Here is a 121,896-nt window from a genome sequence, read left to right as displayed (position 1 = left end):
AGGGAAACACCAGGCAGGACTGTGTGAGGAATGTCAGGAAGAGGAGTCAGTAGAACATGTAGTTCTGAGTTGCAGGAAGTATGGGATACAGAAAGAGATGATGAGAATTAATCTAAGGGAATTGGGGGTGCAGGAATCCACATTAAAAGGGTTGCTGGGCATGGGTAAGAGAACACAGGTTAGGGTATTTTTAGCTTTCTTAAGGGGTACAGGGGTTTTTTATAGGATATGATGGATAAACAGGAATAGGGTACTAGGATGGCCAAAGATGGGAGGATAAAGAGTAGGTTAGGGTATGTGTGTGTGTGTGTGTGTGATTGGGTGAAGGGATTTAGAATGTGAGTCTATCGCACACTCCAGAGGAGAAGGTTGCGGTAATGCACCATTAAGCTGGGTGCCAACTGCCATAAAACAAGATGGAGAGAGAGAGAGAGAGAGAGAGAGAGAGAGAGGGTCCAACTGCTGGTGAGTTAATATCCTGGCAAAAACTACAACACGAAGACAAAAGAACACTCCAAGCAACTCTGTGAAAATGTTATTGAAAAGCACAAGTCAGGAGATGGAAACAAGAAAATTTGCAAGCCATTGACTATCCCTTGGAGTATAATTAAGTCAATCATCAAGAAATGGAAAGACTATGCCACAACAGTAAATCTACTTAGAGCAGGCCATTCTCAAAAACTGAGTGACTGTTCAAGAAGGGAACTAGTGAAGGAAGCCACCAAGAGATCCATGACAATTCTGGAGGAGTTATATATGGCTGAGATGGGAGAGACTGGGCATACAACAACTGTTGCCCGGGTGTTTCACCAGTTGCAGCTTTATGGGGGAATAGTAAAGAGGAAGCCACTGTTGTAAAAAACTCACATGAAATCCCAGCCAGAGTTTGCCAGAAGACATATGGGAGACTCTGAAGTCAGCTGAAAGAAAGTTCTATGGTCTGATTAAACCAAAATAGATCTTTCAGCCTATCAAAATAAATGCTACGTTTGGTGTAAGCCAAACATGGCACATCATCAAAAATGCACCATCCCTACTGTGAAGCATGGTGGTGGCTGCATCATGGTGTGGATATGCTTCACTGCAGCAGGCCCTGGAAGGCTTGTGATGGTAGATGGTTAAATGAATGTAGTAAAATACAGGGACACTTGGAGGAAAACCTGATGCAGTCTGCAAGAGAACTGTGACTTGGGAGAAGATTTGTTTTCCAGCAAGACAATGATCAGAAATGTAAAGTGACAGCTACACAGGAGTAGTTTCAAAACAACAAAGATAATATCCTGATGTGGCCAAATCAGAGTCCAGATCTCAATCCAAATGAGATTTGCAGTTGTGCTTGAAAAGGGCTGTTCACTCATGATCCCCATGCAATCTGACAGAGCTTGAGAAGTGTTGTAAAGAAAAATGGGGAAAAATTGCAGTGTCCAGATGTGCAAAGCAGATAGGGACCTACACAGACTCAAGGCTGCCAAAGGTGCATCTACTAGGGGGTGAATACTTACACAATCAGTCATCTTGTGTTCTATATTTGTAATTATGTTCGATCACTTTGTAGAGATCTGTTTTTATTTTGACTCAGAAGGGTCTTTTTTTTGTTGATCAGTGTCAAAGTGTCAAATTAAATCCACTGTAATTCAATATTGTAAAACAACAAAATTAAAACTTCCAAAACATGAAACACTTTGTATAGGCACTGTATAAATTAGTGCATAAAGTGAACAAAAATAGTGAGGTAGCACACATGGGTTCATTGCCCAATCAGAAATGTGATGGCTGAGGGGTAGAAGCTGTTCCTGAAACATTGAGTGTGTCTTCAGGCTCTTGCACCTGGTTGATGGTAGCAATGAGAAGAGGGCATGCCCAAATTGGTGGATGCTTTAGGTAGGGAAGTACTAGATTTTTGATTAGGTTAAAAGAAGGGCCTGTACTGTGCTGTACAACACTAAATTCAACAGTTTCAATAGCTTGTCTTCTAGATAAATGGCCATCAATCTATAACGTTAAATCTGTTTTCTCTCCGCAGCTATTGCCAAATTTGCTGGGTATTTCAAGCAATTTTATTTTGCTCTTGGTGTCTACCTACTATAAAAATGACTTGTGTTGTCTTATAAAAAGGAAGCTGACTGTCCAGTTTTAATGGCTTTGACTTATGTCCGTAACAACGTGATAGATCCTGAACGGACAAAATAAGCTATTTAATTTAAGCAAACTATTACACGGATCAAAATGAAAAAATCACAAACATTTGCAGGAAACTGTGATATCAACTCTGGTTCAGCTGGCAAGTTTTGCTCAGGAATCAGATTTTATATTCATTATTTACAAACGCCGAGGCCGCTATTCCACTGCAGTAATGAGGAAGTGTATCACACAGCCTTTTCTCATTATCAAATGAACTAGTGAGCTGAATGAAGTCTGGCCTCTCCGATTGATGCAGATTTCAGAACAAAGCTGAGAGGATCAACAGCACAGAGAGAAATTATTGAATAGATGTATCAGTTCATTGAGTCCGTGTCAGCCAACAAACTACCCATCTGTACTAATTACATATTAATTCCATGGTTTTATTTTCTCCACACTCTCCATATTCTACTCATACAACGGGACAGGACGACTGATGCGGACCGCTCTGACTGAGCCCGGCTCCGAACCCCCGGCGCTCGGCGATGCCGGCTCTACTCTCGCGAGATCTCGGCCGAGCTCCGCCCCTGACGCGTGTCGTGTCGCGTCCAGCAGAGCAGAGCGGCCGGCGAAACCCGCAGATCCGTTCTGTTGCTCTGCCTCTCGGTCTCCTAATTCGGGTTCTCGCCATGGAGGAGAAGCAAGTGAAGAAAGCGAAGCTTAACAACGATCCGAACTGGGTGAGAGACCGGGCAGACTGGAAAGCGGCGCGGGGCGCGGATGCGAGTCGGATGGTGCTGTTAGTAAGGTTGGGCGGCGGGGGAGTGGAGGAGGAGAGGAGGGAGGGAGTGGGTGGGGGAAGAGGGGAGATTGGCCGGGTGAGGGTAGGGGAGGAAGGAATGGAAGTGAGGAAGCGAAGGGTAGAGGGAGAGAAAGAAGGGAGAAGGGTATAGAGGGAGAGAAAGAAGGGGGAAGGGAGACAGTCAGAAATCGTAAAATATGAATTAATAGCAGGAAAATTATGACACCCAAACTAAACATGTTTGTACTGTGAAATGCTGAAGGCAGCAGTTGTTGGCAATCTTAAATACAAATACTCAGAAATAATGCATCATCTGCTGAAGGAGGGAGTTTAATTAACAATCTAGTCAATTAAGGATCTTCAGATTTGAAAAGCTTGAGAGAACAAGTACAGAAAGGGATGGGGGGGGGGGGGGGGTTGGGGAGGTGGTTTGTGTGAAGACCAGGGTTGTCTCAGTATAGAATCTTTTCGTTACCTTCAAAACAGGTTTAAGAAGGAAATCGGATGGGTAAAAAGAAAGTATGTGATGGATTTGGCAATCAGGTTAAAACTCATCCTGGCTGTGTTGGAGCCCGAAGGTGTGGTGACCTTTGCAGGCTATCCCCAGCACAGTTTTATTTGTGTTGATCATTAATGCAAACAACAGTTTACTGAATGCTTCCATGTACGTATGTGATAAATAAACCTGAAGCGGTTTTTCAGTTATTTTAACGGTAAAAGGGTGACTAAGGAGAGCATAAGTCCTCTTTAAGACCATTAGGGCTTCCTATGTATGGAGCTCCAGGAGATGCCTGATATTTTTAATGTACATTTCTCCCTGTTGTTTACTAAGGAGAATATCATGGATACCAAAGGGCTGGGGGTAATAAGTAAGTTTCCAAATCAGAATCAGGCTTAATATCACCAGCATATGTTGTAAAATTTATTAACGTTATGGCAGCAGTGCAATGAATACATTATAAATATGGAGGGAAAAATTGAATTATAGTAAGTATATATGTCAATGAAATAGTGAAGTTAAAATATGTAGTGCAAAATAAAAGTAGTGAGGTAGTGTTCATGGGTTCAATGTCCTTTTAGGAATTGGATGGCAGGGTGGATGAAGCTGTTCCTGAATTACTTGTGTGTGTGCCTTTAGGCTTCTGTACCTCCTTCCCACCGGTAACAATGAGAAGAGGGCATGTCCTGGGTGGTGGGGTTCCTTAATAATTGACGCCACCTTTCCTTGAAGATGTCTTGGATAAAATGGAGGCTGTTATCCATGATGGAGCAGACTAATCTTGCAAGTTTCAGCAACTTAGTTCAATCTTGTGCAGTCACCTCCACCCCCCCCACCCCCCATACCTGATTTAGCTAGTCAGAATGCTCTTCACAGTACATTTGTGGAAGCTTTTGAGTGTTTTAGTTGACAAACCAAATCTCTTCAAACACCTAATAAAATGTAGCCACAGTCTTGCCTGCTTTATAGTCACCTCAATATGTTGTGTCCGGGTTAGGTCCTCAGAGATATTGACACTCGGGAACTCAAAATTGTTTACTCTTTCCTCTTCTGATCCCTCTACAAGGATTGCTTTGTGTTCCCTTATCTTGCCCTTCTTGAAGTTCACAATCAGATCTTGGGTCTTGCAGACGTTCAGTGCAAGGTTGTTGCTGTGACAACAGTCGACTAACTGATATATCTCCTGTACACCCTTTCACCACCATCTGAAATTCTGCCAACCGTGGATGAATCATCAACAAACTTATAGATGGCATTTGAGCTATGCCTAGCCACACAGTCATGGCTAGAGAGAGTAGAGCAATGCAAATTACAAGGAGAGCAAAGCAGAGCAAGGGAGAAGGTATCCGCACCTTTGAAGTGCATTAAGGTGGAGATATCCCAGGGCCTGACCATGTGTATGCCTGAACCTTATGGGAGGCCAGGGAAAAATCATAGAAGCACTTGTAGAGATATTTACTTTGTTGTCAACCACTGGTGAAGTTCCAGAACACTGGAGGGTGGCTAATGTTGTTCTGTTGCTCAAGAAGGTAACAAGGACAGGCCAGTGAGCCTGAATTCATTTGTAGGGAAGCTGATGAAAGGAATTTAGAGGGACAAAATCTACCATAATTTGGATAGTCAAAGCCTGATCAGGAGTAGTCATCATGGTTTTGTGTGTGGAAAGTCATGTCAGTCAAGTCTTTCAGAGTTTTTTGAAGAAGTAACTACAGGATGGATGAAGGTAAGGTAGTGGATCTATATGGACTTTAGTGGGGCCTTTTACAAGGTCCTGTGTAGCAGAGTGATCAGTAAGGTTAGGTTGCATGGGATTCCGGGGAGCTAGAGAGGTGGATTCTGAATTCACTCGATGGTCTGAAGCATAGGGTGAAGGGTATTTGTCCTTCTGGAGGCCTGTGAGTAGTGCAGTTCTCCATGGGATGAAATTGGGGCCTTTGTTTCATTATGTAAATGATTTGGATGTGAATATCATGGCACAAGTTAACAAGTTTGTTGATGAAATTAAGTTAGGGAGAGGGACCTGTTGTTGGTGAAGGAAGTTTCAATGAATTGCAAAGAGACCTTGATCATTTGGGGAGATAGGCTGAGGAATGGCAAATGGATTTCTACTTGGATAAGTTTCAGGTCATGCACTTTAGATATTACCCTACTGAAGGACTTGTACAGTGAATGGCAGGGCACTGACAACTGTTGTGGAGTGAGTGCAGATGCTGCCTGGACTAGAGAGCCTAAGCTATAGGGAGAGGTTGGCTACTTGGATCATTATTTATTGAGATACAGCACAAAGTAGGTACTTACGGCCCTTTGTGCCATGTCACCCAGCAGCTCCAGATTTAACCCTAGTCTGATCATGGGATAATTTACAATGACCAATTAACCTGCCAACCGGTACATCTTTGGACTGTGGGAGGAAACTGGAAAACCCAGTGGAAACCCACACAATTACGGGAAGAATGTACAAACTGCTTATAGGCAGTGGAGGGAATTGAACCTGGATCACTGATACTGTAAAGTGTTTTGCTAATCACTACCTTAGAGAATTTTTTGAGATCATGAGGGGTGTGGGTAAAGTGGGCAGTCATAGGGGAGTCCAAAGCAGATATTACAGCGGAACAATTTAAAAGAAACCTTTAATGAGGGTATTGAGTAGCTGAAATCAGTTGCTATAGGAAGTCGTTGTGGGTACAACTGCAACATTTAAGAGGCATTTGGATAGGTACATGGAGGAGACGGGCTTGGAGGGTTATAATCCAAGCAGAGGTAACTGGGACTAGCAGGGATGATGCTGTGGTCAGCTTTCTTCAGTTGGGCTGAAGCTTTATAACTATGATTCTGTGGAGTATAGTACAGGGGAGTACACACAGCAGAAGGTAAATGGGAACTGGAGAAAGCAAGTGATGAAACAATAGAAGAACTTGAGAAATATGCAGGTGTTGAAAATACACATTAGATGGGCAAGGACAAAGAGAATGCTTTAATATTGCAAGTGAGTGATCTTGCCTCAGAACTGGATAGCCCTGACACACAGGAAAAGCTGCGTATTTGATATAGGAAAAGGAGTAGTAGTTATCTTGTATCTAACTCATTGGCGCTGAAAGTGAAATCTTGGTCAGAGAGGTAGAACAAAGGCAAAGCAGAATAGAAAAGAATGAAATGCTGATGGGCGTAAAAGCACTGAGAAAGCTGCAGAGATTCAGAAACGGGAAAGAATAACATCATAACAGAAGAAGAGGAAGATGGAAATGAGTAGGAAAGAACTAAGAATTTAGGCAAAAGAGACAATATAAGAGAAATAGAGCAAATGAGAGCCATGAGAGTTGGTATTTTAAGATGGATGTAGAAGTGAGCCTGACAACATTGAATGCAGAGCAGTTCAGAAACATTTGCTATGATATGGAAGCTCGTAATTTGCTCCATTTCTAATTTAGAATGGATTGGAGATACTTGTAAGGCAGGTGGGGTCTGTGGAAGAGTTGGAACTTTTGAGATCAATAACCCTTCAGAAACCAAATGCTTAAAGCAAAGAAACAAGGATGGGTGGGACCAAATTATCCATTGTTCATAATCAATTTATTTAGTGGAGAGGAAAGTATTTTAGGGCCATTGAAGAGGTAAACTAAACTGCCCAGGCCAAATGAAAATGCACTAGAGGTGTGAGGTACAGAACATAGGAATTATTGGAAATCATAATGGATACAGAAATATTCAGTTGATCAGATAGTATCAATGGAGAGAGAAAATAAAATGAGTTTGTGTTATAGGTAGATGATTTGCATCAGACCAAAGCATTTTTGACATACACAAAATAACCTAATAGAATATCACCAACATTTTCTGATTTCAGTTCAGATTTTCGACAACTGCATTTTTTTTTTGCTTTGCTATTTTTATGCCTTGAATGAAATGGAAAATTCTTTGTAAATTTGTTTTGTTTTAATTCTAATCTGCTTTGTTGCCAGGAGAACCAGTATTAATAGGAAGGTATAATTACTACAACAATTTTACACACAATTTGCAATATACAATTCTGAATAAGAATATAATGTATATTCAGTAGGGTTTGAATATGATCTGCACACCCTTGTTATTTCTTCATTGTCTCAAGCCTGCATTCAGTATTGGTATTTTTATTGCTAATACTGGACAGGAATCATTTTAGTATGAAAATTAATCATGCTTATTAGTTCAGTTTAAGAATTTCTAACGAATTTTAATAAAACAACTGTACTTGTGGGATCTAAATTTTTTAATTAATTTCAATTTCTATTTAAACATGGGGTTTAACTTAAAAAGCACTTGGGACAGTGGGTAGGAAAGGTTTTTAGATTGTGATTGATTGTAATGTATTAGACAAATGTGACTAGCTTAAATGGGTGTCTTGGTCAGTAGGGCTCTTTGGGACCAAGGGCCTGTTTCTGTGCTGTATGACTGTAGACATTTCCATCTTCTAGAAATTGTATATTCCAGTGGAGATAACTTCATTCGCCCCATCTCTGATCTGTTCCCACAACCTATGGACTCTCACTTTCAAGGACTCATCATCTTGTGTTCTTTATATTGATTATTTATTATTATATATTTTTTTTCTTTTGTGCCTGCACAATTTGTTGTCTTTTGCACATTCATTGTTTGTCCTTTTTGGTACAGTCCATCATTGATTCTATTGTGGTTCTTGGGTTGCATATGGTGACATATGTACTTCAATAAATTTACTTTCAACTTATTGAGTTTTTAAACTTTTCCATTTATTTTATTGTAATCTGTTGCAATATTAAAGGGAGAGAATGAACACTTCCTTGGCTCTGAAACCACAGCTTTTGCAGCTTGAAAATTGCCCTGTAAATAGCTTTCTCTTGCACCTGTCCTTAAAGCTATCCATGTGAAATGAAAACCAGTAAAGATTCACAGAGCAGCACAACCCAGAACTCTTTCAAAATGTATTAAAGCAAGCATACCATAAAAAATAATAAAAAATGTAAGTATTATAAGTAATGTGGCATGAAATGTCACAGAAATTACAGATGGTATAAAATTAATCACTATTGGCCACTTTACTAATATATATTTGCCTTTGTTTCACACATCCTTGTCTCTGCATAGGTGAGCAATTCCTTTTTTTTGCAGTCTCTTCACAAGCTATTCTTTAAAATATTTTTAACTGTGTTGAATTTGGGCAGAACACATTATCAGGCACTTGAACTGAATTACACATGTATCTTCAGCTTCCTTTTAGTTGATAGTGTTTTCCCTGATTCAACTTTTTATATAATCTACAAATCACGTGACAATTGATATAGTCATCTGTTTTGCTTGTGGCATCTTCATCTTGTTTGCTGTTGTGGGACTACCATGAACTGTCTTGTAGTATAATGTTTAACCAACAATTAGCTCAGCAAAGATGCCTGTTCGGGAGGATAGGGTGAAGCAACAAGTTGAGTTTGCATTCTAAAAGAGCATTAATAAGGTTTTTTTTCTTCTGAAGTTTTACTGGAAAAGATGATCAATGCATTTTGTTTGGGGATGGAAATGTATTATAGTCTGAGCTTTCAAAAATTCTGTAAGTGCTTGCTGAAGATGGATCTGGCTACACCAGAGCCATTTTGTTATTTATAAAATGATTTGTAATTTTATTACATGGGAAGGATCGAGGAGAAAATTTTGGGATTGTATAAATGAATTCTCCAGTTTTATTTTCAATTTACAACCCACCTGAAATGTTCAGTGTTGACGCAAGTTTCTTTTGCCATATTGGAATAGGAATGTTTGTCAATTTTAGTTTGCCATGAGTTTACCACTCTTGCTGAAGGTGTCTGACTGTACCCAAATTCAGCAAAAAGTTTGCAAGCTAATTAGTTGCAAGTAAACACTAAGATCAATATTGAGACCCTAAACCACCCATGGACACCAGCCGGCTTTTACGATCCCACCAAAGCTTCAAATATTATGGAATTAAGCACAAAGTTGTTTGTTCACATTTCTGCAGGTGCCTGGCACATGATTAATGGGCTGACAGCAACAATAGCAGGACAGGACACTAGGGATTCACAGATTTTTGGTACTCCTATGTTAAAAATAGCATCTTGGGTATTTACAAAATTCAGCTGAGAGTTAAGAGCGTAATAAATCTCACCTGAGTGATGCTTTGGTGAACTATTTCGATGTGAATCTCAATAGAGTTTGTGAATTTAATCTTAGTTTACTGAAGTTATAAAACTGAAGATGCAGATTTGTTTTGTATTGTAGTCATTTCTTTGACCTGAGTCTTCACTGCAGAGGACCTATGCACATTCTTTTCAAATTCTTCCTCCCACTGATTCACAGTGCTTCCATCAGTATAACTTGTGCTACACAGTTGCATTGACAACGTTCCACAGATCTTGATTATTCTCAGTGAATACAGAATTACTTCCACCTTTTATTCCATCTCCACCCCACAAACTTGCATCAGCAACTTAAGCATATATTGCAGTATTATTGAGTGGGTGATAATCATCCATGTAGTCTTTCAATATAGATAGGAACAACAGGGAGTCATGTATCAAACCATATTTGCATCATGAACTTGCTAATCCTTTTGCAGCGGGAATCAATATAAATTAGAGATTATTCCCCTCTCATATTGTTCTCTTGTTTTATCATTGGTTTCCCTTAGCAACTTTAATGTAGTGAAGTTTCCTCCCCCCCCCCCCCCCATGTAAATTGTAATATTTTTGGCTTGGTGCTCTAAGTAACAGATTGAACAGTCCAGAGACAGAATTTTGTGATTTTGCCACTTCCATGCTGGCATCTTGATAGCTACACTAATGTGGTCATTGCAAAATTTCAACTTTAACTTAAAAAAGGGTATTAATTGTTGTTGCAAGATAATTTCTTGGAAATAAAATCCAAGGACTGCCTAAAACCAGGAACTCCCTGAAGAATTTATTTGATAAGTTTTGAAGGACAATATTGAATTAAGTTTATTGAATTTATTTAAATCTTACATCCGTCCCACAACATGAGGGAGTAAAAATCTGTGTTATGTCTCCATCGCAATGTACAGACATGAATTTAAAAGTTTAATGACTTGTAGAAGGAAGTTGACCTGTTGGTCCTGGCGTTAATGCTGCAGGTCCATTTGCCAGATGGAAACATCTGAACAGTTTATTGTTGAGGTGACTGGTGTCCCTGATGATCTTCCAGGCCGCCTTTCTGCACCTTCTGCTATATATGTCCTCAATGAAGGGAAGTTCACATCCACAGAAATGCTGGGCTGTCTGTACCACTCACTGCAGTGCCCAGCAGTCGAGGTTTGTGCGGTTCCATACCAAGGGGTGATACAGCCAGTCAGGATGCTCTCAATGATGCTCCTGTAGAAATCTTGAGGATTTGGGGGCCCTCGCAAAAGTTCTTCAGTCGCCTGAGGTGGAAGAGACGCTGTTGTGTTTTTTTTTGCCACAAAGCCAGTGTGTACAGTCCAGGTGAGATCAATTCTAAGGAACTTGAAACTACCGTAGATGTCGGATTATAAGCCGCTACTTTTTTCCCATGCTTTGAACAGCATTGAACATAGCGGCTTATAATAAGGTGCGGCTAATAGAAAGTTTTTTCCCATGCCGCCAAAACATTTTGCCTCGTAACAGTAGACCAATAAAATTGATGAGTAGTTCACAGTCCAATGAAATTGTACGATAAATCAAGCGCACTTCACAAATTATTGTAAATCAGCCATTTGTACTCACCCTCATCAACATGGAAAACACTCGAAGAAAAGCGTATGATGCAGCTTTTAAGTTAAAGGCAATCAATCTGGCGGTTGAACAAGGAAATCGAGCTGCTGCGCGTAATCTTGGCATACATGAATCGATGGTGAGACGGTGGAGATTTAATTTGGGACTGCCGCTTCAGGTCAGGAATGGCTCACGTGATATTAGACAGCAGTACAAGGGAGGGAGGGAGCGAAACTGAGGATTCCGCTGCACCGAAACTGCTAGCGATTCAGTAAACAAAAAAACAGTAAAACTCGTGTGTGAATGGTATCGGGCCAATAAGGACACAAGTGTCCGATGTTACCAAATACCGGTAGGTATAACAAAGTTTAGCCTTACCAAATATGTGTAGCGAGGGTTTGGTTTGGGGGAAAAAGGAGTATAAATAAGAGCAGAATGTAAGGGGAAGGCAAAACGCGTTCTGCAATAAAGCCACGCTGCACTGTAATCCGGTGTTGGTTGTCTCTCTTCCAAAACGAACACAGGGCAGAATTTGAAGCCCAACACGTGTAATATCTTTCTGTGTAAATATCTCATATTACAAGCGGCCGAAAATCCGGTGCGCCGGAAATCCAGTGCGCCGAAAATCCGGTCCGCCGGAAATCCAGTGCGCCGAAAATCCGTTCCGCCGGAAATTCGGTGCGGCCTAAAATCCGATGCGGCCTGTATAATTAAAAAAATGATTTTATTTCTAAAATTAGAGCCAGCGGCTATTAATCAGGTGCGCTCTGTAGTCCGGAATCTACGGTACTCACCCTCTCAACTGCAAAACCCATTGATATTGATTGGGGTGAGCCTGTCTCCATTCCTCCTGTAATCCACAATCAGTTTTTGTGTTTTTTGGGCATTGAGATTGTTATCATTGCACCACTGTGTGAGGGTATCAACCTCTCCTCTGTAACCTGTCTTGTCACTGCTAGAAATAAGGCAGTGTCGTGTCATCTGCGATTTTGATCAGGTTGGAGCTGTGTGTGGCAGCACAATCGTGAGGGTAAAATATTCAGAATTCAAAAGGCAGTATTTAATCTGGAGCCAGAAACATGTCATATGCAGGTGAAGTAAAATTGTATGGACAGAACTTATCGTTCAAGCAGGCCATTGTGACCACAATGTCTTGAAGCATATTTAAGCTCTTGGAACCTCTAATTTTAATTGAGGTATTTCCTGCTCTACCTAATCATATCAAAATAACATTCAATTTTTTTCCCCCTTAACTTCCTCATTAATGATCTGTGCTCTTTGCCTTGATTATTCCATAAGGTAGCAAGTTCTGCATTCTACGCACTCTTTAGAGAAGCTGTCTTTAGATTCTTACATCATCAGGGTTTCTCTTCCTGCCATCACGGACATTTACACTACAAGCTGCATCCGCAAAGCAAACAGCATTAAAAGGGACCCCACGCACCCCTCATGACAGACAGACATACTTTATTGATCCCGAGGGAAATTGGGTTTCGTTACAGCCGCACCAATCAAGAATAGTGAAGAAATATAGCAATATAAAACCATAAATAATTAAATAATAATAATAAGTTAATCATGCCAAGTGGAAATAAGTCCAGGACCAGCCTATTGGCTCAGGGTGTCTGACACTCTGAGGGAGGAGTTGTAAAGTTTGATGGCCACAGGTAGGAATGACTTCCTATGACAAACTCATACAAACTCTTCTCCCTCCTGCCGTCTGGGAAAAGGCACCGAAGCATTCGGGCTCTCACGACCAGACTATGTAACAGTTTCTTCCCCCAAGCTATCAGACTCCTCAATACCCAGAGCTTGGACTGACACCTTACTGCCCTATTGTCCTGTTTATTATTTATTGTAATGCCTGCACAGTTTTGTGCACTTTATGTAGTCCTGGGTAGGTCTGTAGTCTAGTGTTTTTTTTCCTTTTTTTTTTACATAGCTCAGTCTAGTTTTTGTACTGTGTCATATCATGGTCCTGAAAAACATCTCATTTTTACTATGTACTGTACATAGCAGTTATGGTCAAAATGACAATAAAAGTGACTTGACTTGATATTTTATTTATGCACCTTCATTGGTCACATAGCTATAAATGCAAAGTTGTGTGTTATTCTTTTTCTCTCATAAAGTAAGTTTAACTGCACTGTATTGCCATTCACTCCTCATTGACATGTCTTTATAGGGTAAACAGAGGGCAACCAATGTGACCTTCCAAGCTCACCATGTTAGCAGGAACAAGCGTGGACAAGTTGTAGGAACCAGAGGTGGCTTTCGTGGGTGTACTGTCTGGCTTACAGGTAATGTTCCTTGTTCTGTTTTTAAATGGTCTCTTAAACTCTCCTGCGTTGCCCACCTCTTTCTGGTATAGCACTCAATGCAGTATTTTTCTTGCTACTCTCCTACTGACACCCTAACTAAGCTTCAACTTGATCAAGTGTTTATCTCAACATTCATGCTCAGTCCAAGTCGCAGTCCTGTTAATTCACGTTGCATTACCTTTTCTTGAAGTGTACCATTTTCAGTAGTACTTGAATATTCTCACATCTGTGAGCTCACAGCGCCAGTGAACTGGGTTTGATCCTGATCACTGCTGTGATGTGCTTGGAATTAACACGGTCTTCCTTAGATTGTGTAGTTTTTAATAGTTTCCCTTCTAGAACTCCAAGACAATGAATAACAGGAGAATCAGGGTGGAGTTGATGTTAATGTTGGTTATAGTGAAATAAATGTGGAAATTAGATTGATAGTAGAGCTCTGAGAACTGACATAGACTTGATAAGCTGAATGGCCTCCTCTTATAAATATGAACTCTGGGGGGGGAAATGAATTATTTGACTCTTGATTTGTGGCTGGTACTGTGTTCTTCTCTACACTGGATGTGGTGGAATTGTGGCTTTATTACAATATTAGTAATCCAGGGATGTGGCAAAAAGCTTGTCGCTCAGATCATTTTGAGCCTGTCAGTATTAAGTACCATCGCTAAAACGTCTTCCTTTCTCCCTGCACGATCATACCCTTAAATCTGAGCTACAGAACCAAGAGTTCCCCGTTTCCTATGTTGCCTGATATGATGAGCAGATTTTGAATGGATAATTCAAGACAGCTCCTTACTGTAAAAGCTACAGTTGCAAGAAAAGTTTGTGAGCCCTTTGCTATTACCAGGTCTTCTGCATTAATTACTCATAAAATGTGGTCTGATCTTTATTTAAGTCACAATGGTAGACAAACACACAGACGAACTAATAACACACAAACAATTGTACTTTTCATGTCTTTTTGAATATTGTTTAATCATTTGCATTCCAGGCTAGAAAAAGTTTTATTTCATAACTAGTAGAACTTTTAGCAGCAAAAACCTCCACCAGACTTTTCCTGTAGCTGCTGATCAGACTCAGACAATGGCGAGGAGGAATTTTAGACTATTCCTCCATACAAAACTGTTTCAGTTTAGCAATATTTCTGGGATACCTTCTTCAGGTCATGCCACAGCATCTCAATTGGGTTAAGGTCTGAACTCTGACTTTCCCATTCTAAAAGATAAGTTTTCTTGTTTTTAAACCATTCTTTTGTTGATTTACTCTTTTTTGGATCATCCAACTTCTATTAAGCTTCAGATCATGGACCGCTACCCTGACATTCTCCTGGAAAATGTCTTGATAAAATATTGAAATCATTGTTCCCTCAATTATAGCTAGTTGTTCAGGCCCTAAGGCAACAAAGCAGCCCCAAACCATAATGCTCCTTCCACCATGCTTCAGTTTTTGGTGATGACGTCTTGGTGTTGGTGCGCTGCGTCCTTTTTCCTCCAAACATAGCAATGTCCATTTCTTACTTTATCAATCTTTTTTTATTAAGTTTCAAATAGATAAACATAACAATGATAGTAATACAAAGAGATCGGGATTACATTAATAATGGTTAACGTAAACATAAACAGACTCCGAGTAACATGTGCAATCTAAGCCTCCCAATCTCTCAGTAACTAAACAAGAAAGGTTCAAAGAAAAAAGATTTTTACAAGAAAAAAATCCCCCTAAACTAACAAAAAAAAAATCCTGAATGAAAACAAAACAAAAGCTGGGCTGCCTTGTTTCATTGGTTAATATATTTATTTATCATTAACTCCGCTCCTCTGTACACAAACAAAAAGTTAATGAGAAGGATTCGGAAAAGGTCAGCTTACATCATATGAAAATGTTTCTTCAAATTTAACCGAAGAGTCGATAGTACCACTCCTAATTTTTTCCAAGTTTAAACATATTATAGTTTGGGAAAACCATTGAAATGTAGTAGGGGGATTAGAATCTTTCCATTTAAATAAAATGGATCTTCTGGCTATTAATGTAACAAATGCAATCAAATAGCAAGCTGAAGGGGATAATTAACTAGGGTCCATCACTGGTAATCCAAAAAATGCAGTAATAGGATGAGGTTGTAAATCAATACACAAAACTGCTGAAGTAATATCAAAAATCTTTCCAATATTTTTCTAAAAGAGGACAAGACCAGAACATATGTGTCAAGGAAGCTACTTCAGACTTGCATCTGTCACAGACAGGATTTATATGGCAATAAAAGCGAGCTAACTTATCCTTGGACATATGGGCCCTATGAACCACCTTAAATTGTATCAAGGTGTGTCTAGCACACATTGAAGAAGTGTTAACTAGTTGGAGAATTTTCTCCCATTTCTCTACAGGTAAAGATACCCGAAGTTCTCTTTTCTCATTCATTAAATTTCTCAGATGTACCTAGAAGTATTTTCGTAATCAGATCATAAATAATTGCTATTAAACTCTTCTGATAGGGGTTTAAGCCTAAAATTTTTTCTGTAATTTCAGTTTGATGTGATACTGGAATAGTAGGTAACATACCGTAATATTCAAAAAGTTTCTAACCTGTAAATATCTGAAAAAATGTGATCTAGGCAAACTATATTTATTAGACAACTGTTCAAAAGACATGAGACAGTTATCCATGATAAGTCACGAAAACATGTTATTACCTTCATTCTCCATAAAAGAAAAGCTTGATCAATTCTAGAAGGTTGGAAGAAAAAATTAGATATAATAGGATAAATCTATTCAATCCAAAAATTTATGAAATTGAAACCATATTCATATTGTATGTTTAGTTATTGGATTAGTCATTTGTTTATTCAGTTTAGTAAATGCTAAGATAGAAGCCAATGAGAACCCCTGTATAGACTCGAGCTCGAGGTTCTCCCATCGTGGACAATGAATTTCATTCAGATCTTGCCCAGAACATTCAATATTGAATATTAATTGCCCAATGATAGAATCTTAAATTCCGCATTGCCAAACCACCCTCCTTTTTTGATTTCTGTAAATATTTCTTTCTTAATCTAGGGTTTTTATTCTGCCATATATATGAAGAAGTTTTAGGGTCAATAATATCCAAAAAGGATTTAGAAATGAAAATTGGTACCACCTGAAATAGATACAGAAACTTGGGTAAAATAATCATCTTAATAGTATTAATTCTACTAATCAACGATAAGGACAATGGGGACCATTTAGTAAGCAGTTGTTTAACATGATCAATTAAGGGTAAAAAGTTAACTTTAAATAGATCCATATGCTTCTTAGTAATTTTAACACCCAAATAAGTAATCAGTGATCAGTCTGAATGGTGATTGTCTATAGATTGGAGTTTGCATATTTAATGGGAAAAGTTCACTCTTACTAAGATTCAATATATAACCAGAAAAAGTACTAAACTGAGCAAGTAGTGATATTATTGCAGGAATGGATTTCTCTGGTTTAGAGATATATAATAACAGGTCATCTGCATATAGCAATACCTTATGTATCTCATTCCCACTAATAATACCAACTATATTGGGTGAATCATGAAGAGCGATTGCCAAGGGCTCCAAAGCAATATCAACTAGTAAGGGACTTAAAGAACAGCCCTGTCTAGTACCTCGAAAATGCCTGAAAAAGGGGGATCTCTGATTATTGATAAGTACAGAGGTGTATAGTATATCAATTTAATCCAAAATATAAACTTTGTGCTAAAATTAAATTTCTCAAGCATATTAAATAAATATTCCCATTCAACTCTATCAAACGCCTTTTTGGTGTCACGCGAAATAACACATTCTGGGGTTTTAGATGAAGGAGTATATACAATATTCATTAACCTCCTAACATTAAAATGCAAATAACGATTTTTAATAAATCCTGTCTGGTCATCAGAGACAATTTGTGGCAATACATTTTCCAATCAAATTGCCAATATTTTGGAAAAGATTTTGTCCACATTCAACAAGGATATAGGTCTATATGATGCACATTCAGTGGGGTCTTTATCTTTTTTAGGAATTAAAGAAATAGATGCTTCATAAAAGGATTGTGGTAATTTACGTACAAATAAGGCATCCTTAAAGATTCTGCATAACCAAGGAGAAAGTAGATTTGAAAAATTCTACGGTATACCCATCCAAACCAGGTGCTTTACCAGAATTATTGCTTTCTTTATTTCTTCCGTGATGGGTGCATCTAATGCTAAACGTTCATTAAGTGGTAATTTTGGAATATTCAATTTCCTTAGAAATTCATGCATTATGGTAGAATCATCAGGAAATTCTGATTGGTATAAAGAGGTATAGGATTCTTGAAAAGATTTATTAATTTCATCATGGTCAATCATCAAACTACCATCCCGTTTAAGAACTTTAATAATCTGATGTTTAGCAGAAGCAATTTTCAATTGGTTGGCCAATAATTTACCTGATTTATCACCATGTATATAAAATAAACTCTTAGTTTTAAGTAATTGATTTTCAATCGGGGATGTTAATAACAAACTGTGTTGCATCTGAAGTTCAACTCTCTTTTTATAAAGCTCCAGATTAGGAGCAACAGAATATTTTTTATCAATTTATTTAATCTTATCAAACAATGTACGCATTTCATTATTAATTCATCTTTTCAATCCAGTAGATATTATAATTTGACCATGGATGTATACTTTAAAAGTATCCCATAATATCCCACTGGAATTTTCTTCCGTAAAGTTAGTTGAAAAGAAAAAGGTAATCTATTTTTTAATAAAGTTAACAAAGTTTAAGTCCTGAAGTAGAGTAGAATTGAACCACCATTGTCAAGCGCTAAAAGTTACATCAGTTAATTTGATAGTTTCAAGGGCGCGTGATCTGAATCGGCAATTGCATCGTACTCACAGGCAGTAACAGGCATAGCTAATCGAGAGTCAATAAAAAAGTAATCAATTCTAGAATAATTATGATATACATGAGAAAAGAATGAGAACTCTTTATTGTTAGGATATAAAAACCTCCAAATATCTAAAGTTCTAGAGTCAACTTAAAAGGAATTGATAAGAATAGCAGATTTGTTTGGAGGTACCTGATTGGACACAGACCTGTCCATCGAAGGATTCAGACAACAGTTAAAATCTCTGCCCGTTATCAACATATATTTATTTAAATTAGGAAGAGATGCAAATAAATGTATAAAGAATTAGGATAGTCGGCATTTGGTGCATGGATATTAACCATAACAACTTTTTGGTTATGAAAGTAAACCAGTAATTAGTAGAAATCTACCATTTGGGTCTGAGATTGTTTCATAGTGAACAAATGAAATCAGGGAGTCTATAAAAATAGATACATCTTTCACTTTAGCCTGTGAATTAGAATGAAATTGCTGGTTTTTCCAAAACCTAAAGAAATGCTGATTATCCTCCTTCCGCACATGAGTTTCCTGGGCAAAGATAATCTGAGCATTCAATCCATGAAAAACTTTTAAAAATCTTCTTCCGTTTAATCGGATGGTTCAAACCATTCATATTCCATGAGACAAAGTTAGTAATATTATCCATTTTATTTGAATAATCCATATGGTATGTAAAGGGTTAACCTTCCTGCATAGGAAGCTCATGAATCAGGAAGAGGGAAAAAGGTTTAAAGGAAGTTACGACAATTCAGACATATTTGTAGTTTCAGTTCAGCCCAGATGTAAAAAACTAAACTCTGAATCTGAGAAAATGGCGGTGCGACAGCAGCGTGCGGGGCCAGTGTGGGAATGAATATCTGTTATCTGTAAGTAGGGGCCATGCACAATCCTGATTTGATGGGGACGGACATGAGAAGCACGGAGGAACATTTGGTGAAACTTCTGACATCCCTGTTTCGCTGCCGCTGCTACAGTGTGATCGACAAATCTCCGGAGAGGAAGGCCCCAAATCCTCGGCTTTCCCTGTTGCTTGGTGGTCGGGGGGTCATAGTGCTCAGCAGAGATGGTGCTCGGTGTCGGAGGGCTGGTAGGAGGCTCAAAGTTTTTTGGACAGACTCAGAGTTGGCTGTGGTCGGATGCTTCCAGAGGCTGCATCGGGAAGCTTTGCGGCGCTGGAGGTTCATGGTAGGAAGAGTTTTTCTTCTTTCTACCATCTACGTGAGATGATAGGCTATTGAGGACTTTGAGACTTTCTTTTACCGTGTCCATGGTCTGCCCTTATCAAATTATGGCATTGCTTTGCACTGTTATAACTATATGTTATAATTATGTGGTTTTTGTAAGTTAGTCCTGGTCTGTCTTGTGTTTTTGTGATATCATACTGGAGGAACATTGTATCATTTCTTAATGCATGCATTATTAAATGACAATAAATGAGGACTGAGTGTCCTCACAACCTAATCTAATCTAGGGACAGCTCCACCCCCCACCCACAAAGACTGGAAAACTGGCCAATAGACAGCCAGAAAGCTAACTAGAGCCTCCCTTATTCCCCACTCTCTTGATGCCAAGTCTCCAAAATTGGAAAAAAGATGCAAAATACCACCCAGTCAAAAATTGAAAAAGGAATACAGTCGGCCCTCATCTGCGGATTCCATATGTGCAGATTCAACCAACCGCAGATCGGGAAACCCCGGAAGTTCTCTCTCCAGCACTCGTTGCTTGAGCATGTACAGACTATTTTTTTCTTGTCATTATTCCCTAAACAATACAGTACAACAACTATTTACGTAGCATTTACATTGTATTAGGTATTATAAGTAATCTAGAAATGACTTAAAAGTACAGGCAGTCCCCGGGTTATGAATGAGTTCCATTCCTGAGTCCATCTTTAAGTCGGACTTGAAGTTGGAACAAGTAATCCGGTATTATTTAGCGTCAGTTAGTCAAACATTTTTCTTAGTATATAGTACATATTTTAGCTTTCTATGCATATAAAACACTTAAGAAACATACGTATTTCAATAATTTAACCACTGCATTGCTTAGTAATAATTGTAGCTTTCATTGGGGTAAGGCCTTTCACATGCTTCATTAAAATTGTTCCGATCGTTGACTGACTGTAGCCTGATGCTTTTCCAATGACTGATGGCGTTTCACCTCTTTCCGATCGCTTTATTACTTCCACCTTATTTTCGATCGTGATTATTTTCGTGAACAGAAACACTGCGGATTCAGAGCTACGCCACCAGGTCCTAATGTCCACCACACGGAGACATGTTAAATAAAGCCTGGGGTCCACTGGGTTCTAAAGACCACCACACTGATACATGTTAAATAAGGGACTTGCGCATCCGCGAATTTTGGTATCCGTGGGGGGTCCCGGAACCAATCCCCCGCGGATAAGGAGGGCCGACTGTACCATATTTGCAAAACATTTTGAGAAGCGAAATCTTAAAAAGTGAAACAGAATACAATCTTATTAATATTTCAGGAAAAAAAAGTCACCAGACCAGAAAAAACTTCAAACTCTTAACAGTCAGATCCATAAACTGATTATTAATTTATAAACTAAATGAATACAGACACGAAAAAAATTGAAAAAAAATGCGAACTTCCACCTTAGTCAAAACATTGAGAAGGGAATGCTATAAACAACACCAAGCAAGTGTTTAAAAGAAAATCAGCCATTTGCAAAACATTTTAATAGGCAAGCTCACAAAAAAAGAAACAGAATGCAATCTTATTAATATTTCAGAGAAAAAAGTCAATCACCAAATCAATTTCTTAATTATTTTCAAAACACGAACAATTGAAAATAGTAAAGTAACAAAGGAAAAAAAAGAAACTTAAACATAGAAGCATAATAAGCATGCATGCTGTGAAACAGAATACAAGTGTTATCAAGCCAATGGCAAAAATCTTCAAACTTCAAAAGTCTAAATCTATGAAGTGGTTATTAACTTATAAACCAAATGAATACAGACATGAAGAGACAGTAAATTTATTAGACAGCTGGGATCTGGGATTGAACATTGGTTGTCAAGGAATTGCTGAGCTTCCACGGATTTAAGCCATTTATGTGATTTGTCAGGCAGAACGACCCTTAAATGGGCTGGAAATAGCAGAGTTGGTTGAAACTTTCTTTGATAAAGCTCGGACATCACCGGTTTAAAAAGCAATCCTTCTCGCATCACATCGGGACTATAGTCTTCAACCAGTTGAAACTTGAGGTCCCCGTGTACAGTAACCCATTTCTGACAGGCAGTTCCAATTAAATGCTCCTTGGTTTGCACATAGTGAAATCGAAGTATAACAGGTCGGGGCTTCAGCTCTTTAGGGGATTTGGCTCTGAGAGCACGGTGCGCACGATCAAGTATAGGTAGTAGAGAAAGCTTCAGAGCTGAACATGTCCATTAAAAATTGAGAAAGAATTTAGTAAGCTCACCACTGTCAACATCTTCACGGAGTCCTATTATTCGCAGGTTCTGTCTACGACTGCAACTTTCCAGATCAATAATCTGGAGTTTATACTGTTCCAGTGTCTGAGTAGTCAAAGTTAATTTCTTTTCCAGCACATCCAATCTGTGAGCTCTCTGCCTTCCAGCTTCATCGAGTTCAGCTATTTGCCGCTGTTGTTTTTCACACTCCTGCTTAAGCAAACTGGGAGATCTTTCAATCTCCTTTAATACTACTTTCAAAGTAGAAAATTTCTTATCGAATTTATCATTCAGGAGTTTGGACATAGCTTCCAAAGTGAGTGGAGATTGTTGAAGTTGTTTAGGATCTCCTTTCCTTCCGCTTCCATTACCGGCTTCCTTGCCTTCGGCTGATGCCTTCTGCCCTCTAGTATTCATTTTTGGCGATTAAAAGTCAAAGTTCAGGCATATAAAAGTGTTATAAACACTTTAATATAAATAGTGAAAGGGTGGTTAAAAAAAAATTGAAAGATGAACGGAGCAAAGCCAAAATACGACTTATTCCATCTAGTGTCCCAAGAGAATCCCCACAATGTCCGTTTCTGTCAAAAATAAGTTCAACTTTTGTCTCATCTGTATACAGAACATTGTCCAAGAGTGTTTTAGAACATCCAGGTGGTCTTTTATAAACTTGAGACATGCAGCAATATTTTTTTCAGAGAGCTGTTGTTTCCTCTGTGGTGTCTTTCCATCACCGCCATTGTTGTTCAGTGTTTTTCTTGAAGTGGAAACATGAACAGAGAGTTTAGGAAATTCCAGAGATTTCTGCAGGTCTTTTGCTGTTACCCTTGGGTTCTTTTACACCACCTTCAGTACTGCACATTGTGCTCTTGTTGTGACCTTTGCAGGGTGCCCACTCCTAGGAAGAGTAGCAACAGTATTGAGCTTCTTCCATTTGTAGACAATATCTCTTACTTCGGGCTGATGAACACTCAGGTCTTTAGAAATGCTTTTTGCAGCCATTTCCGGCTTCATGGCTACAACTCTTCTAGTCTTCTGAAAGTTGTTTTGGTCAAGGCATGGTGTGCATAAACAGATCTTTCTGGAGAATTGTAGGCTCTGTCTATAACCCCACTCTGTGTGTCTGTTTATTGGACAGGGCACCTCTCCAACCTACACCTCCCATCTCATCTCATTGATTGGAACACTCGACTCCAGTGGTGTCAGTTCTGATGAAGGGTCTCGGCCCAAAATGTCAGCTATTTACTCTTTTCCTTTGGGGGGGGGGGGGGTGTAAGTAACACCTGACTCCAAATTGCTTTTGTAGAAAGCATTACCCCAGAGGTTCACATACTTTCTGGAACCTGCACTGTGATTGCTTAAATGGCTACTAAGTTTTGACAAGTAGTAGTACAACTGGTTGTTATTAGTTTAGACAGATTATGTTTGTCTATTATTGTGACTTGGATGAAGATCAGACCACATTTTATGAGTAATTAATGAAGAAAATCAGGTAATTGCAAAGGGTTCACAACCTTTTTCTTGCAACTGATATTCCACTGTTTTAATTATCTTCAATATTCTATATATCTAAAGACAAATTAAATTCTAAAAGTTGAATTTGACCTTCAGTAGTTCAATTGTTATATGAAAAAGTTAATACAATGAATTAAACCTTAACTAAAACTAATTTTTGGCAAGGATTATCAATCTCATTCATAAGAAAGGGGTTATTGCTGGCATAGTGCTCAGGTCTGGCATAATGTTTAAAACATCAGATGCTTTGTGCACCTGACCTTTAACTCTGCAATCCAGACTGGCCTCTGAAATCAGTTGTGAGTCTGCAGCAAAGTGTAAGGTCAAACATGCAGGCATCTTCAAATTCCATGTTGCAGCGCATAGAGATGTGAAAGTCAAAAAAATGCTGAGTATCAGAGTCTGGAATGGTAGTTTCCCACATCGGAACTTGCTAATTCCATCTAAATTCTTCCAACATTAGAGACTGGAGACTGAAGATCAAAGCTGGGATGAGTTGCGGCTTGTGTATCTCCAATTGGAAATGGAGATGCCTGAAGGGAAGGGTCAAAGATGAATCATGTGAGGGTGAGAACGGGATGGAAAGTGGCAGCACAAAGTAATGTGTGAGTGCAGGAGGCAACACCAATACAATTATCAATGTACTGGATAAAATGCTAAAGGAGGGAGACTGGTTAGGAATCGAACAAGACCCATTTCATTAATGAAAAAAGATGGGCATAGCTTGTTCAAACCAGAAGATGTGCATGGAGATCTTGCTACTTTTATACTGTAAAGCTCAATTAGACAGGATATCAACCTTTACTTATTAGTAGCAGCTCAAAAGGTTGCTGATGCTGTCCTCTAATAAAGCTGAGGGTGAATCAGAAGCACTTTCAGCTGAGTTAATACACAGTGGCCCACCTTGCCACTGTTGAAAAAATGATGGTCATATTCTGGTGTGTTTTATTTTTCAATCAGCATTTCTTAAAAAAATATATATTAAGCTGTTTTCAAATTTGCTAACTCATTCTCTTGGATGGCAAACTGAATTGTATCTCAACAATAAATCATTAGGAAAATAGTAACTGTTAGGATTAATGGAGCAAAGTCTGTCAGATCTTTATCTTACTTTAAGGTGTTCTAGTAACTGTATTACACGATGATAGTGAAGTTAGCTAATTATGGCCATCAATATTTAATAAGTCAGTCCCATAATACGAAAATGGGCCCTTCATCCTAAATTGTTTATGCCAAACCAGTTGCCTACCCGAGCTTGTCCCATTTACCTGCATTTAACTGCCCCTGTCCATGTACTAGTCCAAATGTCTTTTAAATGTTGTAATTGTATCTATTTCTGACAACTTGTTTTATATATCCAGTATCCTCTGTGTGGAAAAAGTTGCCACTCATCTCCCCTTTAAATCTCTTGCCTTAAACTTATACCCTCTAGTTTTAGACTCCCTTACTGGGAAAAAGACGGACTGTTCCATTTATCTAAGCCTCTCAGAATTTTGTATAACTCTGTAAGGTCACCCCTCAACCTACTATTCTTCAGGGAAAATATTTCAGCCTATTCAAGCCCTCTTGCCCCGGTAACATCCTTGTCAATCTTTTGTGCACTCTTTCCAGTTTAATGACATCCTTCCTATAGCAAGCTGACAAGAATTGCGCATAATATAAAAATTGAGGTCTAGTACAGTTGTAACATGACATTAAAAATTTGGGGATAAATGCCCTGATTGATTAAGGCAAGCATAACCATTTGCTTTTTTGCTATTGTGTATCTGTGATGACACTTGCAGGAAACTATTTTGTACCTCTAGATCTCTTCTACCATTTACTGTGCAAGTCCTCAATGGTTTAACTTCCCAAAATGCAATGCTTTGCACTTGTCTGTGTTAAATTCCTGGCTCACTACTTTGATTGCTTTAGATCCCGTTATAATCTTAGTTAACTCATTCACTGTCCACTATGTGACTAATTTTGGTGTCATCCTCAAACTTACCATGTCAGCCACATTCTCATACAAATCTTTACTATAGATAAGAAAACAGTGGACCTAGCATCGCCCCCTGCAGCATATTGCTGGTCACAGGCCTTCTATCTGTAAAACACCCTTTTGCTTCTGGATCTTAATAAAGTTGATGTAGATGTCTACTGTCTTGCCTTATCAATCCTCTTGCTTGACTCTTTTATATAAAAAAAAGATTTGTGCAACATAATTTCTTGCTCACAAAGCCATGCTAACTATCCATAATCAGTCCTTGCCTTTACAAATGCAAGCAGATCCTGACTCTCAGAATCTGCACCAGTAACTTTCTCACCACTGATGTTGGCATCACTGGCCTGTAGTTTTGTGGCTTCTCCTTGCAGTCCTTCTTGAGTAAATCCGCATCAGCAACCCTCCAGTGTTATAGTGTCTAATCAAACGCATGATTCAGTGAATGTTAGAAATGTTAGAATGTTAGAAACTCTGGGAAAACATCAGAAATGAATGAGAATATATTTTACAATCTATTCATAACAAGGTATTTTTATAAAGTGTGTATTTTTTATTTTTTATTTGATAGGCTTGTCTGGCGCTGGTAAGACAACAGTCAGCATGGCACTGGAAGAATATTTAGTTTGCCATGGGATACCCTGCTATACATTGGATGGTGACAATATTCGACAAGGTCTAAACAAAAACTTGGGTTTTAGCCCAGGAGACCGTGAAGAGAACATTCGACGTATTGCTGAAGTAGCCAGACTGTTTGCAGATGCTGGACTTGTGTGCCTTGCCAGTTTTATTTCTCCATATACAAAGGTACTTTCCCATTTTTATGTCTTTAAGATTTTTTCTTTATAGTTATCATTAATTTAATCTTCAACTGCTTCATCCTGTTTATTATTTCCAATAGCATTCATATTTTCCTCATCAGTTTCAATATGCATCTAACAGTTTGCTTGGAGAATTAGCTTTTGTGATAGTTTACTGTTTCTCCAATGTTAACATTTTAATGTCGAAAATGCCATAGTATGCCTTTTGAATGCAAATCAGATATACAGGTAAATCCTTTTCTTTCTTTTTCAATCTTTTCATTATTATTATTATTAATATCAACATAATAAGATTAATACATAGATATTGGGATTACAAACTTACAAATTTATACTGAACATGAAAGGATACACAAGCAATAGTTACAATATAATTAAGTCTTCCCAAATCATGAATGATACAAATAACATAAAAACAAAGCAAAACTAGGTTATATCATAATATATATTAAAAAAAACAAAAAAGAGAAAAAGAAAAAAAAATTATGCTAGAAAAACTAATCTAACAACCTAATAACTAATAGAGGAAAAAAAGAAGAAAAAAAATGGGCTGTTTATAATATCTATTAAAAAAAAATACAAAATCATCAGTGTCGCCAACTCCAATCCTCTCAACATATGTATAATCAAAGCTGGAAAAACGAATAGGTTTAGAACAGGGTCTCATTACATCATATGAAAATATTGAATAAATGGTCTCCATGTCTTTTCAAATTTAATAGAAGGGTCAAATACAATACTTCTAATTTTCTCCAAATTTAGACATAACATAGTTTGAGAAAGCCAATGAAATACGATAAGGGGATTAATTTCTTTCCAATTCAACAAAATAGATCTTCTTGTGGCGACCCACTTACTAGCACACTCGAACCGGCTCACAATTAGCCAGCGTGCAGGCACAAAGGCTAGGTCCGCAACAAAGCCTGCGGGGGTTTGTGAGTACGTGTCTCTTGGAGCATCCACACCCGGGGAGGGCGGGATGAGGGAGGCTTTTAAAGCAAGGCTGTGAAGTTCGAATAAAATATTCTTTGATTGCAGTTTACCGACTCCGTGTCGTTATTTTAGTGCTGCGTGTAGCACACCGCTACAATTGGTGACCCCGACGGTCCAAATGATTTTTGGACCGGAGATGACCGACGCCGCATTTGTTCATGTGGTTTTGTTGAAACTGCCAAGCTTCTGGACGCTACAACCTCACCTATGGTTCCAGCAAGCAGAAGCCCAATTCCACGTTCGGCAGATAACCTCAGAGGACATCCGTTACTACTATGTGGTGAGCTCCCTCGACCAGGACACAGCGGCCCAGGTTGCGGAGTTCGTTCAGTCTCCCCCGGCGGACGGCAAGTACACGGAATTCAAAGCCCTGCTCCTAAGGACTTTCGGACTCTCACGCCGCAAGCGAGCTGCCCGTTTACTGCACCTGGATGGCTTGGGAGACAGATCTCCATCAGCTTTAATGAGCGAGATGTTGTCTTTGGCCGACGGACACACACCCTGCCTCATGTTTGAGCAGGCATTCCTGGAGCAGCTGCCCGAGGACATACGCCTGCTGCTGTCCGACGCGGATTTCAGCGACCCCCGGAAGGTGGCAGCCCGGGCGGACTTGCTGTGGAACGCCAAGAAGGTGTGTGGGGCGTCCATCGCACTGATCACCTGGCCACGCTCCCAGCAGCAAACCAGTCCAGGCCCAGCCGCAGAGCCCGCTAACCCCAGAGGCAGGGGTGGGGAGCCCAGCAAACAATGGTGTTTCTACCACCAGCGGTGGGGCGCAGAAACCCGCCGTTGTCGCCCGCCCTGCCAGTTCCCGGGAAATGCCAGGGCCAGCCGCCGCTGATGGCTACGGCGGCTGGCCATCGGGATAGCCTCCTGTATGTGTGGGACCAGCGGTTGGGACTCCGTTTTTTGGTCGACACCGGTGCTAAGATCAGCGTCTTACCTCCGACGAGTAACGACACCCGCAACAGGGCACCGGGTCCTCCCCGAGGGCCGTGAACGGCAACACAGTAAGGACCTATGGCACCCGTCAGGTGCAGCTACAGTTCGGCTCCAGCCAATTCGCGTGGGACTTCACACTGGCCGCCGTAGCCCAACCGCTTCTGGGTGCGGATTTTTTGCGGTCTCACAGCCTACTGGTTGACCTGCCCAGGAAGAGACTGGTCCACGCCGAGACCTTTCAGACGTTCTCCCTGGGTGCAGCCCAGTTGCCAGCCCCTCACCTTGGCTCCATCACGCTGTCCGACAACGACTTCATCAGGGTCCTGACGGATTTCCCATGGGTTCTGGCACTGCAGTTCGCGGCAGCCATGCCCCAACACGGCGAACAGCACCACATCCCGACCCAGGGACCACCCCTCCACGCCCGTGCTCGGCGGCTTCCCCCGGACAAGCTCTGACTGGCGAAGGAGGAGTTCAAGAGGATGGAGGAATTGGGGATCATCCAGTGGTCCGACAGCTCATGGGCCTCCCCCCTGCACATGGTGCCCAAAGCGACGGGGCTGGAGACCGTGCAGCGACTACCGCAGGCTGAACGAGGCTACCACACCGGACCGCTATCCTGTGCTGCACATTCAGGACTTTGCAGCAAACCTGCACGGCGCACGGATCTTCTCCAAGGTAGACCTCGTCTGAGGGTACCATCAAATCCCGATGCATCCGGACAACGTCCCCAAAACGGCTCTCATCACCCCGTTCGGCCTTTTCGAGTTCCTCCGCATGCCGTTCGGCCTGAAGAATGCCGCACAGACGTTCCAGCAGTTAATGGACGCGGTGGGACGCGACCTGGACTTCGCATTCATCTATTTGGACGACATCCTCATATCCAGCAGCAGTTGTCAGGAGCATCTGTCCCACCTCCGTCAACTCTACGCCCGACTGAGTGAGTACGGTCTAACAATCAACCCGGCCAAATGCCAGTTCGGGCTCGACACCATTGACTTCCTGGGCCACAGGATTACGGCAGACGGGGCAGCCCCTCTGCCCGCTAAGGTAGATGCGGTCCGCCATTTCCCCCGACCCACCACGATCAAAGGCTTTCAGGAATTCGTAGGTATGGTCAATTTCTACCACCGCTTCCTCCCTTCCGCTGCCCGGATCATGTGCCCCCTGTTCGCCCTGCTGTCTGGTCCGGGCAAGGACATTACCTGGGACGAGGAGTCCACCGCCGCTTTCATTCAAACGAAGGAAGCCTTGGCGAACGCCGCGATGCTAGTGCACCCCAGAATGGACGTCCCTACCGCCCTCACAGTGGACGCATCTAACACAGCAGTCGGTGGGGTACTGGAGCAGCTCATCGCTGGTAACCCCTGGTGTTTTTCAGCAAACACCTGCGGCCACCCGAGCTCAAATACAGTGCTTTCGACCGGGAACTGTTGGCGCTATAACTGGCAATCTGGCATTTCAGGTACTTCTTAGAAGGTGGGCCCTTCACCGCATTCACAGACCACAAACCACTTACCTTTACGTTCACGAAGGTGTCCGATCCCTGGTCGTCCCGCCAGCAGCGCCATCTGTCCTACATCTCTGAATACACGACGGATGTCCGGCACCTCTCGGGTAAGGACAGTGTCGTGGCGGATGCGCTCTCTCGCCCTAACATTCACGCCCTTTCCCAAGGGGTAGACTTTGAGACGCTGGCGGAGGCACAGCAGGCAGATGAGGAGATCCCGAGTTACAGAATCGCAGTCTCTGGTTTGCAGCTCCAGGACCTCCCCATAGGCCCAGGTGAGAGGACCCTACTCTGTGACGTCGCCACCGGCCAGCCCCGTCCCGTCGTCCCGGCACCTTGGCGGCGACGTGTTTTCGACTCCATTCATAACTTGGCACACCCCTCCATCAGGACAACCATCCGGATGGTCTCCAACAGGTTTGTTTGGCACGGACTCTGCAAGCCAGTCTGAATGGGCCAGAACGTGCATGCACTGCCAGACGGCCAAGGTGCAGCGGCACACCAAAGCTCTGCCGCAGCAGTTCCACCCCACCCACCGGCGTTTCGACCACATTCATGTGGATATCGTGGGCCCCCTGCCAGTGTCACACGGAGCGCGGCACCTCCTGACTATCGTGGACCGATTCACAAGATGGCCAGAGGCGATCCCGCTCACCGACACCGCCTCTGAATCTTGCGCCCGGGCACTGATCGCCACCTGGGTGTCCCGCTTTGGTGTACCGGCCCACATTACCTCCGACAGAGGCGCCCAGTTCACCTCCAGCCTGTGGTCTGCTATGGCCAGCCTTTTGGGGACACAGCTGCACCACACCACTGCCTACCACCCACAGTCGAACGGACTAGTGGAGCGTTTCCACCGTCACCTAAAGTCGGCTCTCATGGCCCGCCTGCGAGGAGCTAACTGGGCGGACGAGCTTCCCTGGGTCCTAATCGGCATCCGCACGGCGCCCGAAGACGATCTGCACGCCTCGTTGGCCGAGTTGGTGTACGGCACACCCCTGGTCGTCCCCAGGGAGTTCATACCAGCCCCAAGGGGGCAAGAGGAAGAACCCGCAGCGGTCCTGGGCAGACTACGCGAGAGGCTCGGTGACCTGGCCCCCATACCCACTTCGCAGCATGGGCAGAACCCGACCTGCGTACCCAAAGACCTGCAGAACTGTAAGTTTGTGTTTGTACGACGGGGTGGGCATCGGCCACCGCTGCAACGGCCCTACGAGGGGCCGTTCACGGTGCTCAGGAACAACGGGTCCACGTTCGTGCTGGACATTGGGGGGAGAGAGGAGGTTTTCACGGTGGACCGACTCAAACCAGCCCATGTGGACCTGGCGCAACCGGTCGAGTTTCCGGCACCGTGGCGCAGAGGCCGACCTCCCAAACAGGGTCCGGCCCAGACTGTGGACATTGGGGGTTGTATCGCCGGTTCTTGGGGGGTGTTATGTGGCGACCCACTTACTAGCACACTCGAACCGGCTCACAATTAGCCAGCGTGCAGGCACAAAGGCCAGGTCCGCAACAAAGGGAAAAAGCCTGCGGGGGTTTGTGAGTACGTGTCTCTTGGAGCATCCGCGCCCGGGGAGGGCGGGATGAGGGAGGCTTTAAAGCAAGGCTGTGAAGTTCAAATAAAATATTCTTTGATTGCAGTTTACCGACTCCGTGTCGTTATTTTAGCTCTACCTGTAGCACACCGCTACATTCTAGCTATTAATGTAAGAAATGCAATCATTCGACAAGCAGAAGAAGATAAATGGATTGAGTCCATCATTGGTAAACCAAAAATTGCAGTAATAGGATGAGGTTGTAAATCAATGTTCAATACCGTAGAAATAATATCAAAAATGTCTTTCCAATATTTTTTCAAAAGCGGACATGACCAAAACATTTGAGTTAAAGACGCTATCTCAGAATGACATCTGTCACAAATAGGATTAATATAGGAATAAAAATGAGCCAAATTATCCTTAGACATATGAGCCCTATGCACAACTTTAAACTGTATTAATGAATGTTTAGCTCATATAGATGATAAATTGACTAATTGAAGAATTTTATCCCAATTCTCAATAGGGATAGTAAGGTTAAGTTCCCTTTCCCAATCATTTTTAATCTTACAGAAGGGCTCTGAATGTATTTTCATAGTTATATTATAGAGTTTTGATATTACACCTTTCTGAGAAGGATTTAGTTCTAACAAATTCTCCAAAATACCCGAAGACTCAAGATTTGGAAAGGTAGGAAGTACAGTATTTAAGAAATTCCTAATCTGTAAATATCTTAAAAAAATGAAATCTAGGCAAATTATATTTATTAGATAATTGTTCAAAAGACACAAAACAATTATCCAAAAATAAATCAGAAAATCGTAGTAATCCTTTAGTCTTCCAAGCTGAATAAGCTTGGTCTATAATAGAAGGATAAAAAAAAGAAATTGGATACAACAGGAATAGTTAAAACAAACTGATTCAACCCAAAAAATTTCCAAAATTGAAACCATATACGTAAAGTATGTTTAACTATCGGATTGTCAATTCGTTTCTGCAATTTAGAAAGAGCAAAGGGAAGAGAAGACCCTAAAATAGAACCCAATGAAATTCCTTGTACAGATTTAGTTTCCAGGTTCACCCAATGAAGGCTAAAAGATAAATCCCAATCCTTTAACCAACATATCAAATATCGGATATTAACTGCCCAATAATAAAATCTAAAATTAGGCAATGCCAATCCACCTTCCTTCCTTCCTTGCCTTCTGTAAATATTTTTTACCTAATTTACGATTTTTATTCTGCCATATATATGAGGAAATTTTTGAATCAACATTACCAATTTTTTATTCCGAAATTTTTTTTTGCTATCGCTTGAAATATATATAAAAACGTGGGTAAAATAATCATCTTAATAGCATTAATCCGACCTATCAGAGATAAAGATAATGGTGACCATTTAGTGAACAAACATTTAATCTGATCAATTAAGGTAAAAAATTAACCTTAAATAACCCCTTATAATTTTTAGTAATTTTAATCCCTAAGTATATAAAAGAGTCATTAACTAATTTAAAAGGTAAATTTCCATAAATTGGAACCTGTCTATTTAAAGGAAACAATTCACTCTTATTAAGGTTTAATTTATACCCAGAAAAATTACTAAATTGAGCCAACAATGATATAACTGCAGGAATGGATTTCTCAGGATCAGAAATAAATAATAATAAATCATCTGCGTATAATGATAACTTATTTATATCCATCCCACGAGTAATGCCAAAAATGTTCGGTGATTCTCTAATAGCAATTGCCAAAGGTTCTAAAGCAATATCAAATAATAATGGACTAAGAGGACAGCCTTGTCTAGTACCCCGAAATAAACGAAAAAAGGGAGATCTTTGATTGTTAGTAAAAACCGAGGCTACTGGAGTATGATATATCAGTTTAATCCAGGAAATGAATGTCGGACTAAAATTAAACTTCTCAAGCACAGTAAATAAGTATAGCCATTCAACTCTATCAAAATCTTTCTCCACATCTAATGAAATGACACATTCTGAGGTGCTACGTGAAGGAGTCTAAACAATATTCAATAATCTCCCAATATTGAAAAAAGAATAGCGATTTTTAATAAAACCAGTTTGATCTTCCGAGATAATTTGAGGTAATACCTTCTCCAGCCTGGATGCCAGTAACTTGGAAAAGATCTTGGAATCTACATTCAATAATGATATTCGTCTATAGGATGCACAGTCAGTAGGGTCTTTATCTTTTTTCAATATTAAAGAAATGGAAGCTCTATAAAAAGATTGTGGCAGTTTACCCAATCTAATTGCTTCTTCAAAAACCCTGCATAACCAAGGAGAAAGAGTAGAGGAAAAACACTTTAAAAATTCCACTGTATACCCATCTGGACCTGGTGCTTTCCCAGAATTCATAGAGGAAATAACCCCTTTAATTTCTGCATCCATAATAGGAGTTTCTGATATTGAAAGATCATCTGATGATAATTTTGGAAAATTCAATTTCCCAAGAAAATCAAAGATGGTATTATGATCATGAGGGAATTCAGAATGATACAGGGAGGTATAAAAATCTTGAAAAGATTTGTTTATCTCATCATGGTTAATTGTCAATTCACCATTCTGTTGACGAATCGTAATAATTTGACGCTTAACCAAAGCATTCTTCAATTGATTAGCTAACAGTTTACCCGATTTATCACTATGTATATAAAAATCAGATCTGGTTTTCATTAATTGATTTTCAATCGAAGATGTAAGTAATAAACTGTGTTCCATTTGAAGTTCAACCCTTTGTTTGTAAAGCTCCTTATTAGGAGCAGTCGAATATTTCTTGTCAATTTCTTTAATTTTATCAACCAATAAAAGAGTTTCCTTCTTAATACGTTTTCTCAAACCAACAGAATAGGAGATAATCTGTCCACGTATATATGCTTTAAAAGTGTCCCAAAGTGTTCCGCAAGAAATATCATCCGTGGAATTAGTTGAAAAGAAGAAATCGATTTGTTCCTTAATAAATTTAATGAAATCCGGATCTTGCAGTAAGGTAGAATCAAATAGTTTCAATAAAAATTGAAACTCCCTTTACTTTGGCATTCGAATTCAAATGGTACTGTTGACCCCTCCAAAACCTAAAGAAACGTTGATTGTCCTCTTTCTTCACATGAGTTTCTTGTACAAAAATAATATGTGCATTCAGTCTTTGGAATACTTTGAAAATCTTTTTCCGTTTAATTCGATGGTTTAAGCCATTAGTATTCCAAGAGACAAAATTAATGGTCTGAGCCATATTTCTAAAATCAACCCTTTGGTATATAAAGAGTTAACCAAATTATGAACTCATGCACCCGGAAGAGGAACAAAAATAAGGGGCGAACCCGGAAGTGACGATATCGCGGACATTTTAGTAGTTTAAAATCAGCCCAAATGAAAAAAACTGAAACTGGTAAAAAGAACAATAGATTTAGAAAAGAGACCCCCACCCCCCACCCATGAAGAAAAAGTCCATCCCGAGCCTGGAGAAGGCTGAGGGGAAAAAAGAATGATACTAAATCTACCCCCGTGTCAGCAGAAGGCAACTCCAAATATATAAAGGAGAGAAAAAAAAGATCCACCCAAACTCCAAAAAAGTAATTATCACTATACTAAAACAAACTTCTTAATATAATTGCTAGTAAAAAAAACCCAAAAAGAATATAAACGTTAGTAACTTATAAATTGGGTTAAAACCCAAACAAAAAGAAAACGAGAGAAAAAAAATGGCGAAATCAAAAAAAAGCAAGGAATATTTTAGAGAAGAAACCGCCATCTTAGTCACACAAAAAATGAAAAGGATATATATCAAACCGTTAAAAAAAATCACCTTCAAAGGGTTAATAATAATGACCAAAAATAAAGTACAGTGGTTAAAGTAAGTAAAATATGAAGATTAGTACGTCGAAAAACTTTAATTAGAATATAAAATATAGAATAAACCTACACCAATAGCCAGAAACAAAATCTGGTTTTGGAAACAAAAACTATCTTGTAACGATCAAAATCACTCATTTATTAGAAACGAGAGTCCAAAGCAGTAGGATAATTCTCATCCAGAAAGCTTCGAGCCTCAGATGTGGAGAGAAAAACACGCCGTGGTACATTCAGAGGCGAGATTCTAAGCTTCGCAGGGTATAAAAGCGCTGGTTTTAGATTTTTCTCATAACATTCGGACATCTGAGGTTTAAAAAGAAGCCTTGCCTTCATTACTTCTGGGCTAAAATCCTCCACTAATCTAAACTCGAAATCTTTGAATTTAACCATCCCTAAACGCTGAGCCACACGAATAAGTTGCTCTTTGACATGCACGTAATGAAATCGAACAATTACAACAGGTGGTTTAGATGAAGAACTTAATGATCGGCGCATAATTCTGTGGGCGCGATCAAGTAAAGGAGGACTGTCTGGGAGTACAGAAGGGAACGCATCCTGTAAAAGTTGAGCAAAATACTTCGAGGGGTCCCCTTGTTCAATACCTTCCGGGAGACCAAGTATGCGTAAGTTCTGTCTTCTGGACCGATTTTCAAAGTCGACACTCTTGGCTTTAAGTGTTTCCACCTGTTTAATTGTCGAAGATAATTTCTGCTCCAGTTTTTCAATTATCAAGTCTCGCTTCCGAGCGTCCTCTTGCAAAGTTGCGATTAGAGCTTGCTGCTGTTTAATTACTGAATCAGTCTTATCCATAGAATCCTGGAAAGCCTTTAGATCTTGTTTGAAAGTTTGTCGTTCTTCAAATTTTTCATTTAAAAGCTCCAATAACATATCATAAGTCAATTCAGTACACTTAGGATCGGTCTTTTTTTTCTTTCCGTTGCCGTTAGAATCTTTCCCAGGGTCTCTCCCTTTAGATCTCAAAGCCATTTCTGTACTCATTTCTTCAAAATTCACAGTACACTCTTATAGATAAGTCCAAAAAAGTAGCAAGAATCTTTTGGTGTAGGTAAAAGTAAGTTAAATAAGGGTGATCATAGGTTAAAAAAAAGTAAAGGTTATGGAGGGAATCTGAAACAGTACTCACTCCATGAGCATCTCCTAGTGACCTGAGGTAAATCCTGTGTTATAGCCATTCAGATTATAAAAAATCCCCTAGACAGAATTCGCAAATCACTCGCTAAAATTTTGAGCTATGGAAAAAAAGTTGGCTGTCATATACACATGAGATTATGGGTGCTGGAAATCCAAAGCACTACACACAATGCTGGAGAAGCTCAGCAGATTTTTTAAAGCATCTTTAGAGGGGAATAAACACTCGATGTTTCAGGCCAAGACCATTCACCAGGACTAGAAAGGAAAGGGGAAGCAGCCTTAATAAGAAGGTGGGGGAGGGGAGAGAGTACAATCTGGCAGGTAATAGATGAAGCCAGATGAGGGTGGGTGTGGGAAGGGGATGAAGCGAGAAGTTGAGGTGGTAGGTAGTAAAGGGGGGTTCCTCTTCATTTCCCATTCTGGTTTTCCTCTTACTCCTTCCCTTCTCCACATCTGTCCATCTCCTCTCTCTGATGCCCCACCTCCTGCCCTTTCTCCCATAGTCCACTCTTCCATCAGATTCCTCCATCATAATCCTGTTACCTTCCACCTATCACCTCTCAGCATCTTACTTTACCCTCCCATCTTCACCCATACACCTTCCCACTCACCTCACTTCACCTATCATACACCAGCTTGTACTCCTTCCCCTTCCCCACCTTCTCATTTTGGCTTCATCCCCCTTCCTTTCCAGTCCTGTTGTAGGGTCTTGACCCATGTATTGACTGTTCAGAATCGGAATTATTATCACCAATGTATGCCGTGAAATTTGTTCACTTAGCAGCAGTAGTTCAAAGCAATAAATAATATAGAAGAGGAAAATAATAGTGAATAAGTAAATCATTACAGTATACATATATTGAATATATTAAAAATCATGCAAAAACAAATAATATATATTTAAAAAGTCAGGTAGTGTTCATGGGTTCAATGTCCATTTAGGAATTGGATGGCAGAGGGGAAGAAGCTTTAACCAAATTGCTGAGTGTGTGCCTTCAGGCTTCTGTACCTCGTACCTGATAATAACAGTGAGAAAAGGACATGCCCTGGGTGCTGGGGGTCCTTGATAATGGACACTGCCTTCAGAGACACTGCTCCTTGAAGATGTCCTGGGTACTTTGTAAGCTATTACCCAAGATAGAGCTGACTAAATTTACAATCCTTTGCAGCTTCTTTTAGTCCTGTGCAGTAGCCTCTCCACCCACCCCCATACCAGACAGTGATGCAGCCTGTCAGAATGCTTTCCATGGTACATCTATAGAAGTTTTTGAGTGTATTTGTTGACATACCAAATCTCTTCAAACTCCTAATGAAGGATAGTCACTGTCTTACCTTCTTTATAGCTACGTCAATATGTTGAGACCAGGTTAGGTCCTCAGAGATCTTGAAGCTGCTCACTCTCTCCACTTCTGATCCCTCCTGAGGATTGGTATGTGTTCCTTCATCTTACCCGTCCTGAAGCCCACAATCGGCTCTTTTGTCTTAGGCTATGTCCACACTACACCGGATAAATCCATAACCGAAGCTTCCTCTCTTTGTTTTTACCCTCTGTCCGCACTAAAATGGCGTTTTCATCCCCCAAAGCCGGAGCTTTTCAGAATTGCTGTCCAGGGTGTGTAATTTTGAAAACGCCGCTTGGGCAGATCAGTGTGGACGGGGTAACTAGAGAAATCTGAAAACGCTTGTCAGACAGCAGCGCGCCATTTCATTGTTTTCCTGAACGCAACTCCCCCACACAATCTAACAATTTCAGAACAGATGGCAATGAGATTGAAACTAGAAGAGTTAGAAATGTACTCACCAAATACTGTGACCCATAACTTACTGAATAAATAAGTATATTCACTTTGCTCTGTTTTCTGTCTTTGCTTGTATGAAGGTGGTTTACCTATTTATGCAAGTACTTCTCTGACAATAGATGTGTAACAGCCTAATGTAACATTGTATGGAAATACAAGGTAACACTGATGCAGACATGTTTTACACATTTAACAAGGTGCTTTATTAATGCAACAGAGTTCATCAGTTTTTCAATGTTTGTCATCAGCTGGGTCAATCTGTCCGTAAACTCCCTGTCGGTTGCCTCCATACGCTCCAGTATTTGTTTTTTTTTACTTTTAAGTCCTCCTGCATAAGAGCCAACAGCTGCTCGTCGTTTAAGTTTTTCTAGTTTGTAACTGTACAAACGAGCACTTTCACAGCAAGATTCGACACCAAACATGTTGCTTGTTTTCGGTAGATGTGTCCTGCGCATCCGCAGTAGGAGGAGATTCGCTGAAATCTCCATTTCAATGTGGACAGAGATATTTTAAAAAATGCCTAGTGTGGACGCCTGTTGTTTTTACGCGCAACCGACGTCTTCAAAATTATCCGGTCTAGTGTGGATGTAGCCTTACTGATGTTGAGTGCCAAGTTGTTGCTGTGACACCACTCTACTATTTGGCATATCTCACTCCTGTACGCTCTGTCATCTCCATCTGAGATTCTACCAACAATGGTTGTTATCATCAGCAATTTTATAGATGGTCTTCGAGCTAATCCTAACTATATAGTCATGGGCTGTTCATTGTCCTTCATAGGTGCTACCTGACCTGCTGAGTTCCTCTAACATTTTGTGTGTTTCTTAATGCATATACCGATGGCACAGCTTTGCATTATAGAAAATCACAATATGAACAGTTTTCTTGGGACACAAACCATGAAATGTGGGTACTCACCTGTAGTTACAGTTTCTGGACGCTAGATGGATTCTTCAGAAAGTTGTTCTAAATTCCATTGGCATATTCAAAACCAGTGTTCATGATTGATTTCAGTACCTCATTGTTTGAACTGTATCTTGGTGCTGCAAATTCTTTTCAAATTGCAGCTCAGCGTTAACCTGTTGTGCACAAAGTTTCAATATCCAACAACTATCCCATTTACGAATTTGCTCCATCTCCCACAGAATATGAAATCTAAACAAATTTGCTTTCCACCATTCTCCTTCCCCCAACTTGGGAATGAAGTAGAGGAGATTCTGCCTGCCTCTTCCCTTCTCTTCTCAACTGAGTATGTGAATGAAGCTGATGCAAAGTGCCAAAAAGGAAATGAGTTCTGACCCTTAGTTAGGGTATGAAGTAAAATGGATTAAATTTGTTGGGAGCTCATCACGTTAGTATGCTTTGTATATCCTTCAATAACTGCTAGAATGGCATTATCAGGGGTCTTAGTGTATATGTGTATTTCATTGAATGAATACTCTATTGATCCCAAGTTGGAAATTCTTTCGTTACAGCAACAACATTTAAAAACATGCTTAGCAATGTGCAGACTTAGCTAATAATAAAGTACAGAATAATAATATACAGGTTTCCCCTGCTATTCGAAGGTAGAACATTCCTATGAAATGGTTCGTAAGCCGGAATGTCGTAAAGTGAAGAAGCAATTACCGTAGATGTCGGATTATAAGCCGCTACTTTTTTCCCATGCTTTGAACAGCATTGAACATAGCGGCTTATAATAAGGTGCGGCTAATAGAAAGTTTTTTCCCATGCCACCAAAACATTTTGCCTCGTAACAGTAGACCAATAAAATTGATGAGTAGTTCACAGAGGTCCAATGAAATTGTACGATAAATCAAGCGCACTTCACAAATTATTGTAAATCAGCCATTTGTACTCACCCTCATCAACATGGAAAACACTCGAAGAAAAGCATATGATGCAGCTTTTAAGTTAAAGGCAATCAATCTGGCGGTTGAACAAGGAAATCGAGCTGCTGCGCGTAATCTTGGCATACATGAATCGATGGTGAGACGGTGGAGATTTAATTTGGGACTGCCGCTTCAGGTCAGGAATGGCTCACGTGATATTAGACAGCAGTACAAGGGAGGGAGGGAGCGAAACTGAGGATTCCGCTGCACCGAAACTGCTAGCGATTCAGTAAACAAAAAAACAGTAAAACTCGTGTGTGAATGGTATCGGGCCAATAAGGACACAAGTGTCCGATGTTACCAAATACCGGTAGGTATAACAAAGTTTAGCCTTACCAAATATGTGTAGCGAGGGTTTGGTTTGGGGGAAAAAGGAGTATAAATAAGAGCAGAATGTAAGGGGAAGGCAAAACGCGTTCTGCAATAAAGCCACGCTGCACTGTAATCCGGTGTTGGTTGTCTCTCTTCCAAAACGAACACAGGGCAGAATTTGAAGCCCAACACGTGTAATATCTTTCTGTGTAAATATCTCATATTACAAGCGGCCAAAAATCCGGTGCGCCGAAAATCCGGTCCGCCGGAAATCCAGTGCGCCGAAAATCCGGTCCGCCGGAAATCCAGTGCGCCGAAAATCCGTTCCGCCGGAAATTCGGTGCGGCCTAAAATCCGATGCGGCCTGTATAATTAAAAAAATGATTTTATTTCTAAAATTAGAGCCAGCGGCTATTAATCAGGTGCGCTCTGTAGTCCGGAATCTACGGTACCATTTATTTATGTGGGAAAAATTTGTGAGCGTTCGCAGACTCAAAAAATAACCTACCAAATCATGCCAAATAACACACAAAACCTAAAATAATAGTAATATATAGTAAAAGCAGGAATGATCTGATAAATACACAGCCTATATAAAGTAGGAATACTTTTCTGCAATTATTGCAGCACTGTCCACTGTAGTGAAAATCTCATGCAAGTGCTCTCGGCAGAAAGACTCTGCGCAAGTGCTCTCGGCAGAAAGACTCTGCGCAAGCGCTCTCGGCAGAAAGACTCTGCGCAAGTGCTCTCAGCAGAAAGACTCTGCGCAAGTGCTCTTGGCAGAAGCACTCTTTCCAGTAACCTTTAAGCTATGAAGCTGCCAAATCATACCAAATAACACATAAAAATACACAGCCTATATAAAGTAGAAATAATGTATGTCCAGTGTAGTTTCGCTTACCAGAATCAGAAAGACAGCGAGCACACTGATGATGGTGTGTTAGGCTGAGTTGTCGGAGGTTAGGGTGGTGGGAGGTAGAGGAGACTGGGGTGTCATCTCATCGTCGTCTGTCTTCATCAGGGTAGGCAGGTCATCTTCTATGTCTGCCTGTCTCGATGTCGAAGGTTGAGTTTCATCGTCTGCTGTGGCTGATGTGGAAGGCTTGAAAAACGGCAGTATGCTTGACTGCTTAGCCTCGGCATTTTTCTATCATACAGTTCTTTGTAAGCACTCAAACCATCCTGCAAATATGCCCTAAACCTACGTACCGTTTCAAAATTAAAGTCATACCTTTCTGCAACCATTGCGGCATTGTCAATCGTAGCGAAAATCTCACGCAATTGCTTCATGTTCAGTTCCTGGATGACTTCACTTGTGGACTGTTCGCTACCCGCGTTCGGCTTCAATTGTTATCCTTTCCTCTTCATCTGTCAGTTCTTGGTTATGGGATGCCAAAACTTCTTCAACATCATCTTCGTCAACTTCCACAAACCCTTAGCGATACTCACTATATCCTTACTTCATTTGCCATGATAGAAACACTTTATTATGTCTAGTTTTACGCCAAGTGTAACATCCTTACGCGCTCTTTTAGGCTTTTCCGATACCTTAGAACTCATCTTGCTTACAGATGCACAAAATAAATCGACATAAAGCACAGATGCACACAGGCACATGTTTAAGCAATGCCGGCTAGAATGCAGTTCCGGGGGAGGAGCCTGGCTGCTCGGGGCGCGCTGTCTTTTTTTGTAACAGTGAAAACACCTTCTTTTAGCGAAAACAGGTAACTAATGTAGGTCTTTCATAGCAGTGAGGTGTCATAAAGCGAACGTTCAAAAAACGGGGGACACTTGTACACAATAATTTATGAACCCAGGGAAACACAAAGCACAATTTAAAAATATAAAATTATCTTTGATGGGACATAAATAGAAAAACCTTTGTTTTACTTTATAGTTTTAAATATTTTAAAACTGCATGTCAAACGATGTAATTGTGGGAATGAATGTTTGATTCCTGACTTTTAAATCTTAACCTTCTATTTCCCAGGATCGGAAAAATAGCAGAACCATACACGAGAGTGCTGGTCTGCCTTTTTTTGAAATATTTGTTGATGCTCCGCTGTATGTCTGTGAGAGCAGGGATGTGAAGGGACTTTACAAAAAGGCCAGAGCTGGAGAGATAAAAGGTATGTACCATATGAAAACAGAACAGAAAAAGAACCTTGTGAGTGCTTGATCAGTAGTGATGTGTGATTGTACTTTGGTTATTTGTTTTAAATTTGTTTTAGGAAAATAAGATTTCTGTACTGGTGGGCATGAATATAATTTCATTTGTATATCCTGCAAATGACTATTAAATAGAATATTGAATTGGAGACTCAGCTAATGATGGTCGTTCACCCTTTTCTACATCCACACATTCCCTCACCAGATTTTGTTGATGCACCATAGAGAGCATCTCTACATCATGACTTACTATGGCAACTGCTCTGCCCATGACTGCAAGAAACTGCAGAGAATTGTAGATACAGATCAGCTCATCAGAGAGTTGGTCTGCTTTGTTTTTTGGATATATTTGTTGATGCTCCACTATGTCTGTGAGAGCATGGATGTGACGGGACTTTACAAAAAGTTTAGACTGGAGATAACTAACTTGAAGACTAGTCTGAGAAGTCCATAGTACCTTATTAATACAACTGTCTCAAAGCTAGAATATTCTTTATTAAATTGCAAAGTTATTCACTGACTTTGAATGGTGCTCTGAACTTGTTTTCTTGCAGGGTTCACTGGTATTGATTCGGAGTACGAGAAACCAGAAGCTCCTGAGCTGGTTCTGAAGACTGATGTCTGTTCTGTCAATGAATGTGTCCAGCAAGTGATTGAACTTCTTCAGGAGAGGGTATGGATTCAGTCAAAGGTTTCAATAGCAATGTTTAAGATTTGGTTTAGTAGGACTTGGTTAATTGGATTCTAAGGTAAACCTGAAACCAGTACATACACTACCAAAAGTCAGTCTGAGTCAATTTCATTGTTAGTGTCTCATCTCTGAATCTGATGGCTTTAGGCATTTTTCTAGCGAGTTCATGATTTGCCTGTATAAGTCAACAGAGCAATTAAAAATAGACATGAGCAACAGTAGCTCTGCATTTAGCTTTCTATGAACTGTTGTTGCTGTTGGAAAGTTCTCAATTCACGTTTATCATAAAATTTTATCATAAATCAATTTTATCATAAAACTCTGCACGGACATTCCTGCACACTGCCAAGTGTGCCGGGTACTGCTGGAAGTACTGACTTTTGAACGGGGACATTAATGTGAGAACTTGCCTGCTTTCTCAGGTTGATGCCTTGGTTTCCATTATAGAATATTAGAATGGCATGGAAGGTATGTTTTAAGTCTTAGTCAATATTTACCAATTGCATTAAAGTTATCTGGCCTTTGTCATGTTTGTGGAAGCTTACTGCATTAAAGTGGCTGGCACATTTTCCATAGCAGTAGTATTTCAAAGAAAAATATAAATTAGGAGATGCTGAATGGAATTGATATTCAGCAAGTTTTGACAAAGTGCTGCTAAACGGATAAGAGGCCATGGTATTACTGAAAAGATATCATGGTTTGAAGATTGCTGACTGACAGAGGCAAGGAGTGGGAATAAAGGAGACCTCTTGTGGTTGAGTGCTGGTGACTAGTAGCCAGGCTTTCAGATGATATGAAGATGGGTGGAGGAGCAGGTAGTGGTGCGGAAGCAGGGTGTCAGCAGAAGAACTTAAACAGATAGGGAGAATGGGCAAAGAAGTGGCAGATGGAATATAGTGTAGGGAAGTGTATGGTCATGCACTTTGGTAGAAAGAATAAAGGCATAGACTTTTCTACACTGAAAATTTAAGAATCAGAGGTGCAAAGGGACTTGGAAATCCTTGTGCAGGATTCACTAAAGGTTAACTTGAGGTTGAGTCGGTGTTAAGGAAGATAAAAGCAATGTTAGCTTTTATTTTGAGAAGACTAGTATATGAAAGCAAGGGCGTAATATTGAAGTTTTAAAAGGCATTAGTCAAACCACACTAGGAGTATTGAGAGCAGTTTTGGGCTTCTTATCTAAGAAAAGATGTGCTGACAATGGAGAGGGTCCAGAGGACAATTCTAGGAATGAAAGGGTTAATGTAGGAGGAATGCTTGACTGCTCTGGCCCTGTGTTCGCTGGAGTTTAGATAAATGAAACCTATTGAATATTGAGAGGCCTAGATAGAGCAGATGTGAAGAAGATGTTTCTTATAGTGGGGGAAGTCTAGGACCAGAGGACACCGCTTCAGAGTAGAGGGACGTCCATTCAGAACTGAGATGACGGTTTATTTAGCCAGAGGCTAGTGAATCTGTGGAATTCATTGCCACATCTGGCTGTGGAGACTAAATTATTGTATATTTAAAGTGGAGGTTGATAGATTCTTGATTAGTTAGGGCGCCACAGGTTACTGGGAGAGGCAGGAGAATCGGGTCACGATGGGTGCAAAATGAGACATGATGGAGCAGACTTGATGGGAAAATAGCCTAATTTTGCTCTTGTGTCTTGTGGTCTATAAAGAAGTGCTGCATCTGTATACTACTAAAACTCTCATGCTCTCTCTGTCTGTCTGTTTGTGACCTCCATTAGTGCAAACGGTGCATTGCAGCAGCAATTTTTTTGGCTAAATCGACTTAAAGTGCGCTAACTTACAGAATGCAGATGTACAATGTCCTGTGTATGTTACTCAAAATGGCTTCTTTGGTTTGTTACGAGTAGGAATGCTTCTTTGTCTGATAAGTGTTTCTCTCGCCGTTGTTTCGCTTTAGAATGGCTGATATGGTAATTGTATTCATTTGTTAATCAATGGGGAATGTTATTGTGTTTTGTGAGCCTGGGAACTTGGGGGAGGGGTTGCGCGGGCTTGTGTAAAGGGAGTCGGGAGGAAGACGCCGAGGAAGGTGGACGTGCACTCGGAAGACCACCGGGGAGTCCGAGGTGGAAGACGTGGAAGTCGGAGGCAAGCGACGAGGGGTCGAATGGTTCGATGGTTGAGCTCCAACGAGTGCACTAAACTGACTGAACTTTGATAAGTTGGCGCCTTTTGGTTTTTTCCTTGTATATGTGTGTGTGTATATATATATATATATATATATATATATACATATAGTATTGCCTAATACTCTTTTAATTTTAGTAAACTCTTTAAAGTGTATTTCATAACGGTATTTGTTGTGGGTTTGATACTGTTGGCGGGTGCGAGGCATAAACTCGATTCTCACAGCACCTGCATGTACGGGAGGTGGGTTGGTGAGTGGCTGGATCTCCTTTTCCCCTAGATATATACCAGCCTTTTGGGTAAGTGTTACACAGGCAAAGTTCAGGGTTACATATTCGTATAAAATTGCTCATTCGCAAAAATCAACAGGCTGCCTTTCACTCGAGAGCCGATCCGCCATGATGAAAATCGGGACGCAACACCACGATGCATGTGCACGGCCAGCCTCAGCAGCGACACCAACTGGAGCAAAAGGGCAGGGCAGCTCTATTTCGAGCGGTCAGATTCTGCTAATCACCAGCATGTGCAGGATTGGGACAGATCTAACTGCCACCCGTCAATAAGAGATCATTAAATCTTATTGTAATGATGTACTTTCAATATTTTTATTAGTTTCTGCATAAAGGAATACAGAGTACAATAAGATATACAAGTCAAAAAAAAGTACCAAGTACATTGTATTAAAATACAGTAACAATCACAAAACCCTGTATCCATAAAAAATAAATTAAATCGTAATATTGAAATATTAAAAATTTGGTATACAGAAAAAAAATCTAAACCCACTACCAAAGTCAGAGCTGTTAGGAAAAGCAAGAAAAAAGGGGGGGGAAAGACCCTTATCATATAATGAAATATATTATTAGCCATCATCTGTACTTTTATAACAAATCAAAGGTTTTGAAAATAACTCAAAAATGGTCCCCACAATATATAAAAGTCTTGACTAGATTCAAAAACTGAACATTGGATCTTCTCTAAATTTAAGCATGACATAACATCCCATAACCCGTAATGACGTACTTCGAGACCCCCATAAAACCCTTTGCTGCAGTCAAAGGACAGCGGTGACTATATCACATCCATTTAGGAGAGCACCAACCACATCATCAAGAATAATCAGCTTCCTTTGGTATTACTGCTTCTTATCTTCTATCCAGCATTAGGGTAAAAAAATATGGTCAGCCTAATTATGCCACGTGGGAAGAGAAGGGGGGGGGGCGCCAAACGTTGTCGGGAAGCGGCAAGGAGAGGGAGAGAACAAGAATCGGATGAGGCCAGGGCCGCATGACTCCAGAATGACAACAACAGGCACAGGAGGAGGAGAGAGGAAGAGACAAAGGAGCTGAGAAATGCACGTCTCCAAGATCAGAGACAAAGGACAACCAGCAGAAGAGATGAAGAGACAGCACATGAAAGGACTACACATCTCCAGAATGACAATGAGAGGCACAAGAGTGGCAGATCAACCAGAAATGTTACCATCAGAAGTGTCCTTTGTTAAACGGGGAGGAGTTATATTTGCCTTGCTACGCATCCTTCTTCTTTAATAAACTGGTTTTTATTCTTTAATTTCCAAAGCATAGCGATACCAATAGCTTTAAGGAAAATTTAATGTTCATTCTGATCACATCAGACTGTATTACCTTTTTCTCAAAGGGTGCCCCAATGGGTCACCCCGTTGTCTAGTATTACACTAAAAATAATTGACTTTTCTCTCTCTTTCAATCTTTTTATTAATATTTAGAATATTATGAATGAGATACAATTCAAATAATGGTAAGGGATTACAAATATATAGACTCCCATTATACATAAAGTAATACATAAACAATGAATAGAGCATAAGTAAGTTTCCCAAAACATAAACCATATAGTATATATATGAACAAGGTAAGTTTAGATATTTCATAATATATAGTGTAAAAAAGAGAAAAAAAAATCTAAGAAAGTTAGCTAATCTACTAATCTAGTATCAAGAAAAAGAAAAAAAAACAAAGAAGAAAAAAAATAAAAAAAACTTTTAAAAGAGAAAAAAAAAGGGCTGTTCATATTATCTCACGAGTATACATAAACATCAATGACGTCAACTCCTTGACTTTTCTAACCAGTTGCTTTTTGAGGAAGTGAAATCTCAAGTGGACCTTTTCACTTTCAGGAAAACTTTAACTCTCAGTATGTCATTCATGGCAATATTTGTTGTTTATTGATGAGCAATGAATGAAACAGTGTTTGACTACTTTCCTGAGGTGCTAGTGACTTTCACAGCCTTAGCATCATGAGGAAGATGTAGGTTCAAGTCCTACTCTGTGCATAGTCTTGGTTGATACTGCAGTGCATTTGCATGCATTATACAGAAAAAAATCAAAGTCAAAAAGAATAATTTTCTGTAATTATTTGTCTGTGGGTCATCATAAAGTTGGGAAACAGACAGGAATGCACTGCTAGCTGGGGAGGGCATCTACCTGTGTGCTGGAAAGAGCTGAGTAAGACCATGTACCTTGAGGATATGTACTAGCCTCGACTTTGTTTCCCAGGTCAGCAGTAGGAAGCTGGCAAACACGAGGTTCAGCCCTTTAATCCAGTTTTGCCATTCTATTAAAATACAGCTGATCTTTTGTTTAACTATTCTGGTTTATATCTGTATTACCAAATAAACATAGCTAATAGATATATTGAACATTTATTTTCAATGTATTATTAACTTAATATTTTGAAATGTATTAAATTGACAAAGTAATCATAAACTTTGGGCAAATACAGTATTGTGCAAAAGTCTTAGGCACATATGAATAGGGTGCCTAAGACTTTTGCACAGTCAACAACACACACAAAATGCTGGTGGAACACAGCAGGCCAGGCAGCATCTATAGGGAGAAGCGCTGTCAATGTCTCGGCCCGAAACGTCGACAGCGCATCTCCCTATAGATGCTGCCTGGCCTGCTGTGTTCCACCAGCATTTTGTGTGTGTTGTTGTTTGAATTTCCAGCATCTGCAGATTTCTTCGTGTTTGCACTTTTGCACAGTACTGTATTTATAAACATGAAGCAAAGAATGAGTTTATAAATCTGGTAGGAGTGAAGGGTATTAGGGATGGTGAGGGTGGAGTGTGGCAGGTGGGGTGACAGAGGAGGTGTGCCAGGTGCGGGGGGAGGTGTGTTGGATGCAGACACACCCAGCCCTGGGACACAAAGGCAAAGTCATTTGATTTCAAACAATTGGTTTATTGATCATTACAGAATGTCTTTCTGGTATTTCCTGCTCTTTCCCTTTCCCAACCATGCTCCCTTCCCTCTCTGTCCACAATAGAGACCCATATCAGAATTGGGTTTATCATCACTCACATATATCATGAAATTTTTTTGCTGCAGCAATACAATGCAATAATATTAGATTACTACAGTACTGTGCAAAAGCCTTAGTCACCCTAGCTATATATATGTGCCTGAGACTTTTGCACAGTACTATATTTTTCAGGTTTCAACTATGATTGAAAAAATGTACACCTCCTTTGGTTATAGATTCCTATCATAGAAAATTACTTCTATTTTCTTTCATTTAATACTTCACTTTAAGCATCTTATTTAGATCACTGCTTAAGATACTGAGCTTGCAGAAGCAGTTGGAAAGTGATAGTGCATTTATTTTTAAGTTGTTGAGAGGCTTAACATAAAGAAAATTTTCATTTCACTTTTTGCAGTAGCTTTCCTGCAACTCATTCTCCATTTTAGTCCCAGTTATTGGATTAAAAGAAGATGTTACTATGTGGTCAAAAGTGCTTTTATAAACTAGATGTTTAAGCAAACAGCAAGTTTGGTGCAATACACAAAATAATGGAGGACCTCAGCAGGCTCAGCAGCATCTGTGGAGTGAAATGAACAGTCGGTGTTTCAGGCAAAGACTTCAACTGGACTGGAAAGCAAGAGAGAAAAAACCAGCATAAGAGTAGGGGGAGTGGGAGGACAATGAGCTAGCGGATGAATCCAAGAGGGAAGGTAGAAAGGTCAGGGATGGGGGGAATGATGTGAGAAGCCAGGAGTTAATTTGTGGGAGAGCAAAGGCCTGAAGAAATCTAATAGAAGGCGGTAGACCATGGAACAAAAAGGAGGAGTTGGGGCACCAGAGGGACTAAAGGTGTAGAGCAGGTTGTGAGGATGGAGGAGAAGAAAGAGAAGAGCTAAAAGGGCATAAGGGGGAACAGTGGAAGGGGCAAAATAAAGGGGAGTGATTACAGTAAAAGAAATTGATGCTGGTGCTTTCACTTTGGAGATCATCAAGATGGAATATGAAGTATTCATTCTCCAATCTGTGTCTGGCCTCCACTTGGCAGTAGAGGATGCTGTGGACAGACATCAATGTGGGAATGGGAAATGCAGTGAAAATGACTGGCACTGGGAGATCCTGGCTGTTACAGCAGACGAAGCGAGGATGGTGAATGAAGCAATCCCTCAATCTGCGGGAGCATCAGATACGAACGACCCCATTGGATTTGCATATGCAGCGTGCCTCACCTGGATGGACTGTTTGGGCCCTGAATGGTAATGAGAGTGGAGGTGTAGTGACAGGTCTAACATTTAGTGTGTTTGCTGTGATAAGTGCCTAGAGGGTGACTGGTGGGGAGGGATAAGCAGACAATGCAGTCATGGAGAGAGCCATCCCTGCAGAAAGCAAAGAAGGGAGGAGGGGAAAGGGAAGATGTACCTGGTGGTAGGATTGGGTTGAAGATACCAGATGTTGTGAAGAATGATGTGTTAGATGCCAGTCTTCTGGGGTTGCAGGTGAGGACAAGGGGAGCTCTGTTTCTGTTCTTCCCCCTTCCATCACTCTTTTATTCCAGCTTCTGCCCTCTTTCCACTCCTGATCAAGGGTCTCAGCCTGAAATGTCGACTGTTCATTTCTCTCCATAGACGCTGCCTGACCTGCTGAATTCCTCCAGCATTTTTTGTGTTGCACCAGGTTTCCAGCACCTGCAATTTCTTCTGTGTCAGCAAGTTCGGAGGAGTTGGAATTTAAAAGTGCCATGTTCTACTTAAATGAACAAGAGTTTACTTCCCTCTTTAATCCACTTGTGAAGTAAACTATAAACTGATGTTTCTTTGACTACAAAGACAGGACTTTCTACATTATGGAGTCACTCTGGCCTTACCAGTCACCAAAACAAATGAGAGCTTTTGTTCTTGTGGAAAAGAACAAAAGTTGAGAAGATAATTATGAAGGGTATAGATAGGGTAAATACAAGCAAGTCTTTTTTCCACTACGGTGGAGTGGGACTACAACTGGAGGTCATGGGTTAAGGGTAAAAGGTGAAATGTTTTTAAGAGGAGCATGAGGGGAAACTTCTTCACTCAGAGGGTGGTGAGTGTGGAATGAGTTGCCATTGCAAGTTGTGTTGGCAAATTCAATTTCAGTGCTTAAGAGAAGTTTGCTAGGTACAAGAATGGGAGAGGTATTGAAGGCTGTGGACGGGGTGCAGGTCAATTGGACTAGGCAGTTCAAGTGGTCTGGCATGGACTAGATGGGCTAAAGGGGTCGTTTCGGTGCTGTAGTTTTCTATGACTATTGAGAAATATGAGGGAATTAAGGCATTTCCTTACTCAAGTGGTGAGAATAGCTGTTGATAGTGGAGAACTTCGGTTCAAGATGCTGCTACTGACATTGAGCAGCAGCTAACTGGTGCTTATTAAGGCAAGCAATGTGACTAAATACTTCATGAATAGCACTTTTTCTGTGGTAAATTGTGGTAATCTATCACAGCAAACAATGAATGTGAAGTAAACTAGACACAGTAAATGCATTGAAAGGAAGGTAAATAGGGACATAATGGAATAGAGCTTCATATACATAAATTTGGACAAGAAAGAGATCACTTGTTGAGGTAGAATTCATAACAGACTTATCTCTGATGTATGATTTTTGTTTTGTAGCAATAATGCAGTGAAAATTGCTATAAATTTCAGAAATAGTCTAACAAGATAGTGTTCTTGGAATGTTCAGAATTCTGATGGCAAGGGGAAGAAGCTGTTTCTGGATCATGAAGCGTTGCTCTCCAGACTCTTGTACCACCTCCCTCATGAGGGCAACAAGAAGAGGGCATGTACTGGTTGGTGACGGTCCTTAGTGATGAATGCTGCCACCTTGAGGCATCACCTCAAGATGTCCTTGATTGTGGGGTAGCATAAACAGCACAGAAAAACATCATTCAGTTCACCCAGTCCATGCAGTGTTTATAATTTTCACTCATCTATTCCTTTCTCTATCATGTAACTGTCTAGCTTCACCTTCAGTTCATGTATATTGTTCATCTTAATCACATCGTGTGTGATGAGTTCCACATTCTCACAGTTCCCTCTCAATTTCCTGTTTCATTTCTTGATGATCATTTTACATTTACAATTTCAAATTTTGTTCTTTTCCACAAGGAGACAATCTATTATGTATTTTGGTAACTAGAAACAACATTGTGATTCCAGAATGGAGGAAGGCACGTGTCTGGCATCAGACAGTCACAGTCAGAAATGCCAAAGTGTGGTTTACCACCCAAAAAGCAGATTAAATGGAAGCTATTTTTTTCTATTAAAGCAGAGTACTGCCTTTTTAGATTATATGAAGCATGCTTAACAGTATTCATTAGGGGATTATTTGTGTTCTCGTTGACAGCAAGCCTGCTTTGTACCACATTCATAATGCAATGAGTTCAGAAGTCTCAATCTAAGTCTGAATCATTGGAGCAATGAATGGTACATATTTATCCATATTGTCAGTTTCTGGCTTTATTTCTCCAAGTTGGAATCGTGTAGCAGACTGAAAATTTATAATGGCTACTATAAACCCAGCACTCAGCTCAGAATTTGATGGAGAGTTCATGTTGAAATAATCACGATGCTCTGAACCTGTAGGAATTTGACAGGAAGCAAAATGATAAAAATACTTAGCTGGTCAGGCAGCAGCTGTAGATCAAGCAATGTTAGTATTTCAGAATCATATCCTTTATTCAGATCTGAGAAAAGGTAAGATTTTTTAAAAAAATACAGATGAAGGTATAAGATTAGTTGCACAATACAACAAAGAAACAGATCAAATGGAAAGCAAAAGCAAATGAGGGCTAGTAAATAACATAAAGCAGGAATAGGTGTTGATGGTGGAGAACTTCCAGTTTAAGATGGCACTACTGAAATTACTAGCTAATTACTAAGGCAAGTAATACAACCTAATACTTTATTAATAGCATCTTTTCTGTGGTGAACTATCACTGCAAACAATGAAAAGGTGAGTGAAGGCGAGGCTTACTCAAGGGTTGAGCTGTGCAGGTATGATGCAAAGTCAGAGTGTGGCATGTTTGAGGAGAAGAGGTCAGAGCAAGGTTGAGACATGGTCAAGTTGGAATCAGAGGCGGAGTTGGAGCAAGCAAAGCGGAGAGGAGGCAACGCGGAGAAGTTTCAGAGCCTGTCCATCTAAACTGGGAGTGAGATTGAATTAACCTAAGTGCCGAGCCAGTTTGGAAAGATCGAGAGCAGCCTCAGGCTGGGCAGTGGGGTACAGGCCTAGTGCGTATCACCTTGTCGGGGCCCGGGTCCTAGTGCAGGGTACAACCCGGTGTTTGGACAATTTGAATGCTGATCCAGATAGACTGAAAAGACGAGCAGATGAGTCGATAAGACTTGACCTTCCCTGATGTTTATTCTTCTCCCTGAGGCACTGAGGCTCTGAGACTGTTCCGACTTCTATGCACTTTGTGTATGCAAGCTTACTGAATTTGCCCTTCTGCTTGATGAACTGAGACTGAGGCTATGGGCCTGCTCCATGCTCTGGGTCTACGGACTCAATTTGGTTTGGACTGCTTTTGCTTACTTGTATTGTTTGCATGATTTGTGGGTTTTTTTCTTTTTCTGCGTATTGGGTGTTATTTTTTAAATTGGATTCTTAAAGGCTTCTTGCTTTGTGGCTCCTGTAAGAAACAAATTTCAAGGTTGTATTGTTATGTGTGCTGAATAAACCAGATGGAAATGAGGTCCAGGGCTGACCCCCCCCCCCCCCCCCCGGGAACTATGCTGCTAATGAGAGAGGGAGATGAAGAACAGAGGTGGAGGCATCTGCTACAGATAGAGAGAGAGAGAGAGAGACGACTGATTTATGTATTATGGCTTCTTCACTGATTATTTACCTTTTGCTACAAGGACACTTCTTTGCTCGTTAACATTCTTGCTGAGGCAGCAGGGAGTGGACTAGTTTGATGGACATGTGGAGTTGATGGATGGCTGATACCCCGTCAGTGGGGATAAAAGACGGATCTGGGGAGACACCCTCAGACACACCAGTGGACACTGAAAGAGTGTTGTGCACCCACAGGAAGGTGGGGGCCTGGAGGATCGGTTCAGGAGAATCGGTCTGGAGCACGGTGGATGAAGGCAGACCGGTGGGGACTTGTGTGTGTGTCTGCCCTTGCCTGGGTGACGAGTCCATCACTGAAGAACGGTCTAGCCTGGAATGGAAGGGTCATAACCGATGACCCCAATGGTACAACAGAACAAGAAGATGACGGAAGGTTTGCCTGCTGCAGCTGCTCATCTCATGCTCACGCTCTCTCTCTCTCCCTCTCCCTCTCATTGCAACACAACAACTACCTCAGCACGAACCTGTATATTCTCCTATGACAATTCATTTACCCCTAGACTTTGATAGAGCTTGTTTTTTTACTGTTGATTATTATTCCTACACTTCTGTTTTTATTATTGCTAACCTATTTTATATGTATATTGGCATTTTTGATACTGTATTGTTTAGTTTACTAATAAACACCTTTAGTTACAGTACCACCAGACTCCAACGTATCATTCCATTTCTGCTGGCTTGTTAACCCAGTTACGGGGTACATAACAGTATAACTTGTACATTATTTGATAAATGTGCTTTGAATCCCTTTTCATTCTATTATGTCAAACACCATGTCACATTCCACTTGTCTATTTTTCTCTCCTGCCTATCACATACCTTCCCTTCTGATCCCGATGACTCTCCTTCTATAAATAGATCCTTAGCTTTTCCCATTTTTGATGAAAGGTCAGATATTCTTTGTCTTATCCCTCTATTTCTCATCCTTTCTGCAATTTAAAACTGATTTGTTTTCTCTTCTGCGAATCGTAATGAAGGATGATCTTTCTACAGATGCTGCCTGACCTACTGAGCATTTTCTGTTTTTACTACTCTCTACCAGAATTTGCAGTTATTTTGGTTTCCATCAACTGAAATATCATTTCTGTTGATTTCTTAGCAGACTTTTATCACTTTAAGCAATTGGAATCTTCCTATAATAAGAGGAATATTTTTCAGATGCTCTTTGCTGCTTATACAATGTAGCTCCTGCAATAGCAAGACATAATTCTAACCTTGTACTAATTATCTTCTCATCTTGCTGTGTAATACCAATCCATGGAAAACAAGATGTTCTCTGAGCAAGTGTGAGGGAACAACCTAGAGATGTGACTTTTTAAAAGTTGTTAATTGTGCATTTAATGTGTTTATGCTATTGTACACAGCTGGCTTGATGAACTTTTAAGTAGACAAGTCAGAGTGATGTGATTTCCCCCCCCCCCCCTTAGCCACATCCCTAACTCCTCCCAATGCATAAACCTGTTACACTTCCAAGAAATCGAGTTGTATGTGATGCCAATTTTTCTCCTTACTTTTGAGATTGACTTTGACTTGGGCTGTGGTCATCATTGTGCAGTCACCTTGCTCCTAAATTGAAGCATTATTTCACTCAGATCCTTATAAAAAAATATTGTTTGCTCCATGAGTCTGTAAATTCTATATCTGTAACAGTGGTTTAATAAGCAATGGTTTCTCTTTTTCTAACGACGTACTGATTTATGAACACAGGATGGCACTACAGAGCCAATGCTTTAGCTTTTTTAATGCTGTATAAATTAACCTTGGGTTATGCCAGAAATCAAGAGTTGTGACTAACTTGATATTGTTTGGGTTTATTGTTTCCAATAGGACATTGTTCCTGTTGACTCTTACGCTGAAATAAAGGAACTATTTGTCCCAGAAAACAAGCTGGATCTCGCTAGAGCTGATGCAGAAATCTTGCCAGCACTGGAAATCAGTAAGGTAGATGTGTTTTCCTTTCCTTTTTTACAGATTCAACTGATGGTGGCCCTCTTGACTCAGTTGTAAGGTGATGGGTTTATCCCAGTCTGAATGCTCTCCACACCAATTCCAACCTTGCCATCAAATTCACAGACTACACTTGTCTGTTTTCCCCCTCCCTTTATTTTCTTTTAACCCACCAGTCCCAGTACTCAGACTCTTGTACTTTCCCTAGTTTCGCAATCTGTCCATCACGCTCAAATTCCTCTTTCTGTTACCTCTGCTCACCTCCTGACAATTATCCTATGGCTCACTGTACTCTCTTATCAGATTCCATTTTCTTTAACTTCCTGTTACTTTTAACTTCCAGACCTGAAGTAAGTTCTTGACCTGAATCGTTGACTATCCATTACCATCCACAGATGTCTGACCCACTGAATTCCTCCAGCATTTTGTGTTATACCATCGTGTATCAATTTTCTTAGTATTCTAACAAGAGTTCTATCTGTACGATCACTGCAATGTAGATAACTCAGTCTCTTAGTGGGAGGATGATACCAGATAATGGAAACACACAGATGTGACACCCTTGTTAAAAAAGGAGAAAGATAGAGAACTACAGGTTATTGGTTAACAGCTATTATTAGACAATAGACAATAGGTGCAGAAGTAGACCATTCGGCCCTTCGAGCCTGCACCGCCATTCTGAGATCATGGCTGATCATCTACTATCAATACCCGGTTCCTGCCTTGTCCCCATCTCTCTTGATTCCCCTATCCATAAGATACCTATCTAGCTCCTTCTTGAAAGCATCCAGAGAATTGGCCTCCACTGCCTTCCGAGCTAGTGCATTCCAGACCCCCACAACTCTCTGGGAGAAGAAGTTTTTCCTTAACTCTGTCCTAAATGACCTACCCCTTATTCTCAAACCATGCCCTCTGGTACTGGACTCTCCCAGCATCTGGAACATATTTCCTGCCTCTATCTTGTCCAATCCCTTAATAATCTTATATGTTGCAATCAGATCCCCTCTCAATCTCCTTAATTCCAGCGTGTACAAGCCCAGTCTCTCTAACCTCTCTGCATAAGACAGTCCGGACATCCCAGGAATTAACCTCGTGAATCTACGCTGCACTTCCTCTACAGCCAGGATGTCCTTCCTTAACCCTGGAGACCAAAACTGTACACAATACTCCAGGTGTGGTCTCACCAGGGCCCTGTACAAATGCAAAAGGATTTCCTTGCTCTTGTACTCAATTCCCTTTGTAATAAAGGCCAACATTCTATTAGCCTTCTTCACTGCCTGCTGCACTTGCTCATTCCCCTTCAGTGACTGATGAACAAGGACTCCTAGATCTCTTTGTATTTCTCCCTTACCTAACTCTACACCGTTCAGATGATAATCTGCCTTCCTGTTCTTACTCCCAAAGTGGATAACCTCACACTTATTCACATTAAACGACATCTGCCAAGTATCTGCCCACTCACCCAGCCTATCCAAGTCACCCTGAATTCCCCTAACATCCTCAACACATGTCACACTGCCACCCAGTTTAGTATCATCAGCAAACTTGCTGATGTTATTCTCAATGCCTTCATCTAAATCGTTGATGTAAATCGTAAACAGCTGTGGTCCCAATACCGAGCCCTGTGGCACCCCACTAGTCACTACCTGCCATTCCAAGAAACACCCATTCACCGTTGCCCTTTGCTTTCTATCTGCCAACCAGTTTTCTGTCCATGTCAATATCTTCCCCCCCAATGCCATGAGCTCTGATTTTACCCACCAGTCTCCTATGTGGGACCTTATCAAATGCCTTCTGAAAATCAAGGTACACTACATCCACTGGATCTCCCTTGTCTAACTTCCTGGTTACATCCTCGAAAAACTCCAATAGATTAGTCAAGCATGATTTGCCCTTGGTAAAACTATGCTGGCTCGGCCCAATCCTATCACTGCTATCTAGATATGCCACTATTTCATCTTTAATAATGGACTCTAGCATCTTCCCCACTACTGATATTAGGCTGACAGGACAATAGTTCTCTGTTTTCTCCCTCCCTCCTTTCTTAAAAAGTGGGATAACATTAGCCATTCTCCAATCCTCAGGAACTGATCCTGAATCTAAGGAACATTGGAAAATGATTACCAAAGCATCTGCAATTTCCAGAGCCACCTCCTTTAGTACCCTAGGATGCAGACCATCTGGACCTGGGGATTTGTCAGCCGTCAATCCCATCAGTCTACTCATCACCGTTTCCTTCCTAATGTCAATCTGTTTCATTTCCTCTGTTACCCTATGTCCTTGGCCCATCCATACATCTGGGAGATTGCTTGTGTCTTCCCTAGTGAAGACAGATCTAAAGTACTTATTAAATTCTTCTGCCATTTCTCTGTTTCCCATAACAATTTCACCCAATTCATTCTTCAAGGGCCCAACATTGTTCTTAACTATCTTCTTTCTCTTCATATACCCAAAAAAAAAGCTTTTGCTATCCTCCTTTATATTCCTGGCTAGCTTGCATTCGTACCTCATTTTTTCTCCTCGTATTGCCTTTTTAGTTAAGTTCTGTTGTTCCTTAAAAATTTCCCAATCATCTGTCCTCCCACTCACCTTAGCTCTGTCATACTTCCTTTTTTTTAATGCTATACAATCTCTAACTTCCTTTGTCAACCACTGTGGCCCCTTTCCCCCCTTTGAATCCTTCCTTCTCCAGGGGATGAACTGATTTTGCACCTTGTGCATTATTCCCAAGAATACCTACCATTGCTGTTCCACTGTCTTTTCTGCTAGGATATCCGTCCAATTAACTTTGGCCAGCTCCTCCCTCATGGCTCCATAGTCTCCTTTGTTCAACTGCAACACTGACACCTCCGATCTGCCCTTATCCTTCTCAAGTTGCAGATAAAAACTTATCATATTATGGTCACTACCTCCTAATGGCTCCTTTACTTCAAGATCGCTTATCAAATCCTGTTCATTACACAACACTAAATCCAGAATAGCGTTGTCCCTGGTCGGCTCTTGTACAAGCTGTTCCAAGAATGCATCCCGTAGGCACTCTACAAACTCCCTATCCTGTGGTCCAGCACCAACCTGATTCTCCCAGTTCACCTGCATGTTGAAATCCCCCATAACTACTGCAACATTACCTTTGCCACATGCCAGTGTTAACTCCCCATTCAACTTGCATCCAATATCCATGCTACTGTTTGGTGGCCTGTAGACAACACCCATTAGGGTCTTTTTGCCCTTACTGTTCCTCAGTTCTATCCACACAGACTCTACTTCTCCTGATCCTATGTCCCCCCCCCCCCCCCCTGCAAAGGACTGAATCTCATTCCTCACCAACAGGGCCACTCCACCCCCTCTGCCCACATTTCTGTCCCTATGAAAGCATGTATACCCTTGTGCATTCATTTCCCAGGTCTGATCTCCCTGCAGCCATGTCTCCGTTATCCCAACAACATCATAGTTACCCATTCGCACCTGAGCTTCAAAATCATCCGCCTTATTTCTGACACTTAGTGCATTCAGATATAGAATTTTTAGCCCATTTCTCCTCTCTCTGTTTAAATCGCTGCCTATTGTGCTTAACCCAGCTCCTCGAACTCCCATCGGGCTATATGCCCCTTGAATTTTGTTGTTCTTCCTAAATTTACTTATTCTTTCTGCACATTTAACTCCATGTTCCGTCAGACCATCCCTCTGTACATGTGTCCTCCTTATCACTTGTTCCTCCTCACCTTTCTCTACTACACACTTAATATTCCAGAACCGTGTAGTCCCCACCTGTCCTTTATTCTTCATCTCGCTATCCTCTCTCACATTCTGGATCCCTGCCCCCTGCAAATTTAGGTTAAAGCCCCTCCAAGAAGCACTAGCAAATTTTCCTGCAAGAATGTTAGTACCACTCCAGTTCAGGTATAAACCGTCCCGTCGGAACAGATCCCACCTTCCCTGGAACAAAGCCCAATTATCTAAAAACCTGAAGCCCTCCCTCCTGCACCATCCTCTCAGCCACGTATTAATCTGTATAATCCTTCTGTTCCTTGCTTCACTCACATGTGGCACAGGTAGCAATCATAAGATACTAATCAGAAGGTAGTAAGATACTAGAGTCAATCATTAAAGAAGAAATAGATAACCATTTAAGAAATCTGAATATAATTAAATCTAGTTAATGTGGTTTTATGAGAGGCTAAATCATACTCGATAAATTGCTCAGTTTATTTTCTGAAATGCACAATCGAATCCTTGGTTGATTTGAAATCAAACAGCAGGTTATTATCTATCTAAGTGAAGAGACCAAGAAAGTGCAGTATGAAGGGACGTAGGTGTTTTAGTGTGTGAATCACAAGATGCAAGCAGATGAGCACCAACAATAGTTAGGAAGGCAAATAGCATTTTTGGTCATTATTGCAAAGTGGTTAAGGTTTAGAAATAGTTTTTGTTGCAATTGTACAGTGTTGGACAGGTCTCGCCAAGAGGTCTGCACAGTTTTGGTCCACTAAGAAAAAAGATACTGTAGCATTGGTGGCCGTACAGAAGAGATTCACCACGTTATTTCCTGAGATGAGGCAGTAGTACTACCATATGATTTGGAGCTGTATCCTTCGAGTTAGAAGAAATAAGTTATGAATTTATTCAAACAGATTCAAAGGGGCTTGATGTAGAAAATGTTGGGATGTTTTCACTAGTGGGAGAGCCTCACCAAGGAGAACTAACCACAAGATCAGGGACTGGAAATTTAAAACTGAGGGACGTAAAAAATGTTTTCTCATAGAGGGTGGTAAATCTCTGGAATTCTCTGCCCCAGAAGATGGTAGAAGCTGTCTCATTGGAAGTATATAAAGTGGAGGTGGATAAATATTTGATTAATACTAGGAGTAGAGGTATATGGGGAGAAATAGCACAAGAGTAGATGGACATGTTAAGTGGTGAGGCAGGTTTGCTGACTTACTATTGTTTCTTGTGAACCGAACATGGACCAAAGTTGCTTTGCAGTGTAATCCATTGGCTTTAAAATACTTGAATCATCTCTTGGATATTCAGATGCTACTTGCAGAGCTTTGTTTTTACAGCTGCTGAACACAAATTTTGGGATTTTGAAAAGAAAAACTATATAACTTTTTGTTCCAGGTGGACATGCAGTGGGTGCAGGTTCTGGCTGAGGGTTGGGCCACCCCTCTCAATGGCTTCATGCGAGAGCGAGAATTCTTGCAGTGCCTTCATTTTAGCTGCTTGCTGGATGGTAAGAACTATGTGAGAGTTAAGTCATAAATACAATGCAAACAATGAATATCTTCTTGCATATAAGTTTGAGCATTCTCATTTTGGCAGTTCTGACGGCTTATTGTGGGAGCAAACCTGGGAAGTTAATGTAGGAGTTGAATGAAACATCAACTGCTATAAATGAAAATTTAAGTCACTTTCAAAACTTCAGCTGGCTTTCCCATTTGGTTCGGTATGTCCCTTTGAAGATGCACACCTCCATCTTTAATCTCCTATTTCTCAATAAAAATCACTGCACTGTGTCCCTGTCTCAAACAGCTTCCTTTGATATGAGCTCCATTTGCACCTCCTTGTCCATGGAAAGTTCAGTGAATATGACAAACAATTTTTTTTGATGTATCTGTATATTTGGTTATACACCCTGAAGTCATGTTGCCCTTGCTCTTATCAGATAAGTCTCCACACTTTTCTAGGATGACTTTGAAAAACAAAGATACACTTCAGCTCCTTTTACCTATTTTGCAAACAATTTCTTTAAACTGCTCTCCTTTGTTTCGAAGTCCTGTCCTGCTTCCTTAATTTACTCAGTGAGATAGCTATTGCAGCTATTTGTTCAAGAATTGAATACTTTCTCTAATTTTGTATCTTTCCCAGTTCCTCTATATTAGCTCAACTTGCTTCATCAGCTGCTTCCTCACCTTAGCTCACTACAGTGCCCGACACCCCTGCCCCGTCAAACATTGTTGTTTTATCTCCTGATCCTGAATCAAAAAGTTGACTGACTATGTCCCTCCACAGATGCTGTCTGATCCACTGAGTTCCTCCAATATCTTGTTTGTTACTCCATATTTCAATATCTGCAGTTCGTTACTCTGTTCTTGTACCTAATTGCAGCATCAACCTCCCTTTTGGCTTTCCAAACTTGTGCCAGTAGTTTTCTAGTTGAATTCTTCCAACCTGTTTTAACCCTGACACAGTGGCAAAAATGGCTGTAATATGATAAATGCTTTGCTGAAATAGTAGCCTACTTTTACTCAGCCTTTCACATTGTTGACAGAAGCAACCTCTTCCAATTTATCCCTTCCGTTCAATTGAATGGGATTGCACTCACCTGGTTCCATTTTTTTATTTATTCAGTCATCACAAGAGAGTCAACAGCAATGTCTTATTGCATCTTTACCACTTCCTGGGACATGATCCAAATAATACAGAACGGTTGAATAGGTTAGGGTTTCCTTCCCTGGAGTGGAGAAGGAAGAGGTGAGGTCTTGTAGTGGTATAGAGAGGAGAAATACAGGCTTTTTCCCCTGAAGTTGGGTGAGAATAGAGTTGAAGGTCATAGTTTAGGGCAAAATGTGGAATAATTCATAGGAACTTCTTTATTCAAAGGATGGTTCAGTTGTGGAATAAGCTGCCAGTGGAAATGGGAGGTTCAGGTTCATTTGCAACAAGGGATTTTTGGTTAGGCACATGAATGGGAGGGTTAGGGAGTACTATGGTTTGGATGCAGGTAGATGGAATTAGGCATAAAAACAGGTCTGCCTGGACTAGATGGGCTAAAGGGCAACACTCTGACTCGATTTATGCTAGAATTTATCCAAGTATTACCTCTTGGTAATGATGCTCAAAATATATAGTATCAATTTCCACATATAAGCCAATGGCATCCAAGTCTACCTCATCACCTCCTGATCACTCCACAAACAGACACTTTGTTCATTGTCCAGAAAAGCATGAGTAGAAATCTCCCTTTAGTAAAAATTGCCTGCTCTCCCCTCTTCCTTTGAACCCAATTGTATTCCGTACTACTCGTATTGTTCTTGCCTGCAAAGCATGGCAGGACGACTATATAGTGGGGTGAAGAATGTTAATGAACTGACTGATCTGCTTCTCTACTGACCAGTTGGTACTTTCCTTGTTTAGTGTTATCTAGTCATGATGTCAGGCGAAGACCCTTCAATGTTAACTGTTTAGTCCCTTCCATGGATGTTACTTGCTAGGTTCTTCCAGCATTTTGTGTATGTTGTTTAAGAGATTCTGTAATAGGATGAGGTTGTAAATCAATATTCAATACCGTAGAAATAATATCAAAAATGTCTTTCCAATATTTTTCCAAGGACGGACATGACCAAAACATATGAGTTAGAGAAGCCATCTCAGAATGACATCTGTCACATATAGGATTTATGTGGGAATAAAAACGAGCTAATTTATCCTTGGACATATGAGCCCTGTGCACAACCTTAAACTGTATCAATGAATGTTTAGAACATATAGAGGATGAATTAACTAGTTGAAGAATTTTATCCCAATTCTCAATAGGGATAGTAAAGTTAATTTCTCTTTCCCAATCATTCTTAATCTTATAAAAGGCCTCTAAACGTATTTTCATAATTATATTGTAAACATTTGATATTACACCTTTCTGAAAAGGATTTAATTCTAACAATTTCTCCAAAATACCCATAGAATCTAGATTTGGAAAGGTAGGAAGTACAGTGTTTAAAAAATCTTTGGTTTACCAATGATGGAGTCAATTCATTCATTCATTCATTCATCTCCCTCTGCTTGTCAGATGATTGCATTCCTTACATTAATGGCCAAAAGATCTATTTTGTTGAATTGGAAAGAAATTAATCCCCCAACCACATTTCATTGGTTTTCTCAAACTATTTTATGTTTAAATTTGGAAAAAATTAGAAGTGTCATATATGACCCTTCTATTAAATTTGAAAAGACTTGGAGGCCATTCATTCAATATTTTCACATGATGTAATTTTACCCTGTTCCAATCCTATTTTTTGTTTCTGTTTCTGATTTTATATATGTAGAGAGGTTCGGAGTTGGGGACACTGATGATTTTTTGTCTTAGACACTATAAACAGCCCATGTTTTTTCTTTTCTTTTTCTTCTATTAGTTAGTGGTTAGTTTGTTAGCAAACACGAGGAAATCTGCAGATGCTGGAAATTCAAACAACAACACACACAAAATGCTGGTGGAACACAGCAGGCCAAGCAGCATCTATAGGGAGAAGCGCTGTCGACGTTTCGGGCCGAGACCCTTCGTCAGGACTAACCGAAACGAAAGATAGTAAGAGATTTGAAAGTAGTGGGGGGAGGGGGGAAATGTGAAATGATAGGAGAAGACCGGAGGGGGTGGGATGAAGCTAAGAGCTGGAAAGGTGATTGGCGAAAGTGATACAGAGCTGGAGAAGGGAAAGGATGATGGGACGGGAAGCCTCAGGAGAAAGAAAGGTGGGGGGGAGCACCAGAGGGAGTTGGAGAACAGGCAAACAACTAAATATGTCAGGGGAGGGGGAGGAGGGGCATTAACGGAAGTTAGAGAAGTCAATGTTCATACCATCAGGTTGGAGGCTACCCAGCCAGTATATAAGGTGTTGTTCCTCCAGCCTGAGTTTGAATTCATTTTGACAATAGAGGAGGCCATGGATAGACATATCAGAATGGGAATGGGACATGGAATTAAAATGTGTGGCTCAGAAGTCAAAAGCCCATCTCGTTATGATCTTGCACCTTATTGTTTACCTGCACTGCACTTGTGTATCTGTTATGTATTATTCTGCATTATTGTTGTTTTGCTGTGTTCTGCCTTAATACATTTTAATGATCTGATCTGTATCTCAGTACATGTGACAATAATATTCCAATTCCCAAAAGACTCTCAAAAGATGTTTAATTTGTTCTGGGATTAATAGTGGGGATAGTGAAGTGGTCAAGAAGTGTGCAAAGTTAAGATGGGTTGGTATGTCAATTGGGCTTAAATGGAACAAGCTAGCCTAAGTATTGGCGTTTATTTTAAACTGACTGCACTGGGGGAGAAAACATTACTGTATAATGTATAAATTGAAAATAACCTTCCAAGTCTGTACCCATTAACATGCCTTTTTGCCTTCTGTTGTTTGACAGGGGGCCTCATTAACCTGTCAGTGCCCATTGTCCTGACAGCATCGGATGAAGATAAAGAACGACTGGATGGCTGTACTGCCTTTGCATTGGTATATGATGGACGTCGAGTAGCCATCGTTCGAAACCCTGAATTCTATGAACACAGGAAAGAGGAACGGTGTGCACGTCAGTGGGGAACAACATGCAAAGAGCACCCTTATATCAAGGTTTTGTTAGAATCCTTTTTTCAGACCCTTTAATCCATATGACATTCAGGTTTTCTGTGAGATAAGTCTAGGGTTAACATTTCAGATTGATGGTTTATTATTATTATTATTATTACTATTGTTATTATAGAAAGTGGCTCAGAGCCAGGGATTAATCTGGATAAGGCACAGGCAGAGCAAATGAGTGATTTGTGTTTTGAAAGACGTGAGATGTTTCTTATAGCAAGTGATGGTCCAAGTCAATGAGAAGAATTAGTAATGAGATAAATTAGAGAGACAAAGGTACAATCAAAAAAACTTGCTTCCAGCAGTATCATAGGCCTATAGCAACATGTAAGCAGCATTCTCAAGGAAAACATAATTTATACTTAATCTATGCACAAAATGCTGGAGTCGGTCAGGCAGTATCTATGGTGGGGAATGGGCAATCAATGTTTCATGCCAAGATCCTTTATCAGGATTAGTCCTGTCACGATGAAAGGTCTAGAGTCAAAATATTGACTGCTTATTCCCCTCTGTAGATGCTGCTTGACTTGCTCTAGCATTTGGTGTGTTGCTCAAGGTTTCCAGCTTCTGCAGTATCTTTAGTGTTGGTGAACATAAATTGTACACATTTTTCATGAGAGAGAACACATTTAAAACAAAAGTACCCAATTTTAGTGCAAAATGATCAAAGTGGTAATAGTGATTAGGAAGTAGCTGTTCTTGAAGCTGGTGTGGGACTTGTACCTCCCACCTGTTGGTAGCTGTGAGTTGATGTCATGACCTGGATAGTGGAGACCTTTGACAGACATTGCTTTTTGATGCAGTACCTTCTGTAGATACTATCGACAATGGGGAGGGATCTACTCGTGATTCATTAGACCAAGTGAACTACTCTCTACAGCTTCTTGTGCATTTGAATTGCCATAACAGACCATAATCAACCAGTCAGGATACTTTCAGGAGTATATCTGTAGAGGTTTGTTCAAGTGTATAGCTGTTACCTGTGTGTTTCCAGAGTGGTCTGTTATTATTAGTTTCCAGCATGAGCAATTCTTGATTTTCATCTGCTTATTTTTTAATTTCATGTTAGTTTTTTTCAAATGTAACTATTGTTTCTCTACCCTATGAAACCAACAGATGGTAATGCAGAGTGGCAATTGGTTAGTAGGCGGAGATTTGCAAGTTCTTGATCGTGTTTATTGGAATGATGGACTTGATCAATATCGCCTCACCCCACGTGAACTAAAGCAAAAATTTAAAGCAATGAATGCTGGTGAGTACCAGTTTATCTTGTCTATCTGTTTCCGTACATGTGATTGTTTAAATTCATGAATCTAGTCAATATTTATAGTATACACGAGTGAATCTGCAGATGCTGGAAATAAATAAAAACACAAAATGCTGGCAGAACTCAGCAGGACAGACAGCATCTATGGGAGGAGGCAGTGACGACGTTTCGGGCTGAAACCCTTCTTCACGAGTATAGTATAGTTGTTTGCAATCAAATGCCAAAGAAGCTTTTTCTTTTATTGGTTGTTACATGAGGAACATTAAGTTTGGGAAACAGCCAGTTCCTTATGTTAGGTTTTTGATGTTAAAAGTTAGGATTTCTGAGAAAGCAATCTCAGTTCAGGCTTGCCATTCTAATTCCATGCCAGATCATGGGATTACTGTATCTACTTGGCTCAACCTGCTAGCATTTGGCATACAACTGCTATACTGTCCATCCCCTTTATTTTTGAGTCCAGAAGAGGGATCTGAACTCTAAGTGCTGATTGTTCATTTCCCTCCACAGATGTTGCCTGACCCATTGAGTTCAAACAAGATGCTAAACGTTATTCTAGATTCTAGTATCATATCTCCAGTAGGAGAATTATTGCAGTTCCATAACAGAACAGGCTTTTTTCATGCTTTAAGGATAAACATTAAAAAAAACCTAAAACTCCAGTTTGCTTCATCCCAAATTGATTATTCTACCAAGATAACTACTGATATCAAAGTGTCTTTCTTGCAGATTATCAAGTGGAGTCAGTCAGTTCTCCACAAGGTGGAAGCAAAACATAACTCAGTCAGTCTGAACTGCTATTTTGTACTTCAAGTCGCCAGTAAGTGTAGCACAGCAATGATTGTGAAATGAAACAGAATTTTAGCACACAAAGACGAGTGTGTGAGCCGATAGGAACGGGGTCAGAACTGCAAAGCCAATCCTTGAATTACAGAGCAGGGATAAGGAACTGGCAACTAAATCACTCTCAGAATGTAGGTTGACAATTAATTGTTTTTGAGTTGGGTAGCCTCAAAGGGAGGGCAGAGAGAAGCAGAACTCTGTACCCAACCAATTCCCTCAAATCTTCAACAAATCATTGCCCTTGGTCTCCTAAACCATCTTCTTAACTGCAGGATGGTTGAGACCAGGAAATTTAAATAATTTGAAATAATTTTTGCAGTTTTCTGATTTTTTTTCACTGATTTTGCTCTGAAACAACTTTCTAAGAGATCTCTACAACAGTACAGAACATTCAACTTCCATTTTAATTCTTTATTGTCTACCAAACTACTTGTTCCACATCTTAGTATCATTTAGTATTTATTTAGTTAGTTGCTTGCTATAAAAGCATAAAACATAGGAGAAGAATTAGGTTATTTGGCCCATTGTTTGCTCTGCCATTTCGCCATGGCTGATCCATTTCCCACTCAACCCCCTTCGCCTACCTCCTCCCCGTAACCTTTCACATCCTGACTAATCAAGAACCTCTCAACCTTTCCCTTAATTACACCTAACAATCTGGCCTCCACATTTGCCTGTGGCCATGAATTTCACAGATTCACCACCTGTAGCTTAAGAAGTTCCTCTACCTCTGTTCTAAATGAAAGATTCTCTATATTGAAGTTGTGCCCTCTGGTCCTAGACTTGCCCACATTCAGTCAATCTAGGCCTTAATATTTGATAGGTTCCAATGAGATTCTTCTCATTCTTTTAAGTTCCAGTGAGAACAGCCCCAGAATCACAAACTCTCCTCATAAGCTAACCCCTTTCATTTTCGTGAACTTCCTCTGCACCCTCTCCAATATCAGCACATCTTTTTTGAGATAATGAACCCAAAACTGCTCACAAAACTCCAAGTGAGGCCTCAACAGTGCTTTATAAAGTCATAACACTGCATCCTTGCTTTTATGTTCAAATCCTCCCGAAATGAATACTAATAATGATTTATTTCTCATCAGTGACTCAAACTGCAAGTTAACCTTTGGGAGTTTCTGTGCAGAATTCCCTAAGTTCTTTTGCATCTTGGATTTTTGAATTTTCTCCCCATTTAGAAAATAATTACGCTTTTATTTTATCTACCAAAGTGATGCAGGAAAGATTACTTTCCTACACTGTAATCCATCTGCCACTTCTTTGCCCGTTCCCCTAAGTCCTTCTGCAACTTTCCTCCTTCTTCAACACTATTTGCCCCCTCTGCCCATCTTAATATCATCCACAAACTTGGCCACAAAGCCATCAATTCCATCATCCAAATCACTGGCATACAATGTAAAAAGCAGTGGTCTCAACACCTTCGGTTGTCTGTCGGAATCCAATGACGACGTCCACTCCTTTAACAGTGAGATCTTTGACTATACAGTCCTATCCTGAATCCGCAAGTTCTATTGCAGGTCCCAACACCAACCCCTGTGGAACTTCACTAGTCATTGGCAACCAATAAGAAAAGGCTCCCTTTTTCCCCCACTCTTTGCCTCCTGGCAAACAGCTAATGCTCTATCCATGCTAGTATCTTTCCTGTAATACTATGGGCTCTTATCTTGCTAAACAGCCTTGTTCAACACCTTGTCAATGGGCTTCTGAAAATTTAAGTACACAATATCCACTGATTCTCTTCTGTCTATTCTGTTTCTTATTTCTTCATAGGCAAGATTTTCCCTTAAGAAAACCTTGCTGACTTTGGCCTATTTTATTATATGCATCCAAGTACCCCAACACCTCACAATCGACTCCCAACATTTTCCCAACCACTGAAGTCAGGCTAACTGGCCTATAATTTCCTTTCTTCTGCTTCCCTCCATCCCTTGAAGAGTGGAGTGACATTTGCAATTATCCAGTCCTCCGGAACCATGCCAGAATCTATTGATTCTTGAAAGATCATTACTAATGCCTCCACGATCTCTAGCCATCTCTTTCAGAACCCTGTGGTGTAGTTCATCTGGTCCAGGTGACTTATCTACCTTCAGACCTTTCAGCTTCTCATTTTCCCTCATTCTTCTAAACTCCAGCAAGTACAAGCCCAGAGACATGAAATGCTCCTCATAAATTAATCCTTTCATTCCTGGGATCATTCTCATGAACATCCTCTGGACAGTCTCTGAAGACAGCATATCTTTTCTCAGATAAGGTGCATAAAACTGCTCACATGTACTTCATGCAATCTGACCAATGCCTTAATGCCTCAGCATTACATCCTTGCTTTTGTATTCTCGCCCTCTCGAAATAGATGCTAATATTGCATTTGCCTTCCTTACTTCCGACTTAAGCTGCAAGTTAACCTTTAGGGAATCCTGCATGAGAACTCCCAAGTCCCTTTGCACCTCTGGTTTTTGAATTTTCTCCCCATTTAGAAAATAGTTCATGCCTTAATTCCTTCTTCCAAAGTACATGACCCTCTACTTCCCTACACTGTATTCCATTTGCCACTTCTTTGCCCATTCTCCAATCTAAGTCCTTCTGCAGACTCCCTTCTTCCTCAACACTACCTGCCCTTCACTGCAAACTTGGCCACAAAGTGATCAATTATGTCCTCCAAATCATTGACATATAACGTGAAAAGGAGCAATTCCAAAAATGAACAGCACTGCGGCACTCTGCTATTCACCAGGAGCCAACCAGAAAAGGCCCTCTTTATTTCCACTTTTTGCCTCCTGCCAATCAGCCGATCTTCTATCCATGCTAATATCTTTCCTTTAATACCACTGGCTCTTGTATTGTTAAGCAGTCTCACATATGGCCTTGTCAAAGGCCAAAATCCAAATAAACATCCAATAACTCTCTTTTGTCTATCCTGCCTGTTACTTCCTCAAAGAATTCCCACTGATTTGTCAGGCAAGATTTCCCCTTGAGGAAACCATGCTGACTTCGGCCTATTTTGTCATGTGCTTCCAAGTGCCCTGAAATGTCGCCCTTAATGATAGATTTCACCATCCTTCCAACCACTGAAGTTAGGCTAACTTCTGCCTCCCTCCCTTCTTGGAGTGACATTTGCAATTTTCCAGTCCTCTGGAATCTTTCCATAATCTAGTGATTCTTGAAAGATAATTACTAATGCCTGTACAATCCCTTCAGGTTTCAACCTAACTCCCTTTATTCTCTCTTCAAGACCTCCTACTTGTGTCGGCTGTTCACCTTCCCCCTTTAGAATTCTGTGGACCTGATGCAAGTCATCCCTGGCTTGGCACATGGGAGGCAACATACAATCCCAGTGTCTTTCACATCCACAGAATTTGCTTTTTGCTCCTCTAATTATAGAATCCCCGGTACTACTGCACTCTTCAAACCCTCACCCCTGCCTTACTACCAAAGACAGAGTCAGTGTCAGAGATCATGTTGTTGAGGCTTCCCCCTGGTAGGGTGTACCCCCAACAGTATCCAAAGTGGGATTATTGAGGGGAACAGCCACAGTGGATCTCTGCACGGTCTGCCTATTCCCTTCCCCTATCCTGACAGTCACACAGGTACCTGCCTTCTTCAACTTCGGAGTGACAACTTCCCTGTAGCTCTGATCCATCACCTTATGAGCCAAAGGTCATCCAACTGCAGCTCCAGTTCCTTCCCACTGTCTCTAAGGAGCTGAAGTTTGGTGCATTTTGTGCAGGTGTATTTATCAGGGTGACTGGAGATCTCCGAAATTCCCACATCTGTCACAAGAAGCCTACCACTAACTCTGGACCCATTCTCAGTGCAGTAGGTGTGTATTAGACCATAACATGTAAGAACAGAATTAGGCCATTTGGCTCATTGAGTCTACACTGTCATTTCATCATGGCTGATCCATTTTTCCTCAGCCCCAATCTGTAGCCGCCTCCCCATGCCTTCACTAATCAATTTACTAGCCACTGCCTTAAATATACATAAAGACTTGGCCTCCACAGCTGCCTATGGCAGTGAATTCCACAGATTAACCTCTCTGGCTAAAGAAATTACTCCTCATCTCCATTCTAAAAGGACGCCCCTATATTTTGAGGCTGTGTCCTCTGGTCTTAGATTCTCCCACCATAGGAAACATCCTCCCCACATCCACTCTATAAAGGTCATTTCCATAAATATAGTAATGAAAGTGCAAGGAAATAGAGCAAGGATCTATTTGAAGTGCCTGAAGAGAATGGATTTGAACAGCAGTTGCATTTTAGGTTGAACACCAATGCAAAGACAATGTAAAAGAGAACTGGGTTTTCAATTTATCCATAAATTACATGTTGTTTTAATCAAACATAACTGGAATATGGTATGGTATTGATGGAGTGGTGAGCCTTCTAGACTGCAAGTCTGGAGACATGCTTTCAAATTTGAATTAAATTAATAATCCGGAATTTTAAAAAAAACCACGAGTCGTTTCAATACTGATGGCCGTTTTCAAGGGAGGAAAGTGCCACACTTGCCCAGATAGCTCTAAGTATGACTCACCTTGAAAGAAATGTGTTTGGCTCTTAAGTTGTCCTCTGAAATGGCCCATCATACCACTCAGAACTGCTGTGTTAAATGGGTAAATGCAAAAACTGGAAAGACTTCCTAGCATCAACCTAGACTCTGAATTTGGACATCTGGGAAATGGTTTGGGAGAACTGTTTCACAGACTACCCGGGCAGTAGGCTGACGCAGTCATTCAGACTGATAGTGTACATACTAAGTGACACTTACAGCAGAAGCCCTGCCAACATCCTGTCCCACCAGCAGGACAGAAGAGCCAGCAAAGTGGTATACAGGCAGGAGGGAGTATCCCAATGCTTCCTCAATACTGACTGAAGACCATGAGGTCTCATGCTGCTAAGTCTTCTCAGCTGATGAGTGGGTGTGCTGGCCGCCATGTCAATGAATAGCTCTGTGTGAAGCAATGAAAGTAGCAAGGACATAATGTCGCAGGGCAGGAGACATCCAGTAGAAACTAAGCAGCAATACCATCGAGTAAGCTGGCAAGTTCCTAAAGGATTTTGCTGTCCCACCATTTCTGTACCAATCAGTGAGCAAATTGCCATAAGTAGAATCAGAATCAAGTTTAATATCACTAGCAAATGTTATGAAATTTGCTGTCTCTGGCAGCAGTATAATGCAATACATAACAATAGAAAAATAATTTGTGTATATATAGAGAAACAGAATGGCTCAGCATCTGTAAAGGATATGACAAGGCTGTATTTTCATTCCTTGCCTGTTTAATTTGTATGCCGAACAAATCTTCAGAGAAGCAAGGGAATCGAGGGGTGAGAATTGGTGACGGAGTCATCAATACCTTCGTTATGCTGATGACAAGACAATACCGGCTGAAACTGAAGATGACCTGAAGGAACTGCAAACCAACATCAAGGAACATAGCTTCAAAAAGAAGACTAATAGTGACTACTGGCAGCACAACCAATTTCAATCTCTATGGAGTGGAAATTGAAGTGGCTGACAGTTTCAACTTGCGTGGATCAATGATTAACACTGAAGCAGTAAGCAGTCAAGAAGTCCCAATGAAAAATCACACTTGACAGATCAGTCGTGAAGGATTTAGAGAAGATCTTCAGGAACATGAATCTATCTCTACGTACAAAGACTTGATTTGTACAGGCAATGGGGTTTTCAATGACACTATATGGGTGCGAATGTTGGATGGTAAAAAATGATAGGAAGCATATTTATGCCTTTGAAGTGTGGTGCTGGAGAGAAACACTACACATCTCATGGACCTGTCACAGAACAAACTAATCAATGGTCAAACCAAGGCATCTCTCTGTAGGCTTAAATGACAAGACTCTGCCTATTGTACTTTGGGTACATCATGCAAAAAAAAAACAGCTCCCTGGAAAAGGATATGCTTGGCAAGGTGGAAGGCCAGCGGAAGAGAGGAAGGCTACTAATTGGATGGGTGGACACAATAAGGACAGCTATGAACGCAATGTTACTGTATCAACTATGACCTGCCTTTGCAAGGTTCAAAACTCATTTAGGGCAACTATCCATAGGGGTGCCATAAGTCGACGACGACTCAATGGCACTTAACAACAACAACATATGTTAGATTGAAAAAGCAGTGCAAAAATAAAAATTAAAAAAGTAGTGAGGTAGTTTTCATGGGTTCAATGTTCATTCAGAAATCAGATGGAAGAGAGGAAAGAGCTTATTCTGAATCATTGAATATGTGCATTCAGGCTCCTGTACCACCTCCCTGATGGTAGCAATGAGAATGAGGCATGTCCTGGGTGATGGGGTCCTTAATGGTCATTGCCACCTTTTTGAGGCATCACTCCTTGAAGATGTCCTAAATACTACAAAGGCTAGTGCCCATGATGAAAGCTCATTTACAGCTCTCTGCAGCTTATTCAATCCTACGCAGTAGCTTCGTCCCCTGGCCCACCATACCATGTGATGATGTAGCTATTTAGGGAGCTCTCCACAGTACATCTGTAGAAATTTGCAAGTGTCTTTAGTGACATACCAAATCTCCTCAAACTCCTAATGAAATATAGCCACTGTGATGTCCTCTTTGTAGCTGCATCAATTTGTTAGGCCCAGGATAGATCCTCAGAGATACTTGACACCAGAAACTTGAAATTGCTCAGTCTTTCCACTTTGTATCCCTCCGAGGACCGGTGTGTGTTCCCTCATCTTGCCTTTTCTGAATCCATAATCAGTTCTTTGGTCTTACTGATGTTGAATGCAAGGTTGTTGCTGTGATACCACTCAACTAGCTGATATCTTGCACTTCTGTCACTACCTGAAATTCCGGCAAAATAATTGTCATCAGCAAATTTATGGATGGCATTTGATCTGTGCCTTGCCACATTGTCATGGGTGTAGAGGGAGCTCCCTGAGGTGCACCAGTGTTAATTATCAGTAAGGTGAGGTTATTTCCCATCTGCACAGATTGTGGTTTTCCTATTAGGAAGATGAGGACCCAGTTGCAGAGGGGGCTACAGGGGCCCAAGTTTGGAGCTTTTTGATCTATAGGAATGTTTGTGCTAAATGCTGAGCTGTAGACAATAAACAGTATCCTGACATAGGTGTGTATATTGAGGAAAATCTACTGGATTATTTCCATGTCATTCTACCTGCAGCAGGCACACCTGTCCATGGCAACATTGGTAAAGAATACAGTTGCTGTCCCTTCTTACTGTATCTGGCAGCTTTATGGGATAGACCTGGAGAAAATCTGACAGCTCAGGATGGAGTATCCATGAGCAGCAGCAGAGATGTACTGTGCCACAGTCGACATCTTAATATTCTTCGATCTAACTCAATGATCCAGATAGGCTCTCAACCTTAGTTCCATGAGGGATGTGGGGAGTCCTTATGGGAGCAGCATCAAATCTACCTAAAGCTGCATGCACACTTGTAACCCCCTGGGTCGCCTCAGGCTCGCTCAGCTCGTTCTCGTCTAGGGGGAGCAGCCTTCAGCCCCGCCAAACTGGGTAATCAGCTTGTGTGGATGCTGTGTGATGTCCCCGCCTCGCCAAAGAACAAACAGGACACCATATGTGATTAAATGATTACAGTTTATAAAGATTACTATAAGTAATTAATAATGATACAGTATACATTAGATACAGGACATGCACTACCTTAGGCAGGTAGTGCAGGAGTCCCCTGGGGTCATCTCCCTCCTAAACAGATATACTGTTTTGGATACTGTTGGGGGAGATGTCTCATCAGGGGAAGGCAGCAGCAGTCAAGTTCATTGCACCATGGGTGGCTCTGCGGCACAGGAGGGAAGGAAAAGGAGTGGGAGAGCTATAGTGATAGGGGATTCAATTGTAAGGGGAATAGATAGGCATTTCTGCGGCCGCAAACGAGACTCCAGGATGGTATGTTGTCTCCCTGGTGCAAGGGTCAAGGATGTCTCTGAGCGGCTGCAGGACATTCTGGAATGAGAGGGTGAACAGCCAGTGGTCGTGGTGCACATAGGTACCAACGATATAGGTAAAAAATGGGATGAGGTCCTACAAGGTGAATTTAGGGAGTTAGGAGATAAACTAAAAAGTAAGATCACAAAGGTAATAATCTCTGGATTACTACCAGTGTCACGTGCTAGTCAGAGTAGAAATAGGAGGATATTTCAGATGAATACGTGGCTTGAAAAATGGTGCAAGGGGGAGGGGTTCAAATTTCTGGGGCATTGGAACCAGTTCTGGGGGAGGTGGGACCTGTATAAACAGGACGGTCTGCACCTGGGCTGGACTGGAACCAATGTCCTAGGGGGAGCGTTTGCTACTGCTGTTCAGGAGACTTTAAACTAATGTGGCAGGGGGATGAGAACAAGTGCAGAGAAACAGAGGGGTGTAAAATGAGGGTAGAAGCAAAAAGTAGTAAGGTGAAAAGTAAAAGTAGCAGGCAGGCAAATCCAGGGCAAAAAGCAAAAAGAGCCACTTTTCAACATAATTGTATAAGGGCTAAGAGTGTCGTAAAAACAAGCCTGAAGGCTTTGTGTGTCAATGCGAGGAGCATTCGTAACAAGGTGGATGAATTGAATGTGCAGATAGTTATTAATGAATATCATATAGTTGGGATCACAGAGACATGGCTCCAGGGTGACCAAGGATGGGAGCTCAACATCCAGGGATATTCAATATTCAGGAGGGATAGACAGGAAAGAAAAGGAGGTGGAGTAGCATTGCTGGTTAGAGAGGAGATTAACGCAATAGAAAGGAAGGACATTAGCCTGGAGGATGTGGAATCGATATGGGTAGAGCTGCATAACACTAAGGGGCAGAAAACGCTGGTGGGAGTTGTGTACAGGCCACCTAACAGTAGTAGTGAGGTTGGGGATGGCATTAAACAAGAAATTAGAAATGTGTGCCATAAAGGAACAGTAGAGTTAATGGGTGACTTCAATCTACATATAGATTGGGTGAACCAAATTGGTAAGGGTGCTGAGGAAGTGGATTTCTTGGAATGTATGCGGGATGGTTTTCTGAACCAACATGTCGAGGAACCAACTAGAGAGCAGGCCATTCTAGATTGGGTATTGAGCAATGAGGAAGGGTTAGTTAGCAATCTTGTCGTGCGAGGCCCCTTGGGTAAGAGTGACCATAATATGGTGGAATTCTTCATTAAGATGGAGAGTGACATAGTTAATTCAGAAACAAAGGTTCTGAACTTAAAGAAGGGTAACTTTGAAGGTATGAGACATGAATTAGCTAAGATAGACTGGCAAATGATACTTAAAGGGTTGATGGTGGATATGCAATGGCAAGCATTTAAAGATCGCATGGATGAACTACAACAATTGTTCATCCCAGTTTGGCAAAAGAATAAACCAGGGAAGTAGTGCACCCGTGGCTGACAAGGGAAATTAGGGATAGTATCAAGTCCAAAGAAGAAACATATAAATTAGCAAAAAAAAGCTACACACCTGAGGACTGGGAGAAATTCAGAGACCAGCAGAGGAGGACAAAGGGCTTAATTAGGAAAGGGAAAAAAGACTATGAGAGAAAGCTGGCAGGGAACATAAAAACTGACTGTAAAAGCTTTTATAGATACGTGAAAAGAAAAAGATTGGTCAAGACAAATGTAGGTCCTTTACAGTCAGAAACAGGTGAATTGATCATGGGGAACAAAGACATGGCAGACCAATTGAATAACTACTTTGGTTCTGTCTTCGCTAAGGAGGACATAAATAATCTTCCGGAAATAGTAAGGGACCGAGGTCTAGTGAGTTGGAGGAACTGAGGGAAATACATGTTAGTAGGGAAGTGGTGTTAGGTAAATTGAAGGGATTAAAGGCAGATAAATCCCCAGGGTCAGATGGTCTGCATCCCAGAGTGCTTAAGGAAGTAGCCCAAGAAATAGTGGATGCATTAGTGATAATTTTTCAAAACTCGTTAGATTCTGGATTAGTTCCTGAGGATTGGAGGGTGGCTAATGTAACCCCACTTTTTAAAAAAGGAGGGAGAGAGAAACCGGGGAATTATAGACCAGTTAGTCTGACATCGGTGGTGGGGAAAATGCTAGAGTCGGTTATCAAAGATGTGATAACAGCACATTTGGAAAGAGGTGAAATCATCGGACAAAGTCAGCATGGATTTGTGAAAGGAAAATCATGTCTGACGAATCTTATAGAATTTTTTGAAGATGTAACTAGTAGAGTGGATAGGGGAGAGCCAGTGAATGTGGTATATTTAGATTTTCAAAAGGCTTTTGACAAGGTCCCACACAGGAGATTCGTGTGCAAACTTAAAGCACATGGTATTGGGGGTATGGTATTGATGTGAATAGAGAATTGATTGGCAGACAGGAAGCAAAGAGTGGGAGTGAATGGGACCTTTTCAAAATGGCAGGCAGTGACTAGTGGAGTACCGCAAGGCTCAGTGCTGGGACCCCAGTTGTTTACAATATATATTAATGATTTAGACGAGGGAATTAAATGCAGTATCTCCAAGTTTGCGGATGACACGAAGCTGGGCGGTGGTGTTAGCTGTGAGGAGGATGCTAAGAGGATGCAGGGTGACTTGGATAGGTTAGGTGAGTGGGCAAATTCATGGCAGATGCAATTTAATGTGGATAAATGTGAGGTTATCCACTTTGGCTGCAAGAACAGGAAAACAGATTATTATCTGAACAGTGGCCGATTAGGAAAAGGGGAGATGCAACGAGACCTGGGTGTCATTGTACACCAGTCATTGAAGGTGGGCATGCAGGTACAGCAGGCAGTGAAAAAGGCAAATGGTATGTTGGCATTCATAGCAAAAGGATTTGAGTACAGGAGCAGGGAGGTTCTACTGCAGTTGTACAAGGCCTTGGTGAGACCACACCTAGAATATTGTGTGCAGTTTTGGCCCCCTAATCTGAGGAAAGACATTCTTGCCACAGAGGGAGTACAGAGAAGGTTCACCAGATTGATTCCTGGAATGGCAGGACTTTCATAAAGACTGGATCGACTAGGCTTATACTCACTGGAATTTAGAAGATTGAGGGGGGGATCTTATTGAAACGTATAAAATTCTAAAGGGATTGGACAGGCTAGATGCAGCAAGATTGTTTCCGATGTTGGGGAAGTCCAGAACGAGGGGTCACAGTTTAAGGATAAAGGGGAAGCCTTTTAGGACCAAGATGAGGAAAAACTTCTTCACACAGAGAGTGGTGAATCTGTGGAATTCTCTGCCACAGGTAACAGTTGAGGCTGGTTTATTGACTATATTTAAGAGGAAGTTAGATATACCACTTGTGGCTAAAGGGATCAGGGGGTATGGAGAGAAAGCAGGTACAGGGTTCTGAGTTGGATAATCAGCCATGATCATACTGAATGGCGGTGCAGGCTTGAAGGGCTGAATGTCCTACTCCTGCACCTATTTTCCACGTTTCTACACGAAGGAAAAGAAAATAAAGAAAAGGCGCCAAACTTATCGAAGTCCAAACCATTTCTTGCACAACTGTTGGAGCTCAATTACTGAAGCCTTCTGGCCACCATTTGATCCCCTCTGAACTCTTCGACTCGCAGCTCAGGACCACCCAAAGCGGTCAACCAAACACATCTATCTTCGTCTCCCCTCGTGCCGATCTCCCCAAAAGCCCGCCAACAATAGATTACAGACTCAGAAGAAAGAACAACATTAATCCCAATTGGTTTACAAAGGAATACAATTCTCGTTATCAGTAAATTTTAACCCAAACAAGCTTCCAGCACTCTCTCGCTACAAAGAAGCATTCCTACTTTTAACAAAACAAAGAAGCCATTTTGATTAACATACGCAGTAACAAAGAAAAAGAAGAAACCCCCCTTTTCACACTGAACAGTGAAAATAATCTGTAGTATTCAACAGAGTATGAAATCCCACAGCTATTGAAGAAGATCAAATTTCTGCAATCCTGTCATACATAGCTATCAATTGAACATGTTCATAACAAAATATCATTGTCCTGAAACATTAATTCTATTTGTATCACCACATTATTCTGCCTGGCCTACTGATTTATTCCAGTGTGTTATTTCAGATTTCTAGTATTTACTGCTTTGCTTTTGGATATGGTGGTGATGCAGTATTTCAATTGCAAACTAATATCCAGAGTCTGGACCAACAATCCAGAGACCACGTTCTAACTTAGCACGTGAAAATTAAATTTACTTAATAATTCGGGGCAGCCACTGGTTTTAGTAAAATGACCACAAGGCCTATCAATTGTTGCAAAAAATTCCATCAGGATTGTTCAAGGTTTTCAGAGAAGGAAATCTGCCATCTGTACGCAATCTATCCTGTGTCTGATGTCGGACTCTGTCCATGTCATTGACTCTTAAAATGCCCTCTAAAATAACCTAAAGAATAACAACATGCAGGATGTTCTTTCTAATGGTATAGTATAAAATGAATGGGGATTGATTTTTTTCTTCAGATTAAAACTGTCAATATTTCTGGCTCACACAATTTCTTGTATCTTGAGGTGTAATATACTGGCATTTCAATTACTGAAAACAACTAAATTTAAAATAATATCTCAGTTATTTAGAATGATATCTAAGTTACAACTGAATTAAAAACAAACAACTCTCAATTTAAAAGAAATAGTGGCTGCCTATATTCTTCCATTTTCCTCACATTCATGTGCCTATCTAAACTTCTGTAGAGTTTCTAATGTTTCTACCTCTACTACCACCCCAGGCATTCCAGCAAACAAACTTGCCCCTCACAACTCCTTTGAAATTACCACTTCTCACCTTAAATGCATGTATTAGACACTTCAACCCTTGGAAAAAGATATTGTCTGTTTACTCTGTCTGTGCCTCTTGTCCTTACAAACCTCTATTAGATCTCCCCTCAGCCATAGTATCTCCAAACAAAACAACAGAAATTTATCTGACTTCTCTTTATAGCACATGTAAACCTCTTCTGCACCCTCTCCAAATCCTTGACATCCTTCCTATAATAGGGGCCACCAGAACTGTATGCAATACTCTAGATGCAGCCTAACTAGAGTTTTATGAAGACTAACTTAGTGACTTTTGAACTCTATGCCTCAACTAATAAAGGCAAGCATGCCATTTGCCTTCTTATGTACCACTTTCAGGGAGCTACAAACCTGGGCCCCAAGGTGCCTCTGCTCATCAACACTGTTATGGATCTTGCCCATAACAGTATACTGTCTCCTTGCATTTGACCTAGCAAGGTGGAACACTTCACTTTGGGTTGGGTTAAATTCCTTTTTCATTTCTGCTCCCAAATGTGCAATTGATCTATTTCCTTTTGTATTCTTTGCCAGCTTTTACGCTATCCATAACACCACCAGTCTTAGTATCATCTGCAAACTTACTATCCCACTTATCTCCATTTTCATCCAGGTCACTTAGCTATGTCGCAAACAGCAGATTTCCCTGTACAGATCCCTGTAGAACACCACTAATGACAGACCACCAGCTAGAATAAGTCCCTTCCACTACCCTCTCCCTTCTAGGGGCAAGCCAATTCTGAATCCAAACAGTTTATTCACCATGAATCACGTGGACCTTCTGGATGAGCTTCCTTTGAGGGACCTTGTTATACACCTTACTAAAATCTATGTAGACAATGCCCACAGCTCTACTTTTATCAATTACCCTTGTAACCTCGTCAAAATACTTAATCAGGTTAGTAAGACATGACTTGCCCCACACAAAGCCATGCTGGATCTCCCTAATTAGGCCCTGGTTTTACAAGTGCTCCTAAATCCTATTCTCTCCGGTAACTTCCCTATCGCTGATGTGAGACTCACAGGTCTGTAGGCTCCAGTATATATCTGGTTCCCTTCTTGAATAATGGAACATTAGTTACTTGCCAGACCTCCAGGGCCTTGCCTATGGCTAGAGAGAATATGAAGATATTGGTCAAGGTCCCAGCAGTCTCTTGTTTCTCTCAATAACCTGGGGTATATCCCATCAGGCACTAGGGACTTGCCCACTTAACACGACCTCCTTTACCTTGAAATGCCCTAGCATATGAATACGCTTGGCTCTGATCTCCCTGTTCTCCACATCCTTCCGCTTGGTAAATTCTGATATAAAGTGCTCATTAAGGACCTCACCCACATCGTGTGCATCCAAACAAATGCCCTCTCTGAGTGCGGCTGTGATATTGTGCCTAAATTGTAGTGCACCACCTTGATAACCACCTCTTTAACCCCCTTCTCTACCTTTTCTAAAACATAGAAACCCTGGGATATTAAGCATCCATTCCTGTCCTTGTACAGGTCAGCCCTGCCCCAGAAAAGGTTCCAATCATCCGAGAACCTGAAACCATGCTCTCTGCCACCAGTTCCTCAGCCACTTACTAATTTGTACTGTTATTGTATTCCTGCTCTGTGGAGTACGTAGACTGGGAGTAATTCAGAGGTTACTACCTTGGAGGTCCTACTCTTTATTCTCTTCCCTAACTCCATATACACACAGTTCAGGATCACTTCTTTCTACCTGTGCAGATTGAGTCGGCGGTGAGGAAGGCAAATATAATGTTAGCGTTCATTTTGAGCGGACTAGGATATATAAGCAAGGATGTAATGTTGAGGCTTTATAAGACACTAGGGAGGCCTCACTTAGAGTATTGTGAGCAATTTTGGGCCCCTTATCGAAGAAAAAAAATGTGCTGACATTGGAGAGTGTGCAGAGGCTGTGCACAAGAATGATTCCGGGAATGAACCCTAGACATGCCCTCTTCTCATTGTTACCATCAAAAAGGAGGTACAGAAGCCTGAAGTCAGACACTCGGCGATTCAGGAGCAGCGTCTTCCCCTCTGCTATCCGATTTCTAAATGGACATTGAACCCATGAACACTACCTCCCTACTTTTTTATTGTTCTTTTTTTGCACTGCGTATTTTAACTTAACTATTTAATAGACATTTACTTTAATTCAGTTTTTTTCTCTGGGCTTGTACTCACTGGAAATCAGAAGAATAAGGGAGGATCTCATTGACACCTGTCAAATGTTGCAAGATCTTGATAGAGCGGATGTTTCTTATGTTGGGGGAATCTAGGACCAGTGGGCACAGCTTCAGAATAGAGGAGTATCCATATAGAACAGATATGAGGAATTTCTTTAGCAAGAGGGTGGTGAATTTGTGGAATTCATTGCCACAGGCATCTGTGGAGGCCAAGTCATTGGGCATATTTAAAGCAGAGGTTGTTAGGTTCTCAATTAGTCAGGGCATGAAGGGTTACGGTGAGAAAGCAGAAGGTTGGAACTGAGAGGGAAATGGATCAGCCATGATGAAAAGCCAGAGCAGACTCAATGAGCCGAATGCCTAATTCTGCTCCTTTGTCTCATGGTCTTGTGGACATTAGTGTGAACGTGCACCATGACCTTAGGCTGCTCACCGTCCCTTTTAAAGAGTATTCTGCAGCCACTCTAAGGCATCCTGGACCCTAGCATCTGGGAGGTATCACACCACCCTGACTTATCTTTCACGGCCTCAAAATCTCCTGTTCATTCTCCTATCGAGTCTCCTATTCCTATCACTCTACCTGCCTTTACCCTTCCCTGCCTACTGGTCTAGTTGCTGCTGTGACCTGATAGATTATCTCCCACCCCCAGCAGTATCCAAAGGAGTATTCTTGTTGCTGAGGAGAATGGCCACAAGGGAACCCTGCACTGACTGCTTACTCCCCTTCCTTCTCGTAGTCACCCATCTTCTACCAGAAGCCTGCATTCTGAGTTTGACCACCTCAGTAAAAGCCTCATCTGAGGATTTCAGCCTGCTAGATGGTCCAGAGCACATCCAGCTCCAGCTCTGGTTCCTTACCCTGTCAGTCAGGAGAGAGTTTGGGTGCACTTCCTGCAGATGTATTCATCAGGGAGACTGTTGGGTATCCTGCAATCTAAATATTTTACAGGAGGAGCTTCCACTGCCTTAACTCCCATCTTATCTACACTTGTTATACCTTTGGCTCTTACTAACTAAGGTTAAGTTCTACAATCAACTAAATGATTCCAAATGACTCGGCACCCTTGACCTCTACCTGTTCTTGCCGAAGCCTGAGCATTCTAACACTGGTCCACTCACACAGTAGCTGCTCTGCTTACACCTCGCTTCTTTTTATTGGCCCATGCTAAGTTGCTAATAATTTAAGCAATCTCTCGCTCTGCAGACAAGGCCCGACAGGTACCGATTACTTTTTAAACCTGATGTGTAAAGTCCACAGTGAACTGTCTCCAGCTCTCTCCGTGATTTCTCACTCTGCAATATTCCCTAACTTTGCCTAATACAGATGAAAATCAGTTCTTCAGAAAATATTTAAGCTGAAAGCGATAATCCATCATCCATACCAAAATTACTTGTTTAGTAAAGTATAATAACCACTTCCTAACTAGATGTAGTGTTGTTAGCAGTGTTAGCAGTTGTCTATATATATTTTTTACAAAGTTGAAATAATCCAGGGCATAGTCTTAGAGACTTGTGTTCAAAAGATCCAGCTGAATTTTTACAACCACTTCCAAGTCCACAAAAAAAGTGTAATTGCTGGGCATTCTTAGTGCTGATTATTCAACCCTGTGGTCATGGTTGGTCTTCTAGATGGATCAGGTTTCTAATACAGTGCTTTAAAAATTATTGCAGAAGGCTGCAGAAACTGAATGCAGCTTGTCCTTAAAGTGATGTATTCTTTTGCACTGATACTCTTCTGTGCTTTTTTTAAGTGTAGTTAAATAGGAAACTCGAGATTTTTGTGCATGATGTGCATTGCATATTGTACAGAAAGCTTAAGCAATTGCTTTGGGTTGTGGACCACCTTGGAGACATTTTTTCCAAGGAGTGGCAGTAATGGCAATTAAAATATTTCTAAAATAGATCTTTTCTAGTTAGATAAATATGCCCTAATTGTTTCCACCCTCCAGATGCTGTCTTTGCATTTCAGCTACGCAACCCAGTGCACAATGGGCATGCTCTACTGATGCAGGATACCTTTCAGCGATTGATTGACCGTGGCTACAGACGTCCAGTTCTCCTTCTTCATCCATTAGGCGGCTGGACAAAAGACGATGATGTGCCTTTAATATGGCGAATGAAGCAACATGCTGCTGTGTTGGAGGAGGGAGTTCTTAAACAAGAATCTACTGTTGTGGCCATCTTTCCTTCTCCTATGATGTATGCTGGACCAACTGAGGTGATTCTTGTCCTTCACTCTCTCCTGTATCTCGGGTTTTTATTGATTAATCTTTTTTACTGCAGTAAACGGTATAAAATCAAATTAATATCTTGCCTTTTATTCAGCAACCTTTTTCAAATTGATTGGTCATTTGAATTGACATGCATTGTATACTATATGCCAGTAAATTCTCGGTCCCAAACAAGTTACTAAAAACACAAGATTTTTTAAAATATATATATATATTTAAAACATCATAGAATCCCACAGCATAGCAGCCCTATTGGCTCATTGTGCTGGATTGGATCTTTGAAAGAATGATCAAATTAGACACTAATATTTTTCTCTGTGGCCCTAAAGGGTTAAAAGAAACAAATTACCCTTGTTAAAGCACTAATAATTCTCAAAATGTGGAAAGATAAAATATATCCATCTGGATAGGAGGGTACTGGAGAATGCTGCCTGAAATGGTGGTAGAGGCAGATACCTTCATCTCAAAAAAAAACTTGGATGTGTTCTTTGAAGAGTTATTATCAGGATTATAGATTTTGTGCTGATGTTAGAGTGGCCATTCTTGTTGACAGTGGGCTTCCTTTTGTTATATACTCACAGCCACTTTATTAGATACAGGAGTGGAGCCCAGTATGGTGTTCTGCACACCATTGTTGTAACACATAGTTATTTGAGTTATTGTTACCTTTCTGTCAAGCTTGAACCAGCCTGGTCATCCTGCTCTGACCGCTCTTATTAACAAAGCACTTTTGACCCAGAACTGCCACTCACTGGATGTGTTTTATTTTTCGTATCATTCACTGCAAATTTGATTGTAACGACTGATGCAAGAAAATTCCAGGCGATCAGTAATTCATGAGTATTCAAACCACCCCATCTGGCACCAACAAATATTCCACGGTAAAAGTCACCTCGATAACATTTTTTCCTCGTTCTGGTGTTTAGTCTGAGTAACAACTGAATCTCTTGATCATCTCTGCATGCTTTTCTGCATTGAGTTGCTGCCACATGATTGGCTGATTAGATATTTGCATTAATGAGCAGGTAAAGTGGCAACTGAGTGTATATTTGCTGTGGTTCCATGTCAGGCATTGTTAAAAAGAGGAACAACAATAATTAAGGTGAAACTGGCCACATCAAAGGAATGTGCAATGTTAGTATGGAGTGGAAAGAAAGCTAATCAGCACTTTTCAAGCTAATTCCTCACCACTCGCTGCTGTTATTTGCTCTGTCTCTGATGTCATAACAGTCTCTAACGAGTTACGAGGTCAGCAGTGCTGTCCACTTATTTGCATCAGGTATTATATGAAATGAAGTAATTATATAACTGTTTTAAAGAACTTTGCAAAGTTTCAACAAGTTAAATCCAATTAGTGAATGTACTTTGGGAAAGCAATCTGGATCATTCAGAATTCATTCTCTAGATTAGTTGATGTTATAACACCAATGATTATAAGTTTCTAGAAAAAGAAAGTTTCAATGATCTCACTGATTACATTATTAATTTTTGACCATGCATGAGAACATGAATGTAATCAGGTACGTGCCATTGAAATTCTGCTGTTTGTTTTGGGCACTCAGTCAATGATCAAATCCCAAGGTAACCTCTGCCAAAATGTTGTCGAATGGTTTTTTAAATTTGTTGGGCTTCATTGCCAAGACAGCCAGTCATTTAACACTTGGATTGCAATATTTGATATTGTTCTGAGCGATCAACTTCAAATAACCCCAAAAATACCCAGTAAGTGATTATCAAAGGAAAGAGGGCCTTGTGTGTAGCAAAAGGAACCAATAATGGTTAAACAATAGAAATAGCATTTTCTTTTTAATTGCTATTTTGCAATACTGTTCCAATTCAAAGGCATTTGCTAATTGAGATAATCTCTTTGATTTGTGAGATTATAGATAGATGCTTAGCAACATCTAAGTCGTAGAACATACAACAGTACAGCACAGGAACAGGCCATGTGGCCTTCAATGTTGTGTCTAACCAGGTAAATTAGTAATCAAATCGTAAACGAAACTTATCTGTTCTGCCTACAGAATGTTCATACTCTTCTATTTTCTGCACATTCATGTGCGTATCTAAGCATTTCTTAAAAGTCTGTACCACCACCCCAGGCAGTGCCTTCCAGGCACCCACACTTTCTGTGTAAAAACATATCCTCACATCTTTGAAATTATCCCCTCTCACTTTAAGTCCATACCTTCTGGTATTAGACATTTCAATCTTGGAAAAAGATATTGTCTATCTATGCCTCTTGTAATCTTATAAACCTCATCCGAATTGTATGCAGTACTTCAGATGTAGCCTAACTAGAGTTGTATGAAGCTGCAATGTAACTTTCACATTTGAACTCTGACTCGACTAATAAAGGCAAGCATGTCATATGCCTTAATAACCCTATCAACCTGTGTAGCCACTTTCAGGGAGCTAGGAACTTGGATGCAAGGTCCCTCTGCTCATCAACACTGTTAAGGATCTTGCCCTTAGTAGTATGCTGTCAGTTTACATTTGACCTACCAAGGTGCAACACTTAATATTTGGTTGGGTTATATTCCATTTACCATTCCTCCGCCCCTTTGTATTCTTTGCCAGTCTTCTATGCCACCAATCTTTATCTTTTCTGCAAACTTAGTAACCTACCCATCTACAATTTCATCCAGATCACTTGTATACATCACAAACAGCAGATATCCCAGTACAAATCCCTGCAGAACACCACTAATGACAGAGCTCCAGCTAGTCATTTCAACCACTGCTATCTTCTGTAGGCAAACCAGTTCGGAATCTAAACGTTCAATTCGCCATGGATCCCATGCATTTTCTGGATGAGCCTTCCATGAGGGACCTTGTCAAACACCTTACTAAAATCCATGTAGACAACATCCACAACTCTACCTTCATCAATTACCCTGGTGTAGGAGCAGAATTAGGCCATTTGGCCTATTCAGTCAGCTCTGCCATTTCATCGTGGATGATCAAATTTTCCTCTCAGCCCCAATTTCCTGCCTTCCCCTGCATCCCTTCGTGCCCTGACCAATCAAGAATCCATCAAACTCTGCCTTAAATATACTTGGCCTCCACAGCTGCCTGTGGCAAAGAATTCAACAGATTCATCACTTTCTGGCTAAAGAAATTCCTCCTCATATCCGTTCTTAAAGAACACCTCTCTATTCTGAGGCTGTGTCCTCTGGCCTTAGACTCTCCCAGCATAAGAAGCATCCCTCTCCACATCCATTCAACCTTTCATCATTTGATAGGTTTCAATTAAGTCGCCCCTCATTCTTTTGAATTCTAGTGAATACAGGTCCAGAGCCATCAAATACTCTTCATATGACAAGCCATTCAATGCTGGAATGATTTTCATGAACCTCCTTTGAACTCTGTCCAGTTTCAGCACATCCTTTCTAAGATGAGGGGCCCAAAACTGCTCACAATATCCAAGTGAGACTTCACCAGTGCTTTATAATGTCTCAGCATTACATCCTTGCTTTTATATTCTAGTTCCCTTGAATTGAATGCTAATGTTACATTTGCCTTCCTTACCACAGACTCAACTTGCAAATTAACCTTCAGGGAATCCTACAGGAGGACTCCCAAGCCCCTTTGCAGCTCATTTTTTAAAATATATTTTCTCTCTGTTTAGAAAATGGTTAACCAATTTCTTCTACCAAAGACCACGACCAGACACTTCCTGAAACAGTATTCCATCTGCCACTTCTTTGCCCACTGCTTTATTCATGCTAGAATCTTTCCAGTGATATCATGGGCTCATAGCTTGTTCTGCAGCCTCATGTGTGGGCCTTGTCAAAGGTCTTCTGAAAATCCAAGTACACAACATCAACCAATTCCCCTTTGTCTATCCTGCTTGTTATTTCTTACAAGAATACAAACCAATTTGTCAATCAACCTTGCTGACTGCAGCCTGTTTTATCATGTGCCCCCAAGTACCCTGGGAGGTCATCCTTAACAATTGACTCCAGCATCTTTCCAGCCACTGAAGTCAGACTAATTGGCCTATAATTTCCTTTCTTCTGCCTCTCCTTTCTTGAAGAATGAGCTAACATTTGCAATTTTCCAGACTTATACTCAGTTGTGTTCCCCAGCTAAAGTCCCACTTTTCTCCCACTCACTGGCTAAAATGCAGTTATCAATAAAAAAATGTTTATGGGTACACAGTTTCTTACATTACATAGAAACTATACAATATTTTTAAAGTAACATGCTATGAAATGGGGTAATGAAAAGAAGCATAAAAATTCAGGCCTGCTCTTTTTACAGATCTAGAATTTGAAATGGACAAATGTATACTCAATCCTGTAGGTTGTGATCAACGGATAAATGTAATACAGTCTGTGTAATATATAAACGGTTTCTAAAGCTTCAGTAATTATAACTACAATGTGCATTTTTGTACCCATCCCCAAAAACCATTAAGGATACACTCTCAGGAACTATGAAGTTAACTTCCTACATTATTGCTCTCTAGGTGTGAAATATCCTGTTCTCAATATGCTGTTTTGTTACTACAAATGTCAAGCACACCAAATCAATTTCCCATCTGTACAAAATAGCAATATAGGATGTGGCAACTGTCGTATCCACAACTTTGACAGCAGAATGATGGCTGTACCACAAACTGTTCTGGAAATGGGATATAACAGGCAGATTCAATAACAAGGCCAGCACATTGGCTTAATTAGTCAAAAATGTTGTGCATGGATATATCAACACAAACATTCTAAGCTCAATCAAATAGTAAATCACACTTGAACCAGTTGTGAGAGGGCTAGCAGCCTCAAATCTACTAGAATTTTACAGCTACACTATTAATTCTAGCACTTTCTTACATCAGGAGAATCATGACAGTGATTTCCAGACATCATTTACTCAACAGAACTACCTTCACAACATCCTGTTTTCTCATAGAGAATGGAAAGCAAATAGGCATTTTCTTCTGCAGTTGTTTGGTTTTAGACTATCAGTTAACAAACAGCCTCTGTTTTTCCCAGGTTACAGTAGTGTACAGGGTTTCATTGTCCATTCAGAAATCCAAGGGTGGAGGGGAAGAAGCTGTTCTTGAAACGTTGAGTGTGTGTCTTCATGTTCCTGTAACAACTCCTTGAGCAATGGTAGCAATGAGATGGCATGTCCTGGGTTCAATAGTTCTAAGTAAGTTTCTACTAAGTTTTTTTTCCTGTTAATATGTAGTTAGTGTGCTGAAAATGAGTCAGTGGTTAGTGTTAGTGGTATGTTCCCTCTTAAGCAGTGGAGGTGATAGATGGGAGCTACAGGGAGGTATTCACCCCTAAGTTGGAGGAAGCAGTAGCTGGGTAACTTTCAGGAGGGAGAAACGGAATAGACAATCAGTGCAGAGTATCTCTGTAGCTGTTCCCTTCAATAATAAGTATTCTGCTTTGGATTCTGTTGAGAGAAGCAACCTAACAGGGGGAAACCACAGTGACCTGATCTCTGTGTCAGTCTTTGTGGTTCAGAAGAAAGTGGGAGAAGAGTGCAATAGTAATAGGGGATCCCATAGTTAAGGGAGCAGACAGAAGATTCTGTGGATGTGATAGACACCCGCATAGTATTTTGCCTCCTAAATACCAGGGTCTGGGATGTCATGAATAAGGTCCACAGTATTCTAAAGGGGGAGGTCATAGTACATATTGGTACTAACAACATAAGTAGGAAATGGGGGGGAGGTTCTGAAGAGAATATAGGGAATTGGGTAGAAAGCTGAAAAGCAAGACTTCCACAGTAGTGATTTCTGGATTGCTGTTTGTGCCACGTGCCTGTGAGGGTAAGAATCGGATAACTTGGCAGATGAATGCTTGGCTGAGGAATTGGTGTAATGGGCAGGTTTTCTGGATTATTGGGATCTTTTCTGGGGAAGGTATAACCTGCAGAAAAAGGGTTTGCATCTGAACCCGAGGGGGAACCTCGTGGCAACAAATTCCAGAGATTTACCACCCTCTGACTAAAGTAATTTCTCCGCATCTCAGTTCTAAAAGGACGTCCTTTAATCTTGAAGTTGTGCCCTCTTGTCCTAGACTCCCCTACCATGGGAAATAACTTTTCCATATCTAATTCTGTTCAGGCCTTATAACATTCGGAATGTTTCTATGAGATCCCCCCCTCATTCTCCTGAACTCCAGGGAATACAGTCCAAGTGCTGCCAGACGTTCCTCAGATGGTAGCCTTTCATTCCTGGAATCATTCTCATGAATCTTCTCTAAACCCTCTCCAACATCAGTACATCCTTTCTAAAAGAAGGAGCCCAAAACTGCACACAATACTCCCAAGTGTGGTCTCACGAGTGCCTTATAGAGTCTCAACATCACATCCCTGCTCTTATATTCTAAACCTTTAGAAATGAATGCCAATATTGCATTCACCTTCTTCACAACGGATTCAACCTGGAGGTTAACCTTTAGGGTATCTTGCACATGGACTCCCAAGTCCCTTTGCATCTCTGCATTTTGAATTCTCTCCCAATCTAAATAATAGTCTGCTGTTTATTTCTTCCACCAAAGTGCATGACCAACATTGTATTTCATTTGCCACTTCTTTGCCCATTCACCTAGACTATGTAAGTCTCTCTGCAGGCTCTCTGCTTCCTGAACACTAACCACTCCTCCACCTATCTTTGTATCATCAGCAAATTTAGCCACAAATGCATTAATACCGTAGTCCAAATCATTGACATACATCGTAAAAAGCAGCGGTCCCAACACTGACCCCTGTGGAACCCCACTGGTAACCGGCAGCCAGCCAGAATGGAATCCCTTTATTTTCACTCTGTTTTCTGCTGATCAGCCAATGCTCCACCTAGTAACTTCCCTGTAATTCCATGGGCTTTTATCTTGATAAGCAGCCTCATGTGTGGCACCTTGTCAAAAGCCTTCTGAAAATGCAAGTACACCATGTCTACTGCATCTCCTTTGTCTACCCTGCTTGTAGTTTCCTCAAAGTATTGCAGTAGCTTTGTCAGGCAGGATTTTCCTTCTAGGAAACCATGCTGGCTTTGGCCTATCTTGGCCTGTGCCTCCAGGTACTCCGTAATCTCATCCCTAACATTCGATTCCAACAACTTCCCAACCTCTGAAGTTAAGCTCTATAAGGTCTATAATTTCCTTTCTGCTGCCTCCCACCCTTCTTAAATAGCAGAGTACCATTTGCAATTTTCCAGTCATTCAGTACAGTGCCAGAATCTATGGATTATTGAAAGATCATTGTCGATGCCACCGCAATCTCTCCAGCTACTTCCTTCAGAACCCGAGGGTGCATTCCATCAGGTCCAGGAGATTTATCCACCTTCAGACCATTAAGCTTCCTGAGCACCTTCTCAGTCATAATTTTCATTGCACAAACCTCACTTCCCTGACACTCTTGAATGTCTGGTATACTGCAGATGTCTTCCACTGTGAAGACTGATGCAAACTACGTATTCAGATCCTCTGCCCTCTCTGCATCTCTTACTACAATATTTCCAGCATCATTTTATATTGGTCCTATCTCTACCCTCGACTCTCTTTTACCCTTTATATAATTAAAAAAGCTTTTAATATCTTCTTTGATATTAGTCGCCAGCTTCCTCTCATAATTCATCTTTTCCTTCTGAATGACCTTCTTCGTTTCCTTCTGCAAGTTTTTAAAAGCTCCCCAATCCTCTATCTTCCCACTAGCTCTGGTTTCCTTGTATGCTCTCTCTTTTGCTTTTACTTTGACTCTGACTTCACTTGTCAGTCACAGTAGTGTCCTCCTTCCCTTTTGTATACAGGCTTCAGAACAGTAGTCAGGATTTGGGGTACCAATTACAACAGGAGGTAGAAAAGGCATGTGAAAGGGGCAATGCTACGATAGTCATGTGGGATTTCAATATACAGGTAGATTGGAGAAAATCAGGTTGGTGCTGGATTCTAAGAGGGAATTTGTAGAATGCCTATAAGTTGGCTTTTAGAGCAGCTTATGGTTCAGCCTACTAGGGGAAAAGCAATTCTGGATTGGGTGTTGTGTAATGAACCAAATTTGATTAGAGAGCTTAATCTCAAGGAACCCTTAGGAAGCAGTGATCATATTATGATAGAATCCACCCTGCAGTTTGAGGGAGAAACTAAAGTCAGATGTATCAGTATTACAGTGGAGTCAAAGGAATTACAGAGGCATGAGGGAGGAGCTGACCAAGAATGATTGGAAGATGACACTATCAGGGATGACGGCAGAACAACAATGTCTAGAGTTTCTGGTGACAATTCAGAAGGTGCAAGATAGATACATTCCAAAGATAAAGTATTCTAAAGGGAGGATGAGGGAACTGTAGCTGACATGGAAGGTCAAAAACAGCATAAAAACAAAGGGGAGAGCATACCATATAGCAAAAGTTAGAGGATTAGGAAGCTTTTAAAAACCAACAGAAGGCAATATAAAAGCCTTAAGGAGAGTAAAGAAACTATGAAGGGATGCTAGCCAGAAATATAAAGTGGATACCAAAATTATTTATTTCAAATACATGAAGAGTAAAAGAGAGGTGAGAGTCAATATCGGACCTCTGGAAAATGCTGCTGGAGAGGTAGTAATGGGGGACGAGGAAATGGCAGAGGAACAATAAATATTTTGCATCATTCTTCACTAGAAGACACAAGCATTATTAGAGAAATTCAAGAATGGCAGGACAGAAGTGAGTGTTGTTGCTATTACTAATGAGGAGGTGCTTGGGAAGATGAAAGGTCTGAAGATAGATAAATCACCTGGTCCGTATGCACTGTACCTCAGGATTATGAAAGAGGTGGCTGAAGACGTTGTGGAAGGTTAGTAATGGTTTTTCACGAATCACTAGAATGTGGAATGGTTCTGGAGGAATAGAAAATTGAAATGTCACCCTACTCTTCAAGAAGGGAGGGAGGTAGAAGAAAGGGAATTACAGGCCAGTTAGCCTGACTTCAGTGGTTGGGAAGGTGTTAGAGTCCGTTATCAAGGATGAGGTTTCGGGGTACATGAGAAAATGGGCCAAAGTCAGCACAGTTTCCTCGAGGAAATCTTGCCTGACAAATCTCTTAGAACTCTTTGAGGATACAACAGTCCACATAGACAAAGGAAAGTCTGGATATTGTTTACTTGGATTTTCAGAATGTCTTTGATAAGGTGCTTAACAAGATGAGAGTCCATGGTATTACAAGAAAGATACTAGTATGGATAGAAGATTGGTAGACTGACAGGAGGCAAAGGGGGAGGGGGGAAATACAGGGGACCTATTCTGGTTAGCTGCCTTTGGCTAGTGGTGTTCTGCATGGGACAGTGTTGGGACTGCTTCTTTTCACGTTGAATGTGAATGATTTGGATGACAGAATTGATGGCCTTGTGCTAATTTTACAGATGATACGAAGATAGGTAGAAGGGTAAGTAGTGTTAAGGGAACAGGGATTCTGCAGAAGGACAGATTGAGATAATGGGCAAAAAAGTGGCAGATGGAATATAATGTAAGGGAAGTGTATGGTCATGTACTTTAGTGAAAGGAATAAAAGTGTAGACTATTTTCTAAACAGATAAAATTTTAAAAATCAGAAGGGACATGGGAATCTTTGTGCAGGATTCCTTAAAGTTTAATTTTCAGGTTTTGGGAGTGGTAAAGAAGGCAAATGCAAATGCAATTTTAGTATTTGTTTTGACAGGACTAGAATATAAGAGCAAGGATGTAATGCTGAAGCTTTATAAGGTATTGGTCAAACCACATTTGGAGTATAGTGAGCAGTTTGGGGCTCTTTATTGAAGAAACAATGGGCTGGCAATTGAAAGGGTCCAGAGAGTTCACGAGAGTGATTCTGAAAATGAAAAGGTTAACATATGGGATCTCATTGAAACCTATCAAATATTGTAATATCTAGATAGATGGTATGTAGGGAAGATGTTTCCTTTAGTAGGTGAGTCTAGGACCAGAGAGCATAACCTTAGACGAAGGGGACGTCCATTTAGAACAGAGATGAGGAATTTATTTAACCTGAAGATGGTGAATCTGTATCATTCTTACCACAGGTGGCTGTGGAGGCCGAGGCCAAGTCATTGAGTATATTTAAAGCAGAGATTGATAGGTTCTTGATTAATCAGGGTGTCAAGGATTACAGGGAGAAGGCAGGAGAATGAGGTTGAGAGCCATGATGAAATGTGGAGCAGATTTGATGCCCCAGGTGGCCTAATTCTGCTCCTATATCTCTGGTTTAATACATCTTAATACAATGCTTGGGATTTTCCTTCACCTTGTCTGCCAGAGCAACCTAATGTCTTCTTTTAACTTACTTGATTTTGTTCTTAAGTGTTCTTTTGCATTCCTCAGGTAACTGATTTGCTCCTTCCTGCCTATACCTGCTATGTACCTCTCTTTTTTTTTGAAAACCTGGGCCTAAACCTGTTATCATTGTCTTTTATTCTAAAAGGAACATTTTAACTCTGTACTCTCAAACTTTCAATTTTGAAGGCCTCCCACTTATCAGTTACACTTTTCCCAGAAATCAGCCAGTCCCAATCCACACTTGCCAAATCCTGTCTGATACTGATAAAATTGGACCTTTTAACAATTTAGTATCTAAGACTACCTTCCTCAGTATTAACACCACCAACTATTCCAACCAAACTTTGGAAAGAATTTTATGGAACACAATCTACTGAGAAATTAATTGTTTAACAACAGAGTAAACTGCACTTAAGACAGAAGTTGCAGCAATTTTTTTGAAATATTGAATGAAGGAAGTGCAGTCACTAGGATTGATTGACAGAGGAATTATCCAATGGTCTATTAAGGTGTAGGAGCAGAATTAGGCCATTTGGCCCATCAAGTCTGCTCCGCTATTCCATTATAACTGATTTATTATCACTCTCAACTCCATTCTCCAACTTCTTTCCTGTAACCTTTGATGCCCTTACTAATCAAGAACCTATCAATCTCCGCTTTAAATATACCCAATGACCTCCACAACTGTCTGTGGCAATGAAATGCAAATATTTTTACCCTCTGGCTAAAGAAATTGCTTCTTTTCTCTGTTCTAAAGGGACATCCTTCTATTCTGAGGCTTTTCTCTACTCCTGGGAATATAATTGTTTCTACACGAAACCAAGATATAAAAAAAATTGAAGCCTAGTGTGCACACAGCAGAATCTACAACCCAGAGTGCACACATTTGTGGATACCTGAGAACTGGAAGGCAAAATCAACATGTGGCAGATACTTTATTGATCCCAAAGGAAATTAGTGTTAGTGTATTTCCAGTGCACAGATATACAAATATTAGAGGAGAAGTAAGAAAGAATAAAAAAAAGTTACCTCAATCAGCCTAACAATAGTGTCTCAGTAACAAAAGGAAAATGAATAGTGTGTGTCATCCATTTTTGTGTTTCTTTTAATGTGTTCTTTATAGGTCCAGTGGCACTGCAGGGCACGCATGATTGCAGGAGCAAATTTCTACATTGTGGGCCGAGACCCTGCAGGCATGCCTCATCCTGAGACCAAGAAGGACTTGTACGAGCCAACACATGGGGCAAAAGTACTGACTATGGCCCCAGGCCTGTTGTCCCTGGAAATTGTTCCATTCCGTGTGGCTGCATATAACAAGCAGAAGAAATGCATGGACTACTATGACCCTGAACGGTAAGTATAAATTACGTGGTTAAATATGTGAAAGCTGTAAATTAACCTCATAAAACTAGGATGCAGAGAAATTAGAGGTTGCTGTTCCAGAATTGTTTGTGGTATAGGAGATCTAATTGGTTTAAAGAACAAAGGAGAAAATGCACTCTAGATTTTGTCTTTTTATTTAAATAAGTATATTTTCTCCTTTGTTCTTTTACCAATTAGATTAGACAAAATCTAATCAGTTCCCCTGAACAGCTGAAGGCAGTGAACACCAAGCAGAATGGAAGAAATTTTAAGTTGCTTATTATAACGTATAGATTAACTTGCAACTGGAACAGTTTGCAGAATCTCAATGTCTTAATTGTTTTCTAGTCATTAAAATCTACTCAAATAGGTGAGCTTGATAATGGTGAACCCCAAATGTAGTATAATATTTAGAGCTTCCTATATTACTCCGAAAAAGATGTATACCATATTCTGTGATACATATTAGCTGTTTGCAATGATAGAAGCATATAGCTAAGCAGATGGAGCTTTCAATATGAAGGTGATTAGATTTTTTTACAAATGGATATCAAAGTATGTGGATCAAAGTCAGTAAACAAAACAAAGGTGAATTTTGGTTACAATCTAATTGAATGGCAGTTTAGAGCAACAATGGAAATTGTAGAACCAATCAGAATAAGTAGTAACTTGAACAAAAGTGGGTTGATTAGAGAAAGCCTACATTTGCTTTAGTTAAGTCACGTGTAACTCACTTGATATAGTTCTGTGATCAAGTGTGAGAGACAACTGCTGTAGCAAATGCAGTTGATATGGTATATCTGATCTTCCCAAAAGCAATTGATAAAGTTCCACATAACAGACGTCAACAAAATTGAAGCACAGTACTAAATGAGAGTGTAACAGCAGGGATAGAAAAGTAATCAGAAACAAAATATTATGAAAGCTTATTTTTCAGACTATAGGGAAATGTGCAGTGGGCAAGCCCAGGAGTCTGCACTAGCCCCTTTGAGCACCAATACAGGTTTCAGAGGTAGAAAGTCAGTCTTGTTTGTATGTGATAAATGGTAAATTTCACACTGAACCTCACTTTACTCCATTCATTTCAATGTAACCAAAATTTGGAAGACAAATACTATGCACATTCATTATCACATGACATGTAATAGAGGACAAATTTGGTGCTCTTGAAAGTAACTTCCCTTGAGATGCTGTGCAGAAGAGGTTAAAATGAATAAACTATTAAATGCAAAGCACCATAGTACAATGACACACAGTATCGAAATATCAGTTGAGCCTTCTCAACCCTGCGTTACATTTTAGAGGTGAAGTGAAAGCATGGTACTTCATTGGGTCAGAGGCAAGGCAACTGAGTTGCTGTTTCATGCCTCCTAGCAGACAGTCTTCAGTGATGTATTGGCAGAGATCTGGAAACAGATTGCCCACCCACCATCTCAGCTGCAAACCAGGATAGACCACAAGGGGAGAAAGAAGATTTAAAAAAATTAGAGGACAACAAACCCTCAGAAAAAGAAAATCTTTTATAGAAAAAAAACATTTCAAGAGGGAAGTGATCTCACTAAGATTATTTGTAAAAGGGCTGCAGTGAATTAACTAAAATGATGCTGCTGTTTTCACTGCATGCTGTGAAGGCTTTATAATCTCACCCAGCTCATTATATAAATTGTTTACTGATTTTTAGTTTGAAACAAATAAATACGGCAGAAATAAATATAATGTATTTTGTGTACAACATACTTTTCTTCCTTTAATCTTTACATTTTCTAATTTAAAGCCATGAAGACTTTGACTTTATTTCTGGAACACGCATGCGTAAATTGGCACAAGAAGGAGTGAACCCACCAGAAGGATTCATGGCTTCGAAAGCATGGGCAGTCCTCACTGAATACTATAAGTCCTTGGAAAAGATGTAGATGGGAACAGCAGAAATGTAACACAACAGTTCCTTAATTGATAGCAGGGGACCACACACACAGCAAGAGTTCCAGCAATTTTATTGATGTTTCTTAGGAACCAGTGTTCTTCCTGAAGCTACATTACTGTCTGCACAAGTCTTATGAGCTTTATTATATATGAGGACCTATAGAGTTGCTCTTCCCACTGTTCTTCCTTTCTTTGAGTTGCCATGTTTTCTGTTTCTATTACCTTTATCTAGTGTTGACATTTCCAGTTCAAACTACCATTAAAAATTTGTTTACTCAAGGGCATTCGATGGGTTGAGCTTTCAACTGGAGCAAATTTAAAGGTGTCACTGTTTATTCATTAAGATTACTTAGCTTTTTAATTTTTTTAATTTCTCTGCTGAGTTTTTATCATATACAGACATGGCTGTCTTTTAACTTTCAACCCCTCCTCCAGATACAGCATTAAGTTTTTTTCAATCTTTGAAATTTCTTTAACAATTTTGATTTGAAAGGCGTAATGAAAGCCAAAAGGACTCTTTGATTGCAAAGCAGCTGGTATGTTGTCACACTACAATTAGGGTCATGCCTCTCATGAGCATTTCGGTTTTAGTAGATATTGCAAAGACTGCAATAGAGAATGGATTATTGCAGTGAAGGATATATAACTCAGAATTGTAAATGACTTGACATTTTACAGGTGCCTTTCACATTGGGCCATCAGTTTGGGATTTCCAGTAAAACTCAATAAATGTCCAAACCCAATTAATGTCTGATTTATTAATTGTAGGTGTCAAATACGTGAGGTAGACTGGTGACAACCCATGGGACTTCCAAACCTAACTATTAACCTAGCTATAAAGTGGGCATGGTAAAATCAAGTGTAATGATGTTGCATAATTGGTCATGTAATTTGAAAACCTACTGTTCACAGTCATGTATGCAGTTATTGCAATGATAAGGTTTGCTTGATATGTGCCTCTGTAATAAAGATGGTCTTTCATTGAATTTAACTATTGTTAGATTGCTTAATTTTGATTCCAAAATTCATCTTCAGATTTTCAAGGTGATGTAAAGAACTCTGTATCTTTTCTTCTCTTACTCCACATTCAGCCAGGGTGTGCTGCATTGTGTTTAGTTTTTCACATGAACGTTTGGTTGTATTGACATCTGTGGTCCATCAGTGATGGCCATTGAGACTGTTTTGTTGAATTAAGGGATTGCCACAGCCAATCCCATTCTTTAAACTCTCTTCTGCTACAGAAGTATTTAAGGAGTTATCCATAAACAAAAATGACCACACCTCCGGCAGTGTATTATCTCATGATTTATTTCTCTGTGCACAGAGTCTGTTTGACTTTCCAAGGCTTCAGATATGCTTTGAGCCATACTGACTGAGAACTATGTACCAAAATGTAGCCAGAACTCTACATTTTTGTAAACAGAAATCAAAGACATTTAATCAAATTCCATTTGATGTGTGTTATTTGATGGGATTCTGTGTCAAATGCAACCATCACAATAGGTCTGTATACTTTGTATCAGAATCCATGGAGAAGTTTCTTACTGAAAATTATATTGTCAGTTTTATTTAACTGTTTCCAAAGGGAGTAGAGAAGGTAGCCTCTTGCCTTCTCCATGATCAGCCTTGCACTCACCAATATGTAAATAGCCATCATCTTCTCTATTTAGTAGATCTAATTAACTCAGTCAACCCCAGCTTTATCACCATCTCCAGTCTGTTTGAGCTCATGGGTTTTCAGTTACTTAGAAGTGACTTCCTGTTCAAAGTTGTGCTTCTGATCAGCTATTGTGTTTGCAGCACTACATTGATTTAATAGCCACAAGTTTTCATAGTAGATATACTTGACATGTTAAACTAATCTGCCTTTATATCATATTTCAAAAGACTTTCAACAATACTCTCCTGAAGGTTCAGCTTCCTCTGATCTTTATACTTACCCTCCTCCACCTTTATGAGAATAGTAGAATCCATGCTTAGTTTTGTATTAAGTAACTCCTCATCTTGATCTAGGGTCATTGCACCCTTCATCTCTCAATTCAAAGTAGAGTGTTAATAGGAAACAATGCTATTTTAAAACTGAATCCAGTATTTATATAGTCCAAATATAAGATTTGACTTAAATTATCCACATTTGTTTTAAAATAGTCTGCAAAGAGTTGTAATGAAATAATTCAGCCTATACTGGGTCACTTTACCACAAGTATTACATCGTTGCAATGAACAATCAGTACAATTAAATGTACTCAGCAGCAATAAAGTCCTCCAGGATATGATGAAGGCCATAATGTACAATGATATTGTAATTTATGAAAGATTTTTCTGTAGCAAAAAAGCTGTTTGTTTCAGTTTGGGATGATTTGATTTGGTAAAATCTAGATGTAGTTTATTCCCATTAGATCATAGGGTTGGAATTGACAATTTACTGCTGAGCAGCTGCAGAATTGACCACTGTAAACAGGGCATGAGTTTGACTAGGATTTAGACATACTTGACAAGAGATGTTTTGCAGATTTGAATTTGAATCCTTTGGTTATCAGACTTCATTAGAGCTCAGCTCTAATGTTGGCATCTGTTTTGCATTCAGCTGCAAGTGAGCTCTTGGTCTCACAGGAAGGACTCTGATCTCTGATACGGATGAATTGGCATCTTTTCTGTTAACTTGTGTAGGAGAAAATGATGAAGCACTTAGCATAGGTAAGAGAAGAAAGTGTGAGAGTTTTAATATGAATCAGAACCTCTAGTATTTTGTAAAATAAAATGCAAAGCATTTTGAGCTTGTGGTTTGAAGCAATATTTACAATGGCAGAATTCTCTAATTCAGTGGAAACTAGGGTTTAAGGTTGGTTAAACCCATATGAACTTTGTAATCTGATTTTATTCACACTTGAATGCAAGTTGCAGATGTTTAAGACAAATGAAAAATAACCACATAAATAGGTATAAATCATTTGTCGGTTCAGCGTGCATCAGGAAATTTTGCAATTTTGATTTCCCCTAATGCATTTGGAACTATTACTAATTCCAAGCACCTCTTCAACAGATGAGAATAAATGAACAAAACTGCAATGTAGGGTAAAGCATCGCACCACTCCCCAACTGTCAACTATTCACTCCCTCCACTACAGACTGCAATAGGTACTACTCAGATTAAATAAAAAGATAAAAGATTAGCTTTCTTCGTCACATGTACATAGAAACGGAGTGAAATGCATAGTTTGTGCCAAATCAGATCAGCAAGCATTGTGCTGGCCAGCCCACAATTCTTGCCACACTTCAGCATCAACATAGCATGTCTACAACTCAAAATCCCTTACTCCAGCTGTCTTTTGAACATGGGACGAAGTGGACTTGGAGGAAACACATGTAATCACAGGGAGAAAGTACAAACTCTTCAGACAGCATTGCGAATTGAACCCCGATCTTGCAGCTGATGCTGTAAAACATCGCACTATTGTGCCACCCCACTCAGCCCAGTGTACTGCAGATGCCCAATACTAAAAGAAAACTTTTACCACAGGGCAGGACTTCGTTCTGTGACATGGTTCTGATCTGTAAGTTATGGTTTATATTCAGAAAGGTAAGCAAATTGCATCATATCAGGGAGTTGATCACTTGGCATCCTCTCCTTTCGATTAGAACTGTCAGAAGACTGTTAAATCTTCCTCCTTAACAATCTGGAGAATGATTTGCTTTCACCCCTGTTTTGTAGGTTGAGACCAATGAGAAGACCGCTGACTCTTCCACAGATGGGGTGGGTGGATAGTTTGTAAGGTGAAGTCCTCCTGACACTTCTGTGTCCTCTCAATGTACATACTCAATCACTTCTGTACCTTCCTGAGTACTTGTGAGAGCAAGAGTTTTCCAGAGTTTGGGAGGGTGAGGATGCAGAATACTGTATTTTTTCAAGAAGGTTTTGAGCACGTCCTTGAATCTCTTCCCATGATATGCCTTGAAAATAGAATGCATATTTCAGGGGTCTGGTGTCAGGCATGTGAGTAGTGTAGTCTGCCAATGGTACTGAGGCAGCAGTTAGAGCCCTGCTGCTAGGAACATGGCTTGAGCAAGGTCAATGGTATGTTGATCCTTCCAGGTTGCAGGATTTTGTGAAGATCATAGTTAAGTTTACCCAGTACTTTGAGGTGCCTGCTGCAAATCATCAAAGTCTCAGGGATACATGGAAGGGCAGGGATTACAATAGACCACGAGTTTTGTGCCTGATCTTGGGTGTTATCTTCAGATACTTTTTACCTCCATCTATCAAAGGCTGTGGGCTATGATGACACATGGGGGATAATGATGAGTTCCACCTCTGATGTGTGCCCCCTGAGAGACAGGTGGCTTCTAAGAATTAAAACTAGACATTTACGCAGTGCAAAGTGGTATCTAACAGTTAATTTAAAATTACCTAGTTCTTGAATTAATCTATCAATAATTCAGCCCAAGCTGGTAGCAAATTTAATCCTTTATAGTAAAGGGATGTATGCTGAACAACTGTGGTTCCTGCCTGATTTTCAATTGTTATATATATAATGTCCTGGTTAAGATTTTTACTGCTATGCCGTAGATATTTAATTTTAGCAGTTCTGTAAAAGCAATAGGTTCTGCTTTCAGGATATTTTGAGTTTTCGGCTAAAGGTAAGGGCTATGATGTACAACTTGAGGAATGTTGTGTCAGGCAATCAGGATGGTGGAATTGGGAGAAGGTTCTACAGAAAGCTGGGCAGAGAGATGATTTTTGTGATGGACATTGATGGAGTTCGTGAGCTTTTTGGCAGGAGCTGCAGAGAGGACAGGCGGGAAGATGGCTGAGGATATTGTGGGAAGGAGTGTTCCCCGTTGCACAAGGTATTTTTTTTTTGCAGATGAATGGTTCCGAGGAGAAAGGGCCATTCTCCCGAGAGAGTGCCCATTTGTTGAAGATGGATTTTGAGCAACATTTAGAATGTGGTGTGTGCTTTCACGCAGACTGCATTTCCAGAGCATGAGTAGATAGACAACTTCAAGATGAGTTCCAACTATATACACATTTAGACTGGTGTAACTAATAAGCCCTTTTATTTTTTTTCCCCCTTTTTCGTACTAACTGTTCAATTAAAGCTGAAATTTCAGCTTTCAGATGATGGAGATGTTAACTGGCAGTCGACTCAGGTGAGCATAACTAATGAAGAGTTTTAAGTTTAAAACAGCAGCAGCAAAATAAGAAAATTGAAAGCAATCTTTTTCTTCTATAGTTTTTTATTGGCGGTTGGCAGGCCAACTTAAAAGGTGCATTACTGCCACCTACTGAACTGGAGTGTGAGGAGGATTCAGGAGAGTGATCCTAACACCACTACCTCTATGAAGAAACAATATTAATAATAAGGATAATAATGATAATAAAAGAAATAAATATTCATATAAACACCCAATGCTATTGACAAGTCTATTTAGCCTGTTGGCCATTCAATCCTTCTCTCCCCTCCTCAGCCCCCGTCCCTGGCCTTCTCCTCATAACCTTTGAAGCAGTGTCCAATCAAGAACCTATCAATCTCTGTCTTTAATACACCCAACAACTTGGCCTCCACAGATCCCTGTGGTAACAAATTCCACAAATACATCACCCTCTGGCTAAAGAAATGTCTCCACATCTCTGTTTTAAATGGACCCCCTTCTATCCTGAGGCTGTGCCCACTCATCCTAGACCCCCCACCATAGGAAACATCCTTTCCACATCTATTCTGCCCAGGTCTTTCAACATTTGAAAGGTTTCAGTGAGAACCTCCTCCCCATCCTTCTAAATTCCAGCGAATACAGACCCAGAGTTATCAAACGTTCTTCATATGAAAATCCTTTTATTCCCGGAATCATCCTTGTGAACCTCCTCTGAACCCTCTCCAATGCCAGGGCATCTTTTCTTCGATGAGGAGCCCAAAACTGTTCACAATACTCAAGCTGAGACCTTACCAGTCCCTTATAAAGCCTCAGAATCACATCCCTGTTCTTGTATTCAAGACCTCTTGAAGTGAGTGCTAATGTTGCATTTGCCTTCCTCACCACCAACTCAACCTGCAAGCTAACCTTTAGGTTGTTCTCCCCAAGGACTCCCAAGTCTCTTTGGGTCTCATATTTTTGGATTTTCTCCCCAGTTAGAAAATAGTCTGCACATTCATTTCTACTACCTAAGTGCATGACCATGTACTTTCCAACATTGTATTTCATTTGCCACTTTCTTGCCCATTCTCCTAATCTGTCTAAGTCCTTCTGCAGCCTACCTGTTTCCTCAACACCACCTGCCCCTTCACCAATCTTAGTATCATCTGCAAACTTGGCAACAAAACCATCTACCCCATCATATAAATCATTGATATACAGCATAAAAAGAGGCAGTCCCAACACCGGCCCCTGTGGAACACCACTAGTCATTGGCAGCCAGCTAGAAAAGATCCTTTTATTCCCACTCGCTGCCTCCTACCAATTAGCCAATGCTCTAACCATGCCAGTATCGTTCCTGTCATACTATGGGCTCTTAATGTGGTAAGCAGCCTCATGTGGCACCTTGTCAAAGGCCCTCTGAAAGTCCAAATGTACAACATCCACTGCATCCCCTTTACCTATCCTACATGTAATCTCAAAGAATCCCAATGGGTTCATCAGGCAAGATTTTCCCTTAAGGAAACCATGCTAACTTTGTCGTATCTTGTCCTGTGTCACCAAGCACTCCATAAACTCATCCTTAATAATTGACCCCAACATCTTCCCAACCACTGAGGGCAGGCTAACTGGTCTATAGTTTCTTTTCTGCTGCCTTCCTTCTTTCCTAAAGAGTCGAGTGACATTTGCAATTTTCCAGTCATCTGGTACTATGCCAGTGCTCAATGATTTTTGAAAGATCATTACTACTGCCTCTATAATTGCTACCACTACCTCTTTCAGAGCCCTCGGATGCAGTTCATCTGATCTGGGCAACTTACATCTGATCTTCCAGCTTTTTGCATAGCTTCTCCCTTGCAATACTAACTGCACTTAATTCTCTTTCCTCGCACCCTTCAAGATCTGGCACGCTGCTAGTGCTTTCCACAGTGAAATCTGGTGCAACATACTCATTTAACTCATCTGCCATCTCCTTGTCCCCAATTATTTTTCCAGCCTTATATTCTAGTGGTCTATATCTACTCTCATCTCTCATTTTTTTATGCACTTGAGAAAGGTTTCACTCTCCACTTTGATATTGTTTGCTAGTTTGCTTTCATGTTCCATCTTTTCCCTCCTAACGGTTCTTTTAGTTGCTCTCTGTAGGGTTTTAAAAGCTTCCCAATCCTGTCTTCCCACTAACTTTTGTGTTATTGCTTTTGCTTTTACATTAGCTTTGACTTCCTTTGTCAGTCACAATTCTACTATTTTTCCATTTGAATATTTCTTTGTTTTTGGAATACATATGCCCTCCACCTTTCTCATTTTCCCCAGAAACTCACGTCCTTGCCGCTCTGCTGTCATCCCTGCCGATGTCTCCTTTCAATTTACTTTGGCCAACTCCTCGCTCATGCCACTGTAATTTCCCTTACTCCACTGAAATACTGCTACATCAGACTTTACTTTCTCCCTATCAAATTTCAAGTTGAACTCAATTCTATTGTGATCACTGCCTCGTAAGGGTTCCTTTATCTTAAGCTCCCTAATTGCCTCCAGTTCATTAAATAGCACCCAATCCAATATAGCTGATCCCCTAGAATGCTCAACAACAAACCGCTCTAAAAAGCCACCTCATAGGCATTTAACAAACTCACTCTCTGGAGATCCATTTCCAACCTAATTTTCCCAATCAACCTGCATGTTGAAATCTCTCATGACCATCATAACATTGCCCTTTTGACATGCCTTTTCTATTTCCTATTGTAATCTGTGGTACACATCCCAGCTACTGTTGAGAGGTCAGAATATAACTGCCATCAGGGTCCTTTTACCCTTGCAGTTTCTTAACTCAACCCACAAGGGTTCAATATCTTCTGATCCTATGTCACATCTTTCTGCTGATTTGATGTCATTCTTTACCTGCAGAGCCATGTCACCCCCTCTGCCTACCTTCCTATCCTTCCGATACAGTGTGTAACCTTGGACACACTGCTCCCAACTATAACTGTCCTTTAGCCATAATTCAGTGATGGCTACAACATTGTACCTGACAATCTGTAGATCATCCAACTTATTTCTTTGTGCTTTGAGATATAACTTTCAGTACTGTATTTGTTAACCTTTTTAATTTTGCATCCCCAAAGCACTGATTCTCACCCTTCTGGCTGCAGTTAAGTCCTGTCATCTGCCTGACAGTCTGACTGCATGCTACCTTTGCCTTTTTACCATCTGTCCTGTCATGAGTTCCTTCACTCTGGTTCCCACTCCCCTGCTAAATTAGTTTAAACCCTCTCCAACAGCTCTAACAAACCTGCCTGTGAGAATATTGGTTCCCCGTGGGTTCAGGTGCAACCCGTCACTTTTGAACAGGTCATACCTTGCCCAGAAGAGATCCAATGACCCAAGAACCTGAAGCCCTGTCCCACACACCAGCATCTCAGTCACCCATTAATTTTTTTAAATTGTATTAAACAACCCAACAAGTTTCAAGAACTTAAGTACTTGCTTCTGCTTCTCTCATGCTTCTTGACTATACCCTACCAAACTATCCAAAGTAACAATATAGTTTCCCATGGTCTGCTTTCTCTCCCACTCATGTGCCCAATATTCTAATAACACATGAGATTATCTTTGGAAGTTGATATTGTCTATTTTCACCTGAAGTATGTTTACCAAGTCTAAAAAGTGTGGCATTTAAACCAGTATGGTCAAACCTAAGCCAAATAATTATAACTTCTGGACCCTGCTCTCCTCCAAAGTGAAGTAACCATTTTTTTCCCAAATCCCATTCAAATTATTTCCCCTTTAATTGTGTGTCCTACAGACCCTGCCAAATTAAGTGATCATGGTCCTTAATTTAAACTTTTGCCTCCCCCTTACTTAGTTGGAATATCAATATCAACAGCACTGACCTTCATAGATTGTTTACCTAGCCTACTGACTACTTCTTTCCTTCCACTCAGACATGAGTTGGGATCTACTAAAAGCAGACATCCGATCTTAAATACTGCAGCTGTAATAATGTATATCTAACTTCCAACAAAGCATCTGGATGACTATTGGACACACTCACTTTAAGATGACATAGTAACAGAGAAGCGATCTGAACAGACAACACTACAGATAGGCTGTACATCTTCTATCCACTGCAATGCTACTATTTCAATAGTATAAACTGATAGTTTACTAGATAACCTTTTTCTAATTGATACCTGAAATTCTAGGAAATAGTTTCCTGCATCAGTGTTATGATAAAGGAAATAACAGAGAGGAATAATGGATAAAGCTACACTAGGAGCATAGGTGATATTTGAAGAGATAGGCTCTTGGCTTGATCGTTTCCTTCCAAGCCAAAGCTACAAATCTTGTGATCTTGATGCTCCCAAGAATCTTTCAACATGTTCTTAGTTGGATGATTATCCTCATGACCACTGAGGTGTGTCCAGTAATTCATAGCATCTGCAATCTTCATAAATACAATGAGCAGAGCAGAAACAGGACAAGACCCTAACAGGCACCAAAGCAGAGACATAAAGCCTGGGCTTGAATAAGGGGAATATCCAGCAATTTCAAAAGTGAGGGGTCAGCAGACTCTCATGCAACACAGCCATAACCTAAGACAATTCTAATCAATGTATTATACAAAGTAATCATTGATATCCTATTAGCCCGTCCCCAATTGAAAACAATTTCCAGACAATAGAAAATTTATGGGACAGGGCACATGTGAAAACAATTAGTACTGTGTTGATAAACACCTTCCAGCTGCATAAAGATGTCATTGAACTGTGCTGGAGTTTGTAACAAATCTATTCAAGACTATTGCTCCAACTTGATAGGGTCTTAATTTTAAACCTTTGTTCTCCAGTTGTGTGGTAGCAGCATAGAACCAAGCTTTTAGCATCTCTGAAAATTAGAGATCTGGACTCAATCAAATGTCCCTGAAATGAGAACTAAACGACTTGATTCTATATACATATTAATAGAGTGGATTCCAGTTAATTGGGCCATCAGTTAATCGGGACAACAGCTTATTTGGGACAACTCTGAAAGTATAAAAACAAACTGATTCAATAGCCGGTACTCTCTTTGGTTACTTGGGACAGCCATTCTAACCAGTGTCAGTCGTGTGCACTTGTGTGGCTGTTAGATACTACACTGTGCTTAGTGAGAACAGTTTTGAAATAGTTCCAGTTGCATATGTTGGTATTCAAAAAGCAATGATTCTTGTCATTGATAGTTGGTGAGAAATAAGCAGTAGGACAATCCAGAACTGTTTTGCCCACTGCGGTTTCGAACATTTGGGCTTGGAGGTGCCATAAACAGACAGGAGTGAAAATGAAATTATTTCACTACTTCAACAAGTTAGGAACAATGAAGAATTTGAAGGTATCAACAATCATCTTTACTGTTATAATGAAAATGAAAATTTGGAGGATGCAATCGTAGGAAGGATCATATGAAGGCAGTCTATTATCTGCACTAGGCGTCTGCACTGATTTTGTTGATTTATAGCTAATCAAAAGAAAACGGCAGGTACACATTTTGAATTTATCCATCAATGACTATCAAGAACTTACTTGTTTTAACTTGTTCTGTATTTCACTTAATTACATAATTTATTACTCAGTTAAATGGTAGTTTGTCTTTTTTTTAATCTTTTTAACAATTTCCACAAAACCTCAGCTAATTGGGGCAGCCACCAAAATGGGCCAAAATGTAGTGGTCCCAATTAACTTGGAATTGATTGTATATGTATATAGATATTAAAATGGACTGATGGTAATTGATAAATATTCTGAAATATATTGAATTGACTTTATTGCTTATGTCTTTCATATACATGAGGAATAAAAATCTTTACATTACGTCTCCGTCTAAATGTGCAATATGCAATTATAGTAATTTATAATAAATATTATGTACTGCAAAGAGATAGAAAGAGATAGAATCCTCTGACCTAACAAAAACATAAATATCTCAGTTTTTTTAATCTCCATTTTCAATGGTTTGTTGGACTGTTATTCCAAATCTCCATGAACCTCCTTGTGTAATGAAAAATCACTCCAAATTCAATCCATAACAACTTAGGTCAAGTACACATCCATCAGAAACACCGACAGCCAACTTTGCCAAGCACCCTTGTCAGAACTGAGAAAGAGAGAAAAGAATCTTGATAAACTACAGGGAGGTGGGGAAGTGGGATAAGGCTTTCACAGCGTAACTTTGGGAATATGCTATAAACAGGTTATCTGGTCAATGAGTGAATGAGAGCAGTTAGGGAGTGACAAATTAGACAAAAGAAAGTTGTAAAATGTAGACCATGAAGATATGCCCAGCAAGTTAGGCTGGACACGTCCTCCACTCCCAGAGGTAAAAAGGGAGCATAAAAAGCACACGTGCAAGCTGAGCCAATAGCACAAACTGACAGAAAAATTATGTTACCTGAAACTTAAGGTTCCAAGGACTCCTCCCATCCTGGCCATTCTCTCTTTTCAAGATATGGAAAAAGCACACCAGCAGGCTCAAGAACAGTTTATTTCCCACAGTTACCAGACTCTTGAAGAGATCTCTCATAATGCTCACAGGTGAACTTTTGATCTCCCCATCTATAATCATCAGAAGGATAGCGGCAGGTCCAGGAAGGCCACTCATGTACACCGCACTACGAAATCAAGGCTATGCAATAACTAATCCCTACATTCTGTAAACTGAATTATTTAAGAAGCTGAGGGTCATCCAGCCATAGATGAAGAGAGATCCACCAAAGCAATGGGCATGGAGCAGGTGGGAGCAGGCCATGGAGAGTGACATGGACTGATCTCTAATGGGCAGCGCCACACCAAATCAAGTTCCGTGTCCAGGCGGTATATAACATCTTGACCAGTCCATCCAGCCTGCATTGCTAGGGGAAGGTTGATGCCCCAGACTGTCTGTTGTGTTCCAGGAGAGGAACCTTGGAGCACATCCTGAGCTGCTGCCGAAAAGCTCTTGGAGAGGGCCAATACTTCTGGAGAAATGACCAGAAGCATTGAAGACCCTCGCAGAATCAGTAACAGTGAACGAGCTCAAACCTGCAATTGAACCATCGCCTTCATGAGAGCTGGAGAGCAACCAGAAGCAAGAGTAAAGCCACCCATCAGGATTCTGGTACCCGCTGGTGAGTGGCAACTCATGACTGACCAGGAGAAGCAGCTAAAGTTCCCATTGCACATCATCAAGACCAGCTTGAGACCAGGCATCCTCCTGGTCTCAGAGGCAGTAAAAACACATCATCCTGCTGGAGCTGACAGTGCTGTGGGTGGAGCTTCTGGAGGAAGCTTGCCAGATACGAGGAACTGGTCAGCCACAGTCAGAGGCAGGGATGGGAGGCAAAGTGCCAGCTGAAATGGGGCTGCCGGGGCTTCTCTGGGCAGTCTCTACACAGAGCACATTGGGCATTGCTGGTACAAGGCAGAGAGCCATCAGCAACATCACCAAGGTAGCAGAAAAAGCCTCAAGATGGCTCTGGATGGAGAGAACAAATCCATGGGAATCTGCAGTTCATGCTACCTGAACACAAGTCATGGCTTGATCAACCATGGCTGGTCGCCTGGGTGAGAGTGTCTGACATCGAAAGAGGTAACCCAATGACCTCAGGTTACATCGCTGATGTGTTCAGACCATCATGATATCTATTCCTCAAAAATTGGTTCTTTTCCCATTTTAAACACCTAATCATAGATTATCCCCTATCCTCCACTGTCGGCTGTCAAACTTAGATGGGTGTACTTCATTATCTGAAGATAAGTAGGATATTTCTCCCTGGCGTCTTGGCCCAAAGTCACCAGATTATCCAATCATTTTTTTCAAAGCTGCTTGTGGGTGCTTTTGCTGTGTCTCCCATGGTGGATACATTACAAAGTTCTTTCAAATAAATGCCTTAGTCCCATGAACTAGACCAAACTGCAAAGGTAAATGTGTAGTTAAAACTTATTGAAATTGATACCCTGTACCAAGTTTAAAGAACTCCTGCGCTAACAAAGTCAACATGTCCGGTATTAGTTTTTCCATGAGATGATGAGACAAGACAGGCAAAATATGAAGAGATATTCTCCTGTGAAGGCATCTCATCTCTGATTATCTTTGACAAGTAACCAGTATTACCAGCAGTCCTGCAACAAACATTATCTAACCTTTGTCAGGAGTTAAGGCCTGAATTGGAAGCAGATTCTGCATGAGTCTGATCTTGTTGATGCCATTGATGGTGATAGCTATTACATTTCAACGCCATTTCCAGCCCCAAAAACACATCACTGCAAGCTTTAGACAGCTTTCTGCACTACATCTCCGACAGTGCAGGTGGCTGATGTCTTCAGTAGGGTGGCAGGCTGCCAACTATACTGACCAGCAACAGAACTCTGAGACTGATTTGGTTTCACTAAGGGCATTGATGTTGCTGGGTTACATACATGGTAAAATACATGCATCTTTAAGGAATTCAAGCTTCTCCTGCTGTTCAAGTGGGTCATGTCCTTTCTGGGCTGCCATACTCAGTGCCATTGCTTAATGAATTCTGGAGGATTCTTGTCATGATATTATTCTGTTACAATTGGAAGCTGCTTATTGTAGAGAAGGACAAATTCCAAATCTGGCTTCTAATTCACTTACAAAATTACATCCTCCTGAGGGATTAAAAAGTTGCCTTTTGTAATTCAGTTCCTCTTCCTGATTATTCCATCACTGGTGTAGAATGTTGATTATTGAATCTATTGCATCAATTCCATCCCCCATGTGATTAGCTACATCTTTAGCATGATTTGTAATAAAGTCACTGAGGGCCATGTCAAAATGTTGTGGTGAAAGTTTAGCCTGTTGTTCACATCTGCCAATCATGAATCCCTGCTCTATCAAACACATCTTCTCCATATGATCCCAAATACAAGCAGCCTGATCCTGTGGCAGCTGATACTGAGACTAATCAGGTAAAACCTTTGCTTAGTGGTGAAATGTCAGCTCCCTGTTCTCAGCTTTGTCATCTATCAAATTTTGTCAAGGCTCATCTGCATTCCTGAATGCTCCTGACATCCAGAAATATCTAAAAGCTTTTAATATGAAATCAGTAACTTACGAAAAAATCATTTCAAAATAAAATAATACTACAAAAGACGTCAAAAACATTAAACCAATTGAAAGGTAGAATTTACCCCGGATTTTACAGCTTCTGTTCTTTGCCCAACAATCTCCATTCAGGTCAATGAACTTGCAAGTGCTGTGATGATCTGAGAGCTGACTCTAAAGCATAAATGGATAAATCTTGAAAAATTCTCAGCAGGGCAGTTGTGGGAGTCCAACAGTGGAAGTAAACCAAAGAGTGACTGGCCATTAAGTTCAAGACTTGAGCATTGACTAATGCTGCTACTACTGATGAGAAATGCCATCGGTTATGTGTGGAACTGTTGTCAATCCCAGCAAAACCAGGTCCATGAATAATTTCATTTACCAGCCTTCAATCTACAACCCTTAACCTCTGAGTCTCCTGAATGCCAGAGCATTGAGATCCATTCTACTGACAAGAAGCTCGATTTGCACCCTCTTTGTTTTTGATTTTTTTTCATTTGAGATTTTCATTTGTTCTGCTAACCAACTCTACAAGGCAAGGAGAAAAGGTACATTTTAGCTTATCCATGAAGATGAATTTGAAAGTTCTCCTCGTGACTTTGGTGATGCAATATTCATAAAATATCGACAAAGTCAAACTAAATCAAAAACAGAAAGTGCTGGAAACACTCAACAGACCAGGCAGCACCTGTGGAGAAAGAAATGGAGTTAATATTTCAGATCGACAACCTTCCACTGGAATTGTTAGAAATCATACCCATTTTAGTTAACAGAGAAGTTGGATGTGTGTAGGAAAATAGAAGGGCGAAGGCAAAAAGAGATTGTGGCAGTGAGTAATTTTATCTTTACTATATTTTTGTTACACAACAACTTGTATTTCATTTTCATCTGTAACATGCAATGAATGAGCCCTGTTTTTTCTCAGAGTGGAAAGGCAAAGAGAGAGCTATTGAGGGGAATGTGCAAATCCTGGCCTTAGATTAGAAAAGCTGGAATAAAGAATGAGGAGGAGATGGAATGGGTAGGATGGGTCTAGGAGGTAGAAGAAGACATTGAAAGTAGGCAAAGAAGAGAGATAGAGCATTGTTTTCAGGAGATGAGTGTCGACTAGTGGCTGAGTTTATAATCAAGGGCACCGGTCATTACTCTACCTTGATTACTCCATTTTCTATATGGCTGCTGGTGTGACTAAACAAAAAATGGTAAGAGAGCATCCCAAAATGTCCAACTCTAAATTGTCAACATCGGTTGACAGTGAATCACCTGGAGCTGAGGTATGTGAGAGCACTGTGGGCTGGGGATGTAATAATAACTCCCTGGTCTAAGCCCCAGGGGAGTAGATTCAAATGAATTAATAAATAAATTGCAAAAGGGAAAATAAATCTGAGCATTTAACACACAGGCACTTTTCTGAAGAAGTCACACACCAGTGAGCAGGGAACAACGAACTGAAGACAAAGAAAATACTTAGAATTTTCTGGATACTGACTAATACAAGACTTTTATGTAGTGCTCTTAATAATAAAATGCCTCAAGGCATTTCACAGGCACAAACTTTGGCACCAGCCTACATATAGAGGGATCAGGATGCAATTTTTGCAAAGAACCTCAAGGAAAGAAAGGAGGACGGGACGTTCAGGAATAATGGGGGAGGTGAACAGGATTGTCAATGGTGAAATCCGACTACTTGGGACATGACAGTGGCCGGATTTGGTGGAGTGCAGAGAACTCAAAGGCAGTAGGGCCACAGACATGGTTTGTTATAATCAAAGCCATTACATCAAACGCCAGAGTCATGTAACGTGATTAGCATTTTTGCTTGAAGCTGATTCTGATGTGCATGGCTGATGCAATTGGTAGACGTGGATTTAGAATGACAATCATTGAGAGGAGTTGTGCACATTAATGATTCAATATATTTGATCTAAATTTTCAAATCCTGGAATTGGCTCTAATAATAATATATAGTATACATTTATAATGCATATTGTAAATGATATCTCTATTAGGGCATCAGGTTTCTATGTTGCAAGTTACTGTAAAGGGTTTTTTAAATAAATGGATAGTGCTGAGCTAAAGTCTAGTCCCAATGATGTGCTTCACTGTGAATTTAAAGCATTTGCTATAATGTTTGTATTAAATCTTCACCAGATTTCTCTGACAAAGAAAAACGGTACTTATATTATGCTTACTGACAATGCTGGCATCTTCCACTCAGATATCATTAGGCTGTGGGGCCTTCTCCAATTCAAACAATCTGTTTTCTCTAATCCTTTAACTGGAGGTTTGCAACAAAGACTTGGCTTCATGTGATGTGATTGTTATTTTGATTGGAATCCATGACAACAAACATAAATTTCTTTTGATATGTTCTGTTTGCTTATGATGAGTTGCTGGCAGTTAAGAAATGAATGCCATGTAAGCATCTAGCAACAGTAAGCCTCATTTTATTTTGGCTAACAGTTTTATACTGTTAGCCAAAATAGAGACTGAAAAGAAAGAAGTGTGATTGGTCAAGTCATTGCAACTTATCTATCAGTCAACAACTACATACATTAAAATGGACAAGTATTTAAAATCTTTTGAACTGTGTTGGAAATTCAGAGGTTAGTGGATATTCATTGAGTGAGTTCGTTAAAGTGGTCGACTCCGTGCAGGGTGGCAGCAAGTCTTTGTATGTCATGGCTGCAGTATGTGGGTAGGTCATAGAAGCCCCACTCACAACACTTCTCTTTGTTGATAGATAAAGCCTTCAACCTCCTTTTAGTTTCCTTCAAAGCTGTCGATGCTTCTCTTTGCCCCTTAAGTTCATGACCACTTAAACATTGATTATATTGAAATTAAAAACAATTGAGATAATCTCAAATAAATAAAAATTGACTAAAAAAATATCTTATTCTATACTGCCCTTCTTTACAGCTGTGAGATCTGCATTGGATTATGGCTTATTGATGTTGTGACGGGTCTCACTAGCTACGCGATTCTGGAGCAGTTTCTGGGTCCTAAGTACCAGGAAAGTCCAGTGATTCTCCTCTCCAGTGATGGACAGGAACTGAGAGCAGAGCTCAGCTATCAGTTGCAGGGCTTCTGCTTTTCTTTGGCAGCTCTGTACCTGCATACACTTACAGGAGTTTAAGTGCTGGCAGATCAGTGTAGATAACCGGAACTAATTCAATGGGCAAATGTAGGGATCAAAGCATTTATTTTTCATATTTTCTTCTACTATAGGAAGCCAAGCACTCGCTCAAATCTAAACTATTTCTCAGAACATTTTTTGTTAATCGCTGTCCCCCCTATTTCCGTTAACTTTTTCTCTATCACTGCCCATCAATTCTCTCCCATCTCCACCCCATGCCCTAGCTCTCCTACCAACAACCTACATCTTTGGGAAATGGGAGGAAACCTAGGCAGCCAGAGGAAACTCATTCTGTCATGGGAAGATGGTGGGAACAGCTTTGCTTAGGAATGAGTATGGGTCAACTGGACCCCTGACATAGCAAATCCGCTGCAGGCTTTTCATATCCTCTTGAAAACAGGATGTTCTGCTTGGAAAATCCCCATAATTTCCTATCCCTTTGGTATGTCACCAAGGGATTTTACTTGGAATGATTCAACGTATGATAAACGTGGGATAAACATGTGCAGCCAATTTCTTTTCTCGATCCTTGCTAATGAGCTACAGGTTCACAACCAAAAGAGGACCATTTCTTAGATTTATAGAGAAATATAGTATCAAACCAGGCCTTTCAGCCCAAATCATCCATGCCAACAAGAAGCCTACTGAGCTAATCCCATTTGCTTCTGCTTGGCACATACCACTCTTTTTTTCTGAGTCATGTACATGTCAAAATGTCTCTTAAATGTTAAAAGCCTCTACCACCTTCTCTGTCTGCTTGTTCCTATGCCCATCATCCTCTACATGGGAAAATTTCTCCCTCAGGGCCACTTTAAATCCATTTCTTCTCACCTTAAATATATACCCCTTAGATTTAGACTCCATTATTATGGGATAAAAACTGTGACCATACACCTTAGCCCTGCCCTCACATATATACATCTTAAATACATATATAAGGACATTTCTCAGCTTATACATTCCAGGGAGTAAAAAGGCAGGGACCACCAGGCCAAAGGACAGCTTCTGTCTCAGCTATAATCATTCTGAATGGTGGCATCACAATCTGGATCAGAAAAAGCTGCAGAGGGTTGTAAATTCAGCCAGCTCGATCATGTGCATAAGCCTCACGATCATCGAGGACATCTTCAATAGGCAATGCCTCATCATTAAGGACTCTCACCATCCAGCACATGCCCTCATCTCATTGCTACCATCAAGGAGGAGGTGCAGGAGCCTGAAGACCCACATTCAAGGTTTTATGAGCAGCTTCTTCCCCTCCACCATCAGATTTTCCCAAGTCGTATGGTCTATCGTCTAAAACAGCCAGCAATTATGGTTGGATTGTTCCTTTTGTCATTTACTTGTTCACTTTATGGGATGATTGTATGACTTGCAAAAGGCAGTATTTATGGCTCAAATCTAATTGGACCTGAGAAGGTTGCCCTCAGGATAATAAACCTTTGCTCCAGTAAGTAGGTCAGCAGGGCTGAATTTATTGTCACAGTTTGGAGTCCTGTACTCTGTATTAAACCTCCCTATAAAACCTTACAGCTTGCAGACAGAGTGGCTTGACACAATCAACTGAATTAGCCATGAGGGAGTTTGCCATTGTGCAGAATTGCCTTCACTGTGTTCCTAAGCTCTCGGAACCTATAAAAGTAGTTAGAAGCTGCTTTCAGTAAGATGAGTAATGTGTGGCAGAAAGGAAGCAGATCTTCTCCAGCCATGTGTCGAAGTCTGCATACTCTATCCTTGACTCAGTGTTACAGCATCTCCTCCTACTTTCTTTCTGCAACAGATAGATGTTCCTGCAGCAATTTGCTTGAAGTCTGTGCAAGAAACATCCCTACCTCTATCCCTGCCCCAAGAAGCATCACTAAAATTTATACTTCTTTTCTGTACATTCAGTTCTGAATCCACCATTATTCCTGCTCAAATCCTCTCATGTCTTGTCTAGTGTCAGTCTGTACCCAGTGTAAATCACCCACAAGGAGCATACACAGATGTTTCTCCATTACAAAGGCCACTATGCTGAGAACCTCACTACTCATGGTTTCAATTAATTAACACTCTCACTGGGCCTCTGCATTTATTCCCCAGGGTAGCGGGATCCACTTAAACCACAGACATTTGCACTGAAATATGCCTTCTGCAAAAGTTCTGATGTAGCATGTTGATTAATCATGTCCGGAGTCAGATAGTAAGAAATTTTGGAATTACTGCAGTCAGTAATCCCCTGATTAATGATATATTCCAAAGTTTAGATGGTATGTGACTTGTGGGTTAAATTGATTGTGCATATATCATATCCCACGCAATCTCATTCACTAACCACCCCTTAAACGCTTTGATTTACATTGGCCCAAATCCACTCATGAATCAGTTCTAAAACTTTCACCTTGTGATTAAATGATTCTACAGTCTCACTGACTCTCATTCCTGCCTCTAGCGCTAAATGCCTCAGGAAAACCTGTGTTTCTTCAAGATTAACATCTCACATGTCAAAGCCGGATACTCTTCAACACAACATTAGCAAACCACAGATCTGGAAATCACTCACTTTACCGTTTGCCACTTCTCCCCTCCTTACCATTGCTTGGTACTGACAAGGCTGCCTCCTTTGAACAATTAGCAAGACATCTTCAGTTGGCAATTAAGAAAATATTTTTCCCGGGTGTTCCTTGAAAGATAGTCTTCCGGGTAAGGAGAAACTTCCCTCCTGAGTCTGTCAGAGTCATCTATTGTATTCATTGCCCTCCATATGGCCTCCTCTACAGTGGTGAGACATGACGCAGATTAGAGACCCACTTTGCCAAGTACCTTAGCACTGTCTGCCACAAAAGGCAGTATCTTCCAGTGGTTACCCATATCATTTTGACTTCGTATCGCCATTCTGACATGTCTGTCCATGGCTTCCTCTACTTCCATGATAAAGCCAAACTCAAGTTGGAGGAGCGACACCTCATATTCTGTCTGGGTAGGATCCAACATGATGGCGTGAACATCAATTTCTCTAATTTTTTCTCCTCCCCCCCCCCCACCTTCTTTCTTTTTTCCATTCTTCATTCCGGTTATCCTCTCACCTTTTCTCCTCTCCTCCCCATCATCTTCCTCTAGTTCCATTCCTCCTTCTCTTTCCTCTATGGTTCACTGCCTTCTTCTATCAGATCCTTCAGTCCTTTACCCCTTCCACCTAATCCCCACAGCTTCTTACTTTAACCCCCTTCTTCCATTTGCCCACCTTCCCCCCTCATGTATCCTCACTTATCACCTGCCAGTTTATACCCCTTCCCCTCCCCACACCTTTTTATTCTGGCTTCCGTCCCTTTCTTTCCAGTCCTGATGAAGGGTCTCAGCTCAATATTTATTCTCCTCCATAGGCCTGCTGAATTCCTCCAGCATTTTACGTGTGTTGCTGAAGACTTCCAGCATCTCCAGAACCTCTTGTGTTTAGAAAATCATTTTGCTGGTTTGGATGGAGTCACATACAGGTCACGATAGATTTCTTGTTCTACATTGGTGAGTATGTTGGCCTTACACAACAATCTGGCAGCTTTGGGAACTTTTATTGCATCTACTATATTTCAAAATCACTAAAATTCTCATATGGGGCTTCAGCCGTCTGAGAATCAGGATTACCCATCTCCTGATGTAATTGGGACATTACCCTGCCAATTTAGTTCCAATGGAAAATACCAACTCTCAATACCTGCAGTTAGGGCGAGTTACATTGCTTAATATTTTAGAGTTATAAAGTCATACAGCACAGAAATATACTTTTCAGCTCAAATGGTCCATGCTGACCAAAATTCTCACCTAAGGTAGTCCCATTAATTTGCATTTAACACATATCCTTCTAAACCTTCCCTATCCATATAGCTTGCAATGCACCTACCTCAACTTTGGGTTAAAATATTGCCCCTCAGGTTCCTCTGAAATCTTGCTATTCTCATCCTAAACCTACGTCCTCTAGTCCTTGATTCCCTAACCCTGAGGGGAAAAAAGCTGTAATGAATCAATGGTGAGGGTCAATGGGGGCTTGACAAATTTCTTTAGCCTCGTGAGGAAGTAGAGCCAATGGTATTGCTTTTGCTGCCATTTCATCTGTGGACCAGGAGAGGATATTGATTCTGTTCATGCCAGGAGCTTAAATCACTGAAATCTCTTGGCTTTAACATCAATGATGTTAACAAACCTATTAAATGGTTTGTATGAGTGCACTAGAATTAATACTTGAGGCTTACTAGATGTTGTTGCAGTTATATAAAAGATTAGTTTATGATTTGTATCAATGCATTTACAGAAGTACTCCCATTGATATTGAGTGATAAAGAGAGCACAGCTCAGTCTTCTAAAGGTAGAGGAGGTAGAGTATGTTTTATCATTAACTCATTGTGGTGAACAGTCCTGTCGATTCTGTCCCAGTCCTGTTCACCTGACCTGGAACATCTAGCGATCAAATGTTATCCATTTTATCTGCCAAGGGAGTCTTTCACCATCATCCCGGTAGTGGTGTTCACTCCTTCTCAGGACAACGTCAAGCAGGCACTGGAGGAAATGAGCACTGTAATCACCAGGTACCCTGATGCTTTCTGTAACATAGCAGGAATTTCAACCAGGCCGGCTTGAAGAAGTCTCTGAAAACTACCACCAACATACCACCTGTGGAGGAGCCCAACACACTTGACCACTGTTATACAACCATCAAGAAGGCTTACCATGCCATCCCATGCCCACACTTTGGACAGTTCGATCACCTGGCTGAACTTCTAATCCCAGTATGTATGCAGAGTCTAAAGACTAGACCACTAGTGGTGAGGACCAAGAAGGTATGGACAAGGGAAGTGGAAAAGTGCTTACAAGACAGCTTTGAGTCGGTGGACTGGACTGCACTTAGGAATTCATCCTTGAATCTGAATGGATACGCCACGCTTTTCATCAACTTCATCAAGACCTGTATGGATGAGTGGGTGCCTTTGAGAACATACCATTCATACCCAAATCAAAAGCCATGGATAAACCAGGAGATTCATCGTTTGCTGAGGGCTAGATCTGTGGCATTTAAGACCGGTGATCCAGAACTATACCTGAGGTCCACGTGCAACTTATGGAAGGCTATTTTAAAAGCAAAAAATTTAATTGAGCTTAGAACTGGAATTGGATGCAGCTCTGTCAAGGTTTGCAGGCCATTACTTCCTATAAAGTGAAACTTACAGTAACATCCTGGATGGCTGTGATACTTCCCTCCCAGATGAGCTCAATGCCTTTCATGCACAGTTTGAAAGGGAGAATAAAACTACACCTGTGCAAATCCCTGCAGCATCTGGTGAGCCTGTGATCTCTGTCTCAGACAAAGAATTCAGAACATCTTTCAAGAGAGCATAGGAGAATGAGAGGAGATTTGATAAGGGTGCACAAACTTACCAGCGGCATAGATAGGATAAATGAAAGCAAGCTTTATCCACTGGGGTTGGGTGAGACCAGAACAAGAGGTCATGAGTTAAGGGTGAAAGGTGAAATATTTATGGGGAACATGAGAGGGAACTTCTTCAAAAAGGCAATGCCTCAAAAAGGAGGCATCCATCATTAAGGACCCCATCTCCCAGGATATGTCCTCTTATCATTGCTTCCATCAAGGAGAAAGTACAGGAGCCCAAACACACACATTTGATGTGTTCAGGAATAGCTTCTTTCCCTCTGCCATCAGATTTCTGAATGACAATAAACCAGAGAATACCACCTCACTATTTTTTTTCCTTCCTCTCTTTTTGCACTACTTACTTAATTTAGTTTTTAAATATATTCAGTATTTCTTACTGTAATTTATAGGTATTTAAAGTTGTTATATATTGCAGTGTATTGCTGCCACAAAACAACAAATTTCACGGCATATGTTAGTGCTATTAAAGCTGCTTCTGACTCTGATGGGACTATGGAAAACAAATAAAGCTGCAGATGCTGGAATCTCCTCCTACTGCGCATGCACAGGACACATCTACCGAAAACAAGCGACACGTTTGGTGTCGAATCTCACCGTGAAAGAGTTGGTGCGCGTTTGTCCAGTTACAGACTAGAAAAACTTAAACGACGGACAGCTGTTGGCTCTTGTACAGGAGGACTTAAAACTAAAAAAAAACAAATACTGGAGCATATGGAGGCAACCGACTGGGAGTTCATGGACAGTATGACCCGGCTGATGACAAACATTGAAAAACTAACTCAATCTGTTGCATTAATAAAGCCCCTTGCTAAATGTATAAAATATGTCTGCATCAGTATTATCCTGTAGTTCCATACAATGTTACATTAGGCTGTTACACATCTATTGTCAGAGAAGTACTTGCATAAAAAGGTAAATCACCTGCATACGAGACAGGTATTTATCAGAAGCAAGGCCATTAGTATTGCCAGTGATCCCTCCCATCCGTTCAACAATCTCTTTGACCCCCTACCATCAGCCTGGATGTACGACAGCATTAGGGCAAGGACTGTTAGGATGGGAAACAGCTTCATTCCCCAGGCTGTGAGACGACTGAACTCTTTGCCACCTCCCAGCCCTCATCACAGAGGAAGCGGTATCAGCGTTCTACTGTTTACATTTTAGCTTGTGTCATTAATGCACCTCATAATTAATTTATGTTGATAATATGACTTGTGAGTTGTACAGTGTTGTGTACTATGCTCCTAAGAAACGTTGTTTCATTTAGTGGTATACATGTGTGCAGTTGAATGGCAGTAAACTTGAACTTGAAAGAGAAACCTGTCAACATTCTAGGACCTGGAGGAAAAAGCTGCAAGTCCATAAGCCAGTTCTCATTAAGGGATCAGTGGTGGAAAGGGTCAGCAATGTCAAATTCCTTAGCGTTATCAAATCAGAAGATCTGCTCTGGGACCGGCATGTACCACCACAAGAAAGGCACAACACTCCCTCTACTTTCTTAGAAGTTTTTGTAGATTTGGCATGTCATCTAATTCTTTGACAATCTTCTACAGATGTTCAGTGAAGAGTATCGTTTCTGGATGCATCATGACTAGGTAAGGAAACACCAATGGCCAGGAATGAAAGGTCCACAAAATTACAGTCCAGTCCATCACAGCATTGTCCACCATTGAGCATATTTAT

General features: G+C 40.6%; 1 protein-coding gene across 1 annotated transcript; it reads left to right on the top strand.

Moving 5' to 3' along the window:
* The first annotated feature begins 2,708 nt into the window (after positions 1-2,708).
* papss1 (3'-phosphoadenosine 5'-phosphosulfate synthase 1) lies at positions 2,709-98,435 on the top strand. The gene is made up of 12 exons (XM_073042500.1): positions 2,709-2,861; positions 13,317-13,431; positions 25,862-26,097; positions 42,115-42,253; positions 42,848-42,966; positions 55,122-55,235; positions 60,360-60,471; positions 64,380-64,585; positions 65,708-65,843; positions 83,608-83,876; positions 95,283-95,512; positions 97,296-98,435. The coding sequence occupies exons 1-12, from the start codon at positions 2,811-2,813 to the stop codon at positions 97,432-97,434; spliced, it is 1,866 nt and encodes a 621-aa protein (XP_072898601.1). The 5' UTR covers positions 2,709-2,810; the 3' UTR covers positions 97,435-98,435.
* The last annotated feature ends 23,461 nt before the right edge of the window (positions 98,436-121,896 follow it).

Source organism: Hemitrygon akajei, chromosome 4 (genome assembly GCF_048418815.1).
Source record: "Hemitrygon akajei chromosome 4, sHemAka1.3, whole genome shotgun sequence".
NCBI classification, from domain to species: domain Eukaryota; kingdom Metazoa; phylum Chordata; class Chondrichthyes; order Myliobatiformes; family Dasyatidae; genus Hemitrygon; species Hemitrygon akajei.
Note: the sequence above shows the minus strand (reverse complement) of the source record. Positions and strands in the feature narration are given on the sequence as shown.

What these genes read in the sequence shown, in the direction of transcription:
- papss1 (XM_073042500.1), top strand. Translation starts at nt 2,811, where the DNA reads ATGGAGGAGAAGCAAGTGAAGAAAGCGAAGCTTAACAACGATCCGAAC. An exon ending in TTATTTCTCCATATACAAAG is followed by an intron (nt 26,098 to 42,114) that starts GTACTTTCCCAT and finishes TCTATTTCCCAG; the next exon opens with GATCGGAAAAATAGCAGAAC. An exon ending in TTGAACTTCTTCAGGAGAGG is followed by an intron (nt 42,967 to 55,121) that starts GTATGGATTCAG and finishes TGTTTCCAATAG; the next exon opens with GACATTGTTCCTGTTGACTC.